General features: G+C 32.9%; 3 protein-coding genes and 1 long non-coding RNA gene across 16 annotated transcripts in view; all 4 read left to right on the forward strand.

The window, feature by feature from the left end:
• The first annotated feature begins 5,111 nt into the window (after positions 1–5,111).
• On the forward strand, positions 5,112–6,974 carry LOC127730292 (uncharacterized). The gene is made up of 3 exons (XR_007995019.1): positions 5,112–5,224; positions 5,721–5,808; positions 6,846–6,974. It is a non-coding gene; the product is annotated as an uncharacterized LOC127730292 (long non-coding RNA).
• Positions 6,975–15,766: 8,792 nt separating this feature from the next.
• LOC127730291 (sodium/glucose cotransporter 4-like) lies at positions 15,767–45,905 on the forward strand. Of its 2 annotated transcripts, XM_052238604.1 has the most exons (15): positions 15,767–16,441; positions 16,720–16,791; positions 19,043–19,147; positions 19,953–20,012; positions 20,488–20,592; positions 21,619–21,724; positions 22,667–22,747; positions 23,387–23,592; positions 24,450–24,585; positions 25,118–25,225; positions 29,988–30,138; positions 31,576–31,744; positions 32,570–32,785; positions 42,529–42,658; positions 44,499–45,905. In XM_052238604.1, exons 1-15 carry the CDS (start codon positions 16,352–16,354, stop codon positions 44,732–44,734), a joined length of 1,971 nt encoding a protein of 656 aa, XP_052094564.1. In that variant the 5' UTR covers positions 15,767–16,351; the 3' UTR covers positions 44,735–45,905. The 2 variants fall into 2 exon arrangements, with proteins under 2 accessions (XP_052094564.1, XP_052094565.1); XM_052238605.1 differs by lacking the exons at positions 42,529–42,658; positions 44,499–45,905 and adding an exon at positions 33,026–33,499 and having other exon boundaries at positions 15,835–16,441.
• A 5,049-nt stretch (positions 45,906–50,954) lies between these two features.
• Positions 50,955–64,557, forward strand: LOC127730295 (peroxiredoxin-6-like). Its single transcript, XM_052238619.1, has 6 exons — positions 50,955–51,123; positions 52,485–52,641; positions 56,373–56,513; positions 59,446–59,519; positions 59,684–59,756; positions 63,919–64,557. Exons 1-6 carry the CDS (start codon positions 51,035–51,037, stop codon positions 64,042–64,044), a joined length of 660 nt encoding a protein of 219 aa, XP_052094579.1. The 5' UTR covers positions 50,955–51,034; the 3' UTR covers positions 64,045–64,557.
• Positions 64,558–87,657: 23,100 nt separating this feature from the next.
• LOC127730293 (O-acyltransferase like protein-like) overlaps positions 87,658–144,179 on the forward strand; it is an 82,907-nt gene continuing 26,385 nt past the window's right edge. The window contains exons 1-15 of one of the 12 annotated variants that reach the window (XM_052238607.1): positions 87,658–88,274; positions 92,276–92,427; positions 94,343–94,433; positions 96,975–97,068; positions 97,980–98,266; positions 99,910–100,077; positions 101,206–101,302; positions 101,989–102,081; positions 103,210–103,375; positions 104,601–104,680; positions 106,120–106,224; positions 107,936–108,056; positions 109,296–109,482; positions 110,491–110,633; positions 141,308–141,489. In XM_052238607.1, coding sequence (XP_052094567.1) covers positions 87,704–88,274; positions 92,276–92,427; positions 94,343–94,433; positions 96,975–97,068; positions 97,980–98,266; positions 99,910–100,077; positions 101,206–101,302; positions 101,989–102,081; positions 103,210–103,375; positions 104,601–104,680; positions 106,120–106,224; positions 107,936–108,056; positions 109,296–109,482; positions 110,491–110,633; positions 141,308–141,430 — 2,478 coding nt within the window. In that variant the 5' untranslated portion in view covers positions 87,658–87,703 and the 3' untranslated portion in view covers positions 141,431–141,489. Of the gene's footprint in view, positions 88,275–92,275; positions 92,428–94,342; positions 94,434–96,974; positions 97,069–97,979; positions 98,267–99,909; positions 100,078–101,205; positions 101,303–101,988; positions 102,082–103,209; positions 103,376–104,600; positions 104,681–106,119; positions 106,225–107,935; positions 108,057–109,295; positions 109,483–110,490; positions 110,634–111,907; positions 112,090–130,686; positions 130,784–131,468; positions 131,562–132,689; positions 132,856–134,081; positions 134,162–135,594; positions 135,700–137,347; positions 137,469–138,707; positions 138,895–139,930; positions 140,074–141,307; positions 141,490–144,179 lie in introns of those variants that run through there. The other 11 variants (XM_052238609.1, XM_052238610.1, XM_052238608.1 and 8 more) reach the window with 11 other exon arrangements.

Consider the following 144,179-nt stretch of genomic DNA (forward strand, 5'->3'; position numbering starts at 1 on the left):
CCTGTTGTTTACGATACTCGCTTTCAGTCACTTTCGTCATCGGCAATATTCAACATTTACCAAGTCGATGAAACAGCAATTTTTCATTTGAAAGTAAATAAATTCAAAGACGTAAACAATTTATTTTCTTTAGGTTAAAGCATTGATTTTAAAGTTGGTTGCATGTTATTTTCATAAAGACAATTTTTTTATCACTTCTGGTACTTGTTACTCAATTGTAGATCAAATCATTCTAACTTTCGGCAAAATAAGCTTGACTTCATTAGAAAGTGATGAAATTAAAGATTTCTTGCTGTTGTGCAATACACTGTGCTGTTGCGCAATACGTAGTAAATCTGTCGTCAGACTATAAACAAATAAAGTTCAATTAATTCCCAGTCATATTAGAAATTTATGAAACTGTAAAGGGAGCTTGCATCAATAGATATAAACAATTCACTTAAGTTTCATGAGAATTGCTGACAGCATTTTTGAGCTATTGTCCGAAAACTGGAAAATCACCCCTTTTTTAATGAATAAAACCCCATAACTCAGAAATGTAAAATGTAAAATTTATAAAATTTTAAACGGAGCTTACATCAAAATAGATATAAACAATTCACCAAAGTTTCATACGAACTGCTGAAAGCATTTTTGATTTTTGTTCGCAACTGGAAAATGCCCCCTTTTTTCATGAATAAAACCCTGCAACTCAGAAATGTAAAACCTAAAATATATAAAAATCGAAAGGGAACTCATGTCAATAGATATAAACAATTCACCACAATTTCTTGCAAGTTGGTGAAAGCTTTTATTGTCTGAAAACTGGAAAATCCCCCTTTTTTTAATGAATAAAACCCCATAACTCAGAAACGTAAAATCTAAAATTTATAAAAAAAGAAAGGGAGCTCATGTCAATAGATATAAACAATTCACCAAAGTTTTATGCAAATTGGTGAAAGCGGTTTTGAGTTAATGTCCGACATGTTGACGACGGACAGACAGACGGACAACGGTATACCACAGTACGTCCCGTAAACGGGCGTATAAAAATGACAGGGTGTCATACCACACCAAAACCTTCTGAAAGAAACACTAAAGTTGGCAAACAAATTTTTTTTTTTTTCATTGACAACACTGTATAACCTTGCAGCAGTATCGAGTCTACATGCATTACCTTGTATATTTCATGTACATTGAACTTAAAAATATGTGGTCATTGTCAAAGTTAGTTATGTCAGTTATAATTTACACATTTACTGAAACATGCCAGAGAAGTGCATGTACAAACTTTTGAATTTAATCTGCAAACTGGGAAAGCCATCCTTTTTTACGAATAAAATCCCACAATTTATTAAATTGAAAGGGAGCTTGCATCAATAGATATATATAAACAATTAACCAAAGTTTCATGACAAATAACAACTGCTTAAAGCATTTTCGAGTTAATGTCCGAAAACATGGAAATCCCCCTTTTTGAATGAATAAAACCCCTTACATTGTAACTGGATACTGTAAATTCTAAAATTCCAAAACAATCTAAAGGGAGCTCACATCAATACATAAATACAATCCCATATAACTCTGAAACGGGAAACCTAAAATTTATAAAATAATCAATTCACAACAGTTTCATGCAAATTGGTGAAAGCGTTGAAGAGTTGGTGAACAAAGCATTTTTAGAGTTAATGGGCGTTAACATGAAAATCCCCCTTTTTTAATGAATAAAACCTCACATTTTGAAAATGTATATTATAAAATTCCTAAAAATCTTAAAGAGAGCTCACGTCAGTAGATATAATCAATTCACCAGAGTTTCATGCAAATTGGTGAAAATATTACTGAGTTAGTGAACAACATGCTAGAAACAGACAGATCAGGGCAGACAGACGGACAAAGGCATACCATAATAATTCTCATGAACAGGCCTATGAAAACTGCAGGGTACCATTCCAGGCCAACACCCTCTGAAGGAAACACTATAAGGGAGCTTCCTTTCCATTTTTATGGGGGAAAAAGGGGGGTGGGGTGGGGGCTAGGATGAAAAATTTTTTTCCTGCATTTTTTTTAGGTCCAGATGTAATCTGTCCTGCAAATTTATTTTTCACTCTTTTTTGTCCTGCCTTTTTTTCTATTAGTTTATCCTGACTTGTTTACATAAATTGTCATCCTGCCTTTTTTTTCATATTGTCTCATCCTGCCTTTTTTTTCAAATCTCATCCTAGACACACCCCCCCCCCCCCCCCCCTAAAAATCAAATGGTAGCTCCCTAAGTTAGCAAACAAATTATTTTATTTTTACATTGTCAAACCTGTATAACCTTGAAGCAGTATTAAGTTCATGTATTATCCCACATATTATTACATGTACATTGAACTAAAACAAATTGTGGTCATTTTCAAAATTATAGTTTACAGTTTACTTTTCCAATGCTTTCAATTTAAGATTAGGGTATTTTGTCATTGGAATTGAGTTTTGTAGTTGGAGATTACTCTAACCTCCAACGACTGTTTTGCGACACCAGCTAGGGGAGTGGGACTTCAGCAGGTCCCATATCAGATAGATGATATTTGCCTGTCCGAAGTGGAGGCGACTAGATTCATATAAATCAAGCCTCAATTTATTCATTTTTCTCTTCATTTAAGTAAGTTTGATCAACCTGCCACCCGTTATCTTCTCATATTTGGACAGTTTTCACATTGACCCATCAATACTGGCATTTTAGAGAGTATGAATGCCCTTTACCGTCAGGCGTCAAACAGTCATTTTTGGTTACCGTTAGCATCAAATTGGTTAACATTTTACCGTGATTCGTCAACATATCCTTATCGTGATTCGTCAGAGGTCTCAAATAATTATCGTTACTGTTATTTTTGGGGAAAAATTAACGTGATTCGTCAAAATCTGTCTATTTTTTTTATCGTCTTGAAGAAAGTATTTTATCGTCATGCACCAAAAATTACCGTTAACATCATTTGGCAGGATTTTTTACCGTTATTCGTCATGAAGGTACCCCCATTACCACCCTCATTTTAACTTTCACTTTTGTAAGAATGTCACATGACCAACATTATGGGAACTGATTTATGCAAATGACCCATGTTCCATAGGAAAACATAATCTATATAAATCGAGCCTCAATTAGTTCATTTTTCTCTTCATTAAAGTAAAGTTTAATCGACCTGCCATCCGCTATTTTCTCATATTTGGACAGTTTTCACATCGACACATCAATATTGGCATTTTTACTTTAACTTTAAAAGATTGTGACATGACCCCAACAGAAAAAGTAATTTACAATGCATTACATGTATGAGAGCTGATTTATGAAAATGACCCTTATTCAATAGGAAAACATCATAATCTAACACCTCGTTCATTTATGATGCAAATAAGCTGAATGGCAGAGTGTGTTCAATTTGAAAATAAAGAGTTAAAATGCCGGAATCGCAAAAACAGATGTTGGACACCAGAGTAATCTCGGACTATGAGTATGAGTTTTGGGCAATTTGTAAGGGGGGAGGGTTCAAGGGAAGCAAATGCTCTTTCAATTATGCATGTTTCAAAAATTGGGGAAAAATTACACAGAGAGTTGAGTCATTTTTTTTCAGACTTAATTCAAATAATGACTACTGAGTAATGTAGAATTACCTTCTAATTCTATAAAAAAAAATCACAACTACTGAACAGGAACAATCATGGTACTTTTTTACCTATGAAACTACACTATGACATCTGTCGATGATCTGATCTGCAAAACCTACAAACAGACACAGAAATATCATCAAATAGTGAAATAAAAGATTGATTGCACCTTGTATGGATAGTTCCGACACGTGTTACATGGGGAGCCCGTTTGTTTACAAATAATAATGTCACGTGATCACGCACTGACCGTCACAAATTTTTATCACACAATATTACAGTACTTACACAATTCACAAATGCATAACCCATTTATCTTGCGGACATGCAATGGTAATGTGCACGGCTATCAAAAACTTCAAAAATATTGCATGTACAGTTAATGAAGAAGTTATTTCATCAAATAGATAAGATTTTCACTCATGACATAAATCGACTGGGTGTCATCGCCATCGGGGATAATTGGTAAATGGGATTAAATTGACCGCCAAGAAGGTGTAGAGAACCACCTCTGGAGAACCTTAACATTAATAAGTAATACTCACCAAAATTTCTCTATAATTAACGCTATTTTCTGTTGGAAAATTTCAGAAAGATGCTGATAACCTTATTCTGTTATTTGGTGACACAGATTATTTTCTTGTTTTGGCGCGAAATATATTCTTACTCTTAATGCTTGACGTAACAAAATTTGTATAGAATTATATTTAACTAAAGCTCAGCGTAAATATGCAGAAGCATGACAATACATTAATAATAAAATGTGTAAATATTTCTGTAAAAGAACATAATTTTACTTTACCAGTATACTTCACTTAGAATTACATTTGAGCGCAAGAAAATCTCTATGTGAATCGGCTCGGGGTCGAAGTTCAACATTTCAACGGAAATTTTTGCGTGTGCTTGCGTTGCTTTAGATCGAGGCCACAGCTTTTCAACCAATCGGGGAATGTTTACTTGGGGCATACATCTATTTTTACTGCAGGTTTCGACATGTTTAAATCGGGATTATAGAAAAATGGAATGTTGTTGGTAGATACAGAGCAGAAAATGATGAACACTTTTAGCAAAAGATAAATTGGATCGGGGGTCTGTGAATTCACATTATTTGTACAACTCTCCTTACTCTTGGGAAGCGTGTGCTTTACATCGAGGCTTGCGTTGCTTTACATCGAGGCTTTCGTTGCTTTACATCGACGCCATAGTAGTTCAACCAATCGGGGAATGTTTATTTGGGGCATACATCTATTTTTACTGCAGGTTTTGGCATATTTTAATCGAAATTAGAGAAAAATGGAATGATTTTAGGAGATATAAAACAGAAAATGATAAATATTTTTAGCAAAAGATGAATTGGATCGGGGTTCTGTGTATTCACATTATTTGTACAACTCTCCTTACTGATGGCAAAAAATGGAATTTCCGTGACCTAAATGGTTCGCGAAAATTAATATTTTTATATATATATAGTAATCACGTGACATGATGCTGATTAATGTATGACCACACGTGTGTGACCGCCTTTTTCAAACGCGGAAATTGTATCATTTTCCTGGACAATATTTAGGACCGTTTTCAGCAAAGAAGAATTCATAGAAATGTAAGTGTTTCTTTAAATTATTATTCGTTGCTGTACTAATTGTCTTTTAATGCTTGTGTGGTGTTAACATTGGGAGATTATAAATGCGCAAACGTACTTGTATATTTTGAAAATCTCGCCATAGTGTATGTTGTAAAGATAACATTACTGACTCCAGTGTGTACATCGTCTTTTTTGTTGTACGTTCAACTTATTTATGACTGCACTTCTATATAAATATGTACTACAATCTGGAAACACCATATTCAGCCTACATACAGCTCATTTTAGTTATTTACTACTGATTTGTTAAAGAAAAGGAACTTTTGCGAAGTAAGATTATCATCTCCCCCTTTTTTATCTAAAATTTTAACCCGTCATCCATAATCACACTATTTTAATTATTGTCAACTATACTCTGAATTTTAATAATTTCTTTTTACTCTTCAATCGAATTTTACTAATTTAAAATATTGCTTGGCGATGATGATCGATGTTATTCTTATTTTTTGCACAGGTATTAGAGACAGAACAGTAACTTAGGAAAGGGACAGATCAGTAACTTAGGAAAGAAAGATTTAAGGATAAAAGTAATAGCTGTCAAGGTATGTATTTTTTTTTTATTTTTTAACATTTTTGATTATCAATAATCAGTATGTATGTTGGATTGCCTGTGTTTGTGTGAACTATGTGATTTGAATTGATTTATATGCTCAATGGGTGGCATTGTTTCAATAGATCCTGGTGCTCGAGATGGGTGGCATTGTTACAATAGATCCTGGTGCTCGAGATGGGTGGCATTGTTACAATAGATCCTGGTGCTTGAGATGGGTGGCATTTTAACAATAGATCCTGGTGCTCGAGATGGGTGGCATTGTTACAGTAGATCCTGGTGCTCGAGATGGGTGGCATTGTTACAATAGATCCTGGTGCTCGAGATGGGTGGCATTTGTACAATAGATCCTGAGCTCGAGATAGGTGGCATTTTAACAATTGATCCTGGTGCTCGAGATGGGTGACATTGTTACAATAGATCCTGGTGCTTGAGATGGGTGGCATTGTTACAATAGATCCTGGTGCTCGAGATGGGTGGCATTGTTACAATAGATCCTGGTGCTTGAGATGGGTGGCATTTTAACAATAGATCCTGGTGCTCGAGATGGGTGGCAGTGTTACAGTAGATCCTGGTGCTCGAGATGGGTGGCATTGTTACAATAGATCCTGGTGCTCGAGATGGGTGGCATTTGTACAATAGATCCTGGTGCTCGAGATGGGTGGCATTTGTACAATAGATCCTGAGCTCGAGATAGGTGGCATTTTAACAATTGATCCTGGTGCTCGAGATGGGTGGCATTGTTACAATAGATCCTAGTGCTTGAGATGGGTGGCATTGTTACAATAGATCGTGGTGGCCGAAATAGGTGGCATTTGAACAATAGATCGTGGTGCTCGAGATAGGCGGCATTGCTACATTGTACATGTATAGGAGCGAAAAAAATTGTAAAAACGGATCCGGTATTATATAAACCAGTAAATTATTTTAAAAAAACCTGGCCTATATAACATTTTATTCCCTGCCTTTGACGTTCTACGTAATTGCTAAGTCATGTTTACAAAATATTATTTGTGTTTGTTTTTTCAGGAAGAGTAATGGAGGCCTACACAAAGATAACAGAAGCTGAATTAAAGAAGGATTGTGCACCAGAAATGATTGGAGGAGTTTAGAAACTACAATTCATTTTCACGAAAATAATAAAAATTGATTAAGAGATTATTTGTATTCATTTACCAGATCACCTTTTGGCTATATTTAATTTAGCTTTTGTCATAACTTGACATCTGTTGTACTGGTTTTTTTTTCAAATCTTGCTGATGTCCTCTGTAGAGTCATGTGGCTTCAATATCTTGTGTGGTTACTAACTATTATAGATATAAGAAGATGTGGTATGATTTCCAATGAGACAAATATCCACCAGAGTCCAATTGACGTGGACGTCACTAAACGGACTTCAACAATAAGCACACACCACACCGTATAGACCGCAATAGAAGACCCGGACACAATACACCCTTCAATAATCAATTCAAACGAGAAAAACCAACCGCCTAAATTTGTAACGACAAACACATGTGACAGATGAACCAACAACAAGCAATGTATTGCTTATTTCAACATGAAAGAATGTTGCTGCAATATTAGGGTGATGTTGTTTCAATGTTAAGTTTCAACCTATATTCAATCAAAAATCAACGTTGATACAATGTTGAAAATATAACGTTGTTTCAACGTCAGATATTCAACGTTGTGTCAACTTTCAAAACCAACCGTTATTTCAACGTCTTTTCAACGTTACAGATCAATGTTAATTCAACGTTGTTTCAACGTTGAAATGCCTGCTGGGTTAGTAGTAGTAATTTTCTAGATTTTTAAAAATCTTGCGACAAAATCAGACCGGCCATGACTTTGTATTTATGCATCAAACGTATTCCACTGCTATTCGAAATATTAAATGAAATCAACTTAACTGATATAGTTATGCAAATATTTTATATCTAGTCATCAATTGTTATTGAATATATGCTACTTAATATAAATAGTTCGATCACGATTCCTTGCAGACCTCCGATAACACTGATTATCTAATTAAACGAAAACAAACGATTTTCTACACTACCGGTATATAAAGTTATTAAATCGAAGTAAAATAGAAATATGCAACAGTTAAGTTCATATTTGTTATAATGCTTATTATGGCGGATCCACGGTTCTACTTTTAGGGAGAGGAGGGTGAAAGTGATATGGATCAACCGAATGGCCAAACCTTTAGTGTGTTTTATTATATTAACTTTTTTTTATTGCCAGTCTTCCCTACTGCCTATAAAGCAATATTTTTTGTTGAGCCCTTCTCTTTTTAAATTCTGGATCATTCACTGTTGATCTTTATCTTATTAATATAGTATTGAGTAAGAATACTAATTTTACTCGCTTACAAAATAACAGAACCAGTCACTGAATATTATATGAAATTTATTTGACATAAATATGATACACACATATATATATACAATTCATTGGTATTTCAAGCAACCTAATTATGAAGATTGTGTATGCTGTTGTAAACTTTTTAATCAAAATCAAACTCCACTTATCTAACGGATTTCTTTCCATGGGATCTACGACAACACTGTATATTGTACATGCGTCTTCCCTCTACTCTAATCTTTCAGAGTATACATATAACACGTATAAAGTGTTTCCAATGTAAGATTTAAGATGACCATTTAACACTCTCACTGTCACTTATTATATAAAAATAGACTCGAGTAAATACAAATATTTTAAAAATATGACTAAGGAGCAAGTTGTTTTTAATTCTAAAATTGATGGTGCATTTTGTTCTCGTTAAGAATTCCTACATCCACCAACATCTTCGTGATCTCGATGTAGTGTGCTTCACTCAAGTGTGGAAGGTCAAAAGACTAAACAATATGCCTGTAATGATTCTCAACCAGCCCCATGATATTTAGGATAAGATAAAAGAGTGACCGACCAAGAATGTGTCTTAACGGGTGACATGTCTCCCATTTCTGCTAACAGGTTTTTGCATTGCGAAATAACACGTTAATAATCCGACTGTTTGCGTTGGTATAGTACAAAACTATTTTTTATTACATTAATTAATCATCCTTACCATGCATGTAATATTTGCCATTTGACAACTAGCACACATCAATAAACAAATATTTTTTATGTTGGTTTCCGCGTTAAGTGTTCTATAACGGCCCACAGGGACTAGGTTAGCAGTTTTAAAAAAATAATCAATGTTTTTTATTTTTTTTTGTATTACCTGTCTATATGTATTACTTTATAAACGTATTTTACGATGGCAACAATATTTTTTTGTTTTTTTACGATGGCAACAATATTTCTTTGTTTTCTAGCAATGTGCAGTTTGCTATCCATATCCGTATACTGAAAAATCCTAAAGGGATCTAAATCGCTATTTTGAATTGCCTAACCTACTTTAAATAAAAAATAATTGAAAATATTTCTGTGTGACTATATACCTTACAAAGACACTCATTTTCTTTCAAAATGATTCTTCTATCAGAAGCATGTATTGATTTTCCGATCGATGGAACCCTTACGCAGCTTCAGTTGCATTCGGGTCAAATCATTCAAATTTCCCGGCGAAAGCAACGTAACTGGCACACTCGTCGTTTCGCAGGGACTTAGACGAAAGGAGAGGTAACATCTTGTCATTCGAAACTCTTCTGATTAATACTCTTAACCTAATGATAACTATCCAAATTATCGAAAGCAAATCTCCCGGAATAATTTACCCACTAATTACAAATCCGCCAAAAACAAAATCTTAACAGTTGAGAAAGAATTGTATAGCTGATGGAGGAACCAAATACATTAGTTTCATGTTTAATATCATAAATTTAAAAGTCGAAATAAATTACAAAACAGTTAGTTAAATAAGTTAGGACAAGGATTTGTATAGTGTATAGTATACAAATCCTTGGTTAGGAGTCACTTTCCGGGACAAAAATACCAGTTTTTTGGGGCTGACAATTGTTTTTAAGGGAGGGGGTGCATAGGGGAATTTTGAAAGTAATGATCTGAAAATACACAATAAATAACTGAAGGGAGATCCTCCTAGCCTACAATCATACCACATCTTCTTATTTTTTTTTATTTATATCTTATAAATATACCAAATGTACCATTTCTTGTTATTCTTGATTACTAAAATTTAAATTTTTCTTGGACACTTTTATAAAAAAGTGGTATTTTATCACAGATAATTTCTAGTTAAATTTGGAATAAAAGAAAGGTGCATTTCCATTAGTCCAAAAATACCGCTGTGGATTATGAGAAGTGGATCAAAATACTAAACTCATATCATATTCATGCATAAAGTAAGATCATAGCGAAAAGTATGATAATATTGGGGTTTATGGTTTACATCATTTAGACAGTAAGCCAACAAAAGACAGTCATAAAACTTAATGTGTTTAATTTGGGCATGACCTTTACTGGAAAGTTGTCTCACTGGCTATCATACCACACATGAAAATAACTTAAAAAGAAGATTAACAAGGAAATGTTTGATTGATGTAGATAAGACAGACACCCAGCAAACAAAAATGACTCTTTTCACATTAAGTATGTTTGTCCTAAAACTAGAATTTAGACAGTTAGCTGTTGACTTTGATCTTTTTCTGCTTCGAGAAATTCAACAGACACACCATACAGTCCAACAAGAAGAAATAATATTTATATGCAGATGATTACCGACAAGAGAAATAAGAAATACAAATATTATGTTCTGGTTATCTAACCCTCTTACTTCACCTTAACTGATAGTTTTTAATGTTGACCATGAAAATATGTTGTCTTGTTTTTTTTATCAGATCCATTTTGGGAAACTGACTGCATAAAGAAGGTAAACTAAAACTTATGGAAGAAATTTGGTGACTGATATTTGTTATTTTTTTTCTTGCGCTCCTTTCCAATCTGATAAATTTGATAGTTCTTGTGTTGTGCTGTTACTCTGTTGTCCCAGGTTAGAGGAAGCACTCACATGTTGTACGCCACCACATTCACTATGTTCCTATTGCATACAGAAGCCTACAATTTGGTGGTTGTCTTTGGTTGCTGTCTGTCATATTTGTTTTTCATTTTTTGTTCTGTTATTATTCATTTCACATTTTGTCATGTTTGAACCTGACTTTAAGGTATGAACTTTGCTCATTGTTGAAGGCTGTACAGTAGCCTTATAGTTGCTTACATGAAGTCATTTTGGTCATGATGGACAGTTTTCTCCTTGGCAATCATACCACATCTCCTTATCGTTATATTTAAAGAGCCCGTAAAGCCTTATCTTTGCATTATACTTTTATTAACACAAATGCAAATTTTAACAAATAGCAATAAAACTGGATACCCATTGCAATATAAACCGAAATACATTTTTTCAAGTCAAATCAATGAATATTTGTAGTTACTGAAAGCTAGAGCAAAGATAGTCGATATAAAATGCAGATACAATGTGAGCGAAACAAATGAAAAAAACAGTTTATAAATTTGCTGCGTCCGATGCGCTTTTCTGGATTAACCTTCATCATGAACGCTCAAACCTTAACATTTGAAAACAAATGATGCGTAAATACACTGCAACGTTAGGACGGCGTGCATATAGCTGAGTCTACAAACGTAACGTCTTCAAAATACTTAAATCATTTACGACGTCGACATTTTTGCCTCAGAAAACAAACGCGTAACAAAAACACTGGACACTTAGTTTATCACATAACTTTAAACATAAACGTTAAACATATTTCTTTTTTTTTCGAACAACAAAGTGTAGCAAATACACATTCCGGAAATATAAATAAATATATGCTAAGAGCAGTCTAACGGAAATAATATCCGACTATGTCGTGGACCCTATTCAGAAAATAGCGTTAAAACGTCATTTCTTTAAATTGTAACAAAATAGCTGGACATTTAAAATTTTCAGGTGTTCAGCCTGGACTATCGAATCATTCATATTTTGCAGATTTTTTTAAACCACTTGTTATGCACATATAGAATATCAAGTTATTTCGAAATTAAAAAAAAGCAATTACATATTTTTTCTTACCGATTCTTACATTTTCGAATATTAATCCTTCCAAATTACTACTTCTTACAAATAACGAACTACATTCCAAACTCATCTTCCATGGCCGTTTTTGAATTTTGTTGCATTGAATTTCGTCTGACGTCATAGTCCGAATCCGAAAAATTCTATTATAAGAAAATGCGGGAAAATATGTTGAATTTGTATAAATTTTAGGTCAAAAACTCTATTTTATGCTTATTCAATGTTACAAGTTTCAACTATTTTTGCCGTTTTCTCTATGGTCGTTTCATACTTTATAGATTTAATTTTGATAACCTTACTAGTAATGTGGATTTCAATGGCTAGCATTCATTATTTATCATAAAAAAACTTCCTATTTAAAAGATATTTTAAACACGGTTGTATAAAACTACTTTTAAAAGCGCATTTTACAGTTGCCGTCAACTTTGTGCACGCCGTCTAGGAGCTATATGACCCAAAAGGACCTATACGAAATAGTCAAATTCATCTAAGATCAACATTGGGGGAGTTGGAACCTTTGTTTCTTTTATAATTTCTCCATCTATTTGAACGCGGGGAGTTTCAATTCAATCTATGTTATAAATCATGTCAGTACCGAAGCATTGACTACAGAGCTGATGATACCCTCAGGGAATAACAGTCCACCACGAGCGGTATCGACCTATTGCTAGTAAATGAAATAAATACTTTATAGATTTCGTGCATCCGAAGCGATTTCCTGGAACAATCTTCATCAGGAACGCTCAAACCTAAACATTTGAAACCCATCGTGCTTCAATCCCGTACTCAATACCTGATTACTTCTTTTTTTAATTAAAACATTTCTATATTTCTAGGTAAATTTGAAAACTATGATATTTCAGTTTGCCATTTTGTGATTGTGAGTGGTAATACTTATAAACTTAAAAAGTACTGTATACGATCTTATGATACTTTCAGTTAAACTTTTTAATTTAGTATTAGATACGTGTATAGTTCCAGAGTTATGGTCTCTTGATATAATGATTCCTATTTCTGAAAATAAAGGTTCCAAAGCAGACCCGATTTTGAACAAGGGTAGCAAGCGTTTGAACAAGGGTAGCAAACGTTTGAACAAGGGTAGCAAGCGTTTGAACAAGGGTAGCAAGCGAGCCAAATTATTTTATGTTTTTTTTTCGAATTTGATTTTTGGCAGGCGAAAGAATTTTATACTAGCGAGCTATATCATTTTTGCAATATTAAAAAAAGAAAATCATTGTAGTCAGGAGCCTGATGTTCAGTGGTTGTGGTTTGTTGATGTGGTTCATAGGTGTTTCTCTTTTCTCGTTTTTTATATAGATTAGACCGTTGGTTTTCCGGTTTGAATGGTTTTATACCAGTCATTTTCGTGACCCTTATATAGCTTGCTGTTCGGTGTGAGCCAAGGCTCCGTGTTGAAGACCGTTATTTGACCTATAATGGTTTACTTTTACAAATTGTGACTTGGATGGAGAGTTGTCTCATTGGCACTCATACCACATCTTCTTATATCTATGAAAAGAATTTTATGCAAGGAGCGATTAGAAATTTACATAGTTTTGGTGCTTGATGTTTCAATATATATCTCATATATCCTAGTTCGTGAATTACCCTACTTTGCGTCTCAATGTGTGCCCCGACAGCGACACTAGAGACAAATACGTTACTATCACGAAACCACCGAAACAATATCTTTACAAAAGGTACCCTAGAATTGACAGACATAGACTGGATGTACCCGGAGAATAAGTTTGTATTGCATGTGATGGAAGACGCTGCCTTAAATATCTAATTAACTGTCAAAACAGCAAACACCACATGCAGAGGAAAATATAAACAGAGAAAGTAAACCCTGAGATTCGATTACTCTCAGGGCATTTAACTATAAACAAAAGGTTGGTGTTTTGAACCAGTTTAGAATTACACCAAGTTAATCTTAACAACAATACTTGCAAGCAAATGCACACTTACAGTGAATAACCAAAATAATTTTCCTGTGTTTATGCATGCTGTTTATTTGTTATTTGTAATCCTGATTTCTGTTTCTTATCAATTCTAACCATCTTATCTGCAAACAAAAAGAGATCGTTACATCTAGTATCTCGTACATGAAGACACATTCAAAGAAATATTTCGTACATTATTATCATCTGACGACTTGAAAATAGATATATGTGTTAGTAATAATTTTTATGATAGGGATCTTTGTTGATTTGTCGGGAAACAAACGAAATAGTTTTAAGGTAAGAAGCTTGACATAGCTTCGATTGCAGTTTATTTGCGATCTTTCAAACAAAAAGACTTCTGGTATTTGGTATTCTTTTTAAAATTAATTGTTTCCCATTTAATAGCTTACTATACGATATAGGTTTTGCTCATTGTTGAAAGGCGTACAGTGACCTTTATATAATTGTTTACATCCTCGTTTTTGGTCACTGGTGGATAGTTTTCAACCATACCATGTCTCCTTATTTCTGTGTCTAGAGTCTATCATAATGATCTTGCAGTAAGTTGTGATCCTCAAAGTTCATTACTTAAATACCTTCCAGCGATTCTTAAGATGAAGAACAGCAATTAATGTGGGTTTCTGAGTTGTATATTAGTTATTTCAATTTGAAATATTTCATGGGACTTTTGTATAATGTACACATAACCCTTATCTATTTATTTATTAACACGGAAAAACGCAATATTAGACTGACTTAATAACTTAATGAGCATCTCTCTCATAAAATGAATGATGAAACAGCCAATATAATAAGCCAAGTGACGATGCAAAACACTTAACGTCTCTTCCGCTTTTATTCAGTCGGTAAATCTAAATTCACGTTGTGAGGAAAATGTCCCGTGTGCTGAACGCAAACATATTCATATTTAGAGATGTTTGCCAGAAGCTTATGTTAAGGGAAAAGTAATGTTTCCCTAGTCGCTGTCAAAACACATTTTCCATTCACTTGCATAAAATATCTTTCTTTTTGTACAAATTGATGTATTTGCTTACCAAACATTTCTTTGTACACGTTGATGTATTGGATTACCAAACATTTCTTTGTACACATTGATGTAGTGGCTTACCAAAAATTTCTTCGTACACATTGATGTATTGGCTTACCAAACATTTCTTTGTACACGCTGATGTATTGGCTTACCAAACAATTCTTTGTACACATTGATGTAGTGGCTTACCAAACATTTCTTTATACACATTGATGTAGTGGCTTACCAAACACTTCTTCGAACATATTGATGTATTGGTTTCCCAAACATCTCTTCGTACATATTGATGTATTGGCTTACCAAACATTTCTTTGTTCACGTTGATGTATTGGCTTACCAAACATTTCTTTGTACATATTGATGTAGTGGCTTACCAAAAATTTCTTCGTACACATTGATGTAGTGGCTTACCAAAAATTTCTTCGTACACATTGATGTAGTGGCTTACCAAAAATTTCTTCGTACACATTGATGTATTGGCTTACCAAACATTTCTTTGTACACGTTGATGTATTGGTTTCCCAAACATCTCTTCGTACATATTGATGTATTGGCTTACCAAACATCTCTTCGTACACATTGATGTATTGGCTTACCAAACATCTCTTCGTACAACTTGATGTCATTTCTTCGGAATAAATTGAAGGAGTTAAACTTTCCAATTTTATATAACTTGGCCTAGTTTAGAACAAAATTCTTCATAAAATGTCAAAAGAACTAACACAACAGACACCCTAAGATGTTGAAATTCAAAATAAATTTTGATATATAGGTCATTAAATGTCAAAACATGTATATAAGGACGTATATTTATACGTCCTTGCTATTGTTAACTGTCATCTTATGACTTTATACATACGGATTTCATAACAACAAAGATATGTAAATAGTTCTTGACAACGCATAAAATAGATTATAAATAAACATTCAGAGTACACTGAGTGCTTTAAGATATCCGATTTTATACATGTATAGGCTTTTAGCTTTGTTTCAGGAATTTCTATTTATTTGATTAGAGTGATATATATACTACAGATAGAAAAGTTTTATCACAAAATGTTAAGATAAGGAACATCTTAGCATATTTTTAGAAGTGCAGAAGTTTGATTGAAGGTGTTTACTGATATAGATAAACAAATGAGAGCGGTTAACTTTTACATTCTGACCTAAAGATAATAATGGATCAATTAATGTTGTAAGAAGCTCTGTGAAAATGGTTTGAACCGGTCAATTAATTATACTGCCGAAATGATGTTTACAATTTATACGGTGTGCTTTTTTCAATTTTGTTAGAAAAGGCGTAAATGAATAACTTTATTTCAAAAAGTTACAATACCTTTTCAAACCATTTGGGATTTCTGGATAAAAGAAAGATTTGCTTAAATTGTGGAGCATCCTGGTCAGTTGTTTGTTTATCCAAGTGATAACGTTACAATAATTTAAGATACATTCTTACAACTAGCTTGGCCTGGTGGATTACTTGTAAAAATACTTGATGAACATGGCGACCAAAGGTCTTGACCATTGGGGCGATATAACAGTTGTCGTGATATATTTCGTATTGGTTTTGTTTGTTGGATTATGGGTAAGTGATTTTTTTGTCTCGAAATTTTGACTTTATCCGTCATTTTCTGTGTATCCGTATATCCTTTCCAATGTTTTGAAGGATGTCAAATCCTGAAAATCCAAATAACAGCGTTTTCATAAATATTAAGGAAAATTCAGAAATATGAAAATGTACATCCTTTGGTAGCAATTTATTTTACCAACGTAAAACAAACTATTATACTTGGAGCAAAATGTCGACAAAAAAAACTATATGCGAACATTTTACATTTGGTTTTTGTTTTGTATTTGTTGTAGTCTGTTTTTCGTGGCAACAGAGGAAATGTAAACAGCTACTTCTTGGCAGGACGAAGTATGACATGGTTTCCGGTAAGTTACAATCTGAAAACTTTCTCATGAGGCATCTTGACACGTTTGTTTCCGGCTATATGTATTCATATTCATTAAGAATGCTAAATCACTGTCTAGCTATCTACTATAGAAAATGTCATATTGCGGTTTCCTCTGTCTTTATTAAACCAGCCATATGATATATCATATGGTTCCTTGCAAGTAATCTATATGTGGTATAGATTTATGTACATGGCTTATTTAATTTACAATATGTTTAAAGATGATATAATAGATAAAACATCAATGATCGAGTCATCAACCTAACAATTAAAGGGAGCAAAAGACTCGTAAAAAGGTAAAAAAAATACCAAGGGTTAATCAACATTATTAGACGAAGAAAAACAAATAGCATCATGGCCAAAAGAGAAAAAAAAAGACGGAAATACAAAAACAAGTCTCAAAACACTACACATAAAACTTAAGAATCCCACCAAAATCAGGGGTTAAACTTGGGTGCTCTAGAATCATGCTTTACCAGTGCCTGCACTCGTCATGTTGCTCATGACGTACATATAATCTGGTGATGTCTTACAGTCATATTTGGAGATGGAATAAAGATGGAAAGGAGGAGGGGATTTTGGCTATACTACCAGTAGAACATATCTATATTCATTTGTGACACTGATATTCCTTAATCAACATTTGTAACCATCTATTAGGGTGTCCTTAAAAACCTCGAAGATGTGATTTCAACTTAACCATTTAGAACTCTTGATAGCTTCTTTGTAAGCAGCTGCTGAGACGATGGTGTTAAGTAAACAATAATCAATCAACTGTAAGCAGCAACCCTCTATCAAGAAAATCATAAGGAATATCTATCCACTTTGAGTTAAATATTTCAATACTCCATATGCAGATGGTGCTGGAATATTTTCTGTTTTAAATATAATGCAACTAAATAAAGTTATTTAAGAAACAGAGTACACATGATAGTTAGGTTATTTTATAACAGAACAATATACATGTAGATAATAATACTCTAAGAATATCTTATAATTCAAAAGATGTTTTCTAATCAGCACGTAGTGGTTATATCAGACAGATAGTAATCATTAAAGTTACAAAATGAATTAAAGGCTGAATAAATATCGCCCGATTTAGAACGAACAAACATTGAGTGCACATTGTATGATTAAGGTCGAACGCATAATGAGCGCACGTTACACGATTTAAGATGAATGAACGTTGAGCGCACGTTGAATGGATTATACACGGAACGATAAATGATGAGCGCACGTATTGTGAATGGACGATGAATGAACGGAACACGTACTCAGAATGGACGGTAAATGATGAATGCACGGCATATATGTCAGTTTGAATTTTAGATGGTCTGTATAACTCACATTCAAGGATATTAATGCAATTAACGTCGTCACCAACCATTGAATAACTCAGTGAAAGTATGTCATATTTTCTATGAAACATGTCAAAATATGCTAGCTTCTTTTCATTATGTTTGATAAGCCTGTGTTAAAAATCAACTGAGTTCAACACATAGTAAGATATAAATTACATTACCAAGTATTTAAGATGAGAGTTAAATGAACTCGATCATGCAGGTGACAAGATCAAGGAGCTAAAATCAAAACCAAAATTCTCATGTATGTGTCTGTTACAGAAAGAAACTTTGCTTTAAGAGGGACACACAGACATGTAATTAGCAGTCTTAAACTATAAATACTCAGTCCTTCCTATTTAACGCTAATTTTGCTAAATAAAAAAAACATTATATACATATTTCCTACAATTCTACAATATACGATGTTAATGGCTTAAAAGTTACTGTTATCTGCCAGTTACATCCTATTCTGGTTTTCTGCGTTGATTTAATGATTGCTACCGAGAAAAGTTCAAAGTAATGTACTATGTTATCAGAATAATACCTTTTCAACAACACTGTAATACATTTGTAGGCAGAGGTTAATCGACTTTTCTTGATGAAAAAAATCACGAAACTACTAAGTTTAAGGAAGATTTTTGGTAGGGTTCGTGTTGCTTAGTCTTAAGCTTTTCTATGTAGTCTAATAAAAATAATGTTTTAACAATGCACGCTTTAAGTGGAATACACCAAAGAGATATCTCACAACCATTTAGTTTGATTAACAAAATATCTTTTTTAACTTCTTTATATGAAATATCAATCTGATTTATTAAAATTATAACATCAATTATATTTCAAATATAAAGATATACAAAGTCATGTTTATAAGTGTTTCTGTTTCAGGTAGGAGCATCTCTGTTTTCAAGTAACATTGGAAGTGAACATTTCGTCGGTTTGGCGGGGACTGGTGCGGCAGCGGGTATTGCTATGATATCTTATGAATGGGCGGTAAATACCTTTCATATGATATGTCATTCAAATGAGCCACAAACGACATTTTCTTGCTTAGGCATAGGACAGCAATCGTACGACTTGGCAGCTAAAATTCGAATGCTTATGGCGTCAATCATGACAATAAAGAAGATGAATCAAATTGAAATTAATACCCCAAAAATCATCTAAAATGGCACTGAAACATCACTTTTGTTTACATACAAGGTTTCTACACAAACATAGTGAGAAATTATATCGTATACATTTCTGATTGCTATGAAATGAAGTCTTCTAGTATCCGTCATTGATTAAAACGATCGCTCATATAAAATATTCTGAAACTGACCTTTTTCAATGTATATTGCATGTATGTCTGCTGGAACTCGGATTTATGCCATACTAACTTTAATATTGTTCTTTTAGAAAAAAAAATGGATGAAAAAAGTCGAAATGACTATCCACGCTATGTAATTTGCCAAATTTTCACAAAAATAATCATCAGCATTAAAATAAATATATCAGAAATGTATTTGTAAACATTATCAGCTGCAAATTAAATGTGAGGAGATAATTTCCAAAGAGACCATTATCTATCTAAATAATATCAAAAAGAATCGAATGTGAATATGCGCATATCTACAGATCACCTTACGGTCTTAAACAACAGACAAGCTTGACCCATACAGAAAAGAATTTTAATTTCATATACATTTTCTTTTTTTTTGGATGGAAGGTATTGAAATTTATCGACACAGAACATAAGAAAACACACATGGCCTTATCATAAGACACACTTTAAAATATTGCTTTACCATTGCAGTCGATGCCACTAGTATTGTTACTCGGCTGGTTCTTTCTGCCTGTATACGTGTCAGCTGGGGTAAGTTGGTGCACATGGTTACTTTTTATCCAAGTTTAACTTCTTTCATGCAGAAAAAAACATAACAATAAGACGATGCAAACTTTAAATATCCTGGAATTCACGAATTCTTTGTTTCCATTAAATGTAAATGAAAAAAGCTTATCCGTGCATCATATTCTCATATCACGTGTGATATTATGTCAAACATAAATCTACATTCTTGAAATATGCCTTGTTTATAAAGACAAAGTGAAAAATGAACAGTTTTTGGTTTGTCTGAAGTGCGTCTTTGTATATTTGTTGAAATAAATCTGTTTTATAATATTAAGCACACAAATTGTACATATACAGATTCATGACTTCGTCTTTATCAATTATTCATACTTTTCAAACTTTAAATGTGTAATTTTTCTTTACCTTTCAATAAACATGACTTTTACAAATATATTATAAACAGAATCTCCTGAACAGTTATTGTTTACACTGTTTGTAGGTGTATACGTTACCAGAATATATCGAGAAAAGATTTGGCGGGAAAAGACTACGAATTTATCTGAGTGTTCTTGCTCTTGTCTTGTACATCATAACAAAGTTAGCTGTAAGTGTTGCAATGAGAAACAAATAGAAGCACCATATTAACTTCCCTTTATTGCTAAAGTAGTTTTTTCCTACAGATAGTATGTACACAAAAATATTTTAAATCAACATCAATCAATCTACTATTTTTTACACATAAATAGCGGTATGACTTCATTTCCTTGATAAAGAACTGTTTTGGAACATTACTTCACATTCAATTTACACAAATGATTTTTGTAATGAAAGAAGCGATACGAATTATCTTCCTTTGACCAGTAAATAGGCACACTGCATGTTTAAAAAGTATCTAGCTAAGAATTCACTAATAAATATTTTTGTAATTAGCCATTATACTGAATAGACACCATTTTCTTTTAGATCAATTCAGTAAGGACTGTGATAAATGACAATTGAAAAACAAATCTCTTGAAAAAGTCACTCAGGTTAATCCGTTCAAATGTAACAACTGTCAAATTTAAAGTCCGCTCAACTGTAACTCGCTCAAATTGAATGAAAAATGTAAATATAAACTATATATGTAGCATTATGAAATGTATGTTGTGCAATTTTGTTCTTTCATAGTGTATTTTAACCCACCGTTGCGTGTTAACATTGGTCCTTGTTTAGGAATAGTATATTTCTTGGGAAATGTCTATTACATTAAAAGTATGATGGGAATTACGAAAAATATCGGACAGTACAAGAGGCCACACCAGCTACATACTCTAGACGTGGAAATAAAGAAAAACTGCAATGGTTCAAGCCTGTCTTTTGCAAGCGCAAAGTGTGGTAAAGTCAAAGAAGTTTTACGGGCACAAAAATCCTCCCAATTCATATTCGATGCAAACCCTCTTTTCTTTTCGTTATTTCTTCAAATGTAAAAGGTACATAAAGGAACGTGAAATGCAGCAACAGCATATAAATTGATAAATTCCGAGATCAGAAAAGCACAAGTACAAGCCCAACAATAATAACCATAACTAGTAGTTCATGAAAGCAAGCTCGACGTATTTAATTTGATATGAATTTTTTTTTAATGTTGTAGGTTAGCATTTATGCTGGTGCATTATTTATCAAGTTAGCTCTCGGCTGGGATATGTATTTATCAATTGTCGGACTTCTTATCATTACGGGAATATATACCATTCTAGGTAATTATCAAATGCATGCTCCTGACAAGATGATGGTTCATTCACAAATTGGAACAAAGCAGTTTTATTTTAATCCAGATGCACAATGTTACTGGAATGTATTTTCATTGCCATTAAACGAAATGTCTTTCTGTAAAATTTATTTTCAAAACCTAAACTGTCATATGCGTTTGAGAAGGAATGTTACAGTATAGGTACAACTTATAAAGAAAACCCCATTATTGCTTTACAGAGAATTTTCAAAACTTCAACAATTTAAGTTTTGTGTTTATTCATTATCATAAACAACCTGAACAAGCTTTGTGTAAAATAACAGCTCTATCACTTCTTAAATACAATGTATCCTTTTTACGTTTATAGATTGATTGGTTGCTATTTTACTTAACTTCATATAGTAAATATTTCATGAATATTCAGGAGACAACAAAATAAGTAAACCATAAATACAAAAAGAAAATTACAGAGTGGGTATATGGGAGTGTAGGGCGAGAAAATGAGACTGCCACTGTGGCATAGGGTATAAAGAAAAGGGCAGTTTTGATTTGTAAAAGACCGCATCAAAGAGTTAAGACAAAGGTTTATTTATCGTGTCGGAACTCGGTCCTCTCCTTACACGAGGCTTGAATTAAACTTCCCCCTTCCGATCAAACGTGGCCTGGTATTTAAGCGTTATCAAGGCGAAACGAACTCCTCTTTAGCATGGGCTTTATTACCGGACGAGAGAAGTCCAAGTGACCATATTTCTATGCACAAGTCAAACCTATGGATCTCCTCAAGTTTATCATTGTTCTCAAGCAACTTTTGTTGTGTAGACACAGTTAAATATAGCCTATGTTGTGACGCAGTAGAAATTAGATTTATATATTGTACGGGTTGTTGATGAATCGATTATTTTAGATTTTACAATCATTCTAATGTTTAGATAATTTCCATTTATTAAAGGTGGTTTAAGAGCAGTGATATATACAGATACATTTCAGACCGTTGTTATGACAATTGGAGCCTTCTCTTTAGTTGGAATTGGTAGGTAAATTTTGACAGCAGGTCTATTATTTAATTAATGTTTGAAATATATCTTAGTTTCTCTTCAAAATGTATTTGATTATAAAGACACTAGAGTTGTTTAGTCCTAACAAATGAAGTCAAGTACTAGTATATGATACTTTTACAAAATATACACATAAGAGAGAGAGAGAGAGAGAGAGAGAGAGAGAGAGAGAGAGAGAGAGAGAGAGGATATAAAGGGGCCACTAAAAATCATCAGTCCAATAAAACGGACAACACCATGACTAAAAAGACAAAAAAACTGACAAAAAGACAATCAACAATAACAAAATACTACACAAAAAAGCAACACGAACACCGCTAAAACCCGGGGAGTAAAATCATGTGTTCCGAAAGTGTAAGAATTTCAAGCTCTATCACTAGTGTCACTTGTCGTTTTTTTCGTCAATAGTTTGGCTTATTATATCACTTTGACCTTTCAAAATTAATAGCTGCGAAGAAATTAAGTGGTCAATGTCAATGTTTTCAGGCGTGTTTTCATCTAAATAAATATTCAAGAAAAGCGATATTTTATTCATTGAACTTATTCAAACATTTTAGATTATACCAGTAATTAATAGCATATTATCAACAGACATTAAATGTATTATATTTTAGGTTTCAACAAGATTGGAGGCTATTCCAAATTGGAGGTGCTGTACATGCAAGCTATACCTGATATAAGAAGTCCTAACAGTACATGTGGATTTCCCCGTCAAGATTCCTTTCATATTTTCCGTGATGCTGTTACTGGAGACAATCCTTGGCCAGGATTAATTTTACAATCTTCTATTGGATGTTTATGGTATTGGTGCTGTGATCAGGTAAATTTATTTATGCATCAGCTAAATTTTCGGACAATTTCAAGTCATAATTATTGATAGATATAGTGGCGGATCCACAGTAGATGACTTCTAAAGCTTACTGGACATGGCTTTTTGTATATCTATGTAGTAATTATAGGTTTTCAATCACGTATAATGATCGACAATCTAAATTTAAAATTGTAATTTGCCATATTCTAAAAGTTTATTTTTTTTCTATTCTGTTAAGAAATGACAAATTTATAATCCCCCACCCCCCCCCCCCCCCCCATCCCCACCCCGCCCCCCACAAAAATAAACAGTCAAATAATTATTTCTTAAAATTGGATTTTTCTGAACTTATTTGATGCAAAATACTTGTGATGCTTCCCAAACAAAATAAATAGTGTGTTTAAATCTGTGTGTTATGTTGGTTTTTTTCCCACAAGCATTGCATATTGTTTGGGATTATTCATCGAAGAATTTATAGTAGCTCCTCAATGTAGTTCATGGTAAATTTACTCCATTTAATTATTACTATTAACATAATAATCAAACTGAATTAGTTTTTTCAGGGCGATCACAGGTCCTCATTATGGTTTTAATAACAGATGACTCCCGTATGATTATTGTATATAAAACTGAGTACAAAAGTTGGAAAAGTTACCTAGATGACTATGACAAATCGTAACCATAAGAACTGGATTGAAATATTTCCGCTCGTACTAGAGATCGTGCGATCAGACCCCTAATACTCAAACTAAAGTATTGACTGATTTTGTGCATGTTCTGTTGATTCAGTTGGTAATCGCATGCAACACGTCGTATTACAATGATAATGAATAAATAAATAGCTTGATGTATTATAATTATTGCAGGTTATTGTGCAGCGTGCACTTGCAGCTAAATCACTAGAACATGCAAAAGGTGGCTCAATTTTAGCTGGATATCTGAAAATCCTACCTATATTCATAATGATTTTCCCAGGAATGATAAGCAGAGCACTATATCCAAGTATGTATCAGGGTTTTACTTCCTCATAAATAAAACTATGAAAACAATGGAGATAAGGATAAATAGTATACACAGGCATGCATTTCTAAATGGCAAGTCATATATGTCTGGTCTTACAATCAAAAACTGAAACAAAAATGATTAAATCATCACTTCGGGTCATACATAGGAAAATGACGCTTGCGTAAAACGTTACGTGTCCCTTAATCCTCTCTCTTTAAAAAAAATTACTGAACCGCAATTCCATGTACTTGGACATGGAGTGACAAAATGTTACTGTAACCGCAATTCTCATTGATAATAAGCACTTTTTATAACTTATACAGTATAGCTTGGTTTAATTGTTGTTGGGTATGTGAAATCCTCTACTTTATAACTTAAAGAACAATATAGGAATGAACATTCTCTTCGGTTATTTTGTAATTTTCTTGTCATATATACATATTTGTTATACTATGTTTTGTTTATTTTGTCACAAATCATATCAGTTGATTCACATGGCAATAAAGTTTTAAATTGAATTGCATTGAAGATGAAGTTGGTTGTGTTGATCCAACAGAATGCCAAGAGATATGTGAGAATCCAGTGGGCTGTTCCAATATAGCATATCCCAAGTTGGTGTTGGAACTGATGCCATATGGTAACTTTATTTAGCAATAATTACATAACATATCTGTTTCACAATAATTCGTAATGTTGATTGGCAGACATCAGTCGCGAGGCATTCCAAATTATTTTATTTCCTAATAAAATGTAACATTATTGAGAGCACGTGCTTTTTATGCAACGTCACATAAACATAAGAAAATAAACGAAAAATTTGATTAAACTCGTTACTGCATGGTTGTTGCATAAACATGTAATTATAAGAATTGAATGCTTCTTTTTGTTATTTTTAAGGGCTGTAAAAGCAATGACTGCGCACATTTTTAATGTGAAACACCACCGTGGCTTTATACAATTGTGCTTCGATCATAGCGTTTACACCCCAGTAAAGTTACAAAAAGAAGCATTCAATTCCTAATTGCGTGAACCCCTGAGGGTTCACGCATATTTATTAGTTAGAAATATAGTCTATGGAGGAATATTCGGAAGCTAAATTATTGTTCATTCGGAACACATATTCATCTTATCTGTATTAGCTTCCAGCAATTAAGAGCACCTCCATACGGTGTATCTAAGATATTTAAAACATGGCGATAAAGAATTTTCACAGATCGCTAATTCACTTATCTGATATATGATAATAAACAATCTATAGATCCTTTTAAAACATGTATATTTATTGGAAAGCTACATTTTATGCATTGCAAGGGTTTACTGACTCGAACAAAGTTGACAGTTGTACCCTTTGATAAACAAGTGAAAGTTAAATGGTCAAGATTTAATACATTTTTACAACTTTTACTGTTTCCTTTTCACAGTATTCTCGATCAATTAAGTTATCTTGTAAGTTAATTAAATGTTTATTTTATTCATCGATGTTACTATTATTTCAGTGACCGCTTCAGAAAGTCTTGACTCGTTCAAGAGACTACTGCATGCACATTAAATTTCAAGTCCCATGTTTTTATTTGCACCATGTATAAATGTTATGTACAGCACAAATTATTTCCTTTCTGTTAACATTATATTTGGACTTGTTAAGTATGCAAGCGCACACCAAACAGTGACAGGGTAGTCAACCAAATGACGGTGGTCACTTAGTGGTAGAAGTAGAAATTTCTTATATTATTCACACACTGTAATGCTCTTAAATTTATGTGTGTTTTTGATGTGCGCTAGTGATTGGTAAATATTGATACTGGAAAAACGAAGCCAAGGAATAAAATCGTAAATATTTAGGAAAAAAGAACCAAAAGTTATTACTCAGTCGTTCTTGGAGATCATGCAGTCATTATAAATGGACATGGCGACCCTGCATGTGGTCACCTTTTAGCGTCCGTTAGTTGCATCCGATTTATCGTAGTAATACGATAGGCTATTAATAAATATCTTGGGAACAGCTAATTAGTTTATAATTTACGGATTGGCTATTCGTCCGGCTAGCCGGACGAATAGTGCTAGGACTATTTGTCCGGCCATGGCAATGCGCATGTCACTTTATGTGCGTGCGGAAGTGCGTGTCATATTATCTTCAACAGAACTAGGGGATCGCGTGTAATCCGATCACTGATTTACAATTTTGAGATCATGGCTGAAAACAGCGATATCAATATTTGTGATTTTTCAGTTTCAGAATTTGGCAAGCGAATACGATAGTATGAACTTCAAAGAAAGATCTTATTTTATAAAAGGAACTCAAAAATTAGAGAAATCACAAGGAAAAGTGGGATATAAAAGGTGTGGATGTGGGATATAGGTTGTAAAAAGTGGGGATATGGAATATAGGGGACAACAAAGGTTGGATCTGGGGAAAAAAGAAAATAGAGGGATTTGGAAAAAGGAAAACCATGTGTCACCCGACCCCCTCACGTAGTGTATTTCTCAGTTAGAACAATAAATGCAAATAAAAAGAAAAATCCCACCTGGGATTTCCTAATAAGATTTTTACAGTGTTGTTTACTTTTTGGGGAAAACATTATAGAAACATCTACCAACTCTCACTCAAAATATGGATAACTTTATGTTAAGGGGGTCTATAATTCTGTTTGACAGCTTCAGCCATAACAATTTTGTATCTTTTTCAACTAGACCAAATCCTTACGTTAACCTAAAATGCATGAGTCAATCACGACCCAAGTTTGTTTTATAAGTAATTTCTTCCCTCTTCTTACAATGTGAAGCCATAGATAAAGAAATAAATATGGAATATGTATGAAAAAATTTTCAAATTATATACGTTGTCCACATTGGACTATAATTATATGAAGAAAACAACAATTTCAATTACCAGTAACAATATTGGGGCCTAACAATTAAAGATTGCAAAACATTGCTTTTTAAATGTCCATATATATAATTTGCAACCCCCTGGTGCTGATGAAGATAATATTACATGCACACACACACACAAATAGTGACATGCGCATTGTATTGGCCGGACAAATAGTCCTGGTACTATTCGTCCGGCTAGCCGGACAAATAGCAACTGCCTATAATTTAAAGCAATATTTGGGGCGACTTTGAATAAGTTCATGTTTACTTTTTAATCAAATGCGGGACAAGCACGAGAAAATAAGAGTACCGACACGAAACACGGAAAATAGTTAAGGGAAAACACGAAGCACGCACATCGAACCAAACACGAGAAAACGAGAAATAAAACGTCGAAACACGGAAACACGTGAAATAAAAAGGCCGAAAACGTTGCACGAAAACAACACTTCACCACCCTCTAAATAGGCCATACTAGATGTCGACACCTCATATTCTTAAGTAGATGGTCAATTGCGTTTGCAAGGTTAAAGAAATCTTCAACTTGCTCTAATTTGCCTGTGAAGACCATAAAACCGTCATCCCTATTGACAGTGTAATTTGAAGTTTTTCTCTCCATTGGAACTTATCAAAGATTTTAATGAATAGGGCAGATAGATGCAGATCTGTGCATGTTGGTGACAATGGGCGCTCCTATTGTGTGTTTGTATAACAGTCCATTAAACTCAAATTCATTGTTTCTAAGAACTAATTTAACAAATGCAGTTAAATCTATTTTGTTGAGAATCTTTAAAGTATATTCTCCTGTGTGTCAATAAATTCTAATGCATTGATAACATTTTTTTTCTAAATTATCAATCATCATATTTGTGTACATTGACGTACATCATAGGCAATAGGAATGCATACTTTTTTACCTCGTGTGACTATTTTATTAATGAATTTTTTTGTATCTTGAATGTAAAAGTTATGCCTCTTCAATAATTGGATGTTGGATGTGTACTAATTGATAATTTAGTCTTAGATGCATGATTTTTTTAATCAGTTGTTGGTGGCTTTGAACTAGCTGTCAGTAACTGCGAGTACTCTCAGATCTGTACTTAGTGTCTATTTGTTGTTGGGATATACAAGTACACGGCCACGTCCACTCTGTGTAGTATTTCTGTTTGTATCCATCTGATGAGTTAAGCCTTTTTCAACTGATTTGTATAGTTCGTTCTTCTGTTGTACTGTTACACCACTGTCCCAGGTAAGGGGGAGGGTTGGCACCCCGCTAACATGTTTAACCCCGCCACATTCTGTGCCTGTCCCAAGTCAGGAGCCTGTTATTCAGTGGTTGTCGTTTGTTGATGTGTTACATATTTGTTTTTCGTTCATTTTTTGTACATAAATTAGGCCGTTAATTTTCTCGTTTGAATTGTTTTACATTTGTCATTTCGGGGCCTTTTATAGCTGACTATGCGGTATGGGCTTTGCTCATTGTTGAAGGCCATACGGTGACCTATAGTTGTTAATTTCTGTGTCATTTGGTCTCTTGTGGAGAGTTGTCACCTTGGCAATCATACCACATCTTCTTTTTTATATTCATAATTAGATCAAGTAAGTATCTCTCGCGGGAGAGTTACACTTATTGATGATTGGTCGGTAACGAACATTAATGTGTCCTGCTAGCTGACCAGTTCACAATGCCTCATTTATTATTTCTAGATTAATTTTATGAATTTTTGGAAGAAGGTACATGTGTCCTCCATGTTTTGAATTATTATTATTCTTTAAGAAATTATACGTCTGGGAATCTTTTTTTTTTCTCTCCTTGCTTTATATTTAACACTTCTCTCAACATGCCAAAATTGTAATGATTTACAATAAAAAGAAAATATTATCCTCCACATATATGGCTAAGATAACACTGATATATACTTTCTTATTCAGTTGAATTAATAATTAGAATAAAAAAGTTCTAAGGTTCACGTATTATCTTTTTTTTTTTTTAAAGCAACTTGTTATATTGTTTCCGATGAAGATAAGATAAGGTTCAAAGTTCCTTAGTCAAAGAATCTTTTTTATCGTATCATTCCTCAAGTAATTTCACAATATACATTAAAAGAGAGGCGAAAGATACCGAAGGGACATTCAAACTCATAAGTCTAAAAATTGCCTGACAACGCCATGGCTCTGAATAACACTGATGGTGCTTCGAAAAGGACAATTGTCGTTTGTTTGCTTATAGCTCTGTACAGTAGTTTGTCTTTTAATCGAGGAGCAAATTTTTTAAAACTGAAATACATTTCAAATTTCAAAACAAATACATTTGTGAACCGGTAGAAGAATGTTATTTCTAATTGACTAAAGTTCTAGCAATATCTTGAAAATCAAAATCAAATTCAAAAGGAACAAAGAACAATAATATTTTTGTCGGTCTTTGAAATTCTACTTTATATATTTAAGGTACTATTAAATATTAAATTGTTTCTGCACATTGTTCAGCATAAATATTAACTTATTGTATAAGTGTCTATGTTTAGGATTGCGAGGTTTGATGATGGCGGTAATGTTATCTGCTATCATGAGTTCACTAACCTCCATCTTCAACAGTTCTAGCACTGTGTTTACTATGGATCTGTGGAGACGTATACGACCTAACGCACACGAAAGGGAACTACTCATAGTCGGTCGGTATGTATGTACTAATGTTTTTAAAATGTACGTCCTTAGATACCAGAGTTATAAGGAAGAACAACTGAAATTGACGCTATATGAGTTTTACGGTCGCCATCACGAATTGGTTAACCAATACGACGTGTCGGTATCTAAACTCATCAGCAACATGCTTTCGCGGTCGTTGAACTTTTAAATAACTGATCTGTAATTTTACCGATTATGTCCAATTCCCGATTGTGTCATTATGACTGAGTGTGGATTTGTATTGCGGGTGATGCATGCATAGCAAGAGACGCTTACCCTGTCGACGCATCTGTTCTCGCTCCTTTAAGAGTTCATGCGATTCGCTCAGTTTGTATGCATTAATTAATTTATCTCTTCTTAATCGATTTACGAGATTTGAACATCGGTAAACTACTGTCGCCTTAATTTATCATAAAGAATTATTTGTATTCAATATATGATCGGTTAAAGCATAACAATTATCAAAGTTCGTCTTTCGAAGATTTAATTTTGATCGCGTACGAAGAAAACCAATATTCCAGTCAATTTGTTATCTATAATACGGATGGTAAATCCAGAATTTCCTGCACTTATTATATGTTTAATGTTAAAGACTTTTAACCGACAAATTGCTCAGACAGGTATTCGAGACCGGTACAGTAAAATATATGATATGCCTCCAAAATATGTCTGACCTCTCATTACGAGTTAGTTGAGCGTTCAATTGTATAATGTAACAGTTACAATGAGTCTACATTCTAAAGCATCCGGGGTTTTTTTTTCGTTATGTCACGAAGTTAACTGGATACTTTTACATCGAGTAAAACAAACTCATCAAAGATAACAGGTTTTTATATAATGCGCCAGACGCCGTTTCTTCTATATATGACTCAAAAGTGGCAATCGAATCAGTTGAAAGGCCAAATCAATAAAGAAGTTAAAGAGCATTGGTATCCAAAAGTTTCAAAAATTTTCTAAATGTGGTTGAGACAATCTGTTTGTAAACCAGACTGAGTAATCAGTTACAAGCATATGGCACTACCAATATGTGGTAAATAATCTTTAAATATATCGCAAAATATATCAATGCTATTGATTGCTTATAATATGTATCAGTATAATTCTATTTACATGCATATATGTTTAATCGATTAACTTGTAAATATTTCAATATTTTTTTTTACATCTTAAACGATAAGAAAGCAATCCTTCGTACCCGTATTGTGCGGGCTCTCGAGGGAACTATACTCTGTTGACATATTTAATTTATCTGATCTTTATTCTCAAATTTATGCTTTTAATCAAGTTGATTTATAAACTATAGCAAATAAGAATGTTTGATGTTACAATGTATTTATAACAAGAAAATATGAAATTCTATTCAAATTTGTATTATTGTTTATATTGTATGAGGATGCCAGTTCTCGTCATCTTATATTTTATTTACAGACTATTTATCATAGTACTATGCGGAGTAAGTATTGCATGGATACCTTTAGTACGCTCATCTCAAGGCGGACAACTCTTCAACTATATACAAGCGGTTCAAGGATACCTTGGAACACCAATCGGAGCCTTGTTCGTTCTTGGTGTTTTTTGGAAGCGAACTAATGAATATGTAAGTCTCTCAATCTGATTAGAAATTAAATTATTTTGCTTTGTATTTTGATTTTATATTCATATATTTTTACATACTTTTTTTCCCGTTATCGAGTAAAAACGAATCAATATACAAGAAGGTATTACCTTAAAATCAGTGGTACGTTTAATACTACATAATTTACTGACACCAAAAAAAAAAGAGCTTGGTATTTTTTTAACACTGGTAAAACGTGAAGAAATATTAACAATGTGTACATTTAGGCATTTGTGTTTGTTGTACGATTAGTTTACAATATTGATATAGATATGAAGAAAATAATGACATTTTTTATTTTATTAGTATACCATATAATAGCAAAATATACAAATAAACTTCAAAAGACAATACTATGTAATAACGCATAGGCAGCTAAAATTTCGTAAGTATGCCGATTACAATATGATTTTGATGGTTCGTTGGTTGATTTTTCAGAACTCTATGGATATTCAGAACAAAATTTATTTACACAAGCAATGGAAAGTATTTATAACTTAATGCTACCAAGTGATATGCAAACCGAACTCAAAGTTCGGTTGAATATCACACAATCAAAATTTCAGTTTGACGGTTTAACTGTTCTCGTTGAGCCTATGTAGTGTTGATGATCACAAGCCTTCTTTTATATAAAAAAAATTGGACTTTATCATTCCTAATAAGGAATAAGAGAAACATATCTTAAGCTTAGAAGTGGATATCCTAGTACGTTTATATCATGACCATCACCGTATAGCAGTCGTTGGATATTTTTAAGGAAATAGTACATTTAATTTGATAAGTATACATCACTTCCTTCAATTGCAGGGTGCCTTTTATGGTATAGCTATTGGACATACCATTGGCATAATACGAATGGCAATAGATTTGGCATATCCTGCCCCGGACTGTGGAGATCCTGAAACAAGGCCTTCAATACTATTAGATGTCCATTATACCTATTTTGGAAGTCTTAATGTAATTATTACGTCCATTGCAATGGTAGTGATAAGTTTGTTAACGTCACCCCAATCTGAAGAGGAGGTAAGCATATATATTTATTTAGTTCAATATTTGACTTAACAGAATACACTTATACATGAACTTACATGTACATGTACTGAATAGCTATAGGAGTAACGGCTTTTAGAAAAAAATCAACAACAGCAGCCAATCTTTGGCCCACAAATATTTACCTACACCTAGAAATTAAGAGTGGTGAAATTTTAGAATGCAGCTTTATTTGAGCAGCACCTCAGTGTATTCAGTTTTAATATCTTTCAGAGTCAACTTCGTGGCAGAAGTTAATTGGTACCAATTACGGTATTTATCTATGGATAATCAAGTTATGAATTCGACATTTAAAGATTGTTGAAAGTTGCGGAATATTTGTCACAGATGAAGATAGATATGTTATGGCCCAGCAACAAAATTGTCGGGGCCATAACCCGAATAATTCAGTCGTTATATTCCGCTGATCTACGATGCCTGCATTAATTTGCTGGAGAAATTCGGACACGGAGAGGGATTGAATTATTCGAGTTATCGGGACCACAGAGTTTTACCCTTATCTATGGAACGCCACAGCTATCTTATGTGGAACTCTGATATTACTTTATGTTGTTTTATTATAACTTGATGATAGTTTGTCTTTACTCAATATGGTTTTGACATTACGTAATGATGTTTTGATATAACTCAATATGGAATAGTCATTACTTAATGATATTTCGATATTACACGATATGGTTTCGTATTGATTTGATATATAGTTGTTAATTACTCAATATGGTTTTGTCATTACTCGATGTGGTTCACCATTATTTAATGTGGTTGTGTCATTAGTCAATGTGGTTTTAACATTACTTGATGTGAATGTGACTTAACGTTATGTAGTTGTTTCATTACATGATGTGGTTTTGTTATTTTGTAATGATGATCTGCCTATTATTTATATGGTTTTAACATTACGTAATGATGTTTCAAAATTTGACGATTTTACACTACATGATGTGTTTGTTTCATTCTTTAATGTGGTCCTGTCATTCTTTGATGTGGTTATATCCCATTACTTGATGAGGTAAAATCACGTGACCAATTCGGAAAAACCTGTTCTATTTTTAGATAGATTTCCATGTTGTATGTGCCTTGGATGAGTGTGGCCATCCATCGAATTAGAGTTCAAATTAAAGTTCGGGTTACTGTTTGAGTTATACTTTGAATTAGTCTTCGATTTCGAATTCAAGTCATTATAAGAATTAAAGTTTTAGTTAGCATTGAGTTTCGAGTTGGACTTCGAGTTTGAGTCACATTTAAAGGTCGCGTTCTAGTTACAACATTAGATTTGAGTCACTTTTTGAGTTTGAGTAAGATTCGAATTTAAGTCTCATTCAGATTAATTAAGATTTTGAGTTGAAATTTGAGCTATCTTATATGAGTTCGTAATTAAATTTTCTATCGCGGAACAAGGACTTTTGCTCGGGCTTCCGAAAAGAGGGCTCCGGGGTATGCGTACAAAAGATAAACTATGTTACAGTATACAAAACGCAACATAGAAGTTGAAATAAAGTTAGATGTGGTGTGATTGACAATGAGACAACTATCCACCAGAGTTTAAATGCAGTGGGTGTAAGAAATCATATATAGACAACCGTACAGCCTTCAACACACCGTATAGTCAGCTACAACAGGCCACCATGCACCATGTGAAAAAATTCAAACGACAAAACAAACGGTCTTATTTATATTTAAACAATCTACAAAAAAAATGACACCCATTTATACAACGACAACAATTGAACTTCATGCTCCTGACTTGGGGCAGGTACATAAAGACCTGTGGCGGAGTTTACCATGTATGTGAGCGCTAAATCCTAACCTTACATCGGACTGTTACAGTTGTGTAACAGCACAAAACGAGAAAAAAATGTAAACTAGACAAAGTGATGCCCCCGCACTCAACTCATTTAAATTAACCGCTTATACCCCAAAAATGACAAAAAAAAAAAGATCAATTATCTCCCAAAAGAACAAAAGATAATAAAAATAAAAACCCAGACCACATGCACACCTTTAAAAATTGTACAAACAGCCAGCAGAGTGAAAGCTTCCTAGCATTCAAACTGTAGGAGGAATTATCTGGAAACGCTCTTCTTATGCAAGTAAATTTCCCAAAAAATTACAAAAAGAAAAGTTCAACTATCTCCCAAAAGAGCAAATATTAATGAACATTAAACCCTGACCACATGCACACCTTCAATATATGTACAAACAGACAGTAAAGAGAAAACTTCCTAGGATTCAAACTGTAGGAGGAGTTATGCGGAATAACTATATATCTATAATTGGACGGACAGACGGACGGACGGACGGGCAGGGGTAAAATAATATGCCCCCCAACTTTCAGTTGCGGTGGCATACCAAACAGTTTCATTTGGCTGACTCAATATATCGGTATGACTGGGTAATATAAATCCATCGGGGTGATCTCGGATGCTCCAGAAAGGCACCCGTCGTGTTATTCGAGAAAGTACAAACCCAGTGATTTGGTTTTATTTGGTAGTTCACATTCAAGGAAAAGATGACAGTATTATGGTTACGACCACTGGAACATGTCCGTCGTCACATGTGAAACAGATATTCCAAAAAGTTTATTTTTCAATTAGTGCGAGGTAGATCAGGGAATTCAATTGATTACAAATAAAAGATTGATATTCATATAAGTTCAAATGATCATTTACGCTAAAAAAAAACTCGGAGAATTCTTATTTTATAGTATTTATGCTTTGTCGCTAAGTCCGAGCCCCCTCCCCCCGTTTCCCTGTAACTTTAGTGTGAGTTGATTTGAAGTGTTTCATTTGTTAACAATAAAGTTCAAGTCTTTTGATTTGTGTCGAGCCTGCGACATCAATGTAGCGGCAGTGAGACACAACAAACCTATATTTCGTCGTCGATAGTGGCGTCAGCGTCTCCATCTCCATTTTTTTTAATTTCTATTGAGTTTAACCTTTCATTATACATGTTACTAAACATGTATGCCATCATAATTTTATACTTTTAGAATATCATACTGTATTTGTTTACCTCAACTATTGTATCTGTATTTATATTGTATGTTTCTCTGTAAACTTGTAATTAGTTTTTAGAGAATAAAGTATCTATATATCTATAGATCGTTAGGTTTCTAGTTTTTTACATTTTCCATTTCGGGACCTTTTATAGCTTACTATAGGGTATAGGTTTTGCTTATTGTTGAAAACCATACAGTTTTGTTTTAGTTAAATAAAACCGAATTAACCTGTTTTGACATGCTAAATTTGTAAACCTCCATGAAGTGTTTTGAAACTTGTATAGGAGTTATTCCTCAATTTCAAGAAAAAAACATCTACAGAAAAACATATCTTTTTTAATTTTGTTTTTATCGATAAATGTATAGATAAATGTACAGCCGATCGACATGACGCTTTTACACTTGCAGCAGCAATATCAGGCGAGACACAGGGTTCCGTGGAATATTTTACAAATTTATTACAAAAAATTACTGCTTCCGTTTGAGAACTTAAGATAATAAAATGCTCCACTGGGCGCAGCTTGATACGACCGCAGAGATCGAACCCTGAACAGTTTGGGCAAGTATGGACACAACATTCAAGCTCGATACAGCACTGAATTTGGATTGTGATTAAATATTTGACACAGCATAGGTTTCTGACACAGAATGAATGTGGTCTAAGAACTTAAAAAATTTTAATTTACTTATTCAAACTATATCATTATTATTTGCTTTTATATATAAATCAGAAATAACCAATTTAAAATGGCAAATTTTAAAGAAAAAAAAGGAAAAAAAATCCCCCTCAAATTTTTTGACCCCCCTTATGATTCATCACCCCCAAACTCAATCCCAGCCTTCCCTTTGTGGTATGGTACCTTGCAGTACAATTTCAGAGAGATCCATACACTTGAACACAAGTTATTGTCTGGAAACTAGAAAATGCTTGTTTTTTGGCCCCTTTTTGGTCCCAAATTCCTAAACGTTTAGGGCAATTACCCCCAAAGTCAAACCCAGCTTTTCTTTTGTGATATGGAACCTTGTAGTACAATTTCAGAAAGATCCATACACTTTCACACAAGTTATTGTCACGAAACTAGAAAAATGTTTGCTTTTTGTCCCTTTTTGACCCTTAATTCCTAAAATTTGGAGGCAATTACCCCCAAAATCAATCCCAGCTTTTCCTTTGTGATATGGAACCTTGTGGTACAATGCCAGAGAGATCCATACACTAACACACAAGTTATGTCTGGAAGTTACAAAAATGCTTAGTTTTGACCCCTTTTTGGTCCCTAATTCCTTAACTGTTGGTATCATAACCCCCAAAATCAATCCCAACCTTCCTTTTGTGGTATTGCACCTTATGGTAAAATTTCATAGAGATCCATTCACTTAAACTAAAGTTAGAGTGCGAAAACCAATGTGTCTTCGGACGACGACGACGACGCCGGACGACGACGCCAACGTCATACCAATATACGACCGCAAAATTTTTTTGCGGTCGTATAAAAACAACAAGACCAAGTGGTTTGGAGATATCCCAACTATGTCCGAAATACTGTAAACTTTTTAATACTTTTTTTCTTATTATTGTCTGCCGTTCCCCTTTTTCATACCAAATAACTCTGAACAACCACTCGAACTTTAATTTTAATTTTAACTCAATGGATAGCGATACCCATCCAAAGCACATTAAACAAATGACATATTGAAATCTGTTTAAAAATAGAACATATTTTTTTCCGAATTGGTCACGTGATTTTACCTCATCAAGTAATGGGATAACCACATCAAAGAATGACAGGACCACATCAAATAATGAAACAAACACATCATGTAGTGTAAAATCGTCAAATTTTGAAACATCATTACGTAATGTTAAAACCATATTACGAAATAACAAAACCACATCATGTAATGAAACAACTACATAACGTTAAGTCACATTCACATCAAGTAATGTTAAAACCACATTGACTAATGACACAACCACATTAAATAATGATGAAACCACATCGAGTAATGACAAAACCATATCAAGTCAATACGAAACCATATCGTGTAATATCGAAATATCATTAAGTAATGACTATTCCACATTGAGTTATATCAAAACATCATTACGTAATGTCAAAACCATATGAAGTAAAGACAAAATATCATCAAGTAATAATAAAACAACATAAAGTAATATCAGAGTTCCACATAAGACAGCTGTGGCGTTCCATACTTATCTGTCATTCTGTCATTCGAACAGGTATACGGACTTTATTTTTTAAACGCCTTCACATATTGAGCTGATTATTAGTATGTGAGTCTACAGTGATGAGTTACAGATCGAGTTCACGTTTGGTTCCGCTCTGCTGCTTTTTGCCGAAATTAAGGGCTTTGGACTTTGAAAATTTTGTGAAAATAACAGTTATACCAACTTTTTTCTAAACGCCTTCACGTATTTAGCTGTGTTTAGTATGTTAGTCTAATATGATGAGTTACGTCCAATTGTAATTGTAGTATTTGTATTTTTATCCATCTGATGAGTTAAGCCTCTTTCAACTGATTTTTATAGTTCGTTCTTATGTTGTACTGTTACACCACTGTCCCAGGTTAGGGGGGGGGGGGGGTCCCGCTAACACGTTTAACCCCGCCACATTCTGTATGTATGTGCCTGTCCCAAGTCAGGAGCCTGTAATTCAGTGGTTGTCGTATGTTTATGTGTTACATATTTGTTTTTCGTTCATTTTTTGTACATAAATGAGGCCGTTCGTTTTCTCGTTTGAATTGTTTTACATGGTCATTTCGGGGCCTTTTATAGCTGACTGTTCGGTATGGGCTTTGCTCATTGTTGAAGGCCATACGGTGACCCATAGTTGTTAATTTCTGTCATTTGGTCTCTTGTGGAGAGTTGTCTCATTGACAATCATACCACATCTTCTTTTTAATATTTCATTCTCAAATTTCCACTCCTAAAAATGGGTCAAGCTTTTTTTGCGAGCGGGACCATTCGTGTCGTTCCGACACATCTAGTTTAATCCTGTACTTGTTCATGACTCGTCACTATATTCACTTCTGGCCTGTGTGTACAATATAATCCATATCAAAGCGACTAACGGAGTAGCGAATGATAACCACTCTGGCGTTTAAACAGATCAAATGTTAGATCCTCTCATTCTTTAAATCTTTGTGTTTTGTATATTTACCTGTTTGCTTAGATCTAATATATAAAATCAAAGTACTGAAGTACATGAACATCAGATGACCGCAAGTTCTGGTGGATGGTCACAAGCACTTGTCTCAGAAAAAAAATCACATCTCTATACCTGAAAGTTAGGTTAAGGAACATAGATATATTTTTTCTGAGACAAGTTCCTATGTGGATGATGAATAAATGACAAGGAATTCAACCTCATCGTTATAACTATCATATTGTAGTGATATAATCATTTGTTATCAGTATACTCTGGTTTGTTGTTATATATTATTATATTAATATTTGTATAACAGTTATATATAATTTTCATCCATTTGTATATCATTCTATTCTGCTATTCTAATGATAGTGCAGTGCAAGTGCATGGTGAACACTCTTCTATCATAATTCGTTTTTCTAATAGATTGGATTTGGGTAGGCATTCATATTTTCCCGCGTTTGTTACAAAACGTTCTTGAAATATTCTTCCGCATGCGTTAACGCAAATTTTCGATATTCTTGATTTGTTATTGATATATATTTCTCACGACATAACATTTTATGGACTATGGATTTTTTTCTGAGACAAACTTTTTTTTACATTGAGCCAAAATAACTTTTTTTCCAGGGCCAATCAAAAAACAAATAATTTTTTTCACCATCTATTGAAAACAATCTTTTTTTTATCATCTCACTACTGCATAGCATCTTTCACATGTATATTTTGTACACCCCAAGTCAGGTATGGCTTTTCAATTCAATTTCAGTTTATAAACTTGTAAGGACATGTAAATATTCGGTGAACCAGTATATAATTCGGTTTAAAGAATAGGGACCATCTTCAGCTTACCCTTTGGTATGAAGGTGCCATGGCCGTTGATGTAAGAACCATGGATACCCTGGTGATATTTTATCCCCATTGGAATGTTGTCTCTTTTACTTAATATTCACCATTTTTTTTTTATTTCATCTGTCATTTATAATTTTGCCTTTGTGTCGCTGAAAACTGAATAGTTTTAGTTGAACTTCAAACTAACTACACGCATGCAATTTCATATTGAGTATGGTCGAACTCCTAGGTAGATGACTTTTGGGTTGCTGATATTATAAATCATAGAAATTTTATACTGATAGTGATACTATATACATTTGATGCAACTATATATGCTATTAAATGATTTAATAATAGAAGCAAACCTTATACTCCCCTGTCACTTTTCAGTCAGAGTTCTTTCTTCTCTTTCAGTTGGTAAATTTTCTTCAGTGACGAGTCAAATTATTTTTTTCCACATTTTCTAAAAACAAACTTTTTTTTCAAAAAAAAATCCATAGCCCCCCCCCCCCCCACTATGGCACTTTAGTATAGAAATATCAGTTGTGATGTTACTATGACACCATAAACATGTTGACATTCATATATATATGACCTAAATTCATCATTGTGTTTGGTGAAATTAAGAGATATGACAAGGCCAGAAAAAAAAAGATATCTCACTGACAAGAACCATTTTTAATATCTTTTGTACTAATATTATTAGAATCTTGTAGCAAAATGTCTATTGGAAAACCTTGGCACAATGCACAAAATGAGAGTGTTTACAGGTTGCATAAAATGAAATAATTTTGAAGTTCAAAGGAAAATATCAAAAACACAATTTAAGGAAAATAAATACTAAATAAATATTCAAAGACTAATGGATAATGCGTTGTGATTTTGAATTCAAAGGGCCAATAAAAAATCATAAAAAAAATAAACTTCTACATTCTTTGAAGAATATAAATTATATGCATGAAAATGAAATATTAGTTGCTAAATAAACATTAAAAAAAATCATACTGAAGATGAAATATTTCTTACATGTAACAATACTATTCATGTACCAGTTAAATGATATTGACATTCTTGGTAAATTTGCAGCAAATGAAAACTGATACTATGGGAATAAATATGTCTATTTATTCATAATTCTATATACTGAAATATATATGTAGGACTCGGAGGTGCGATGGGGACGCTGAAGTGCGATGGTCTGTTCGCTGAAGTGCGATGGTCTATATATGTCCTTAGTTATAGTTTCATACTGAATGAGAGCTCGTTCTCTTTAAATTTGCTGCATGAGGACATTATTCTGAGTTAACAGTTTATCTTTACTTTGTTCCCCTCATCTGAGATTACTATATGTGTTATAGTAATCTCAGCTCTCGGCTCTCATGAGTTCTACGTTTACCGTAATATCCTAAGACGGAGAGTCTGTCTGTGGACCTGTATGTAGTTAGATATTTCCAAGCACCATCGTACGTAAAAAAAATAAAACTTCTGTAAATTTCGAAAAAGGATCTGCTACAGAGAGGCTAAATTTCCCCTGTTTACTAATTATTTCACTTTACCGGTAATATTAAAAATGTATTTACTTGTATTCATGTTGGATATACAAAAACATTCCATATTTTCTCTAGTTGCACTGGTAAAAACCACATACGGTGATAAGTTTATTAGGCACTTATTATATTGCGTTTAAAACTGCTGTCACATTTCCTTGATAGAGGATTGCTGCTCACAAGGAAGCTATTAAACCAAGAGTTCCAAATGGTGAAGTTGAAATCATCCCTTCGTAAATTTTACGGACGCCATCACGAGTTGGTTGACCGTTATGGAATAATTAACCGTTTCACAGATGATATCGGATATGTTCCTTATGTCGTAACTACAATACCCTTCCCTTTTCACGAATGTGACCTACCAAATTAGACTATTTACCGGATTTGAAATAACATAAGGAACACGACGGGTGCCACATGTGGAGCAGGATCTGCCTACCCTTCCGGAGCACCTGAGATCACCCCCAGTTTTTGGTGGGGTTCGTGTTGCTTAGTCTTTAGTTTTCTATGTTGTGTCATCTGTACTATTATTGTCTGTTTGTCTTTTTATTTTTGGCCATGGCGTTGTCAGTTTGTTTTCGATCTATGAGTTTGACTGTCCCTCTGGTATCTTTCGTCCCTCTTTCAGTCATTGAAATAAGCACTGGTTTTAATGAAAAGAAAATCTTTGCATGTAGCGGCTGGAACGATTGTATGAATGTTGACTTCTTTTTGTCCAAAGTAAAATACAACGATACAATTATGACTGGAAATATTCTCCATGATTTACGTAATAAACAAGAAAGCTGCTTCTAGCAAACATATTAACTTCTTCATCGACATGTGAACAAGAAAAACACTATAAAAATAGTTTGTGTAACCCATCGCACTTCAACGTAACCACCATCGTACTTGGGCGTAGCTATCAACAAGATAGCGTACAACAATGCCACCATCGCACTTCAGCGTCTAACCATCGCACATCAGCGTAACCATCGCAGTTCGGAGTGCCATCGCGGTTCAGAGTCCTACATATATAATTTATTTCACAAAATTAATATATAATGGCAAAAGATTTGGAATTCTAAAATCTTAAAATTGAACTGTTATTCGTGTAGTTAGTATAAATATCATGTAATAAAGTACTAGATTATTTTTTTTAATTCTCACATGATATATTTTGTTTTTAAGTTGAAGGGTGTTACATGGTGGACGAGAATAAAACCTCACCCAGCTGATCATGTTCACAAAGAAACAGTTCAGGAAACAATTGAAACAGATGCATCTGAAACCAAAAAGGAAACGACATCGTCACAGAATGGTAATATAAAATTATCAAAAACATTCTGGTTAAAACTAATTGTTATTATTTCACTCATTTGCAGAAATATTCAGTTATAAACGCATTTATATTCTATGATCCATCAAAAGATCCTTTGACCTTTATTTGAACCGCGATCATAATTATCCTCGAGACTTTTTTGTTATAAAAGTACAATCTTATACCGAAGTTCCGAGATCATATTGGTATTTTCAACGTGGAGGTTTACAAAGTCGTATCACGAGACATTTTTCTTTGAATCTACCCAGTATTTCGGACAAGAGATTGAAGCAAATAGAATTTTTACAGATTTCCACTTAAGATATTCGGATATTTTCTATTATATACCCCCCACCCTTATAAAAAAAACTATGGTTATTGACATAACCAAGAAGTAAATTGTCATGCAGACATGTTACTGATCCCAAACATGCCTTACTTTCTGACGTAAACACATGTCTGGTGTGTCTAAAAAGAAACCCGACCAGGATGTGTTATGATCTGGTTGTAAATAAAATTAACCATGTTAACACTTTTATCAAATTTGAGCGTCCTAAGCTCTTTTCTAGATTTACTTTCATCATAAACTCTCAAACTTAACCACTTGAAAACCAGTTATATATGAAAACGTAGAAACTTTAATAGATATATAAGAACAGAAGCAACCAAAAAAGGATAGCCAAATTAATATAAAGTAAACTTTTCCAGGGGGAGTTGACACTTTATAATATAGTTTCCAAATAACATTTCCTAATTTATCAAGGGGTATTTTATATTAGAATGTTATCTATCATGTCAGTTCCGAAGCGCTGACTATGAGCTGATGATACTCTCGGGAACTTTTACACAGTCCACCAGCATTAGTATCGAAAGTGAAGATATGAGCTCTTTATTTCTACGTTGGAAACTTTTTAAGATTAAAAAAAAAGACAGAGAGCACTTTTCCTCTCAAATATCGGTAATTCCCTATTATTTCATGTGCATGGTCTTTAAGTCGTGTACATCCATCACTTATCCTTTCTTGTTTTTGTTACCCAACTTTTTTTTATAAAAAAATTTGTAATACTAGTATATTAATGTATCTCCTTCGTATGGCAGAAACAAAACCAGAGATGATTAACAAACCATTTAAGGTGAAACTCAAAAATAAAAGAACGATTCCTTTCAAACATCTCCATGGTTATTGCCTGGTATTTCATGTGATGTATAATACTTGTAGATCTATCCTTTATACTATTTTATTTTTTGTTTCCCCAATCTTGAGGGAAAAAGAATAAATAATATGTAATGTCTCTCTTTCGTATGGATAAAACACAGAGATAAGGCTACAATTCCCTAGCTTGGTGTTTGTCTATTCAACGTTATATATCGATGCCAAATGCTCGAAAATGGCAAGAGAAGCAGCGTACAAACTGTATTACTCAGGGGATGGATGTGTCAGGAAGATGTATGAGTAAATATATCGGTAGGTGGAAAAAGAAATATATAAGTCTATACATAGTTAACTGACAACAGGGTGAGAGCATATTACTCATTACCTAACATGTGAAAATGAATGAACAGCAAGTATACCTTAGGGTAAAACATTCACGAAGCTTTTTGAACAATTTTTGCAGCAGCTGAAGATACTCCCTCTTCCGTCTTTAAAAGTTTTCTCATATACTCTGCATGTTTGATTGAGAGTAAAAGCATTTGTTTTTTTAGATAAATATCACAATTTATTGTGGAAATTTATCGAGATACATAGCAAAATTTAAAATATATCTTAAAAAATAATTTTAAAAATCCGTTTTATTAACAGAGTTTAAAATTGAGTTTTATGGTTTGCATTTGCTTACAGGTCTGACGATTCAGGACCAACCTGAAGATAACAATGAAACGGACCAACATTGTCATAAAACTATCTTGGATATGATTTGTGGAATGCCAGAGGCGGATAGTGGAGAGAATCCTCATCTTGACGAAGCGAAGACGAGAGAATATTTAACAGAAAATCCAATGTGGAAAACGATTCTAAACGTAAATGCCGGGATAGGATTGGTAGTTGTTGCATTTTTATATGGCTTTTATAGATAAACAGACTATACAACTCGTAATAAAATTAAAGACCGTTAGTTTAATTTTATTATGTGTACATATCATAGGCAGCACATCTTTAAACATAATTATGTATTTTATTAAGTTCTCTACTTAAGTTCGTTTGTCATGTATTACTGAATATAACGTAACACACCATTGTAGATATTAAATGAAATACATGTTCTTCACAATTACATTCTTCCTCTCCATTTTTACATTTAGAATTAATATACAGTTCATAATGTCATTTGACGATTCAAATAAACTATGATAGCTACAGTAACTGCCCCTTAGCAAATCTGCAGTATTTTTATTAATTCGGTTTCCCCATATGCAGCTTCCATCGGCTACATCACCTGAATTTGCAGACGGAACTTTCCGAACTTTTCTATACAAAATGCCATTATAGGCTTTCTGATGTATTTTGACTAGAACTTTGTTGAACGCAAAATTACAGCAAGACCCAGTCAGGATCTCTAATAGTATGTGTGTTGTTAACTGTTATCGACAAATTATCTTATCTTTGACATAAAGATGTATAGAATATCAGAAAACAAGGAAATGTTTAGAAACAGCTGCTGTCATCTGCGTTTGTACAAATTGCCTAATAGGAAGTATGATAATAGTTTTTCTCTTTTGTGCGGTTATCGGGAAACAAATAAAGGCTTTATTGTAGTGTTTTATTTTGAACAAAATATCTGAAAACAAATTCATTGTTTTATGCTTGTTTGTCTTTTCCTATCTAATACAGTCAATAAAGAAAGATCTATAGAAACACGATTTCCTTAAAGTTTTAAGCATGTTAGGTAAATATAAAAGTACAGAATAAATGTAATTATGATTGGAGAATTTTACCATTTTTTAAGAATACTCCTTCCAAATATCAACGTTTTTCTCACCTCCAATTTAAAACAAATGCTAATGAAAATAAATGAATTTAATGAAAATAATATTTCAATATTTAGTTTTTGTTTGTAGTGTTTTGTTGATAATGTGGATGTCAATGGTTGGTTTGTCTTAATTCTCTCGGTCATGTATGGACTTGACTGTATTTCTTCTATATAAATATATACTTATGTTGTTTCCTCCTCGGTATCTTGTTCCTTATTTAACCACCTAAAATGACTTATAATAAATCCAATATTAAAGGATATCATAACTGTGTTAATTTGTATGTTCCATATGTTAAAATTACTCACGGCAAATATGATAAGTGGGATGGGTTTACCTTTCCTCTAGTTATTTTCTTTTTCCTGAAATATAGATGGTTCCATGTTGACGGCTTCATCTTACGGAGTAAACATAATTATGTCTGCAGGTTCGATATGCCCATTTTCATACTGAATACTCAGGTTTCATCGAATAAAAAAGTTGTGGGGTATAGGTTAACGAGACAGCAACCGAACCACACAAATAACCAATAGACATTTAGATGGCAACAAATATTCTTCAACAATGGGCAGGTGTCTGTACGGCAAGTCCTTAATCACCCGGAACTAAAAACATTGTGAACAAATTAAATAGCAACTATCAAGTTGATGATTTCTTCTTACGAAGTATACATTTCTCAGATGGTTCTAAATGCACATAGAATTATGTGTACTCATACTCAGTACAATGTTTAGTGTGAAATGTTAACATTTAAACACAAACTCAGAGATGTATTTAGGAAGTAAGACGTTAGTTATAGGTTATAGGTTAAATCATTATAAGAGATATGCCGGGATAAAGTTATTTATAAAGTAAAAAAAACCTCCTTCAAATATTTCCTTTTGTTGGCTTCCTTTTTGTTAAATCTTGGTTTTAAAAGGGGAAGAGGGGGAGGGGGCCCCGCAACATAGTATAATGCACCTGTCTCAAGTCAGAAATCTCGCCAATTATTGTCTTTGTTTATTATAACTAGAAAGTGGCTCGTTGTCCTCCAAAGAGTACGATGTTAATGCAGATCTTTTGTAGGATAATATACGCAAATTATTTTTAAAAACGCGTCTATTGTTGAACTTCGTAATTTGTCTTATAGATGTATTTTCTGATCATAGTTATTGTTAAAGTATGCTGCCTCATTCATATATATCCACCATATTTTATATTCTGTCCATACAAACTGCGTGAAAGCAAATACTCCTCACATAGAGAACAATTTGTAATTTATTTAAGAACAATAACTCCAATAAGAGACCGACTGACGATTTCAGCCATTTGACTTATCTGTAGATCTTGTCTTGCTGATTCCTTTTTGATTTTTAAAGTTTACACTTATCTATTAAAGTTTTAAATATATTAGGCAAAAATCGTCATGAAAGGGCAATAACTTCAATAAGGGGTCGACTGACAATTTCGGCCTATAGACTTATTTGTAGATTATGTCTTGATGATCATTTGTGCTATTTAAAGTTTTCATCTATCTATTATAGTTTTAAGATATTACGCAAAAACGAAATAAATCAGTAAACAAAGTTATTAAAGGACAATGACTCCAATAAGGTATTGAATCACGATTTTGGCCGTTTGACTTATTTGTAGATCTGGTCTTATAAGGCCAATTGTCTGTCAGGTTTAATGAACAAATTTTTTCAACTTATCATGGTTACAACATTTTTAAAACAAACTATTTTTCAATAGAATATTGAAACAAGAACTCTTACAGCAACGTGCTTTTCTTAATTTTTTCCGATATTTTGTTTGTTTTTTATACTTATTTTAGATATAATTTAACATACAATTTTTTCACCCTCTGAAATAAATTGATATTCAAATAATTCAGAATCATGCAAAAATTCTATTTAAGAAAAAAAAAACACGCCTCTCCCGTGGAGAAAAATTATTTTGTTCCGAAAAATACGTACATTCCCTGTAGTATAGTTTACCCAGTGATAGTTTAATTTTTTCAAGCAGGTTCGTGTTATTGTCACGTTTTCGAAATTTACATGAAAGATTTTTAGGCACACAACACAATTTCATATCGAATGATTGCTATCCCTTCATACAGATTAATAATAACAATAAAAATTCTCGATCAGTATCTCTTTCATTCATCACATGCAAGATCTAAGAACATATTGTACACAGCAACATAATCGACCACTTCAACAGAAATAAAATTCTTAATAAAGCACAACACAGATCCCGCAAAAGACAATCTTGCGAATCCCAACTTATCGTAACCATCCACGACATCAAAATTAAAAAAGGAACTGTCAAGTAAATATCACCTTCTAGACTTTGCAAAAGCGTTTGACAAGGTGCCACATCACCGCCTTCTACACAAGTTGGAATTTTACGTCTTCAATCCTAAAACCAACAGGAGGATTTGCTCCTTCCTACATAACAGAAAGCTGAGCGTTATTTTAGAGGGAGCTGTCTCCACGCAAGTACCAGTACTCTCTGATGTACTCCAGGCACCGTTCTTGGACCATTACTGTTCCTGGCCTACATCGAATAGATGCCAGAAACAGCAACTACATCAGATACCAATTATTTGCCGGTGACAGCCTACTCTTTCGAACCATCACCAACTAAGCAGACAGTGACCTTCTTCTGAAAGATATGACATCATTGGAAGATTGGGGAAACAAATGGCAAATGAACTTCAACGCCAAAAAATTCCTTTTTATAAGAATATCACAGAAAAAAACCGACCAGTGATACCAACAACTTGCAATCTACACGGTCGTACATTAGAGACAGTTGAAGCCAGCAAATACCTAGGAGTAACACTCAGTAATCACTTAACCTGGGATAAACACATCGACAATGTTGTTGGCAAAGGAAATAGAACATTAGGATGTATCCGAAGAAATCTCATAGGCTGTACAAAACCTGTAAAGGTTATACTAAAAGACAAATTGAAAGAGTTGGTCCTGCTTTGTTTCATAAAAAAGAATGGCCAACGTAGATACAAGTATCTTGTCTTAGGGAGGGATAAATCCTACTTTGTAAAAAATCACTCTGATTCTAACAAAAAATTCTCTGAAACTGACATTATCAAGATGCTTGATTTCTTGATTGATAACAAATTTGTTACGTTTGGAGGACGTGTTTTTCAACAAACAATCGGCATTCCCATGGGAACCAACTGTGCCCCTCTTCTTGCCGACTTGTTCCTTTATTCATAGGAGGCTGCCTTCATACAGGAATTCTTAGGAAGAAAGAAAAAAGTTAGCGGTATCCTTTAACTTTACTTTCCGCTACATAGATGATGTTCTTTCACTAAGTAATTCAAAATTTGGTGATTATGTTGAAAACATCTATCCCATCGAACTTGAGATAAAGGATACAACAGATACAGATAAGTCTGCATCATATCTTGACTTACATCTAGAAATTGACAATGAGGGTCGGTCGAAAACAAAACTTTATAACAAAAGAGATGATTTCTGCTTCCCAATTATGAACTTTCCATTTTTAAGTAGTAACATTCCAGCAGCGTCTGCATTCGGAGTATATATCTCCCAGTTGATACGATACTCCAGGTCTTGTATTTCCTATCATTATTTCCTTGATAGAGGGTTGCTGCTCACAAGGAAGCTATTAAACCAAGAGCTCCAAGTGGTGAAGTTGAAATCATCCCTTCGTAAATTTTACGGACGCCATCACGAGTTGGTTGAACATTACGGAATATCCGTTTCACAGATGATAGCGGATATGTTCTTAATGTCGTAACTACAATCCTGTCCCCTGTTCCCGAATGTGACCTATCGAATAAGACTGATTACCGGGTTTGTACTAACATGAGAAACACGACGGGATCCACATGTGGAGCAGGATCTGCTTACCCTTCCGGAGCACCTGAGATCACCCTCAGTTTTTGGTAGGGTTCGTGTTGCTCAGTCTTTAGTTTTCTATGTTGTGTTTTGTGTACTATTGTTTGTCTGTTGGTCTTTTTCTTTTTTAGCCATGGCGTTGTCAGTTTGTTTTCGACTTATGAGTTTGAATGTCCCTTTGGTATCTTTCGCCTCTCTTTTATGGCAAGCCGTTTTACTATTTATTCAAACTTCAGGATATCTCATGATTTATAATATATCTCATATAACATATAAGATATCTTATATAATCTAGTTTTTATAAGATATCTTATATACTTTATTATATACTTTATAAGATATCTTCTAAAATTTATAAGATATCTTATAAAGTATATAAGATATCTCATAAATATTTTTTATATAATATATCTTATATAGTTTATAAGATATCTCATATAATTTAAGAAAATTATATAAGATATCTTATAAATCATATGAGATATAAGATATAGAAACCTCATATAGTTTATAAGATATCTTACATACTTTATAAGATATTTTATAAAGTATATAAGATATCTTATAAATATTTTTTATATAAGATATCTTATATACTTTATAAGATATCTCATATATTTTATAAGATATATTATATAGTTTATAAAATATCTCATATAGTTTATAAGATATCTCATATAATAAGATATCATATAAAGAATAGTATATAAGATATCTTATAAACTATATAAGATACCTAATAAACTATATAAGATATCTTATAAACTTAAGCTATATAAGATATCTTATAAACTATATGATATATCTTATAAAGTTTATTAGATATCTTGAAGTTAGAATGAATAGTAAAACGGCTTATCATAAAAGGTGGCTGCATATGTATCCATGATAAGATCTGCAGTAGAATATGCATACACAGTATGGGATGCAACAAACCAAAATATTTAGTAAAATCAAAGTTAATAGAGCAGGTACAGAAAAGAGCAGCAAAATGTGCACATAACAACTACACAGACCGAACACCTGGCTGAGTCACAAATATGGTTGAAACATTAAAATGAGAAAGCCATGAAGAACGGAGGAAAACAAACAGATTATATGCATGCTGTTCAAGATCCAATATATATGTTCCTGATTGGTATGTGTTTATATGTGTTATTGTATGTTTAAATAGTAAAACATTTTTAACATGTGAATTCAAGTTAATTTGGATCAAGCAGGAACATATATATATATTGATATTGTTAGATATACTGTTCCCGGCCAGGATCAAGGATTTGTGATCATTTGTATACCGGCTATACAAATCCTTACTACAATGAACTTTGACATAATTCTTATATATCAATTGGTTCCAAACAATGCACTATCCATTTTTTCTTTAAAACTAAGAATTAATAGAGTTTTCCCCATATTGCTAATTATATATATTGAACTTTTACCTTTAAACTGATAACATCTTGGTTTATTGGTCCGTGGCCACGGGTAGGTGGAACGTAACTTCCGGTATTTTGGCAAATCTAGAAAAGCAAGCATGGGCATCAACTTGGGAGACGAATTTCCAAATTTCAAGGCTGAGACAAGTCAAGGTGATATCCAATTTCACGACTGGATTGGAGATAGGTGAGAACTGAACAAAGCGTGTGTTCTAATATTTAAAAGCATTCAGAGAACGGTTACCGGTACACGTTACATAAAATGGTACGCCCATTGACCGAAAATATTTCGTATGAAAGAAAAATAGAGTAGAGGTGTACAAATGAATTGCTCCAAACATAAGAATGCTTTTATATGAGCAAGAGCATGTTAGATATAGGAAAATAAGAAACAAATATGATTGAATTTGATTTATATACATAAAGACAATAAAAAGGGGGAGGGTTTCCATGCCTCATTTCTTAACTAAAGGTTCATGTGGACCCTTCGTCTAAAATGGCTGCATTTTCACCTCAAAATTTACTCTGATTACAGACAAACCTGTGCATCTGGAAAAGTTTTAAGGCATAGCATGCCCTAGATAAATAAAATTCAAATATATTTTATATTTTAGAAAATTAAAAACTTAACCGGATTTTGCAGTGCACTTTTTTTCATTCCTCCAGAAGGTGCCAAAATAAACTATGTTGGGAAAGAGGTTTGAGAACTTCCCCACAGGTAATAATTGAAGTGAACTGTTTTGATTGACATGGATAATAGATGGACAATAGATACCTGACAATAATTGGTGATTTAAACTGTTTACCTGAGTGGACCATATCAAGTGAAACTCAACTGTTTGTTAATTTTATCATCTTCTGCAGGGACGAAAAAAAGTGCACTGCTTAATCCAGTTAAGTTTTAAATTTTCTAAAACATACAATGCATAATAAGTTTATTTATCTAGGGCATGCTATGCCTTAACACTTTTCCAGATGCGCAGGTTTGTCTGTACTCAAAGAGTAAATTCTGAGGTGAAAATGCAGCCATTTTAGCCAAAGGGTCCACATGAACCTTAAGCATGATGGACGTTGCGCTTGTGTAAAATAGTAAATACTATTAATTTACATACATTTTTTTTGTGTACAATGCCAAACGTTCCACTTCTATTATAAACTTGCATGAGAACTTGTTTGCTGGAGATGATTTCCAAAGGTCAAAATATAGGACTGTGCAGCATTTTTAAAATCATGTGTATCATTTACCAATTTAAAATGTTTAGGAACCCTTTCCATGGCAGTGAATCAGAAATTTCAAAGTTCAATAGTATCAAAACAGTAAGATAAAAATAAAATGCTGAAGGCTCACTTTCATTTCAATATGCATTTTACAATTAAGGGAGCAACCATTTAACTTCAAGGGGGTGAGGGGGGTTATGGTTTTTTGTCTTGAGTCAGAAAATGCTCATATAGACAATAAATTGTAGGTTAATAACTAACATTCATGACATTAGCACTTGATATTTCACATGTTTCAAGTCTTAGATGTTTTTCTATTTTTTGTTTCAGTTGGACAATTCTTTTTTCCCATCCTGCAGATTATACCCCTGTTTGTACAACTGAACTTGGAGCAGTGATAAAGCTTGTTCCCGAGTTTAAGAAAAGAAATGTCAAACTGATTGCTCTATCATGTGACTCAGTGGAAGATCATCTTGGATGGTCTAAGGTATTATACATTTTTTTTTATTGAATTTTGAATTAATATGTTGTGTGCATTAATTGTTTATATTTTATTTAATAAGAAAAACATTTATATTTATCATGTTTATGTTGATCATGTTGATTCAGTTTCTTGAATTTCAAAGAAATCCATCAAGCCAAAATTACTGAGTATAATTGTACATAAATCATTACCTACAATGTGAAGGTTTGTTACCTATTGAGCTAGCCTCATTCACAATTGAATTCACAATGTAGCCCATATATATATTCATAAGACATCACATTATGATCCTGAATATTCATGCAATATTTCAGGCTGAATGTTAAGCACCTATTAATCAATCAATGCATAATATATGTGGTGGGTCTGTTTTCTTTTTAGTAAACAGCAGCCAGCATTTGACAGTGTGATTGGAGATTTGACTCCAGTCATAGGTAGCTATAGGTTGGTTGCACAGTTTGCTAAGTTGCGAAAACCATTATAGCTGCTATGTAAACATGATTAATAGACCTCCAGCCATGCTTAGCTTGGAGGTGCACTTTTTGCAAATTCTTTTTGTCATAAAAAATATAGAATTATAGAGCATAAAGACAATTCAAAGGAATTGAAGTGTATAACTTGAAATTTGTATTATGTCCATGGGAACCTGATATTAGTCAGTCAACTAAATATGTCATTTAAATTCTGCCAGTAGTAAGTTTATAGATACCTCAATGTACATGATGTACAGGTAAGTTATAATTTAAAGATTTATTTGACTGATATTATGAAAAGTATGAAATAATGGAGCACAAACTCATTAAAAATGCCCTTAAAATAACACACTCAGATGTATGTATACCGCCTATTATAGAGACATGCATGACCTGTTTTACTTTTTCTCTTTTTTCTTTAAATTTAATATCATATTAAATAGAAATTTCTGTTCAACTGATTTATAGATATAAAAAAAACTCTTATCAAATTGCATTCATAGTATTTGTCATTGTGTTCGTAAAATGACGATTTAAATGGTTGTGTTCCCACATGAAATGGTGCATGAAGAAACATGTAATATGATAATGGAACCTGTTAATATGAGAATAATGTATTATGTTTTATTGTATATAAACATGATATACAGATTATGTTTAAGAATGAGGAGGGCATACATAAGATGAACTCAAGCATTGTATGCTATGATCTTCTACTAGTATGTGTATATGTAAAGCAAAATTCTATCCGGATGAAATATCATCTGGGGGAAGAAATATTCCAGAAGTTGTTGTATTTTTTTCATCCGGAGGAAAATATTTCACTGTGATATATTATCCATTACCGTGAAATTCTATCTGGGAAGTTAAAATATTGAATAGTTAATAAAAAAACGTAATCTTTGCAAATACTATGTACTAAAAATAGTGTATTTGAATATAAGCTAAATAAGTAAATAAAAAACCAAACAAATGTATTATAATGGGAAATAATTTCACAGATTATAATAGAAAATAATATCCTGAAATATTAAAGTAAATATCATTCTTTTAAAAGACAAATATCATGAAACATATGAAACAAAAAACTAGAAGTAATTTCACAGATCTTAATTGTGAAATAATATCATGATCAATTTAATATATAAAATAAGATAAGTTACACCCCAGTTCTATTGTTATACTTCATAGTTTCTATTTCTGAAACAAGTGTAAATTGAATAGATCTATTGTTACGAATAACAATGGACTTTGACCACAGGGTGTGACGAGCGGGGTTTCTGGAAACCCCTGCTTCTACATCCCGCAAACAAAGTCCATTGTTATTCGTAACAATAGAAATTGATTATTCTTTACATAGCATGAACATAAGAAATTTCTAAAAGTGTTCACTACAAATTGTTTCATGATATTAAAAAAACACATTTTAGGAAATTCCAATAAGCATCTATATGGAATAAAAAAATAATCCTTTAAATACTCCTTTGCTTGAAGGTAATTTTTTTTATCCCAGTCATATGTCTCTTATCTCCCGACCGACCTCCGGCCGTTGGGGTTTCTTATCCAGACACACCTATCCCTCGGTGTATAACTATTACTGAAATACAGGTAAAAGTGAGTTGTTTTCAGATCTCAGTACAAATAAAAAAGTAAGTAGAAATAAAGTTTTTATTAAATCATGTTTTAAGTCATCTTTTTATATAAATTAATATGAAAAATTAAGAATAAAGGAAAAATTTCACTATGAAATAGATTCTGGTCTCTGGAATATAATATCTGTAAAATATAAATGGCTCATAACTACCTCCCTTTGATTGATAAATTATGCAAATATGTTCTACCTTGGTGAAACATTTATAATTATGGTCAGGTATGTATTGATTGCGAGTACCTAACATAGTAGACAGTGGGACTATATTTCACAAGGTTCTGTGAAATATGGAACGGAAAATATATACTGGTAAATACTATCCACATAAGACAAATAGAATTTCACTCCTCTGGATAAAATCTACCTGTGAAATACCATGTCTGGAAAAAAATTTCTGTGACAAATTATCCCCAGGATAAAATATTACAGAGGAAGAAATAAACCGTTACATATACAGAAAATTTTAATTGTTTATTTCCATTTTGTTAGGTTTGTCTATGGAAAATTATACGCTGTCATGACTGTGTGAATATTAAACGCTATTGTTGAATTTGAAAAAAAGGGGATTTTGTCATAGGGTGCATGTAAATATAAAGACAAAGATAATATTGAAACCTAGGATAACCAATTATTAAACATGTTAAAGAGACAACACCTTTGTCACATTTGTTGATTTTAGTTTATCTGGTACAATTATTTATTGAACAGAAAAGGATATTGAAAGCAGATACTTGCAGGCATACAATACAGTTTTGATCCTATATGATTTTTTTTTTGAGCTATTTTCACCTCTTCAATGCAAAAATGTCATTAAAAATATACCTTCATGTATGATGTGCTACTTCAGATAAATGGGGTCAAAATTTTAGATATTTACTTAAAATTTGGTTTCTTGGAAATTTCTATCCTTTTGGACAAATATACCTACCATTTTTGTTTCAAAAGATAAATGTGAACACAACACTATCTTCTTTCGTGTAACAATTCTTTGGAAATAATTCAGTTTTATTAAATATTCAAGATTTTAGAAAAAAATGGAATTTTGGCTGTATATTTATCTAATTTAAAAAAAAATTCATCAATGAATTTTTCTTTAAAATTTGTACAATTAAAATAAAAAATCAAACCAAATGCCATTTTAAAAAGAGTGTCCATGTACTCCTTTTAATCTAATTAATGATTAAAATCAGTGGAAAAATGCATCTCTTCCACAATGTTACAGTTTGACGTCGTGAAAAATAACATTTTACATTAGCGACGTCATTACCTCCCCTGTAACCATATCATATGCCCTTAACAAACTCAAAACTTTGGCACAAAAACTCAAAAATTGTTTCTTGTCAATTTGATTAAAATCAGATCTTTCACTTTGATATAAGTAAGCTTTGCTTGTTGCTTGAGTAAGGATCTGAGGACATCCCATAAGGAGTCCTTGCTTGGGAATCACTGGCGAGGTAAAACTAAAGTGATTACCATTTTTATATTAAAATACTCTGACAAGCATGATATTTAGCTATATATACAAGAATTGAAGTGATACTTGTCTGTAGACCTCCTATTTCCAATATTACTTATTTTTCATTTTTTTGCTTTTCTTTTTATTTCTGCAGGATATCCAGAGCTACCAAAAATGTGGTGGTGACTTTCCCTACCCTATCATTGCTGACAAGGAGAGAAAGTTAGCAGTACAGCTTGGTATGTTAGATCCAGTAGAGAAAGACAAGGCTGGATTACCACTCACATGTAGAGCTGTAAGTTTTCTTAGTTCAGCTGACCAAAAAGGGCCAGTATTATCTTCCCACCACTTTGCTTTGCATTTGTCATTTTCCTGCTGTAACGTTTTGATAAATCTTCTTTGAACCAAATGGTTGTTAAAAGAGGCATCAAAATAGACCTTATTTATCTTTAAAACTATTAATTCAGAAATTTTGTGATGTTTTTATTATTGCGAAAATAGTAATGGGATAGGTTTTGCAAAAATTGAAACTCTAATTTAAAATCTTGATATCATTATTTGTTTGCAGCGTTTCCTGAAATCACAATAATTAATTTCGCGTTTTTGTCTATTGTCCAATCCACAAAAAAATCAATTATCCAGAAAAATACAATCTACCCATAATATAAATGAAACTACATTATCCATGTATATATACTGAAAAATGACAAAATAAAAATAAATTTATACAAGTGTTACATTATAATTATGTGTTAGATTAGAAAAGCACATATGTTTCATAATGGATTCTTAGTAAACAAAACTGTGTAAAACAAAAAGGGGGATACAAATGGCAAAACAGCAGTATGATGATGGGTATCATTGTTAAGTCTAACCTTCCTGTAGTATATGATTCAAAATGTCAAGTCACTTTTCCCTTTTGTCAATGTTTGTTCTTAAATTGTGTGAGCCCTTTATATGTTAAGTATGATTTTCAGATGTAAGGTTTTTTGAACATTTTGCTATATTAACTATATATATGTTGTGTACAAATTATAATTTGTATTTTGACTTTGTATAAAAAGTGTACAAAATTTGACTAAAATTTACTTATAACTTGTACAATAATTTATAGTATGGATTTTGTTATAAAAAAAGCATTGATACACACTATTAAAGTTTTTATTCAATGACCACACAATAAATCTTATTTACAAAATACAAAAAATAGTTCTGTATAATTTTTTTGAGCATATGAGTGAATTATGGAATCTGGAATAGCACAATATCTTTTGCTTTTTATACGCCCGTTTACGGGACGTATTATGGTATACCGTTGTTCGTCTGTCCGTCCGTCGTCAACATGTCGGACATTAACTCAAAAACGCTCTAACCAATTTGCATAAAACTTTGGTGAATTGTTTATATCTATTGACGTGAGCTCCCTTTCGTTTTTTATAAATTTTAGATTTTACGTTTCCGAGTTATGGGGTTTTATTCATTAAAAAAAGGGGGATTTTCCAGTTTTTGGACAATAACTCAAGAATGCTTTCACCAACTTGCAAGAAATTTTGGTTAATTGTTTATATCTATTGACATGAGCTCCCTTTTGATTTTTATAAATTTTAGATTTGACGTTTCCAAGTTACTTGGTTTTATTCATAAAAAAAAACGGGGGATTTTCCAGTTTTCGGACAATAACTCAAAAATGCTTTCAGCAGTTCTCATGAAACTTTGATGAATTGTTGATATCTATTGATGTAAGCTCCCTTTAGAATTTTATAAATTTCAGATTTTACATTTCCGAGTTATGGGGTTTTATTCATTAAAAAAGGGGGGATTTTCCAGTTTTCAGATAATAACTCAAAAATGCTTTCAGCAATTCTTATGAAACTTTGGTGAATTGTTTATATCTATTGATGTAAGCTCCCTTTAGAATTTTATAAATTTTATTTGTTTATAGTCTGACAACAGATTTACTAAGTATTGCGCAACAGCATAGTTAGTGTATTGCACAACAGCAAGAAATCTTTAATTGAATATAAATTCAATTCATATAACCAATTTCAAGTTCTTTGACTACATTTATTCAGAAACCTATAATATGTCAAATATTTAATTACAATCCAAATTCAGACCTGTATCAAGCTTGAATATTGTGTCCATTTTTGCCCCAACTGTTCAGGGTTGGACCTCTGCGGGCGTATCCAGCTGCGCTCAGCGAAGCAGTTTATTACATTTATATTAAGAAGTGCTGCACCCCCTTTTCATTTACATGAAAGAAACCTCTGACCACCAGTTTTTTAAAGCTTTTTAACTGTTTCACACACATGTAGCGAAAGTTGAAACTCAGGAACTGTTACTGCAAATAAAGAAAGATGTGTTTTTAACAGCTTCAATTTGATTTTTGACAAATATCCTGTAAAAATACCTACAGCTGTTCCAATGCGGTACCCAAATTCTCCAGATTCGGTAATTACACCTAAGATATTTTGAGGATCAGTTTTGGCACGATCATACTGAGGAATTGGTATAATGATATTATCCCCCACAGCTAGTTCTGATAACTTCCGTTTGTTTTCTTGGTTAGATATTCGGCTTGGATCTGTTGGCCAGACAGCGCACGCTTCCTGGCACGTATGATTGGTGTTTCAACGTCAGTGTCATCCTGATTGTCACTCGGGCAAATTTCTATTATACTATTAGAATTGTCACTGGGGCCAATTTCTATTGTACTATCAGAATTAATTGGCATGCATGTACATTTCGTGTTTCCATCCTATTAAATTAACATACTAAAAATTATTGTACAAGTTAAAAGTGAATTTTAGTCAAATTTTGTACAAATTGTAATTTGTACAAGCACTTTTTGTACAAATTACAATTTGTACATGTAATTTGTACAAAGTTAAAATACAAATTATAATTTGTACAAAATGATAACTTGTACACAACATATATATATTTCCTTAAGAAAATGTTTTGGAATATATATTTTATACTTGAAAATTACAAAACAAAGACCAAGACCTTGTATAACACATGTATAATAATGGGGTTGCATGGTCAAATTGGTCCATGTTGGTATCTCTTCACTTTCATTCATGACATTGCCATATTCCATGTACATTGTAGTATGCAAAAGCTGCCCGTCTGTACATATTTGCCATTTTATATTTTACCTTTTATGAGTTACTGTCCTAGAATCAAACCTTGATAAGTAATTTGTCATCCATTTTTAATTTTAGTATTTCATCATTGGACCTGACAAGAAGTTGAAGCTGTCTGCTTTGTACCCAGCTACTACTGGTCGTAACTTTGAGTAAGTATTCAATCAACGGTTTTTCTTCAAGCTCATTATTTAATCTTAATTACTTAATCACTAATTAATATTAATGATTAATTTAATGTTCGATTTCATTTATTTATACTCAAAGTAGTCAATATTGTAATTAGTTACCATGTGTTAAACTTTGTATTCCACAGTGAGATACTAAGAGTTATCGATTCTCTACAGTTAACAGCTACCAAGAAAGTGGCAACACCAGCAAATTGGCAGGTATGGTGTGCAATATTGTTTTTTTGTAATTGCAATTTATATCTAAACCGTTGAATTTTGCCTTGCGTCAGCTAAGGCAAGACTTGGGCTACTTTTTTGTGATTGGTCAATTTGAGGGAACCGAAAAATGTTAAGTCAATGATATTTCATAGTCAGTTGTATAAGCATTGGCAGTGTCTCATTTCTATGGAGGTTATTTGGCCCTGCCTCCTCAGTCACGATCCATCAACTTTGAAACTTTTGCATAGTTTACATGTTACACAGGTGAGACTTATATCTTATAAATGTCTGATGTCAACATTTTACATGGTTTATATAATATTATATGATATTAAACATGAGTGGAGTAAAAGCACATTTCTAATGATCCTTTTTCCCTTTAAGTATTTGATAGATTATTAATTGAATGATCTTTCATTGTCATCTGTAAATTGATCTTTTTATTTGGTCATTTGAAACTAGCAGGTAATTCTCGATTACAATATGAAGGAAATTAAATGTAATAAATTTTATAGGGGATTCTCTGTTGTAATTGTTCAAATTTCAGTTATTTTCTTTTCTGAAAGTACCTAGCAACTCAGATATATATTTAAAAAAGACACACTCTAGACAGATCCTTATATTAATTCATTTGATGGCAAACATGACATGTGCCACATATCCATTTACAGAAACCTAGTGACAAATTTCTTATACATCTTTCATTCCACCCAAAATGGACTGGGGAATAGAAATATGGTCATTTTGGTCTTTCGACCGGCAGTAAAACCCTTGCCAAAGTTGGTCATCAGTTTGGCTGTGTAGGATGTACAAGAACAAAGCCACGTCAGGTCAGAATGGGAACGTAAAATCTGATGTCTCATGTAGAGAAAGTGCCACTCAATCTCTTCACGTTAAAAACCCTTGCAACAACTTTTTGAGGGGTCCCTAGGTGGCCTGTTGCAAGGCAAAGTTTCTGTCCCTATCCAATATACCTAGATTGATTTCCTCCAAACTTTACATTATTGTGGGGATTGATGAAAGGAAGCTCCCTTTAGATTTTTTAAAGTTTTCTGTTTGTCGCTCCAGAGTTATAGGACTTTAACTGTCAGATTTTAATAAATTTTTCACTTTTTATGCCCTCGCCTTAGCGGTGGGGGCATTAAGTTTTACCCTTGTCCGTCTGTAAGTACGTACGTACGTAAGTCCGTCTGTACGTCCCAAAATTGTTTCCGTTCTCTAACTTAAGTTTGCCTCAACCAAATAGTATGAAACTTATACACAATGCTTGTTACCACAAAACACAGATAATGTTTGAATTTTAGTGGCGTCACTTTAACCATTCTAGAGTTATGCCCCTTTATAAATGGAAAAATTGCAAAATTTTTAGTTTCCGTTCTCTTACTTAAGTTTGCCTCAACCAAATGCTATGAAACTTATACACCATGCTTATTACCACAAAACACAGATCAAGTTTGAATTTTGGTGGTGTCACTTTAACGGTTCTAGAGTTATGCCCCTTTATAAATGGAAAAATTGCAAAATTTTTATTTTCTTCTAAATATCAAGTTATTATACGACCGCAAAAATTAAAAATTTTTTGGTCGTATATTGGTATCACGTCATCGTCGTCGTCCGAAGACAGATGGTTTCCGGATAATAACTTTAGTATAAGTAAATAGAAAAAAATAAAATTTTAACACAAGGTTTATAACCACTAAAGGAAGGTTGGGATTGATTTTGTAGTTTCCAGACAATAACTTGTGTTAAAGTGTATGAATCTCTCTGAAATTATACCACAAACTTCCATACAACAAAGGAGGGATGGTTAGGATTGACTTTGGGGGGTTATGGCTCAAACCATTTAGTAATTAGGGGCAAAAAAAGGGGAAAAACAAGGGTTTTTCTGGTTAAAGGACAATTGAGACAATTTAAAAGCAGTGTAAGGGAGGTAATCCAATTCAAATTAAAGAACACTGTTTGATTACCTCCCTTACACTGCTTGTAAATTATGTATTAAGAAATGGTGATTGTCTTGAGGTGATTAGCTGTCGAATTTATTTTTAGCAGTTAGGCCAAAAAAAAATATATGTCTGTTTACGGTTACCCGACCTACCCTACTTTTGAGCGCCGACCCTAAGTCATTTTATTTCCGTCGTAAAGTGAAAAATAAACTGAACTCATGTCAAAAGCGAAAGTAGTGTTGCAAATGATATAAATCAATTGCCTGATACATCCCTATGTTCACAATTGTGAATATGACAGCTGTTTTAAGGAAATTCGCAACTCGTGTGATGAAATAAACACTTTGCCGCCATTTTTTTCCAAGGGAAATAATCCAATCATCAAAAATACGGGTAAACTCGGCCCATGATCAACTCAGACCACGACAAGTCGAAATGGCACGACTCAAAATCATGTCACAAAAAATAAAATGAAAAAATAAAATGGAAATACCGACCTACCTACCCTATTTTTTTAAAGTATGTAACCTAAAACAGACATATATATTTTTTTTGGCCTTACTATTAATTAATATTAATTTTAGCCATGACTATGTATGTCATTTTATATTTTAAAACTTTTATGATGTATTTAAATGGGTAATTTTGATTGCAAACTGCATTAGAAATTTGAATTGAGATACTGACCATATCTTGAAGGAAAGAATTTTTGGGGGAATAAGGGAAAGGTGGGAGGTGAAAAAAATTGGAGGGGGGACAATTTTTCTCATTTCAGATTTCAGAAATTAAAAGAAAATTTCTTCAAATATTTTTTTTGGGGGGTTAATATTCAACAGCATAGTGTATTGCACAAAAGCAAAAAACCGGGGTAAAATGATATTTTTTTGGTAGGGGTGGGGGTCAATTCGCAACAGCATTTTGTATTGCACAAAAGCAATAAATTAAATATAAATTCAAATCATATAACCAATTTGAAGTTCTTTGACTACAGTTATTCTGTGTCAGAAACCTATTATGTGTCAAAAATTTAGTTACAATCCAAATTCAGACCTGTATCAAGCGTGAATATTGTGTCTATTTTGGCCCAACTTTTCAGGGTTGGACATCTGCTGAATTTTTAGTTTCTGTTCTCTACTTAAGTTAGCCTCAACCAAATGTTATGAGACTTACACACAATGCTTATTACCACAAAACTCAGATCAAGTTCAAATTTGGGTAGCATCATTTTTACCGTTCTTCAGTTATGTCCCTTTATAACTATATGATATGCAAGCGGGGGCATCATCTGTGTCCACATGTGAACACTATCCACATTTATTTTACCATAACTTGGGTTTGCCTGGATTGATTTAGTGGAAACTGTACATACTGTTGGAAATTGTGAACATAACAAACTGTTTGATTGAATGGTATCCTCAGGCATGTTTTTTCTGCAGAGCCATTTTATTTGCTTATGATTAAATGCCTTTGAAATATCCCATTTTATTCTTGCAACAATTTCAATATGCACAATAAGGGCTGATCATGTGCTCTTAGTGCAGCTGTTTACAAATGGTTTATTCCATTTTTACAGATTTCAAGTATTTTAGTACAATTGAACATAATTGGCAATGCAAAACTCGAGAAATTTTCAACATCTTGAGAGGGAATTTGGTAATTGTAAAACGAACATGAAATGCACATAGTATATCATCTTTTCCTTGTCACAAAGTCCAGGATTCTTACTGAGATGATTCCATGAGTTCTGAACGCAAAGAATTAAGACTGCACTGACAATTTCTAAACAACTAACCCAACATGCATCAAGATTCTATCAACTGAGTCTAAAAATCTTCATTTTATTACCCGAAATATGAAATAAGAATCTTTATCTTAATCTATTTAAGTTCATTTTGTTTAGGTCAGAAAACTTTAATGATGAGTTAATGCATTAGTTATGATGATATTATTTTTGTCAGATATGTGAACTCGTCATGGGAAAAAAAAGATGACTTAATAGACTTAGTGAAAACTCTGAAAGTCAATTGACCATGTACACTACAGTTGTGGTACAAGTACAAACTAATAAGTATGAATAAAAATTAGATGTAAACATGACAAGAGTTCCCTAGTTTATATATTCATTTAAAGAATTCACTGTGTCTACTTGACCGGAGTTAATCTTTTAAAAGAAACTACACATGTTTGTTAATATGTTTCCTTTTCCTTTTTTTTTGCAGCAAGGAGGAGAATGCATGGTTATCCCAAGTGTTACACCAGAAGAAGCTGCAAAACTTTTTCCAAAACATAGAGTGCAGGATGTGCCATCTGGGAAAAGTTACCTTAGATTTACACCTCAGCCATAATGAGTGTGTACAAAGATCACATATATAACTTGCAAATGACAGTTTTTTTATATCAAAATTATTGTTTATTTCATTTAATTACTAGAGGATCTTTTAAGTGGTAACTAAAATAGCCTTCTAGTATTGTAAAGGGTTATATTTATTTGTTTAAATGTATAAGAAAACTTTTTCTCTATTCAAAGTTTTTTTTTCAATACATTTAAGAAGGAAAAGTTAAATATATTAAATTTTGTTTAAAAAAAAGGGCAATATTTTTTTTTGAATGTTTTATGCGTTTGATTATTTTAGATATTTTTTTCAGCCTTGGAACTTTTTATTTCACTGGTTGTTAAGACAGCATTGCAAAAAGGGTGTGGAATGTTGATGGCTATTGTTGAAATACTAACATTACTATAAGTGCTATTACTGTGCCGTGTATAATGAATTCTACATCATGTTTATGATAACAATTATATTTAATAATAAAAAGAAATAAAATATATCAGTTTGTCTATTCTGATATCAGTTTATTCATCAGTGTGTTGTGCATTAATTCAGTAAATGTAGTTCATAAAAACAGAAATAATTTTTAAACCACCTGCTGTTGAAAGAGGATACACTTGGTTAATGGAGGGTGACTTTGGTATAAAAATATGGTCACTTTGGTCTTATCGCATCCTGTCCCTATCCAACGTCCCACTGTTTGCCATTGACAGCCCAAATTTCCTGCCCATCATCCTTGTCATCCTACCTAGTTTGTATTGATTGTTAATAGTTTCTCATCCTGAATATGCATTGATTTTGCTTCTTGTTGAAAAACATATGGTGACATGTAATTGTTTACATCTGTGTCTTTTTGTGAATGGTAGATAGTTATTTCATTGACAATCTTTCTTTTTTTTTAGTTTTTGTAGTTATTGCACATTGTAATGTGCAATCAATCTGTATCGTCACTGGTTTGTAAGCTATATTTCAGCCATCTTCTCCTCCAGTTTTATTGTGAGTACATATAATGTACAGGTTACAACCATACTTGCTAGGAAACTATTTGATCAAGTTACATCTTCAGAAAATCAGGCATGGTGAATGAATCTATTTGTTCTACCCTCAATTATAAACAAAGAGAAATAACTCAATTTAGAATATTGCCTAAATATGAGTCTTCACTTAATGCAATGCAATGATTAATTTTAACACACTACATGAAAAGCTTAACAGGAATCACTAGAGACTACAGACTGCACCGTCACAAACATCCAGTCCCTCTCCAAAAAGCACTTCCAAACAACAACACATGGTTCAGATAGCCTGACTTGGCACATGCAAAATGTGGCTTTAAACAAGCCTTGTGTTCAAAAAGTGTCCATCTTTTCAAACTCGGAACCTGCTGATTGTTTTGAATATAGATAGGGTAAAGTATTTCACTAATTCCAACAAAAATGTGAATTTTTAAGTCCTTCATACGATAGTATAGGGCATTCTGTTTTTTTTTTATTTCGCTGTCCATCTCAGTTTCTCCATTAGTCTGTCCCTCTAGTATCAGGTTGGTAGTTTGCCATGAAGTTGTGGTCACATTAACTTGAAACTTTGTACACATGTTCATCATGATGTGAAACTTAAAAATGATTTGCAAAATTACGGTTTTGTCCTAATTCCATAGTTCGCTGAACACAGAACTATAATGGTGTAAATTCAGTACTTTATCTAGCCTGGGATCCTGGTTCACTGCTTGACAGTAGCAAAGAGGAGGTTAGGCCAGGCAACCAGGATATATTTTATCAAAATGAAGGTGTTTTTTACCACAACTTTTTTTCAATTACATAGAAATGTGATTATGCGAGGGGGCATGATGTCCAATGGCCCACACATTATAATTTTCCTAAAGGTATTAACCATGCTGTTTTCTTCAATATTATGTGAAAGTACAGTTTTGAGCTGTTTTCAGGCTATAGATTGTGCAAAATTTTCTCAAAGGCCAAGTGAGCTTTTCTTGTCACTTGGCATCCGTCAGTTGTCATCTTAACTTTTACAAAACTCTTCTCCTCCGCTGAAACTACTGGACCAAATTTAATCAATCTTGGCCACAATCATCATTGGGGTATCTTGTTTAAAAAATGTGTCCAATGACCCTGCTTGCCAAGCAAGATGGCCGACGGCCTAAAATAGAACATAGGGTTAAAATGCAAGTTTTGCCTATTATTTTGAAAACCGCTATAAAAAGAAAATTTGAAAGGGGCAAAAATGTTCAGAATGTTGACCTCTACCTGTTGTTGATTACATCAAAACTGTCAGACAACTTCTTATAGGAGTTATTGCCCTTAAATGATGAATTTTACCATTTTTAAACATTTTTGCCTGTTATCTTTAAAATTATAATAGATAGACAGAAACTTTGAAAAGCAAAAATGATCAGCAAGACAAGATCTACAAATAATTTCACATGGTATAAATCTTCAGTTGACTCCTTATTAGAGTTATTGCCCTATAATGACGATTTTTACCATTTTTTTTTGCGCTTTTGCCTCATATCTTAAAAACTATATTAGATAGATAGAAAATGATCAGCCAGACAAGATCTACAAATGAGTGAAACATGACCAAAATTGTTAGTCGACTGCTTATTGAAGTTATTGCCCTTTAATGACGATTTTCCCCATTTTTGCCTATTATCTTGAAAACTGTAATACATGATCAGTAAGACAAGATCCAAAAATAAGCTATAATAGCCAAAATCTTCAGTCGACTTGTTATTGGAGTTATTGTCCTTGAATGATAATTTTTTAACATTTTTTTGCCTATTTTCTTGAAACTATAATAGGTAAATAGAAACTTTAAAAAGGAATAATTATCAACAGGATAAGATCTACAAATATGTCAACATGACTGAAATTATCAGTTAACTCTTTATAGAGTTATTCCCCTTTAATGATGACTTTTACTAAAAAGTGGCCATTATTGAAGATGCAGGTGAGCGACACAGGCTCTTTAGAGCCTCTAGTTATACCCCACGCAACGAGTTGCGGAGGGTATAATGTTTTTGACCCGTCAGTCCATCCGTCCGTCAGTCCGTCCGTCCGTCAGTCCTGTTTCTTGTCATCGCAACTCCTCTCAAACCACACAACAGAATTTCACGAAACCTTTTTAGATAAAAAGGACATATTATGTAGTTGTGCATATCGACAGGAAATTACGATTCAATATTTTTTCTAGGAGTAACGCCCCTTTGAACTTATTTGCTTCAGTGTACTACTGCAACAGTTTGTCATCGCAACTCCTCTGAAACCACACAACAGAATTTCATGAAACCTTTTTAGATAATAAGGACATACTATGTAGATGTGCATGTAGACAGGAAATTACGATTCAATTTTTTTTCAAGGAGTTACGCCCCTTTGAACTCACTATTTACTTTAATGTACTACTGCAACAGTTTGTCATCGCAACTCCTCTGAAACTACACAACAGAATTTCATGAAACCTTTTAAGATAATAAGGACATACTATGTAGATGTGCATGTCGACAGGAAATAACGATTCAATTTTTATACGACCGCAAAAAAATTTTGTGGTCGTATATTGGTATGACGTTGGCGTCGTCGTCGTCGTCGTCGTCGTCGTCGTCGTCCGGCGTCGTCGTCGTCGTCGTCCGGCGTCGTCGTCCGAATACACATTGGTTTTCGCACTCTAACTTTAGTTTAAGTGAATGGATCTTTTTGAAATTTGACCATAAGGTTAAATACCACAAAAGGAAGGTTGGGATTGATTTTGGGGGTTATGGTACCAACAGTTAAGGAATTAGGGGCCAAAAAGGGGCCAAAAATGAGCATTTTCTAGTTTCCAGACAATAACTGTGGAACTGTGTATGGACCTCTCTGAAATTATACTACAAGTTTCCATACCACAAAGGGATGGTTAGGATTTGCTTTGGGGGGTTATGGCTCAAACTTATTTAGGAATTAGGGGCAAAAAAGGGGGAAAAACAAGGTTGTCCTGGTTAATGGACAAATACTTTAGTACAAAACATAATTTAAAGCAGTGTAAGGGAGATAAATCAAATACATCATTGAAATTATCTCCCTTACACTGCTTTTAAATTATGTATAAAGTAATGGTTAATGAACAATAAAGATAATCTAAAACAGTGTAAGGGAGGTAATCCAAATACAACGTTTTGGTTACTTCCCTTACACTGCTTTTAAATTATGTTTAAAGAAATGCATATTTATAAAGGAAGACCAGTAAAAATATCTGCAAATGTATCATCTTTTTTTTTTACAAAAAAATCCATATGAAAGATTTGACACTATATTTTTATTAATTCTATTATAAAATAGATTAAGTTAGCACTATGGTAAATTTAAATGGGTAATTATGGTTGCCAACTCCATTGGAAATTTGAATTGAGATTATGACCATATCTTGAGGGAAAGAATTTTTTTGGGGGAAAAAAGGGGGGGGGGGGATAAAAAGAAATTGTGGGGGGCCAATTTTTTCTCATTTCAGATTTCAGAAATTAAAAAGAATTATTCTTCAAATATTATTTTTTTTTCAAATTTCAAATATTGAAAAATTTCAAGAAGTAATCTTTAATTGCACAGTATGGCGCATTAGATTTGTAAAATCTTTGATCACATTTATTTATTTGTTATGCCGAATCTAACAGTGTATTTAGATTTTTAATTTTGGGTCCAGTTTTCAAATTGGTCTACATTAAGGTCCAAAGGGTCCAAAATTAAACTTTGTTTGATTTTAGCAAAAATTGAATATATGAGGTTCTTTGATATGCTGAATCTAAACATGTATTTAGATTTTTGATTTTTGGCCCAGTTTTCAAATTGGTCTACATTAAGGTCCAAAGGGTCCAAAATTAAACTTTGTTTGATTTCAACAAAAATTGAATATATGGGGTTCTTTGATATGCTGAATCTAACCATGTATTTAGATTTTTTATTTGTGGACCCCGTTATCAAATTGGTTCATATTGAGGTCAAAAGGGTCCAAAATTAAACTTTGTTTGATTTCATCTAAAATTGAATTATTGGGGTTCTTTGATATTCCAAATCTAACCGTGTATTTAGATTTTTAATTTTGGGTCCTGTTTTTTAAATTGGTCTACATTAAGGTCCAAAGGGTCCAAAATTAAACTTAGTTTGATTTTAACAAAAATTGAATTCTTGGGGTTCTTTGATATGCTGAATCTAAACATGTGTTTAGATTTTTGATTATGGGCCCAGTTTTCAAGTTGGTCCAAGATAGGGTCCAGTATTTAAACTTTGTTTGATTTCAACAAAAATTGAATATATGGGGTTCTTTGATATGCTGAATCTAAACATGTATTTAGATTTTTGATTATGGGCCCAGTTTTCAAGTTGGTCCAAATTGGGGTCCAAAATTAAACTTTGTTTGATTTCAACAAAAATTGAATATATGAGGTTCTTTGATATGCTGAATCTAACCATGTATTTAGATTTTTTATTTGTAGGCCCCGCTATCAAATTGGTTCATATTGAGGTCAAAAGGGTCCAAAATTAAACTTTGTTTGATTTCATCAAATATTGAATTATTGGGGTTCTTTGATATGCCAAATCTAACCGTGTTTTTAGATTTTTAATTTGGGTCCCGTTTTTTAAATTGGTCTTCATTGAGGTCCAAAGGGTCCAAAATTAAACTAAGTTTGATTTCAACAAAAATTGAATTCTTGGGGTTCTTTGATATGCTGAATCTAAACATGTGTTTAGATTTTTGATTATGGGCCCAGTTTTCAAGTTGGTCCAAGTTGGGGTCCAAAATTAAACTTTTTTTGATTTCAACAAAAATTGAATATATGGGGTTCTTTGATATGCTGAATCTAACCATGAATTTAGATTTTTTATTTGTGGGCCCCACTATCAAATTGGTTCATATTCAGGTCAAAAGGGTCCAAAATTAAACTTTGTTTGATTTCATCAAAAATTGAATTATTGGGGTTCTTTGATATTCCAAATCTAACCGTGTATTTAGATTTTTAATTTTAAGTCCCGTTTTTTAAATTGGTCTACATTAAGGTCCAAAGGGTCCAAAATTAAACTTAGTTTGATTTTAGCAAAAATTGAATTCTTGGGGTTCTTTGATATGCTGAATCTAAACATGTGTTTAGATTTTTGATTATGGGCCCAGTTTTCAAGTTTGTCCAAGTTGGGGTCCAAAATTAAACTTTGTTTGATTTTAACAAAAATTGAATATATGGGGTTCTTTGATATGCTGAATCTAACCATGTATTTTGATTTTGGACATTGGACCATAATAGGTAAATTAAAAAAATTCAAGTTCTTAGACCACATTCTTTCTGTGTCAGAAACCTATGCTGTGTCAAATATTTAATAACAATCCAAATTCAGAGCTGTATCAAGCTTGCATGTTGTGTCCATACTTGCCCCAACTGTTCAGGGTTCGACCTCTGCGGTCGTATCAAGCTGCGCCCCAGCGAAGCATTTTATTTTTCTAGGAGTTACACCCCTTTGAACTTATTTGCTTTAAGGTACAACTTCAACAGTTTGTCATCTCCACTCTTCTGAAACCACATAGCAGAATTTCATGAAACTTTGTAGATAATAAGAACATACTACGTAGATGTGCATATCGACAGGAAATTACGATTCATTTTTTTTTTCTAGGAGTTACGCCCCTTTGAACTTATTTGCTTCAATGTACTTCTGCAACAGTTTGTCATCTCCACTCTTCTGAAACCACACAACAGAATTTCATGAAATTTTGTAGATAAGAAGGACATACTATGTAGATGTGCATATTGACAGGAAATTATTATTCAATATTTTTTCTTATACAATATTTTTTTGTTACTTATTTAATTTCTCCAATGACAATGTGGGGACGTGGGGTATGTGAGCGTGCTCACTAAGGTTCTTTAATTTTTTGGAATGTTTGTTTCCAATACTTTGGTCCTCTTAGCTTTTGTTTGGCGAAATTTTTCTCAACTTAATCAGATAATATATATCTTTATCTTGAGCAGCTTACTCATTTTTTTTAGCTCACCTGGCTTTTCTCATCACTTGACGTCCGTCGTCTGTCGTCGTCCGTCGTTAACTTTTACAAAAATCTTCTCCTCTGAAAGTTCTGGGCCAAATTTAATCAAACTTGGCCACAATCATCATTAGGGTATCTAGTTTCAAAAATGTGTCTGATGACCCCGCCTGCCAACCAACATGGCCGACATGGTTAAAAAATAGAACATAGGGGTAAAATGCAGTTTTTGGCTTATATATCTCTGAAACTAAAGCATTTAGAGCAAATCTGACATGGGGGTAAAAATGTTCATCAGGTTAAGATCTATCTGCCCTGAAATTTTCAGACGAATCAGACAACTCGTTGTTGTGTTGCTGCCCCTGAATTGGTAATTTTAAGGAAAGTTTTCAGTTTTTGGTAATTATCTTGAATATTATATAGATAGAGATAAACTGTAAACAGCAATAATGTTCAGCAAAGTAAGATCTATTTGTCAATTGACCCCTTAAGGAGTAATTGCCCTTTATAGTCAATTTTTAACAATTTTTGTAAATTTTTGTAATCTAATTATCTTTTACAAAAATCTTCTCCTCTGAAACTACTGGGCCAAATAGAATCAAACTTGGCCACAATCATCATTAGTGTACATTTGTATTTAATTTAAAAAATGTGTCCGATGGCCGACTTGGCTAAAAATAGAACATATGGGGTAAAATGCAAGTTTTGTCTAAAATTATTATTCTGATAACCGTTATAAAAAGAGGAAATCTAAAAAGGGTGAAATTATTCAAAATGTTGAGCTCTACCAATTTTCCATATACGTCAAAACTGTTAGCTATTTGCTGTAGGAGTTATTGCCCTTACATGACAAATTTTACAACTTTTTTTAATTTTTGCCCATTATCTTGAAAACTATAATAGATAGAGAGAAACTTTAAATTGCAAAAATGATCAGAAGGACAAGTTCTACAAATAAGTCTTATAGTTGAAATCGTCAGTTGACTCCTTATTAGAGTTATTGCCCTTTAATGACGATTTGTACATTTTTATTTGCGTTTTTGTCTTATATCTTAAAACTTATAATAGATAGAAAGAAACTTAAATAAACAAAAAATGATCAACAAGACAAGATCTACAATTAAGACAAAGGTGGAAATTGTCCGACGTTTCCTTATTGGAGTTTTTGCCCTTTAATGAGGATTTTTACCATTTTTTTTGCGTTTTGCCTTATATGATAAAAATTATAATAGATAGATAGAAACTTAAATAATCAAAAATGATAAGCAAGACAAGACCTACTAACAAGTCAAATTTTGCCGATATAATTAGTAGACTGTTACTCTTTATAGGAGTTATTGCCCTTAAATTAGGATTTTTTTTTTACCCTCTTTTGTGTTTGGAGAAAAAGCTAAGTAAGATAGAGATAAACTAAACAGACTTCAATGTAATATAAGATAAAACAAAACACAGAGATTTTGTCATTAATTCTATTCTCGTCTAAAATGTTGGAGAATGTCCTTTGTTGAATATGCATATAGACCAAGGTGAGCGACACAGGCTCTTCAGAGCCTCTAGTTTTAATTTTCATTTCATCCAAATATTTCGACAATATTGTTTGTTTCAACTACAAAACGATGTTATTCCTGGTAGAAAACAATGATTTAGACATGAATTCATTAGACATTCTTTTTGTGGTTAAAAGCAATTGATATTTACAAACTTTGGTAATAAAAAAAAAGAGATTAAACATCTTGAAAACAATATTTTCAAATTCTATCATTGCTTTTCTTAACCTACATTTTGAAGTGCACATGATTCAAGATCTGGTGTTAGCCATTGTCACCGTCTCTTGATCGTCCATTATCTCTTTAATTTCTCACCTTCTTTTTTTGTTACGGAATCATACTTAATTAAAGTTGTTATGAAAAGTGTATGAAAGATCTGTTCGAAACCAAAGTTTTTTGTAATATGTGTTTTAAATACACGTATGACATATTGTTCGTGTCTTTTGTTTTGTTCTTGGTAAATGAGGTTTGTGTTTTTTGTAAGCTACATGTAGGTGTTGTTTGCCTGTTTGTAGTTTTAGCTCACGTAACCAAAATGACCATCTGAGGCATTGCACTCACTTATCGTACGTCGCCATCCGTCGAATGATTTATTCGAGGTCCAATACGAATGACCCTCATTTGGTTGCGATCCGACAGAAAACATGACTGTCAGAGGCAATTTTTGACTATGATTGGCCAATTAGAAAAAAAATCTTCTCTTTAACTACTAACTGTAATGTTTTGAAACTTTAGGATATTTGTCACATTGAAGTTAACTGGCCGAGGCTTCTTTTCGTCATTTTAGGTGGAAATAACTTGCTAAATGATCAATTAAATGAAGCTCTAAGGATCCGCTTGGGTCAATTTATCATCGTGTAGCATTTTGTTTTGTTTTTGTTTTGATTTCTTTTTGCTTTGGTTTCTTTTTACTTTTCTTTTTCATAAACAAGTTGCAGTATACTAAAAGTCATGGAAAAAATATGTATAATAAAAAATATTAAATTTTTTAGATAAAACTTAGTGGATTGATAAAACTTATCAAGTTTATTCTGACTTTATTTGAGTTGAAGATAGGTAATCTTTTACCGACTTATTTTGGGAAAAACAACTAAAATGGCGGATTATGCAGCAGCTTTGTTTTTATTCATTTCCGGTTATGTTTGTAAGTATTCTTATTTTAAGGCTGAATTCCAATAAATTAAATGCACAAAGATACTGTTTTATGTGTGTGTGTGTGTGTGTGTGTGTGTTTCTTGTCCACATTCTTGAAAAATACCAGTTCAGTTAGTGTCACCTGCTACATGTACTACTAACACACACGCATGCCAAATCAGTATTATGTAGATCTCCTTTTATGCATTCAACTAACTTGGGCAGCAGTGCCGATGAATTTAAAAGCAAAAAACGAAGATAAATCAGAATTGCAGTTACTTAAATTTAAGTATTTAGTAAATATACGTAAAGTGTCAAATTGAATGTCTTATGATCTATGATGTTTCTTTCGTACTCGGAACAAAGGACCAGTGCTTTAAGATTTGTTATTAAAAGAGGCGGAATATACCAAAGGGATAATCAAAACTAGTAAGCCGAAGAGACACTAACAAAATCGTGTAAAAATGACCGAGCAACACGAACCCCACACAAAAACATGTGTAAACTCAGGTGCTCTGGAGGAGTAAGCAAAGCCTGCTACACATGTGACACCCGTCGTGTTTATTACTTCTTTAAAGTACGTTGATAAGTAATATCAAGTTATTAGGCATCACGCAATATCGGATTGATAATTTAATTTTACTATCCCTAAGAAATCACACAATTCGTAAACCATAGGTCATGTTAATTTTCTAACCCTAAAACATGACCGAATGTGAAATTTCGAAATAGAAACACTATATTTGGAACACACTATAGCCAAAACGGTAAAGGTTAGAAACAAAACAGAAATTAATAAAAAATAAAAAGCACAGAGGACAACATTGAACACTTCAACAAAAGCACGACACGAACTCCTTTTTAACAAAACCAGGGATGAACTTGGGTGTCCCAAAAGGGTACGTCTATTTTTTTACGTTACCTATAATTGTGTGTTCTTTCGTCTCCATGACGTTGTCTGTCTGGCTCCAATTAAGGATATTCGATAGTTCACTTTTCTTTTAGTACCCCTCTTAGATATGAAGAAAGCAGATGTAGGGTATACGTCAATACGACGTAAAAACAAGAAGAACAGTCTACATAAGGTATTCAACAATACAAAAGTTTATCATACGTAGAGCTCTAAATCGCCCAGAGTTTGGTCAAGTTTATAATAAATTTATTGTTGTAAGAGTTCTTTAACGTGCAAAGAGAATGACAGTTCCACTACTCGAAGAATCGGATTTAAATCTCCATTCCGGTCGGACGCGGCTGTGTATTTATACATTCTGAACATCCATGACCATGTAAGGGTTTTACTGTCTGTCCTAGAATGACTATATTTCTATACCCCAGTCAACATGTGCACATTTGTTAATATGTGGAAGAGCGAAACTAGTTTTTTAAAGTACATACTCCTAGCTTTTTATTTCGATCAAAGGAATAATGAAAATATATATAAACGTACAATAATGATGAGTTCCGAAAAAAAAATCTTAATTTCATGACAGTTAACAGTATAAAAACAAGAAACACGTAGATGAATGTAGACACTGAAAGGAGCTAAATCTATCTAGATTTGCTGATTTAGAAATCTTCATTAGGCTCTAATATCGGCCACTGTACTTGTACTTGGAATTTAAGATATCACTTCCATAATTATTGTTTGTACGTAGTACTTAAAATTGAGAATGGAAACGGAGAATGCATCAAAGAGACAACAACCCGACCAAAGAGCAGAAAACAGCTCAAGGCCACCATTGGGTCTTCAACACAGCGAGAAAATTCCGCACACGGAGGCGGGCTTCAGCTCGCCCCTAAACGATATTGTATACTAGTTCAGCTAATGGACGTCACACTAAACTCCGAAACATATAAATGAACCAAAATTTAAAAAGCATACAAGACTAACAAGGGCCAGAGGTTCCTGACTTGGAACAGGCGCAAAAATGCGGCGGGGTTATACATGTTTTGTGGGATCTCAACCCTCCCCTATACCTCTAGCCAATATATGTGGAATAAACAAACACACAGCAATACGCACAGTAAAACTCAGTTCAAAAGAAGTCCGAGTCCGATGTTAGAATAGGTAATAGAAGAAACTAAGCAAAATGACAATAATCAACATAGATTAACAAAGGACTACTAGCAGTTACTGACATGCCAGCTCAAGACCTCAATTAAACTGACTGAAAGATTATGTCTTCATCATTGTCGTTTAAGAATCGTTATATATAGCAGTACATATATTGGAACCACTTTTCTAATAAACATAAGTTAGTTTTCTTCATTTAACTTTGGAAATTCATTTTCCAGAAAACAATTCATATAATTCAAGAAATTTAATGAAACTGAAAACTAAAGGGTTTATGATTGTTGCCAAAAATACATACAGCAGTATTGCAAACACATTTTGCAGCTCAGTCAACTTTTTAGAAATTACAAAAAAATCTGAACAAAAAAAAACCCAATATGGAGTAAAGGTCATGCACTCATTGTTTTTACCTGCGTTATATATTTTTTAGCAACTACGCATGCATCTGAGTGTTACGGATCATACAGCTACCTAAACTATGACAACTATTACTATAATTATTGTCCTTTTGGATGTTGTGGTAACTATGGAAACGAGCACTGTTGTACCTACACTGGGCCAGTGGTCGGCATCGTCTTTGGTATGATCGCTTTCATTTCCCTTATCATCGCATTAATTATCTGTCGAAGAAGACGGTGGACCACTTCTGGGGTTATAGTAAGGACAGGAGGAGTACCAAATGCTGGTTTTGTATCCACCAGTAAGTATGTTTTTATTTTGTTATTTTGTCATAATATAAAAGTATGATTCCAATGAGGCAACTATCCACATGAGTCCTAATAGCTTGGTTGTAAGCAACTAAAGGTCATCGTACGACTTAGAAAACCCCATACCCTATAGTCAGCTATAAAAGGCATCGACATGACAACATGTGACAAAACAATAAACGAAAAACAAATATGACAGACAGCAACCAACGACAACGCACTATATTTCTGGCTCCTGACTTTGGACAAAAATTTACCTGTGTTATATATTTTTCAGCAATATATGAATCTGCTTACCCTTCCAGAGCACTTTAGATCATCCGAGTAACACGAAACCCACCAAAAATCGCAGACTTCTTACTTATGATATTTGTATTGGTATCTTCTGTCTCTTAGTTTAATTTCATTTTGAATTTAAGTTTAACACAACAAAACTTTTATAAATACAAACTATAAAAGTTTTATGTTGTAAAATCTTTTAAAAAAAAGTGATTTATTACAGCAACAATGCAGCAGAGTGGAGCCATGATGCATACACCACCAACTCAGTATCCTGTCCCAAGTCAGTACCCAGCAGCACAACATTATCCGCAGCCACCACCATACGCAGCTCCTAAATACTAAAAGTAAACAACCCAACAGTTGAAAATTGGAGCTAATAACATTGTAATATATCATTACATTTTGATAGAAATTTATTGCCGTGTTTGTATTGAATGCGCTAATTTTTTGTAACTCTGTACTCATTATGTCATAACATGTTGTCCGAAGATTTGAACTACGTGCTTGTAATGTTAGAACTTGCAGCAAATCATCATTTATAGTTTACCCTAATACACTGTTTTTTTCTATATATAGCCTTTATGCTAAATATGTGACCTTAAGCAAATATCAATCAATCAATCAATCAAATATCTACATAAATTGTGTCGTGAACAAGTGTGCGTTATATTCTACGTAACGTTGGCTAAACAACCATAGATATATTAACGTGTGAAGGCCATTTATACAACTGAGTAGTCTTAAATATGAGGATGATGGAATTGTCTCTCTTTGTCGAAATCTAGCTGAATATCTTCAGTACAAAACACATCAATGTTGACATTTCTAGTTTTATGATTAATTGTAATAAGATACAAGTTTTTATACAATCAATTATACAATTATAGTTCTAATGAACCATTATTGACTTATATAGTATATTGTTTAGTTCGTTAATTATGTTTTAATATAGATAATTACTAGTATATTGTAATTAATCTGTCCTTTAAAGGGCACATTGATTGGTCAATAAAATTATATGAATCTGTATCTATAAAAGCAACCCCAAAAAAGTAGAAATTTCAAGCTTTTAAAAGTCAAAATTTTGACTTTGAAAAAAAAGTTCAATGACAATTTAATTGTTTATGTCCTAATACGATTCTGTAGTATTGTTTAAAATTGACAGTCTGTTTGTATTCCCTCTTGTAGTGCTTGAAATTAAATTGACGGTCTGTTTATTTTCACTCTTATCTAGACTAAATATTACATTTTGGCTCCATCAGATCAATTTAACTCACCAGATGCACATTATCCTATTATAGGATTAAACGCCTTTTTAAAGGAATTTATTGGTGTATAAACTCGACCAATTCACTCACAAACAAATAAAAGTCCGAAGGACTTTTATGATATGTTTGTGAGTGACTTGGTACAGTTTATACACCAATAAAAGAGGAACGAAAGATACCAGAGGGACAGTCAAACTCATAGATCGAAAACAAACTGACAACGCCATTGCCAAAAATAATAAGACAAACAGACAAATAATAGTACAGATGACACAACATAGAAAACTAAAGACTAAGCAACACGAACCCCACCAAAAACTGGGGGTGATCTCAGGTGCTCCGGAAGGGTAAGCAGATCCTGTTCCACATGTGGCACCCGTCCTGTTGCTTATGTTATTACAAATTCGGTAAATAGTCTAATTCGGTAAAATAAATTCCTTTAAAAAGGCGTTTAATCCTTATAATTCTGTAAAATTGGAGATAAGGAATTTATTTTTCCACACTCGTAACCTCTATCACACGTTAATTGTATATTTGTGTCATTGAATAGGCCTGGCGCATGAATATATTTGTTGGTTAACACAAAAATATGTACTCCATGAAATTTGCAATCTGATAAAAAATAAACTACAAAAACTCTTATTATCATTCAAACGAATGTTTTGTGTTTATTATTTAATTCAACTATTAAGACCTATAAACGCGAACTGAAAATAAATTTTGTTAACGTCGATCCGGATTGTGTCATTATCGCCGCCATCTTGTTTACATTGGTTACGAAAAGAAGTTCGGTCAACGTCGTCTATCGAAAAATAAACAACGTCAAGAACAACTACCGGAAGTCCTCTCAACCAATCATATCAACGTATTCTCTAATATGCAAATCATATAAGAATTAATATGAGGCAGGCATTACCTGTGAAAGGGGACGAAGTCTATATAAATTTTTTTTTTTAATTCAAACATATTTTAAGTTCTAAATCTGTTAAAAAGGAAACGGAAATACCGTAACGTTTCCGATTTTGGTTCTGTTGTTAGGGATTTTAGTTGTGACGTTATTTTAGTTATGACGTCGTATTCAATGTAAACAAAGAAAAGCTATCATCAGGTAACGTTTTTTCATATCAAAGAATAATTAGAAATGAAATTGTTATTGTGTTCCTTCCTATATTTTACTGGACTGATAAATATATATTTCACTCAAAGTCTCATGACAAACGAGACCGGAAGAAGGAAGTAGATTTCTGCGCAAATGCGGGAATTAAAAAAAGTTACAAAAAAAAAAGTTAACGATTTTGAGTTCATTAGTACAATGAAAATTTCGGGAAATTTTTTTTTTATTGATTTTTCTACTGTAATAGGGGACTTCGTCCCCTTATGATAGTATATTATAGTGCATGGGTAATATTATGGAACATAAAAACCCAGTAAAACAAGTAGTTGTAGTTTAATTAGGTCATAGGTTTAATAAGGAGACGTGTTATGATTGCCAATGAGACAACTATCCACAAAAATTCAAATGAAGTTGATATCAGTAATTATTATATGCCACCGTACGGCCTTCAACAATGAGTTCATCTTTTTTTCTTTTTCTGTTTGTATAATAGTCGTATTTTATAACCCCGCTTAAGCATCTATAAGCTTCCTAGAAATATTCTTTTTTATTCAAACTGATTAGAAAGAATCCAATAATAAACCTTGATCAAAGTTATTCCAGGAACAAATATATCCACAACACATGTAAAATAAATTTAACTGTAATTTCGTTACCAACAAAATTTCTGCATGGCTGCTTGTGGTCAAATTTAAACACACACACAAACAAAAATAACTTCTTGCTTTGTTGTTTTATAAAGACATGTATTTCTGCTTTGTATCGATCTGATGAGTTAAGCCCTTTTCTACTGATTTTTATAGTTTGTTCTTATGTTGTACTGTTACACCACTGTCCCAGGTTAGGGGGAAGGGTTTGCTCCTTTAAACTAGTTTAACTCCGCCACATTCTGTATGTGCCTGTCCCAAGTCAGGAGCCTGTAATTCATTGGTTGTCGTTTTTGCTGTATATCGTATTTGTTTTTCGTTCATTATTTTGTACATAAATCAGGCTGTTAGTTTTCTCATTTGAATTTTTTTATATTTGTCATTTCGGGGCCAATTATAGCTGACTATGCAATATTAGTTCTGCTCATTATTGAAGGCCAAACGGTGACCTATAGTTGTTAATTTCTATGTCATTTTGGTCTCTTGTGGAGAGTTGTCTCATTGGCAATCATACCACATTTTCTTATCTTTATATGACATATTTGTAAAATTGAGACATCTGAAAACATAGCGGTCACTGATGATAATAATTTATAACTCTTATATGATTTGCATATTAGGGAATACGATGATATGATTGGTCGAGACGACTTCCGGTAGTTGATTCTGACGTTGTTTATTTTTCGATAGACGACGTTGACCGAACTTCATTTCGTAACCAATGTAAACAAGATGGCGGCGATAAAAACACCGACGTTAAAAATTTATTTTCACTGCACGTTGATCGCGTTAAATTAAATAATAAACACAAAAACATTCGTTTGAATGATAATAAGAGTTTTTGTAGTTTATTTTTTATCAGATTGCAAATTTCATTGAGTACATATTTTTGCAATAACCAACAAATATATTCATGCGCCAGTCCTATTCAATGACACAAATATACAATTTACGTGTGATAGAGGTTACGAGTGTGGAAAAATATATTCCTTATCTCCAATTTTAAAGAATTATAAGGATTAAACGCCTTTTAAAAGTAATTTATTGGTGTATAAACTGGACCAAGTCACTCACAAAACATATCATAAAAGTCCTTCGGACTTTTATTTGTTTGTGAGTGAATTGGTCGAGTTTATACACCAATAAATTCCTTTAAAAAGGCGTTTAATCCTATAATATTTATATTTATGTATAGAGAGATATTATCAGTGACCTGTGTGGATAGTACACTAGCAGTTGATAGTAAATAATAAACAACATTAATATTGTTTTAGTATATTTATGTGAATCCAACACAGAAAAACACGAAAACAATTGAAATTAAAAAAAAAATGTCACCATGTGATGTTATCCTAAACTCAGTGAAATATGTAGTTTCATTTTGAACCTTTCCCCAAAACAAGATATTACAATTGACCCAGCACACAGTTACAAAAGATGAGAACGGCTAGCAGTTCAGACGATTTCTATGCAAATGGATGTTTAATTAGAGACAAGAACCCAAAATATAATATAACTTTTTGTTATTTGTTATTGTGCTTATAGCCGAAGTGATGAATCAAGTCCTTTTTAGCTGATTTTCACAGTTAGTTTAAATGTTTGACTGTTGCACCACTACTCCAAAATGAGCCTGTAATCCAGTGGTTGTCGTTGGTTGCTGTCTGAATGCCATTTATTTCGTTTATTGTTGTAGTATAAATCAGACCGTTGTTTTTTCTCTTTTGGATTGTTTCACATTTTGTCTTCTCGGTGCCTTCTTAGCATTGTTGAAGGTCTAACTTTCTACCACGAGAAGTAATATGTAATATCAGCCAACCAGAAAAGCTGTTACAAATCTGTATATTTTTCACAATAACAGTGGATTAAAAAAAAATTCTCATTGGTAAGCATACCGAATCTCCTTATTTTTACTTAAATAAAAGAATGCTCAAAGCCTTGAAGTTACTGAAATCATCATGGTGCAAGTATTTTTAAAAACTTCGACGAAACTAAGATGCTGGTAATATAAGTTGTGTGCACCCGCTTACTCAAGTGATATCTATCCACTGAAAGAGTTTCTACCGAGTATTCATATTAAAACAAATAAAAAAATGTTTTTAAAAGAGTAATGAAAGAATAATAACTAGTCTGTCTTGTCTCTAAGTAAATGTGTACGATCAGAAGTCTTTAAATTGACAATTATAATGAGAAAAGTATAGTGTATTAACTGGATACTTTTCTTTATTATCTAAGGCCAATAAGGCTTCGCACCCATAAACAGTATATATACTGGGCTGTATACATTGCCTTGTATATTTTGTGTTTTACATTCATGTTAAAATATCTCTCGTTATAATTATTTTGGAAATTACTTGTCTTTCCAAGGAAAAAAAATATTAAATGATGCTTTAAAATCTCACGGGATTGACCAGCACAGGAGTGGTAGTTGACTTTTGATCTTGTCATTTCATACAAATCGTTCTTTAATGTCATAAAGACTGGCATTCTAACGTTATAAATATGTAGTTGGTATTTACATCCGGTACTAACGAAAAGATATCGTTTTTCTTAAAATCGTAGCATACATAGTGAATACAATCTGACAAAAAAAAACAAAACAAGACAGACTGACAAAATTGATTGATTTTTGGTTGCTTTACGCCGCCTCAGCAAGAAACGACATGCTTAGAAAAACCTATTATGGTTAAGGATAAATACAATGTCTGTCGCTTATGTAATGTTTTGGTCACCAGCTAGGAAACAGATGGAGCAATATTTTTTATATTTAGAAATAAAAGAAATTTTATATTAAGAAATAACATAAAAATCATAGGGTGCAGTTAGATTCTTGATGAGGTAGCTTAATATAACCTAATAAAAATATTAAGCGTTGCTGACGTAAGATCAATGACGGCTCGCTCAACTTTTCATTGACAAGCAGAAATCAATAAGGTCTATCTACGCTTTAGATATCGGTACAAGTGAACAAGGAAATATGTGATGGTATTCATAATCTATATCCTTCATTCATTGGTTTGTTTAAATGCAAAAAAAATACCGAGAAAAGAGTAAAGATTTAAAAGATTCTGTTTGATTGTATGAAGCTATATGATCGTTTATGCTATAAAAAAGTTGAATAAAAAGTCTGAAATGCAAGTTGTGTGCTAACCAGTGCTTCGCTTCATTCACGTCTACAAAACTCTTGAGAATATAGTTACCATGTATTTTCGTTCACAAATGTGTAAACTATATGTGAATTGAACAGTGCTAAACTGCGTTCTAGATAAATTAAGTTTGAACGTGACTGGTTCTTTAAGGTATCATTTAGTTTGAACCGTAGATTTCAAAAACCAGAACCTAACTCAGCCTAGTCTGCACTAGTAGTAAAACTTGTCAGCCTAGTCTGCACTTGTAGTAAAACTTGTCGAGTAAAGTCATTCAAATAATGATAAGTACAAGGTCACATACGAGTCTAGTAAAATTAAATTATGCACCCAGATAAGTCCCAAAACGATGGGTATTTCATCATTAAAAATAAATAGCACACAGTATGTAATTTCGTGATAATATTTGACCGAAATATAAGATACGGCTTTATATCTACTTTAAAAATAAACATTACGTATGTTATGAATAACTAGATGACTTGTAAAATATTTACCGTTTATTAAATAGATAATAAATTTAAAAAAAACAACAAATACAGGTGGAGATATGTGACGAAAACCTAGCTTCGCGAGTACTAAACTACCCCTTTTTATATCAATCAGTGAAATAAGAAATTGTACAAAAAAAAAATGTAAAAACAAATAATTGCAGTACAGGTCTTTTATACCACACTGTGTGTTTTGTCAGTCATGTCTCGCTATACGTATCGTCTTATGTTTGTAAGTTTATATCCTCTTGTACACTTGTATGAATAAAATCTTGAATCTTGTATCTTGGTAAAGCACGTAATTAAAAAAATATAGCGATTACAAACGAAGAAAATACATATACAGTTCAACAACTTATGCATTATAAGTATATGCGGTATCAAAGAATATTAATGAAAAGGATATCCGTTGGTGGACCAAATCATGACGCAATACACTACAGAAATATGAAAAAAAAATCCCTAAAAGAACAGCACTTGGATGAAAACTCCACGTTCTGTTGATATAGAAATCATATTTTCTTACACATCGGCAACAGTACTGTAATTCACATTACGGTGGATAGTCTTTTAACAATATTTGCTAGAATAGCAAAGAAAGGATATGGGATATCAATCCATGACTCGAAATCAGTAAATGCACAGTAAAAAAACACAAAAAGCAAATGAACTGCGCTTTTTTTTTCTGCATGTTTTTCTCAACGTCACAGTGAGGCCTTCAACACGGAACATAAAACTCTCAACTCACTGCAAGTTTAAGATGGCACCTAGCACAGGTTTGAAGGGAATTCTTTGCAAACTGAAGATTACGCCACAACTGTGAATTGAAGAACAAAGCCATGAAGTAATATCAATAAAATAAATCTGGCAAAGGAATCAAACATTTACGGTTATAACTTAGCCCGACAATCACACTGAAGCGTTCGAAAAACAATACAAACATTTACGGTCATAACTTAGCCCGACAATCACACTGAAGCGTTCGAAAAAACAATACAAACATTTACGGTCATAACTTAGCCCGACAATCACACTGAAGCGTTCGAAAAACAATACAAACATTTAAGGTCATAACTTAGCCCGACAATCACACTGAAGCGTTCGAAAAACAATACAAATATTTACGGTCATAACTTAGCCCGACAATCACACTGAAGCGTTCGAAAAACAATACAAACATTTACGGTCATAACTTAGCCCGACAATCACACTGAAGCGTTCGAAAAACAAAACAAACATTTACGGTCATAACTTAGCCCGACAATCACACTGAAGCGTTCGAAAAACAATACAAACATTAAGACAACCAACGGGCATATCGAGATATATGTTAGAACTTGGCATGCAGGAAACAACGTATGTATGGGGCCAATAATTCGGGTAGACTTTGTAAAATGTAACAACACCCACTCGGACCCGGTCTAAAAGAACATAGTAAAGTAGTACATATTTAAAACAAAATAGTTCCTACGCATAGGTGTAAATATCAAATTATGTAGAATATATTTTGGTAATTTAAGTATCAACTGAAAGACGAATGACTGATGATCCTTGTAAAACACATTTTGACTGATAATTTTGAATAGTACAAAAATTTGTGAATGACATCTAGAAAGGAGGGCATATATTACCTGTTTCTCAGATATGAAATACCTGGTTTGCATAACCCAAAGTTCCGGTAACCAGTACGGTCTGATGTGTAAATAACGGTATATTGACCCCGCCAAAGCTTTATATATTACCATGATATATTAGTAAGAATATTAGGTTCAGGTGCATCAATTTTATAAATGACAATGAGACAGCAACGAAACGACACAAAATAATTAAAAAAAGTAATGAAGAGGGCGTACGTTTTTCAACAAATATACAAGTTTCTTTAAACTAATAGTATGTCAAGGTGTAAAACACCCTATGTATAAAAAAAGTAGTTAAAACATGTTATAGTGACCACACAAGATCTGCCATCAACACTATATTCCTTAAAAAGGACAAATAACATTTAACCATGACTAAAGACAACCACTGACCAGGTTACTGACTTGGGACAACCACTGACCAGGTTACTGACTTGGGACAAACACTGCTGGAGCATGTTGCTTGCTTGATTAGTTTTTGTAGCACTCAAAAATCTTCCTTTTAAACACTTTAAATGAAACAATAAATGCTACTCAGTAGAACAATAAAAAACAGATAAGAAAAAGCATTTAACTCTATTTTACCGATATAGCAGATAACAAAAACACTCGTGCGAGAAAACAATTCAATGATAATGAATACTGTTTCAAATAATGCTTGGACGACGACGAGGGTTTTTTTTTTTAACGACCTTTACTACCCATGAAGGTCTTGCACGGTAGTGAAAGTAGAGGGACGGAACAAGGGTATGAAGAAAGGGAGGGCGTAATTTTCCGTAATGGTAAAAATAGCTCCCAGGTTAGAAAGACGTTTTTTTTTTTTAACGCCGCTTAATTTTTATATCAAGCAAATGATAACTGTATTTATTAGTTTTCATTTTATTTGCTGAGTTAACAGTATTATATGTTTACACACTTTGTACTAAAAATTTAAATTTTAAATATTTAGATTCCTTCAAATTTATATAACAGTCGCTTTCCTTTTATTTTTTACATGTACAACTGTATAATTACTAAATATTTCAATGAGATGGATTGTTTTTCTTATCAACCTCCATATTTGAACATATTTTGTAAGTACACATTGCGTTTAGAATAACCCCTATTAAAAGTACTTTTAGAATTAAATTGCTTACATCCACTTCATTTGAACTTTGGTGAATAGCTGGCTCATTGGTAATCCTACCACATCTCCTTGTTTTTATATTTATATAGCTTAAGGTTAATTAAGTAGACAATCCTTACGGTATGATTGAATGAGTTTAACATAGTGTCTGTCATTTATTGGCTGAGTGATAGACCATTGCGTACATGAATTCGTGCTCTCATTTTTGGATCACGGACAGGTCAATTTCCCCCTGGTAACGGGTATAGGAAGTACAAAATAGATAATAAACTTTCAATGGTATATTTAAATGCGCTGTAAATGTGTATTTTTTTCTTTGTGTAAATCTAGTTATTCTCTTATCAAACTTATGACAGTGATGATATCTAGTGTTGAGGTCAGGTGTAATCTTCGATTTATCATAATTGTCCATTTACTCAGACAACTATCTTTGATAAATGTCGATAAACCATATTAGGAATTCTTTACTGGTACTCCGATGCAAGTTCGTGATAGGCCACATTTTTTGGTTTACTAGCTTCAGCATCACCAATTTACAAAGTGTTATTTTCTTTGGTACGTTCTTTCATATGAATAAAAGGAGATGTGGATGGAGAAACGTCAAATAGTCAGCAACCCAACGAAACAAATACCAAAGAAATGTTTATGTGCCTTTTGTTATTTCACTGATGAGATACATAAGAGGTGCTACAAATATCTAGTCCGACCAGCCTCATACCCATGTCATGAGCAATGAACCTTTTCCATGGTTGTCCTTAATTATATTGCAATGTTTTGGTCTTTTAACGGAATTTTATGTTAATGGCAGATCTGTGTTTAATTCATTCATAACTTTTCTTGACTTAAATTTAGAACTTCGTCCAGTTGTTGTCTTTTTTAAGTAGAGTCCACTTCTCAGTTTATTGATAAATTGATATTGTAGCTATCTCTATATAATAAGAGTGTGTATGTTTGTGTGTCGTTAATCGACTTACAAACCACATTTCTCTTATGTCTTAAGAATATGCATGAAATATCTGCCACTTGACGTCAAGCCAATCTTTATTCACAGTGTAAATATGCATGCATGTTCATTCATTGAAATTTGTTTTTTTGTAATATTTCCTTACAAAGCATTTATTTGAAGTTTTCAAATTAATACTTCATAAATAATAATATTTTAGATTTTGCTTCGACTTAAGATATTTGTAAAGAGTATGGTTTTTTGAACTTTAAACATAAACAAGGCTCGAACATAAAATGTCCCCGTTTCATGGAATTACATCACATATCCCAAAAGGATTACGTTGGATATAACCTAAGATTCAAAGTACACTGGGTTATATCTTTGATAACATCTAGGCGATGACAAATTTGGTATTTACCTAGTCCAGTGAAAATATGGGACGTGTTTTTCTACCAATATATTGCGAAAATCTTGGGTAGCAGGGTTTATTATCTTGGAGTTGATTGAAAAAGTCCCCGTTGATTTCATAGAGCTGTACAACACAATGGCACAGATGAATGTCTACTGTTTCCTATTACTACTACTCAAATGTTCAGTTGCTTCAGAGGATAATTATCATAACATAATACAAAATAGTTATCAAACATTGAAAGGATATTCACGGCATGTAAACCAGACGGCTTTACTTCAAGATATCAATGCAATGAATAAAGCCCTGAATGTACGGACAATATTAGACAATCTTCAGACATTTTCAGATGAGTTGGACAAGTTCTCAGAACTATCTGATAGTGTTATAATTGGAAATACTACTAATGTTAATGGTTTTAATGTCACTTCGACTTTAAACCAGAACACAGATATTAATTCTTTGCCTACAACGGCTTATGCAACTCCTGAACAAAGTGATACCACACTTGCAAAGGATACAGCAACTGTTCACGTAACCACAGAGTCAATGGTAACAACAGTTCTACCCGTAACAGTGACTCCTTCTTATTCTCCAGTGATAACCAGTACAGCCCCACCCTTACCTAAGGTGAATGCACTCTGCTTGAACCATACTCAAAGTATTCTTGGAGGATTATTTGGAGGAAAACAATGGGCTATGCAAAGTAAGTAGAATACGAATGAAATTGATAATAGAAGTAATTCATCTCATCGGAATATTTTATTTGTTTTTGAAAGTTGTTGTACCAAGTTATAATATGACAGTCCTTAGTAAAGTTTTAATCTTATGTCATGGTTTGCCAGATCATTAATTTATTTTTGAGCTATTTTTATTTGAGAATTATGTCTGGTGAATTAACTTTAAATATATCATAACTTAAATGTGAAACATGTTATATGATCTATAACTTGAATTTGTTAACATGTTGTATAACATATACCTTAAATGTGAAACATGACTTTTTTATATTAGCCTTTATTTCATATCGGTTAAGAATTAGCTTCTCTTATTAGATAACAAGGGGCCACATGACATTCTTTATTCTTCAGTAATAATTTCTATCGGTCGTTAACAGAAAAAATCGGACCAGAAAACCGGTCGTTAACAGACTTTTACATGTTAATGACCGGTGGGGCGTGGTTTCTCTGTTTAGGGAGATGTCCCTTTAATATAACATTTTCCTGATTTCAATTTTATATTGAAGTTGTTGAATTGTTTACCATAATTTTCGTTAATTATAAAATTATAGAAAACTTTATTATGTTTTCATATACTGAAAAATTGCACTTAAATGAATGGCAGTGACTTATAATTAGCACTATGACTGGTCTTCACTCTTTCCTATAGAAATCGTACAATAACTCGAGTTTGTTTTGAACAATTTGAATTTATGAGAATTTTTAAAAACATGGTTCCTCAATGAAATAAACATAATAGTTATTGAAGAACTGGTCATTATCGTTATACATGGACTGCCCGTAAGACAATGGTATTGACTGCGACAGCAATAATGACCTTTCTCGCCTACGGCTCAGTCATTATCGCTGGCTTAGTCAATACCACTGTCCTTTGGGCAGTCCATATATCACGATAATGATCAGTTTTTTAATAACTATCATGTAATTAAGTTAACTTATTTAGTGAAAAATGTTATATCACACATAACTAAAATGAAAAACATGTTAAACATGTATCACCGAGAATAAATACAGTGTTGAACGTTTGTTCGAGTAGACCGATATTAAGGTCCGATTTTGGTCCAAGAAAACGGTTTGTTTTAGAAGTACTTAAAAGTTGCACATGATATAGGGAAATGTATTAAATCAAAAGATAAAAATAAATAAGACAAGATTTTCAATGTTATGACGTCCGCATGATAAATGTCATCATAATAAGAAGGTAAATACACATTTGTATTATAAGTTTTTTTTATTCCCTTTGTGGAAACATCCCGCACAGCCTAGAAACTAAATATCCAATAAGAAAATTTTTCTTTAAGCTTTTTACGTAATTTCACCAAATGTGTACATACCTTTCCAGTCCAAATTTACAATACTCATTAGTTAATACAAGACAAGGAAAAGTAGGACATTTTACAAGTTATGCAAACTTGATTATAACTTGTCAAATGTGAAATTTGTTTTTACTATCTGAACAACTTTAAATAAATCTAGATTGTTCAGATGGGCAATCAAAAGACTCACTTCGGGGGAAATAGATGACCAAAAATAAATAGACCAAAAGTTCACAAAATACTTTAAAGAAAACTAGATCTTGACCGACACGAACCCCGTAAAAAGGGTAAACTCAAGTACGTACTCCTGTTGTGTATGCAGTTCCTGTTCCACTAGTAACATCCGTCGTGTTGCTCATGGCAATTCAACATTCGATGACAAGCCGCATTTTAAAAAAGTCATGTAAAGGCAAACTTAAAATTATATTTTGTAATTTTCAAATTTTGGCTAAATTTTGGGCCTTATTTCGCCTATACCTTTCACACATGTATATGAATGTAAAATAGATTTATTGTTATTTTTAATTGTACAAAAATGTACATTTACCAAGGAAAGGCAATATGTTTATATATTTTATATAGAAAATTAAAAAATCGAAAGTAAGACTTGCTAGACAACGAAAATTTTAAGATAGAAATGAATTCAATTATTAGATAGCAAACTTCCCATTTACTCGTAGCAGCATATAGCGTTTTAATCTTCTAGGAATATCATTGTTTAAAAGCGACCGCGTGCACATGGAGACCCTGTATATTTAATATGAGGTTAGTACGCGTGGTTTATATTAATACACGGTTAGTAGTGGTGTTACGTCCCTAAATAAAAACAACACGGCGTTGAGGAAAATCTGAAACGTTTCACCCGGACAACAGATGAAGGTTGCAATTCTGTAAATATAGACAATGCAATTTCCCATAGGAACTCCCTTTGCGGCTAAAACTGTGACACTTTTACTATGAAGTTTCGTGAAAAATTATATCCCAGAACGGAAAGTTTATATGCACTACTATTTTATTCAAAGGTCAAAATATAGGGCTGTGCGGCATATTTTCAACATTTATATGCCCAGAACTTCTAAGAGTTTAAACTTATACTAAAATTCTATACTACCCTTACCTTCATATTTGGACCTCCTAAGAATTAAAATTTAGGCGCTACCATGTTTTTCTATACTGGTTACATTCCCAAGTGATGTCTCTATGAGAGGAAACACAGAGATCATAAATGGGAACCAGTACATTAACAAATTAACATATCTATGAATATTATATATCTCCCCAAAAGAGGCGTGGTTTGAGAAACAGCTGTATTTACAAAGTGCAACCTATAGAAGTTGTTGATAAACGATTGAAATAAATGCAGAAAATACATTGAAAGCTAACTACATGTAGTTGTTGTTGTTGGCATTTGTTTTTGTATAGACCAATGGAAGTATAGGTTCTTTATATTGAAGACTTGATCATTTGATAGGCCACTAGTCTAAATGCCACATGTTAAGATAGTCGTTAAGATAAATTCGTTACACAGTGTGCAAGTGACCCAATACGATATATATAGGGTCAGTAAATTCCATATTGGTTTTGAGCTTCGATCTCGCTCGCTACTTTGAGTTGGTATGAGTTGTTTATCACTGTACGTTTTGATTACTGTGCTTTTCTTGTTTGATCTTTTATTGCACGTTCCACAGACCGATATTAACGGGGAAGAGTTGAGATCTAAAAAAAAAAGTTTAACCACCACATCGTCATTTGTGTCATATTTTAGGAGCATGGTGAATAGTTGTTCTTTGTTATCTATCTTTTTTTTCATGTGGGACATTTGGTTTTGATGGCAGGTCTTTGATCGTTTCTGTTAAAATTCTACACAACGTTTCTAGAGTGACAAACTGAGAAACGTTATAGTTTGACAACTAGCATAGACACTTGCGTATTATCAAAACATTATCGGTTGTCCTGTAGGAGTATTTCAGTGTTTGTGTCGTAAATCCCACATCTCCATTCCGAGATTGTGTTACGGAACACATGCATGACATGTTCCATCTGTCGTATAGTCACACTTCCGTAATTCTATAAGTCCCTTCCTTCTGTATCATTATATAACATGGATTATGAAGTAATTTCTATACGTCGGTTGACATATATTTGATAAGAAATGTCTGACCCTGAAATTTACCTTTCATGCAAGAGGGTCTGGAATGGAGGTGTGTGTGGGGTTTTTCTTTTCTGATTTAAAACAAATTATGTCATTTTTCTCAATTTTGTTCGCACATTTTTCTTACTCTTTATATAAAAAAAATCCATTATTTTTTTTATATTTGTTTTTTATTACACATTTCTCTATTCTGTAAACACATTCCAACCCTCGTACATTAAAATGAAAAGAAAAATAAAGTTATACTTTTTATGTCAACGGCATGTATTATTCCAAATGTATCAAATGATCACCCTTCAAATGTTTTTTTTTAAATAAATATGTAATTTACTTGCATACAGACTTTTCCTTTTTAATTGTACAGGATATATATGATTTTACAGGTGATATGAAAATGTACCTGTTCACAGAGCTGAAATGTCTTTAACGATTAGCAAGAGAGGTAAACTGATGTTTACTTACTTAATATGAATATAATTGGTACAGTTTTCATTTTCAGTGTTGGATGCTTTGGGAAAGCCTCCTGCAGGTTTACTTGGTGGAAAATTTGCCTGGCTTGGTGATTATGACGAATGCATTGGTATAACAGCTGATGAATTCCACGGAGAATACTGTCTTGCCAAGTTTTATGTTGCATCTATTTCCAATCCAGTAAGTAATGATTTTTATATTTAAAATATCATAAAACACTTTAATTATCATTATTACATTTTCCAAAGTCATGGAGCTTTTTAAAATACATAACTAGATTTTCTGTAATCTCGATATTCAAACAACATTCCAGCTAACTATAGATTTATTTTTGTAACCCATTTCAGAATTGAAAGAAAAAAGTTCTCACCAATACGTTAGTGTTTAAGTTGGTTCGATTTACTTTTGAAGCGATAGCCTATACATTTCTTTCTAGATGTTTCTGTCAGTTGAGGGTTATTCCGAAGACCGCTGACGTCATTCAATGCGTTCCGAAAAGAAAATTTCAACCAATAGCGGAATTTTAATTTTGACCACATCAATTTTGATGCAGATATTCGCAGACTAAAATGGAAATTATAGTAAAATAGAATGCTTTTAGTAGATATTAAACAGGGAATAATGAACTCTTTTAGCAAAAAAGGATTGGATCGGGGTTCTGTGTATTCATAAGATTTGTATTTCTCTCCTTACTCTTGAATGGTTTGGTGGTATTTTCCGAACCAAATGGTTCATTACAATATAGTATAGTAAGATAATAAATATTGCATCCAAAAACACGTACAGCAAACGTTGTTGATGTTTGAAATAACAACGAGATTTAATTGCTGTAAACAGATTTTTGTTACCTCTGTCCGTCTATCCGTCTGTCCAATATAGGTTGCATGGTGTGACATGTGTACATGACAGTTTTTGTATTCTATATTTAGCAAGGTGTTAGTACATATACTTATAATGTGCATATTATAATCAGGATTTTGATTTTCTTTAAGATTTCCACAAATGGCAGAATGTTGAACTCTGTCATTTTTTGAGTAAGTTAAGCATACAAGATACATTGTTTGTCCGGATATTTACTCTTACAGTTTTCAAGGTACAACTTGTTTTTTCTATATTACGCTGTTACAACATTTTTTTTTATGTCAAGTGTTTGATCATATATAAAAGTTATGCAAATTCACAGGATTTGGGTTTTCTTCAAACATTCCACAAATTACAGAATGATTAACTTTGTCATTTGTAGTGAAATTATTTATGCAGGATACATGGTGACTCCGGCTGACTATAGTTATTAATCTAGGACTTTTATATTATGCAGGATACATGGTGACTCCGGCTGACTATAGTTATTAATCAAGGACTTTTATATTATGCAGGATACATGGTGACTCCGGCTGACTATAGTTATTAATCTAGGACTTTTATATTATGCAGGATACATGGTGACTCCGGCTGACTATAGTTATTAATCTAGGACTTTTATATTATGCAGGATACATGGTGACTCCGGCTGACTATAGTTATTAATCTAGGACTTTTATATTATGCAGGATACATGATGACTTCGGCTGACTATAGTTATTAATCTAGGACTTTTATATTATGCAGTGTATTATAACATATATTAAGACTCTGCTTATTATCATTATTTTGATTTCCTTTTAATTTCCAGTAATGACAGAATACTTTACCTTTTTGGGCGGGCTTCAAATGTGTCTTTAAACATTGTATTTCAACATGGAATTGAGAATTGAAACGGGGAATATGTTTCCTAAATCTTATGTTTGTGGGAATATAATAGCCATGCAAACAACGAAAGCAACATGTCTGTCTAGTTGACATCTGAATTTCAGTTTAGCTGTAATAATACATTGTTCCTTCAAACATGCAGTTTATAACAACATTTAGATGGAAGAAATAAAGAGGATGACTTATCAAATACAGATCACATGTTTTTAAAAGATTCACAGGAAAAGGAAAAAAGGGGGAGGGGGGTGTTTCTTCCGGTTACGAATCTTTCTTTTTTGTCCTAAATTTTAATTATGAAAATAATACATAGCATGATATTTCTTTATTTCAAATGATATTATTTCAGTTAACGAAAGCAAAAGGAATGGAAATTAGAGTCGGGATGTGTTTGCCGAATACCTGCTCTATTTCAGATATAAAAAATCTTTTCAACTCCGGTAGGTATATAATTATATTTATGCCAAGGGAAAACTATTGTTTTAAACATTGAGGAAATAAAGAATACAAAAAGTAATCGATAAATTGTATGCATAAATGCATTTTGCTTCACTATCTTTAAATTTTCGTTACTGTGTATTTAGTAGAAACGGAGGAAAAAAGTTAACTGTATGTCGCGCCGAAGCTGCTTTCCTGAAGTTTCCGTCATCTTGATGTATCATATAAAAATAAAAGAAGATACCAGGGAGGCTAGGTTTGCAGAAACATACATCGAAGAACAAAACACATAACAGCTGAAAAACGTTAAACATGAGCAGCACTAAACCTAACAAAAACATGTGTGAACATAAATGTTGTAGAATTGATGGTTGGGTGGATTAATGTTTCACGTCTAGTGGCAAATATAACATGCATATCAAGATGTGAACATGTGAAATGATTAGAAAACTGCTTTGTACCAGACCGATACTTTGAATCGAATTTTAACGTGCTAGTTCACTAGGTAACAGTCCGCTTTAAGACATGTCGACCAACCCTACATATTATTCAGACTCCGAGTTGACCAGACTTTGCTCTTACACCTATATGCCAAAATGCTTTCGGGAGAAGCATATTAAGTAGGTAGTAGGTATTCCTATGGGCACTAATTGCGACCCTTTAATAGCAGAATTATTTCTGTATTGCTATGAATTACAGTTTATGGCCAAACTTAGTAAAGACACGTCATTGTTACATTTGGTTGACACATTCAACAATACCTACCTTTATCTTGATGATATTTTTCGTTAAATAATCCAGAGTTTTCTTAATATACTACCGAAATTTACCCAAAGGAACTTACTTTAGATAAATCTAACATAAACAGCAGTAGTTGTCCTTTTCTAGATTTAGACATTTCAATTTCTGAAGAAAAACTCCATACTAAAATTTACGACAAAAAGATGATTTTTCATTCCCTACTGTTAATTTTCCTTTTTTAACGGCGATGTTCCTTTGGCTCCATCATACGGTGTTTATATATCCCAACTCGTTCGTTATGCCCGTGTGTGTAGTGATATCATAGATTTTAACGAACGTAATCAATGTATCATTGGTAAATTATTAAGTCAGGGATTTCGTTACCATAAATTACTTAAAACATTTACTAAATTCTTCCATAGATACAAAGATTTGATTAGTAAATTTGGCTGTACTTGTAGAAAACTTATCAAAAACGGTATTTCACATCCTAAATTTTACGGTAATATTGTACTTAAAGCGCGGATATCACTATGTGATCCGTGTAAACTCATCGAATGTGTTTTAATTGATTATAGTCTCTGATGCATGATTTTTTATTAATAATTGTTTTTGGCTTTTAACTAGCTTTCAGTAATTGCGAGTACTCTCAAATTGTACTTTCGTGTTAATTTGACTTGTTGACACAATTTGTAATGCATTTCTGTAATTCAATGTTTACTTATTTTGTGTTATATCTCGTCTCACTATTTTTAATATGTACCATATATTTAGTATAACGATAAATTTTCACTTCTGTACTCGAACTCTGAAAACAAATTTATTAATTTTGTAAAAAATGTTTACTTCTGTACTCCTAACAACAAAATTATTATATTTAAATTTACCTGTGTACATTGTTTTATTTTTAAAACGCCATTTTGTCCCAGGTAAGAGTTTTTTTTTTGTCTTATTGACACTCTTCCTACATCTTTTTTATTACTACCTGTAACGTCTAAATACAATATTAAAACGTAGATGCCTATATATTGTAGGTGCCTGTATAATATATAGGCACATACGTTTTAATATTGTATTTATATTGTGTCATAGATCAAACTTATTCGTTCAGTGTATGTTTACTTGTTTTTGTTTAAATGTCTTTTTGATCGAGTTAAGCTATTTCAATTGGTATTTTATAATGTGTCTTGTTGTAATGTTACACTACTGTCTCAGGTTAGGGTGAAGGGTGGCGCCTGTTAAACGTTTAAACCTGCTGCATTTTTATGCACCTGTCCTAAGTCAGGAGCCACTGTTCAGTGGTTGCCGTTTGTTGGTGTGGTTCATAGGTTTTTCTCGTTTCTCGTTTTTTATATAGATTAGACCGTTGGTTTTCCTGTTTGAATTGTTTAACACTAGTCATTTTGGGGCCCTTTATAGCTTGCTGTTCGGTGTGAGCCAATGCTCCGAGTTAAAGGCCGTACTTTGACCTATAATTGTTAGCTTTGTATACATTGTGACTTGGATGGAGAGTTGTCTCATTGGCACTCATACCACATCTTCTTATTTATAAGATACTTATTTTTAAGACTTTGGTTTGACATGGCCGGGAGTCAAATCTACTTCCACCTTTACTCGGGACGATTACGCTACCATGGCATCCATGAGGTTGTCGCTATGGTAAGCAGTTAATGTTCCACTTGTTAAACACATTGCTTCTCAGATAAAATGGTATCCTTTACGTAGTTATAAGATGTGTAGCATCGTAAACATACTAAACTTCATTTACAATATCACTATATAGCTTTTGTACTTGTTTTCAGTTTTACCTAGGATTTCAAATAACACAGTATTTGCTACTGGTGGAGATTGCAAGAAACCTGACCAACCTATTGATTTTAGAGCAAGAATAGCATTGTAAGTTTTTGAAATTTTTCAAATGTTTTTTTTAAAATTTTTTTAATCTTTTTTGGACACTTTTATGCTTGTTTTAGAAGTACATAAATATCTTAAAGATTAATTTTATACATTTTTACCTTTTTTGATATGTATTTTTGAACCGATATACATTGTATCAGGAGTTTCAAAACACGCGTTTTAAATGCTTCATTATTTGTTTCAGTTTTGAAATTATAATAACATTTTGTGTTACATAAGGAGACAACAAATTCTTGATACCAAATGATATGGATATAAGCAACTATAGGTCACCGTACGGCCTTAAACAATGAGCAAACCCAATACCGTATAGTAAGCTATAAAAATGCCCGACATGTCAAAATTAGAAAAACTTCAAACGATAAAACCAAAGGCCTGACCTATGCGAAAACAATAAACGACAAATATGACAGACAATAAACAACAGCAACCACTGAAATACAGTCTTTTGACTTGGGACAGCCACATAAAGAATGGGCGGACTAAAACATGATTTACATTTTTGGCTTTCCAAACATTTTTGTAATACGTATTACGGACTATTTAATGAAAAATCAAAAGTTTCTCGTTTGAATTTTTTCGCATTTTTTTTTCATGTCTGGACCTTTTATTACCGACTATACAGTATGGTACATATCCTTAGATTTATATTTATAAAGACTTTTAATTGTTCAGGATTGGTACAGTTGCTTTTTGTATTGGGCTGTTTTCTGCTCCTTGGTCGGGTTGTTGTCTCTTTGACACAATCCCCGTTTCCATTCTCAATTCTATTTGATAAACATGTGTTGTAGACGAAGAATAAGTATTACGTGGTTTATAAGTTGGCATGAAGACATTGCATACTAATAATTTATTGTGATTATGTTAATATGGAACCGTTTTCTTTGTAGCATTATAATAGGTGTACTTGTTGGACTTGCGATCATAGCTACCACGTACGATATTATTATTCAACACATGTCTAAACCAAAGAAAAACAGTTGGGATCTTTTCGATGGACATGCCACGACATATGATTCAGCGGGTAATGGGCATGTTAATAACGGATATGAAGGCGAAAAAAATGGACCAATCAGCGATTTATCTGGCCAAAAGCACAAATATCAATTTAAAGAGCCGGATAGGTCAATGTCAGTTGAAGATCCGTCCACAACTCAGTACAAACCACATGAACCAGGTATAGTATTTCCTTAGGTACCGACCATTCATCTTTGAGGGTTTTTTCTCGTGAGAAACAGTTTTGCTCCCGACTTTAATAAAAAAAAAACGCATTTTTGTTTTGTTTTCAAAAACATACACGAACAAGAAATTTCACTGAAACTCAATGCTACAATTAATTTCCCCCTTATTTTAAATGGTAACGAACTATTCTTTTTTTTAATCATTTTAGTCAATTTATATATAAACACAACCTATCTATTAAAGATCGTTAAAAATAACAACGATGTCATCTATACTTATTTGGTAGACCTGATTTGTGTTTCGCTCACCCCAACAAACGGATAAAATATTACAGAATGACTGTTGTCCTTGAAAAGCAACAATGCACAGTGTAGTTTGTTATATTTACTTTTCATTATTTTGGTTTGATTATCTTTTGAAAAGTGTAAAAAAGAAAATTACTTCTTTTTTGACATCTTCATATTTTTTTCATTAATTCTTTTTTCCGAGTAAGCACTTGGTCAGTAAGAAAAAAACCTCACCTCACCTCACCTATCCTCTTCATGCCGGTCGGCATTTAAGGCTCTGATACATTTTTTCCATTTCACAAGGTCTTTAGCTGCTGTTCTTGTTGTAGCCCAGCTGTTCCATCCGAGTGATGTTCGTTCTGTCTCTACAGTCCGTCTCCAGGTGGTTTTGGGACGTCCAACTTTCCTTTTTCCCTCTGGTTTCAATGTCAGTGCAACTGAACATATACTGTTGGTATCCATCCTTAGTACATGGCCAATCCATCTCCAATGCCGTTCTATTATGTCATCACTTAGCTTCTTTGTTCCAGCTCTTATGTGGAAGTTTTCGTTTAATAAAGTATTGGGCCACCTTATTTTCAGTATCTGTCTCGGACATCTATTTTGGAAGGTGTTCAATTTCTTTTTGTCTTGTTCAGTTGTTTTCCAGGTTTCACATCCATACAGTAGGACTGATATGACTAAGCTGTTAAATAACCTAACCTTTGTTTTAAATGACAGTACTGGTGATCTCCATATTTTTCTTAACCTGCTGAATTGGCCTTTAACTTTCTTGAACCTGTTGTCCATGTCATTGTCACAGCCACCCTTTGCTGTAACTATTCCTCCTAGGTAAGTGAAGGTATCGACATCCAATTGTTTGCTTCATGACATGGTCAATGGCTAACAAAAATAAAAAGCCAGACATCATGTATCCTTGTTTTACTCCTGTTTTTACTTTAAACCATTCCGACTGTATTCCTTCGTCTATGACTGCAAACTCAAATGAATCGTAAAATAGTTTTAAAATTGTGATGAGTTTGTCTGGGATGTGGTAAGCTTTTAAGATGAACCATAAGCTTTCCCTGTGGATGGAATCAAACAACTTTTCAAAGTCTACAAAGTTGATGTACAAACTGTATAAAGGAGCATACAATTCAGAACATTGTTCAAAGTGAAGAGTTGTTCGGTAGTGCTTTTCCCCCTTCTGAAGTCCGCTTGTTCTTGTCTTAGCTCGTCATCTATTCCTTCCTGACTATTTGTAACCATCATTCTTAGTTTATGACAGTTGCATTTTAGCGATTTCAACACTCTATGGCGTCCTTACACAAAAAAATATAAATTCAGCATTTTTGTACTTAATGTGTTTCAGGATTTCTTGGAAAGTTACTGCTGTCATTTTCTGTTTACACAAATGGAGCTAAGATATTGAGTACAAACCAAGGTTCTGGCACGCTAACCGCTGTCAACGGTATACGGTTTATCAGCATGAGTTGGGTTATTCTAGGACACACATACGCGTTTGGCTTGTACTCAGTAGGTAAGTTTCTAGTTGTAGGTATAAGAAGATGTGGTATGAGTGCCAATGAGACAACTCTCCATCCAAGTCACAATTTATAAAAGTAAAGCATTATAGGTCAAAGTACGGTCTTCAACACGGAGCTTTGGCTCACACCACACAGCAAGCTATAAAGGGCCCCAAAATGACTAGTGTAAAACAATTCAAACAGGAAAACCAACGGTCTAATTAATCTACATAAAAAACGAGAAACACTTATGAACCACACCAACAAACGACAACCACTGAACAACTGGCTCCTGACTTAGGACAGGTGCTTAAAGATACCACATCTCTTTGTTAAACCTATAACATAAACTCCAACAACTTGTTTCACGGGATTTTTATGTTCCACAATCTAGATAAGATTGAAAATAAAAGTGTAAAACCATTCAAACGAGAAAACCAACACATATATATATATTGTCAGCATAAAAATCTAATTCTTACACTGTTGGGTTTAATTTTCAGACTTATATACATATATAAACGTCTAACATAAAATACACAAAATACACAAACTGGTCTGTTTTCCCTTATTATTGACATTTGAAATGATAATCCAACGTTGGATAAGACCTTCAACCAACTTTCAAGATGAAAATAAAATTGCTGTTCCTTTTATCTATATTTATTTCCCATTATAGTCTTCAGTTATTTTATTTCCCTTGTTATGTGTCTCACCATAAACTGAGAAGTTTTAAATTAGCAAATACATATTATCATTATAATTATAATCTAAATTGTTTTAGCATAACATAGTTGCTTCACGTTCATATTTTATATGATAGAAGCATTTGTTTTCTGCTAAAACCAAAAAAAAAAGGCACTTGTTTTGTTGTTGAGATTTACACAAGTGTATATTAATCAGATACATTACACGGGAATCGTCCAATTTTCCACCGATGTAATAAATGTTATGATAGAGTCGGAGATCAAAAGTGTTTGACACCACGAAAATAACGCTGCTATATATTTCATAGAAAAAAAACTTTTTTTCAAATTATCCTGAAGTTATTACTTTTCCTATTTGAATGATATCTTTTATCATGTTACCCATCTTTATCTAATTGTAATAATACAGATGTATTATCATTGCTCGCAATTAAGGTAATATTGGTACGCTTTATGGAGCACTGATAAAGAGAAAAACCTTCATGGCCATTATCAATGCTGAGGTATCAGTAGATACCTTCTTCGCTTTAAGGTACGTAAGGTATCTCAAAATGAATGTAGAAATAATTAATAAGATAAGATGGGGGAAACAATAAAAAAGCAAAATATTTAAACAACAAACATATAAAATAATATTACTATTTGAATACCAAAGTGACTTTGTTTGTAATTTTAAAATCATTGAAACCAGGTGTAAAAGAGAGGCGACAGATACAAAATGGATAGTCAAACTCATAAGATGAAAATGCTTTTGCAAAAACCGAAAAACGACCAAAGGACAAACAACAATAAACAAATCACAACATAGAAAACTACGGACTAAGCAACACAAGCGACACTAAAAACCGAGGGTGATCTCAGGTGCTCTGGAAGGGTAATCAGATCCTGTTCCACTAGTGACACCCTTCGCATTGCTCATGTAAGTACAAACCCAGTTATAAATTTATTTCGGTAGGTCTCATTCGAGGAAAAGATGACGCGACTGTGGTTACGACAATTAGAACAATTCCGTCGTCATCTGTGTAAATCGACAAATGAATCATTGCAAAAATAAAGAAAAAATGTACAGTGCATGCTTCAAAAAGACACGAATGCCATTAATAAAAATGAAACAAGCTTAGGACATTTATTCCAACTTGAATGTTTCATTTTCTTAAAAGTGTCAGTTTAGTTGAAAAAAGATCTGTAATTACATTTAGTACATTTACATTATTTTAGTGGTACCTTACTAACATACGTAGTTCTAAATCAACTGAAGAAGCAAAAAGGCAGACTGAATTGGTTTATGTTTTATTTTCATCGGTTTTGGAGGTAAGAAATAACATCAAATGTTTTATCCGTCAACTCAAAAAATCATATGATCGTTTGGAAGTTTATGCTCATTTACTGATTGCCAAGCATATTTACTAATATTTCTCACTAAGTAATACATCTAAATTAAATGGTATATGTAGACATACATATATTGATTGTTTTGAAGGTACCACAATTAAATATTTTATTATATATTTGCATAGTATGATAATTTGTGATCGAATGTTGGTGATAAATGCATTTTTCATTGAATATAATGAATTTTATTGTTTGTTCTTAATCGAAGGAGACCTACAATACAAAGTGTGTCTATCTGTCCGTCCGTCCGTTCATCATTCTGTCCGTCACACATTGTTTTTGCTTTCTACCATTAAAGCCCATTTGAGTTCATAAAAGGAAATTGACAGGATTACTCACCAGTCCACTATTGCAAGGCATGTCTCGTACATGGCAGAAATCCGTACATTGAAAGTCATTGTCAAAAACTATAAGTTGTGCACATTTTAAAAATAAATCGTTTCGTTCTACAATTTTAAAAGCCCTTGGAATTTGATTTTAAAAGTTGGTAGATTATTCACCAATACAAGAAGATGTGTCGCGTACGAGGAAGATAAATGTATATTGAAATTCAGGGTCAAAAGCTCAGTTCAACTTAGCTTTTCCTGTGCATATGTACAAAAATCGTTTCCGCTCTTTAACTTTTACAGGTTATATGTTTGCATTATCCGTCATACAAATTGACAATCAGTCAGAATGTGATAATCGGGAATAGGACACAATCGGTAATTTACAGGTCTGACGTCCATTCTGGTATTACAAAATCTTAGAGATGGTGACCGTAAACCTTTCAAAAAAGTTGTTTCGATGTATGTATATTTAGTCATGTTATTGCCATCATTATTATTGTGGTTATTATGTTTTTTGTACATGTACTGTTTGTGATTGATTGATTGATTGGTGACTGCTTTGCGCCGCATCAGAGTAAAAAGGATATATCGCGGCAATGTACTGTTGGAATATATTAATTCAATAACATAGTATGTACAACACTTAAATCTTTTTAAAACATACATTTGATCAACTGATGTTGTCAACAAGAGATCAATTTTTTTTACCGTATAACAGGTTAACCCCTCCATATATGCTAATTATGATGGTGCAGATATGTATCTCTAAATATCTGGGAAGCGGACCCATGTGGTCAACCGATGGCTTCGAAAAGAAGTACTGTAAAGATACGTGGTGGTGGAATCTATTATACATTAATAATTTCAAGACAAGTGCAGAAGAGGTAAATTTATTAATTTTGAGATTGGATGGGGTGAGATTGGGTTGAACGAAAGTAATGGAGATGTGTGGTATAGGTCCACGAACACGCAACCAAAAGACAAACAAAAATCCTAAGACTTCTATAGGTCAACATGCGGTCATCAACAGTAGACCGACCAGTGTATATGCAATGTGTCTGGCTCTTACTGTATAATTCGTCCGAGTCTAGAAACGTTGTGAATACAAGTAAACCATCGTCAACGGAAGAATTTTCAAGCATTCTTTTCTAAACGACATTACATGAAAACTACGAGACTTCATCTATCATATTTGAATAAGGATTTAGTGTTCACTACAAGCGCTCACAATAACATATGTTCCGCTTGCGAAGACAAACTAGGTTAATTGTTCTGTGTATCAACACTTAAATGAACAAAATTTATATGATCACAAAGATTAAAATGGAAAAAAAAGTCAAGAAAACGTTTGTGGTCTTATCCCTTCAGTCTAACTGATAACATGATGAAAAAAGTAGAACATATCTAAAAATTCAAGTCATCATCTGATATTATGGACCAAATCCCCAAGTAGATATCATAATTTTTTGTCAATCTAGAATATATATCGTCTAAAACAACGAAAAGCATAATCAATTTGTTTACACAATTTCATTCACTGATCTTTTAAGATTGTAATAAAATGCCACTGAAGGAACTTATTTATCAAGTCGATTTGTTACCATTTATTTAGCTTACCCTCATATAGACAGGCCAGAACATCACGTACATCATCTTTAAAACTTAAATATGTTAAAGAGGGATATATTTTGTCAATTTGTAAAGAATATTAAAATATTGTTGTTGTCAAAACGTATCCTTCATTAATACCTATATTATCTTACACCTTACCTTCAAAAGGCCTAGTTGAAATATACTGAAATCAAAATTCCAAGTTTGTTGATAGATATATACGTATATATTATTACAGATAAAATTGATAAAACTTTATTTATGCATCAGTGAATAAAACTGCCATAAAATGTTGATACTTAATTTTGCTAGTCTTATGAATACGAATACTTTTGTAGACATAACAACAGGAATATTAAAATAGCATATCACATTTTATGATATATATATTCAATATTGAAATATATATTATTATAAAAATTTTAAATAATTCATAATAAGAGTGTTTAAATACAAATGCAGTTAAGACAAAAAATTGTATTGTATTCAACATTTCAGTGTTTTGCCCATGCTTGGTACTTGGCAAATGATATGCAGTTTTATGTTATAAGTCCACCTATTCTGCTTGCTCTTTATCAGTAAGTACATATTATTTGATATCACATCTAATTTTCCTTATTTTTAAACTTCTTTAATGGTTTTCAATGATACGCAACTTTCCTCGCTTTTGTTAATACCTGTATTGTTCCTGCCGTGCATTTGTACATAGGGTGGGGTTTTTTTTATCGAGTACTAACCACTGTAATTGGTATCATGTTTGTCTCTAATCTTTGGTGGGCTTATAGGGTTTATTGGTATACCACATGTTTATAGGAACTAATTGAAGCTGCAAAACAGAGACCACCCGTGGATCCCGAATCTCCATTTCATTTCTAAAACATAGCATCAACAGTCCAATGACGCAATCAAATATTTACGAGTATTAAGCATGTGACCATGAGTTTTCAATAAGTTGACCAACCACATAACAGTTGTACACCTCTCCAAAAAAAAAGTCCTCAAATCTTAAAAGAAAGATAATAAATTAAGGCGACAGTAGTTTACCGATGTTCAAAGCTAGTAAATCGATAACGAAGAGACAAATCAAGGTAACAAACAAAAACTGAGGGAATGGCATTAACTCCAAAAGGAGCGAGATCGGGTCCTTCGACAGGATAAGCGACTCCTGATATGTATGCATCACCTGCCATGTAAATCCACTCTCAGTCAAAATTTCACAATCGGAAATAGAACACAATCGGTAAAATTACAGATTAGACGACTATGGTGGTATCTAAATATCTAAGACCGCGAAACTATGTGGCTAGTGAGTTAAGACACCTACACATTGTATTGGTCAGAAAATTCGTGGTGGTGGCCGTTAAACATATGAAGTGTCCATTTCATTCGTTCTTCCTCATAACTCTGTTGGAAAACATAGCTTTTAAGATCGAAAACAAAAGAAAATAACCCATTACGTAAATACAACGTAGTTCTGAAATAGATTCGCTCTTTGGACATTTGACAATACTAATTCGATAGGAATTGCAAATACTAGAACACAATTATATCATTTAAAACCAAAAATACATCAGACAATCGGTGATTGTTACCGACAAACAATATGAAAATAACTACAACAAAACAGAAGTACTAGTATGATTGCATGGTTGTTGCTTGTTTAACTATGTTTTAATAACTCATTCTTAGCATAAAGATGAGTGGTAATCAACTGAAAATTACAAACCTACAAAATTATTTCTTTTTTTTTCAATTAAAACATATATAGTTCGTATAACCTGAAATTCAAACAAAAGTGATCGCTTTTTCTACATAGCGTTTACTTTGCCCACAAATATTATAAACATGACAACAGCAGAAAAATGAGGATGCTAAAGTTAATAAACATTAGGAATATCCCATATAACTTCTAGATATCATCATTATATCAATTAACTTAATATAAAGCTATATCTTGACACATATTTAGTAAAACTAGTCGTTAAAAATGTTTGCAAAATTCATCCTTTATTTTCAGTTCTAAAATAGCTGGGACTATTGTTACTCTCGTATTATGGGTAGGAACAGCCATATCAACAGCAGTTATATCTGTGCAGAAGGACCTTCGTGTAAATCCATTTAGGTGAATATTTAGATTTTTTTTTTCACTTGTGATAAAGGAACTTATGACCTTTTTCAATTTATATTTTATAAACGGAAAAACATTCCGTTTATTTGAGCAACCAAAGTATCTGCATTGAATTATCCCCAAGAAATAACCGAATAGAACTACTGAATAGACTGCAAGCGTTGTTGTCTGCTCTTTGGTCGGGTGACTGTTGTCTGCTCTTTGGTCGGGTTGTTGTCTCTTTGACATATTCCCCATTTCCATTCTCAATTTTATGCAAGCGGTATAGTTGAACACATAATTTATGTTCAGGAAATAATTGTACACTCCTGAATCTACAGCAAGGAAATATTTACACAATTTCCTGACATCTTAGAAAAAACATTTTGATATACAGGATTTTCAGATCACATTCAGATTTAATCAACCATTTTGTAGCAGAAAGCCTTTTTGATAATATTTTTTGTCGCTCATTGTGTCTCACAGAAGCGTATAACTGACAATTTTTACGTTTCCAAAACAAACTTAAAAAGATATTTTCCCCTACTAAATATCTAAGGCTGAAACTCCTTCATGTAAAGATGACTTTTGTAAGTCTTTTAACGTCTACTTTGAATGCATTGGTCATCCATGGTCTACATATCTACAGTTCAAATATTATAATTTAGTCAAAGAACTTTTCGCAGTCCATGAATCCTCATAAGTGGTATTAATACCAGCCAAGACGCCCCAAAAAGAGGGACGAAAGATACCAGAGGGACATTCAAACTCATAAAGTAGCAACACCAGTACACCAATTTTGAACTTAATTTGCAATTTTGATCTGAACAGCTCTTGAAAAAAATTGAACAATAAATTATTTTGTCATTTCAATCTTTCATTTAATTTTGAAACTTATCCACTGCAGTTAATTTAGGACTGTTTCGACCACATAATGGATTATTGGAAAACCGAAAGAACAGAAATGGACTGACTGCAAACCAAATGTTGAAACAGTTCTGAATTTACAAGAAGAAATATCTGAAAAAATATTAAACCCTTATCGAGACATTTCAAGTTCAAAATTTTTCAGATAATGTTTAGATCAAAATGGCCGAAACAGACTAAAATTCATTTACTAGTGTACCATTTCAATACTGCATTACTATTCCCGAATCGTTAATATATCTCACGAACGCTGTAAAAGAGAGGCGATATATACCAAAGGTATAATTAAACTCATAAGTCAAAAACGAACCGACAATGCCATTACAAAAAACGAAAAACCACCATAAGACAAACAACAGTATACAAAATACAACATAGAAAACTGAAGACTGAACAACACGAATCTCACCGAAAAACGGGGGGGGGGGGGGGGGGATCTCAGGTGTACATTCCAACCAGGTATGGTTTATATTTCTACAAAACACTGCAGAAAAAGTCCCGCTTGCGATAAATTCGTTATACAGTTCACTTCTGACCCCCTACGGACCATAGAGGGTGAATAAAATCCATAGAGGATGGATTTTACTAACCCTCTATGGATCCGTAGGGGGTCAGTAGCGAACCATATAACTTATAATGGTCAACCAACTCGTGATGACGTCCATACAAATTTTGAAGGAATGATTTCAATTTCACCAATTGGAACTCTTAGTTTATAAGCTTCCTTGATATATTTCTAAATACCTGTCGTGATAATATAAACAATCTAATTTTATCAACTTTATGTATACTTTTTCAGTGGAGGTGACTATTTTGATGCTTATTATCAAATGCCGTACTGTCGAATTGGACCATACCTGGTTGGAATGTACACAGGCTACATTCTTTACACAACGAAATGCAAATGTAAAATAAATAAGGTAAGACAGTTTGAGGATAGAGGCAATTAAAATTTCAATTACACCACAACAGTAATACTTTTTCCATGGTAGCATATATTTTTTGGAATGAAAAACGGATTAACACAATATGCTTATATGGAAATATTACAATCCTGGTGATGATATCATGTCACAAAACAAATGCTTATGATGTGTGCTAATAATATAGGCTAGTCCGTGTACAGATTGGTCTCGCTCCTTTTCGATTTTGTTTGTTGCCTTGATTTGTCTCTTACTAATCGATTTACGATAATTGAATATCGGTAAATTACTGTCCCCCAGTTTTTGTGGGTACAGACTGGGAAAGGCGAAGCCTAACATAACCTAAACTCCACATTAGAATGGGATTTAGTTTGTGCAATGTCTACTTTGAATTTTACATATGTGTGTAATTGTGTACAAAGAACAAGCAATTTATACTGAAATAAAACCAAATATTCGTTGCGAGTTTATGCAGTAAAGTCACGTTTACTTCATGTTTTTAAGTTCACAACGCATTAACAAGACCATTTCACAAGTTAACCCGAAGAAACTTGCTGTCTAGTTATAAGCTTTCTATTTACATTTACATGGAGGATATTCCTGTTTTAAAATCATTTCAACACATATCGTTTGTTTTAAATAACATTAACGGTACTAGTTTTACTGCACCAGATGCGCATTTTGACAATAATTGGTACCGCAAATGTTATTCGACAATTAATGTCTCTTCAGTGATGCTCGGGACATCAAGATTGCTATTAGTGTTAATAAAAACAGGGATAAAAAGAAAGAACGCAAAATTAAGGACCAATCTAACTCCCTCAGGTAAAGTATTAAACAATGTAGTCAATGGCCTTTTTAAATCAACAGAAAATATATTTGCATATTTTTAAACCTTGACAGATTCCTTGGTCTTTTTTCTGGTTCAAATTGTTAAGAGATTAGAGTTTTTATTGTAATAAAGGGACTACATTGTGATTAAACTTCTGAAGTTTTCCTCTAAAGATAAGTATATGTTTCATTTAACTCTATGATTACACATCGACCCGTCAACGGTTTGAACAATCACTGAATATATTTTACTTGTCGAATTGGGCATCTAATGCAGTAAAATTGGTGCCATTCAATGTTATTTCATAAAACCTACAGAAATAGGCCATGCGCAGTTTTATCAATCATCAAATAAAGCTGCACATTACTGCTCTATACTTATATATACTGCATTCTTTGTTTCAGTTTGTAAATATAACTATATGGGCGGTGTTTGCTGCGTCAGCATTAGCTGTACTTTATGGTGTATATGACGATATAAATGGTGATCAGTTATCTACAGGTGTTGCCGCACTGTACAATGTCTTACACAAAACAGTCTGGGGTGCTGCTGTCTGTTGGGTGATATTTGCATGTGCTACTGGAAATGGAGGTAAGTTTCTTAGTATATGTAAACACCATAAGTGTGTCACTGATTAAAAACAGTACATGTAATAATTTAGAGCAGTTGCAATTGTCAAGGGATTATTCAAGACCTTAAATAAAACACAAATAGATGTTCTAATAGTCTGTCGCTAAACAAATCAATCGGACAAGAACGAAATAATTCATATCACCTGAAACTATCAAAAGATCAAAATAACATTTATTACAACAGGCGTGGATACTCTGGCAGTGTGAGCAAGATCGATAAAATACGGAAACATGTGGAAAAAAAACTTCAATATTTTCAAAATGTTGCTCTGGATAATTCCTCAAATTTTGATCACCAAGAAGCTTCTGTCGAAGTTTCGTAAAGTACCACGAAGGTTTTAATAATTTATCAATGCGTTAAAACTTTAAACCCTTGTATGTACACATTAACTGCAGAAAAATAAGTCCATTTATCAGTAAAATCGGAAAAAATAAAAAAAATAAGAATTTGGAAAATTCTGCTTCTGATACTATTTTTTTTTATTTTAAAGAAGCTACTGTCTATGTTCGTAAAATTTCATGAAGGGATGAGAAAGGTATTGATGTCCCCAAATAATGATGAACCATTACAGGGGTGTTCAAGTTCAACCCATGAGGGTCTCGCATTTTGAGAAGAAACATTTCGGAAAAATTAATCTGAAGAAACGTAGTTGTTCCTTAATGTACACAAACAACATGGTAAATGTAAGAGTCGATAAGAGTAGAAGTTAATATCTGGTCGATAGTAAAGGTCATAAGATGGTTCGAAAGAAATCTTTGTCCAAAAATCAGAACAGTTTAGCTTCAAACTATTTAAACAAAGGAAACAAAACACGACACAAAAATGTTACAGTACACTTAATCTTTAAGATATTGATATGTTTAGCCAAACACTTCAAATTGTACAATATATTTTAATAAATCATATTTTTCAGAATCTTTCTTGAGAATGTAAGACACAATTTATCAATGCATGTCTTTATTTCAGGTTTCGTAAATACAATTTTGTCCTGGAGAGGATTTGTACCTTTGTCTAGACTAACATACTGTGCCTACCTGATACATCCACTTGTTATGTACTTTTACTACCAATCACGAAAACAGTTTTTATTTTGGGATGATCATGAAGTGGTAAGGCTGATAGTTTCAAACAAGATATTCAATTTGAACAATATCAGTTATGTTGCTGAATCATCAGTTTCGTTAAAAGTCAACACTATTGTTATATGTTCAAAGCACTTTTCAAGATATGCCGTCATTAGTATGAATTTAAAAGATGCGGGGAGTATGTTAAAGAGTCAAGTAAAACCAAAATGACACAAAATTAAGAGACAAGAAGGAGTTCAACATATGCAGTCTTTAACAATATACACGTGTCTATACAATTATAACTATATGAAAGTCCTCAATAAATTGATATTATCAAAGACACGCCATCAATTCAATAAATTGATATTTCCAAAGTCACGCCAGCAACTCAATCAAAAAGACAAAATTATTATAATAATAATATATACAACTGCTGGCGAGTTTCATTATTTTGGACCAGTATTTGCACATGAACAAGGCGGGGATTACTAAAGGTACATACGAGAACGTGCAATACAAACAAGCCGAACAAACACTTAACTCTATAAAGGTATTATATGCAGTAAAACACAGAACCAAGCAAATTAGTGACACATAATACTGTATCAAAGAATTATTTCAGCTTCTGACATCAAGCTCAAAGACCTTACCCTGCCTAAACGAAATCATGCCGTCCTGCACTTTAAACTTACAGGCTGTTCGTCGGAGTAGATATCATACAGTAACATAAAAAGTACAGGAAGACATTATCTTGTGCAATGGCCAGAATTTGCTCATAAAATCAATGTATATTTGAAACATGTATGATTGTTTTTGTCTTCACGGATTCAAACTATATGGTCACATTTAGAAGTTAATCCCAACAATACGAAGCACAGTTATTGAACAACGTCAATACATTTACAACCTTTATCAATTAATCTATTCAGTCAAACATAACAATTATAGAAGGACAATTGTTTACATATGGGTGTTACAACCGTTCAGAGCTAGGTGCGAAATACCACATTTGATTAAATTCTTAAAAATGGAATCATACTTCCACAATAAAACCCTGTATATGTTTTTAAAACTAAGACAAAGTTTTGACAATCTTATGATATCTTTATCACTGTTGTAGCATATATATCTCAAATATTTTAAAATCCATTGATATATCACAAACTCTTATGCAATTGTAACAGTGCACAAACGCATAATTATGGTATTTGAGTTCACAGACAACGCAAAAACTAAGAACGATGCATCTTTAAGGTTATTTATATGTTAATATATTTGATAAATTCATTTATTTTTGTTTTTTCTTCTTCTCTTAGATATACGAATTTTTTGCACATCTTGGGATGGCTTATGCAGTTGCATTTGTGGCCTCACTGATATTTGAATCACCAATGATGGGATTGGAAAAAGTGGTGTTTAGGAAAGACAAGAAGAAATAAGAACTTTGAAAATGAATATGAAAGTAGCTTATTAATAAAATGTTTATGAATTAGTGTCAGTATATGTTATATGTTTTATTAATTTTACTTTTCAAGGGAGTCTAGATTGGAAGGGGTTTTTCAATTCTGAATTCTTTAATTCTATGCCATTTCTCTCCATTTTAGCCCCCCATTATTCACTATTTAATTGTAAAGTCATTTTTCTTATTTCTTTATCCCCCCTATTCTTATGTAAACCCTATACAGACACTGTAATATTGCTACATATGGCGAATACCTATTGCTACATTATTGGAAGGTACAGAGAATTATACATTCAAAGTATAAGCACATGAAATGTTTTGTTATACTGTTGCATGAGGAGATGAACTTAGATTTTAATACTCTACCGGATTTTTCGAATTTTTAGTACTCTAATCTAATTCGCATCGTCGCTAGAGTCGGTTTTGATTGTTGAGATAATTTTTCCAAATTTTCTTTCTTTATCTTTTTTTATTTGTGTTCGACTAGTGGAGACTGCTTATCAATTCGGATCACCATACATCACCTCCGGTTTTAGGAGGGGGTTGTTCCTTTTGCTCAATTGTAAGTTGTCTGTGAAGTTTTTCTTTCTCGCTCCGTCCCATCCTACTACATGTCTTATTAAGTTTTTAATTTTTACCAAAAAATAATCATCTGATAGCATACAATAACGTTTGGATGGAAGAAAATGTCGGTAAACATGCGTATATTACTAGTGTGGGAAATCTATTTCAAAATTTATTACTAAACTAAAACATTTGTGCAAGACCTTTGGTGATATTCGAGTACCTTCATTTTCAGTGACCCTGATAGTTACAAATATTTAGCTGGATTGGCCTCATTTTAGCACTATTAGGGGTATAATAAAAAAAATGTTCGATGTAGATCACTGAGTTTATAATTTTGGGACTGTTAAAGAAATACCTCTCTAAGTATCTTTGTCATGATCAAATAAATGATGTCACCAACCGGTATCACCTTATTTGGACCAGAACCACGTTTAGCCACTATCTCAAATACTCGGAAAAGAGTTATAGAAAGCTAACGCAAACATAGCTTTAAGTGTTTGTTGTTAGTCTATATTAACATTGACACACGATAGAGACTCAATATGTTTGATTAAAAATATAAGATTTCTGGACAAAACTTAAAGCTAAAATATAATAGACGATTGTTGATGGACAATAGTTTCTTAAAAATAAATGAGCAATAAAATAAGTAAAAGTTTATACATGTACGAGAGTAAAGATGGGTTTTAGAGAATAGAGAATACTGGTAAAAAATAGAGAATATAGGACCCCCCAAAAAAAATGAGAAAAGAGAAAAAAAAAGGACAAAATTTAAGGAATAGAAAATAAGAGGAATCTCCTTATTTTCTTTTCTTTAAATTTTGTCCTTTAAGTATAAAATGGAGAATAAAGGGGTGTTTCAGTATAAAGAATAGAGAATAATGGACACAAAAATAAAGAATGGAAGAAGTGGCCTAACAATTTTTAGAATACAGAAATGAAGAACTCCAATCCAGACCATTGTATAGAAATATGGAAATGGTTTGCATTTAGCATGTGTTTCACAGAATAATACAAAACAGTTCATTGTTCTGGAATAGAATTTAGGTGAAGCATCCGATAAAATTGCTTTGAATAGCCAGTAAACACTACAGTGTTAAAAGTTGCGCTGTCACTATTAGGAGACACCAATGGGGCAAAAGGTTCCTTCACTGTTATCTATGTTGAACCAGTTATCCATCTGGTGCGTGTATTACCAAACATTGCCGCAAAGCAACGGACGAAAGACAATGTAAATTTTTAATGTTATTTTTTTTATCCAAGAAGGACCATTCCAGAATACAACTTAAAGATGTCATCAGAAAATTTGCAAATTTCTTTATATCTTGGGCCAGTAGACCCCACTTCTCTCTTTCTCCCTCTCATAATACTTTTTACATGTATGTTTATCTTTAAGTATAGCCTGATGCCATTACAGCGTATTTTTCTGTAGAGCAAACTGTTGACTCAAACAGAGGTTTGTTGTCCCAAGATTGAGGTAATCCCTTCATAAGGTCGCCATTACGAACTTGTTGACCGTTGATCAGACTGATGAGCAAACAATATATATTGATGCAGCAAATTTGTAGAGAAGGTCCGCTACATTCCCGAGAAGACTGTGTTTTCCTGGGATATAAAATATAATTACGCTAATCGCCATCTTTTTGATAACACCATTTGAATGTCCCTTTGTTATCTTTCGTCACTTTAACGGGACCTCAGATCAACTTTAATGCCTGAAAACTAGAAGCGACAAATTGAATCGTATTGTCACTGAATACAGAATTTAGTTGGACATCAAATTGGTGATTTTAAAAAAACTTAAAGGTACATGTATCTGTCGGTGTCGTTGTAGGTTCGCTATGCTCATGTCTGTAGTCGCATTTATATTTCAATAAACGTTATTTATGTATAACTGGTAAATTATTAAGTCAGTGATTTCGTTACCAACATTAGTTAAAAACTTTACCAAATTCTTTCATAGATGCAAAGATTTAGTTAGTAAGTTTGGCTGTAACTGTAGAAAGTACAAAAATACCGAATTCCAAAGAAAATTCAAAACGGAAAGTCCCTTTTCAAATGGCAAAATTAAAAGCTCAAACACATCAAACGAATGGAAAACAACTGTCATATTCCTGACTTGGTACAGGTCCTCATGTAGAAAATGGTAGATTAAACCTGGTTTTATAGCTAGCTAAACTTCTTACTTGTATGACAGTCGCATAAAATTCCATTATATTGACAACAATGTGTGAACAAAATAAACAGACATAAAAGGTATAAATTTCAAAAAATAGGGGCACAGCAGTCAACATTGTGTTATAATCTTAATCACTATAAAAAACAAATATGTCAACAAAGAAAAACAAAAAGGCATATAGACAAAGCATATAAACAAAAAGGAAAGATAAGAATACAAAAAATGACCATTTCACAATAACACAATGGTGGGATGTATAAGTACCGAGCCACGCTAAAAGGATATTACAAAAAATGGACTAAACAGTAAAGGTTAATAATTTACAAAGACAAATAAAAGAACACTATAACACGTAATTAAGATGACAAACAACGTCAGTAGTACCTTGCATCTATACTTCAAGACCATCATGTATTATTTGTGAAGTTGATACGGATATTTATCAACAAGGTCTTGGTATCTTCCGATGAACTTTTTTCGAAAAAGTACTAGACGTTCTTTGACATAACCCTGGTTCATCAATTTTCTGCTCAGACACTGCTGACGTTTTATAAAGTCTGAGTAGCAACTGCAAGCTCTTGAATACCGAATGAGTTGGGAAATGAATATCCCATATGCAGGTGAAGTTGGTATATTGCTACTAAGGTGTGGGAAATTGATAATTTCAAAATTAATAATCGTCTCGTTTGTCATAGATTCTGGTACTGAGATGACCGCTTATGTCAAATTCGAGGTATAAGTCTAAAACTGAGGCGTGTCTGTTGTTTCTTTAATTTCTAATTCTGGAGGATATATTAATGGAACCAAATCAGAAAAGTCTTGATTGCAAATAGAAAGAACATCATCAATATATCTGAATGTGAATTCAATTGATCTGGCTTCTTTGATCTTCTTGTTTTTGACAAGTGTCTGAAGGAACTCCGACTCATATGGAAATAAGAAGAGGTCGGCAAGGAGAGGCACACAGTTCGTTCCCATAGGAATGCCGACAATTTGTTGAAAAAGTCTACCTCCAAATTCAATAAATATGTTGTCAATAAGAAACTTTAGCATACTGATCACTTGTTCCTCTGTGAAGAATGTTTTACCTTTTTGTTCACTATTGACAAAATATGCCGTATGGTATCCCAAAGTAATAAGTTTAGAGCGTATGCTATCATTTTTATATTGAAAAGCATTGTGGATTATTTCTTTTAGACGATTTTTCAATTTCACATGGGGAATGGTGGTATACAGGGTTGAAAAATCAAAAGTTTTGATAGAATTAATTTCAGAGAAAGATCGAGATATAAAATTATCCAGAAGTTCTTTAGAGTATTTTAGAATCCACATATGGTTAATACCACTACGCGAGTAGAGTAGATTTCTTATGAAAAAGGGATATCTAAATTGGACAAAATCACCACTTTATCGAAACATTCATGATTTTTTAACAGTGTATTTTCATCCACCTACATGCTATTTAATGCATTAAACATGAAGAAATAAATTGGGAAGGGGTATGAAAAAATTGCAAGAAATGCACTGTCCACATGGTCCAGACAACGACAATTAGAGGTTGCAATTAAACATATTGGCCACAGTACTGAAATAGATGCCTTCTTATATATCGGCCGCAGCACTGTAATATATGCCTTCTTTCATATCGGCCACAATACTGCAATACACATCTTCTTACATATCGGCCACAGTACTGTACTACATGCCTTCTTACATATTGGTCACAGTACTGTAATACATGTCATCTTACATATCGACAACAGTACTGTAATGCAAGCCTTTTTACATATTGTCCACAATACTGTAATACATGCCTTTTTACATAGCGACCACAGTATTATAATACATGCCTTTATACATAGCGACCACAAATATGTAATATACATTTTGCTGGATAGTTATTAAGAATACTTGTTTGCTCTATATTATAATATTACCATTACTGTATATTACATCACCCGTGAGAGATTTTTTACCTTTATTATTTTTTTAATTAAGCGACTTAATTTTTATATCAAGCAATGCCAAATGATAAGTGCATTTATTAGTTTTCATTTTATTTCCTAAGTTAACAGTTTTATATGTTTACACACTTGGTGTTTTGTACTAAACATTTGAATTCTAAATATTTAGATTCCTTCAAATTTGTATAACAGTCGCTTTCCTTTGATTCTTTCAATAATACATTTAATGACTAAATATGTCAATGAGATGGATTGTTGTTCTTATCAACCTCTATATTGGAATATATTTTATATGTATACATCGTGTTTAAAATAAACCCCATTAAAAGTATTTTACATAGCTAAAGGTTAATAAAGCAGACAACCATTACGGTATGATTGAATGAGTATAACATATTGTCTGTAATTGACTGTTGGCTGAGTGATAGACCATTGCGTAAGTGAATTCGTGCTCGCAGTTTGGGGTAACGGACCAATCAATCTTACCCTGGTAACGGGTAAAGAAGTACAACCAAAATAATAAACTTTCAATGGTATATTTAAATGCGTTGTCAGTGTGTATTTTTTTCTTTGTGTAAATTATGTTATTCACTTATCAAACTTATGACAGTGATGATGTCCAGTGTTGAGGTCATTTGTAATCTCCGATGTATCATTATTATTTATTTACTCAGACAACAATCTTTAATAAATGTAGATAAACCATATTTGGAAATCTGTATTGGTACTGCGGTTCGTGGTATACCACATTTTAACGTTAACTAGCTTCAGACGCACCAATATAAATAGTGTTATTTTCTTTTTCTTACAATTGGTCGATACCGCTGCTGGTGGACAGCTAATCCCCGTGGCTAATCATCAGCTCAGTAGTATGCTACATGTACAAGTGCTTCAAAGTCTATTATTCCGATATTATATTGTAAGGTGCTTTTTCTAAACTACTTGTTATTGTATGTTCAATCATATGAATAAAAGGAGACGTTACTAGAGAAAAGTCAAATCGATAGCAACCCAACGAAACAAATACCAACGAAATGTTTATGTGCGTTTTTATATTTCACAATGACTGGTGAGATATAGAAGAGGTGCTACAAAAATCTAGTCCGACCCGCCTTATGTCCATGTCCTAAGCAATGAACCTTGTCCATGGTTGACCTCAATTATATTGCAATGTGTTTCGTCTTTTAACGGAATTTTATATTAATGGCAGATCTTTTATGATTGATTGTATGTTGCTCAACGTCCAGTGGCAAATATTTCATGCATGTTCAGGACGATGATCTTTGATGAAAGCCTCTGTTTAATGCATTCACAACATTTTTTTTAACTTAAATTCAAACAACTTCGTCCAGTTGTTGTCCTTTTCGAATGAGTCCACGTCTCAGTTTATTAATATACAGATATAGTAGCTATCTCTATTTATTAAGAGTGTGTATGTTTTTGTGTCGTTCTTTTGACCAATGACCACATTTCTCTCATGCCTTATAAATGTGCCTGAAACATTTTGCCACTGGACGGTCAGCAAGTATCAATCAATCAATCTTAAAACACATCAGTGTAAATACGCATGCATGTTCAATCATTAATATCGAAATTTTTTTGGTTATTTTTCCTTACAAAAGCATTTATTTGAACTTCTGTTTTATTGTCTAAAGTTTTTAAATTAATACTTCAAATATAATAATATTTTAGATTTTGCTTCGACCTAAGATATTTCTAAAGAATAAGTGAGTATGATTATTTTTTTAACTTATACATAAACAAGGCTTGAACATAAAATGTCCCCGTTGCATGGTATCAAATAACACATACCAAAAGGATCACGCTGAATATAAATAAAGATTCAAAGTACACTTTGTAATATCTTATAAAAAAGGAGATAACATTGGCGATGACAAATTTGGTATTTACCTAGTCCAGTGAAAATATGGGACGTGTTTTTCTACCAATATATTGCAAAAATCTCGAGTAGCAGGGTATATTATCTTGGAATTGATTGAAAAAGTCCCAGTTGATTTCATCGAGCTGTACAACACAATGGCACAGGTGAATGTCTACTGTTTCCTATTACTACTACTCAAATGTTCAGTTGCTTCAGAGGATAATTATTATAACATAATACAAAACAGTTATCAAACATTGAAAGGATATTCACGGCATGTAAACCAGACGGCTTTATTTCAAGATATTAATGCAATGAATAAAGCACTGAATGTACGGAACATATTAGACAATCTTCAGACATTTTCAGATGAGTTGTACAAGTTTTCAGAACTATCTGATAGTGTTGTAATTGGACATACCACTAATGTTTATGGTTTTAATGCCACTTCGACTTTAAACCAGAACACAGATATTAATTCTTTGCCTACAACGGTTTATGCAACTCCTACACAAAGTGATACCACACTTGCAAAGGAAACACCAACTGTTCCCGTAACCACAGAGTCAATGGCAACAACAGTTCTACCCGTAACAGTGACTCCTTCTAATTCTCCAGTGATAACCAGTTCAACCCCACCCTTACTTAAAGTGAATGCACTCTGCTTGAACCATACACAAAGTATTCTTGGGGGATTATTTGGAGGAAAAAAATGGGCTATGCGAAGTAAGTACATGTAGAATGCCAGCGCAATGGACAATAGAAGTAATTAATCCCGGCGAAATATACCATTTCTTTAATCTTAAGTCATGTTTTGCTAGACCATTAATTTATTTTTGAGTGATTTTTGCCAACGGTTGAGATTTATGTCTGGTGTAATAACTCATAACTTAAATGTGAAACATGTTATATGATCCATAACTTAAATGTGAAACATGCTATATGATCCACAACTTAAATGTGAAACATGTTTGATGATCCATAAGTAATTTTGAAACATGTTGTATAACCCATACCTTAAATGTGAAGCATGACTTTGTTTTATTAGCCTTAGCTTCAGGTCAAACATGTTATTTTACTCAGAACTAAAATGAGAAATGTTTCATACATGTATCACCCAGAATAAATACGTTTGTCCGAGTAGGGCCGATTTTGGTCCAAGAAAACGATTTGCTTTAGAAATACTTTAAAGTTGCACATGATATGGGAAAATGCATTAAATCAAGAGATGAAAATAAATAAGACAAGATTTTCAATGTTATGACATCTGCATGATAAATGTCTTCATAATAAGTTAAATAAACATTTGTGTTATATTTTTTTATTCCCTTTGTGGAAACATCCTGCACAGCCAAGAAACTAAAAATTAAATAAGAAAAGTTTTCTTTTAGCTTTTTACGTAATTTCACCAAAACAAAGATTTTTCATGGATGTGTACATACTTTTCCAGCCCAAATTTACAATACTTAATATATGTCGATACAAGACAAGGAAAAACAAGACATTTTACAAATCACACAAACTTGATTATAACTTGTCAAATGTGAAATTTACTTTTATCATCTGAATACCTTTAAATAAATCTAGATTGAAAAGAGGGGCAATCGAAATCCTCACTTCGAGGGAAAATAGAAAACACCATGACCAATAATGATAGACAAAAGTTCAGTTGATACCAAATTTTACCATCATTTGAGTTTTGTTTCCTATCATGATTTGATACAGATGTGCATTTAAAACGGTTACCAATGCACCACGGGTTACTAAATAGTAAAATGGATTTTTTTTTATATCTTGACGATTCACGATAAGAAACACACCTTTCTGTATGAAATTTTCCATTGTACAGCCATCAATATGAAAGTGAAGGACGGTACACTATCTGATCACCAGCTAAAGTACTTTGAGTGGTATCTAAGTAACTTGGTACGAGGTGTTTATCACTGTACGCGTTGATTACTGTGCTTTTTCCTGTATGAACTTTTAAAATTAATTGCATGTTCCACAGATCGATATTAACGGGGAAGAGTTGAGATCTAAAATAAAATAGTTTAACCACCACATTGTCATTTGTGTCATATTTTAGGAGCATGGTAAATGGTTGTTCTTTATTATATATATGTTTTTCATGTAGGACATTTGGTTTTGGTGGCAGATCTCTGATCTATTAATATTCTACACAAATTTTCTAGAGTGACACACTGAGAAACGTTATATTTTGACAAATAACATAGACACTTGCGTATTATCAAAACATTATCGGTTGTCCTGTAGACGTATTTCAGTATTTGTGTCGTTGCGTTATGAGCTCATTGGCCTACAACCCACATCTTCTTTCATTCAGATTGGGTGACTGTTACGGAACACTTGCTTCATGGGAATATGTTCCATCTGTCGGAGTCATAATTCCGTAATTTTATAAGTCCCTTCCTTTTTGATACAATATGGATTATTTAGTAATTTGTATACGTCGGTTGACATATATGTGACAAGACATGTCTGACCCTGAAACTTTATCTTTCATGCAAAAGGGTCTGAAATTGTGGGGGATTTGGGGTTTTTCTTTTCTGATTAAAAAATAAATATGTAGATTTCTCAATTTTGTTCGCACATTATTTTCTATTCTTTATATTAAAAAAAAAACATTCATTTTTATTTGTTTTTTCATTGCCCATTTTTGTCTATTCTGTTAACACAATCCAACCCTCGTATATTAAAATGAATAGAAAAATAATAAGAAAAAATTTATATCAAGTGCATGTATTATTCCACATGTATCAAATGATCGCTCTTCACATGTTTTTTTTTTATAAATATGTAACTTACTTGCACAAAGACTTGTTCGTACAGATGATATATTACGTTACAGGTGATATGAAAATGTACCTGTTCACAGACCTGAAATGTCTGTAACGATTAGCAAGAGAGGTAAACTGATGTATACTTATTTAATATGAATATACTTGGTACAGTGTTTGTTTTCAGTGTTGGATGCTTTGGGAAAGCCTCCTGCAGGTTTACTTGGTGGACAATTTGCCTGGCTTGGTGATTATGACGAATGCATTGGTGTAACAGCTGATGAATTCCACGGAGAATTCTGTGCAGCCAAGTTTTATGTTTCTTCTATTTCCAATCCAGTAAATAATGATTTTTATATTTAGAATATTATAAAACACTTTAACTTTCATTCTAAGATTTTCCAAAGTTATGCAGCTTTTTATAATACATAAAGAGATTACTGAAAATAACAGTTCATTATTACATACAAAACACGTGGCGTACGTTGTTGATGTTTGAAATAACAACAAGAGTTTTTTGCTGTAAACAGTTTCTTTTAACCGTTGTCCGTCTATCTGTCTGTCATATATGGGTTGCATGGTTTGAACTGTCAGTATACATGCACAGTTGGTATACTTTATATTTAGTAAGGTGTTAGTACATATACTAATGGTGTGCATATTATTATCAGGATTTTGATTTCTTTAAAATTTCCAAAAGAATGTTGAACTTTGTCATTTTTTGGGGCAAGTTAAGCATGCATGGTGCATGCTTTGTCCGGCTATTTACTCTTACAGTTTTCAAACTAGCATTTGTTTTTCTTTAAAATAAGTTTATTGAACTTTATACTGTTACAAAATAAAATATTATGGTAGATGTATGAACGTATATAAAAGGTATGCATATTCACAGGATTTTGGTTTTCTTCTAACTTCCCACAAATGACAAAATGTTTAACTTTGTCATTTGTAGTGAAATTATTTATGCAGGATACGTGGTGTGTCCGGCTGACTTTATAGTTATCAAGCTAGCACTTTTATATTATGCTGGGCATAAAACATATATTAAGATTCTGCATATTTTCATTATTTTGATTGACTTTCAATTTCCATAAATGACAGAATATTTTACCTTTTTTGGCGGGCTTCAAATGTGTCTTTAAGACTTATCCAGTTCAAGTTGTATTTCAACATCAATGTTTCCTAAATCCAAATTGAATGTTTGTGGAACTAAAATCATGCAAAAAGCGGAGGCAACATCTTTGTCTAGTAGACAACTGAATTTCAGTTCAGCTTCAATATTAAAACATTGTACCTTCAAACAATCAGTTTGTATTAAAATTAAATGGAAGTAATTAAGAGGATGACATACCATAGATAGAGCACATGTGTTTAAAAGATTCACAGCAATAGAGGGAGAAGTTCTTCCTGTTACGAATTTCTCTTTTTTCTAATTTTTGAAAATAATACATAGCAGTACATTTCTTTACTGTAAATGATTGTATTTCAGTTAACGAAAGCAAAAGGAATGGAACTTAGAGTTGGGATGTGTGTGCCGAATACTTGCTCCATTTCAGATATACAAAATCTTTTAAACTCCGGTAGGTATATATTTTTTTTTATGTCAGGAGACAACTATTCCTTCTTTCTAAAGATTGAGCAAATGAGGAATAAAAAATTGCATGCATACATGCGGTTTGTTTTAATATGTACAAATTTTCATAACTATATATCGTTAATGAAAAAAGGGAGAGGATTAACCCGTGTTTTGACCGAAGCATTTACCCTTACGTTTCCGCCATCTTGTTTTTTTTTTTATATAAAAGTGAAAGAAGATAGCAATGAGGCATGCAGACAGATACATCGAAGAAGAATAAAAAACTAAAATACGAGCGGCACTAAACCTGATATAAACATGGGTGAACACAAGTGCTGTAGAAAGGATGGATGGGTGGATTGATGTTTTACGTCCAGTGGCAAATAAATCATGCACATCAAGACGTGAACATGTGATATGATTATAAAACTGCTTTGTGCAAGACCGACACTTTGAGTCGAATTTTAACGAGCTAGTTCACTGGGTAATAGTACGCATGAAGACATGTCACCAAACCCCAACATATTATTCACACTTCAACCCTACTAGACTTTGCTTACTCCTAAATATCACATGCATTTTGGTATTAGATACGTATTTTTAAGACTTTGGTTGGACCTGGCCGGGAGTCAGGGGCTCTTTTCACAAAAAATCTTACGAGTAAAAATACTCGTAAGTCATGAACATTTCAGTATAACTTACGATCAATTTTAATCGTAAGATTTTTTGTGAAAAGTGTCCCAGATATGTTTCCTCCCGTACACATGCATGAAGATTACGTTACGGCGGCATCAACGGGGCTGTCGATATGAAACGGTTAACAGAAATATTGTTCCGCTAGTTGAAGACATTGATTCTCCGAGAAAATGATGTCCTTTACATACTTATAAGTTTTAGCAATAATCGTTAACACCCTAAAATGAAATATCATACATTTACAATAACACTAGACAGTTTTTGTATTTGTTTTCAGTGTTACCTAGGCTGTCAAATAACACAGTATTTGCAACTGGCGGAGATTGCAAGAAACCTGACCAACCTATTGATTTTAGAGCAAGAATAGCATTGTAGGTATTTGCAATATTCAAAACGTTTTGTCTTTTTTGGAAATGTGTATGTTTTAGAAGTACATAAACATCTCAAAGTTTAATTTTACACATTTTAACTCAGTATTTTTTATATTTTTTGAAATCAATATATCAGCAGTTTCAACACGTCTAAAATGCTTAATTAGATTTTTCTATTTTGAAATTATAATTACATTTTGTGCTTTCCGCGAAATAAGGAGCTGATGTATGATCAGACAACTTATCACCGATACTAAATGACCTGGATGTTTACAAGTATAGTCACCAACGGCCTTTAACAATGAGAAAAACCCATACCGTTTCAGAGCGCGTAACCATCCCATTACCTGGGACAATGGTGTACATGTAACAGCATAAGATAAGAACAAATCAGAAAGGAGAAGGCCCAGTAAGGCCCCTTTTTGGCCTCAAAATATAGCATTTTTACAAAATTGTTGAAATGTAAACTTTTAGCTATTTATTGGAAAGTAGAATACTTTAGTCATATAAATATGGGATGTTATTCACAATACAATGCACATGCATCAGGTACTAGTATCACAAATTCATGCAAAATTACTGAAAACTTCACAATTTTAGCATTTGTGCAAATTTTAAGAGGTTTTTTGTCTAAAATGGCAGTAGCCACATTTGTGTTCAGTCATAATATTCAAATATATGCTGTATTTGATGATAATACATAACATATATAAAGGTTGAGGCTGAACACAAATGCGGCCACTCACATTTTAGACAAAAACCATATAAAAATTGACGTTTTATGGCATATTTAATAGATTTTTCATATTGAAGCTTGAATTTGAGCGTCTTTAATGACCAAATCAGTTTAAATCTTTTACATAAACTAATTGAATCGACTGAAGTAGACGCTTAAGTGTTTAAAAAATGTCAAAAATCTTTCATCAGATGTACTTCGAATTTTAGCCCAAAACTAGCCCTTACCGGACCTTCTCCTTTGTCAAAAAGAGCGTGACTCATCAGATCGGCACAAAAAAAAACAAAAACAAAAAACAGAAGATACTAAAATAAATTTTTAGTACAATACTAAACTTATGAAATATAGAGAAAGCATAAGACTAAGGTTAATGATAATCCCTTTGAGGTGGATTTAAGTACTAAGCATCTAAGAGCTTTCTTTAAATTATAAACATTTGGTTTCGATTTATATCTTTTGCTTTTGAGAAATTCGTGTTGTGCGCAAAGAAATTTGTACGATACCGGATTCCCCATCAACTAGTCTAGTTCCGCTGACGATCGACTTCGATATTAGCACATAAGCCAGTGTTCTGTTATAAGCATGTTTGATATCTAATATATGTGGAATGTTGATTTCTAGCTCCTAAATTTTGTAATTGTGTTGAAACTAAGGTTTAAATTTCCTGAGACAAAGATGTTCTGTTTCGGCTTTAGGATTTTTATGCTCTTAAGGGCTTTCACTTTTTGTCGTGAACGTACATATTACTGAATATTTCATAAACACATCTTTTGCACATAAAAAATCAGCATTAACCCCGCCACATTCTTTATTTGCCTGTCTCGAGTCAAGAACCTGTAGTTCAGTGGTTCATGCTGCTTTCGGACTATCAGTCTCCAATTGTACGTACAAGCAACCTAGTGGTCACCTGTCTTTGGAATTCGCATGTTAAAATAGTGGATTTAAATGTGTGTAAATTTTCAGTTAACGAGTTTAGTATTATATATAGTACTGAAATATAGTTGCAAATTCGCTCAGACATAGTTGACAAAAGAAGCTTTTTGAATTTCTAATAAAATCTTTTTTTTTTTGTACTCTCAATCGTTTAACATATTTTGCTTTCCAAGGTTATTCAACAATCACGTGTTGCAGACAAAGCATTGGTATTATAAGTAGGCATTAAGGAATTGAATACAAATAATTTGTTATGATTAAGTTAATATGGAAACAATTCATTTATAGTATTATAATAAGTGTACTAGTTGGACTTGTGATCATAGCAACCATGTACGATGTTATAATTCAACACATGCTACAACCAAAGAAAAACAGTTGGGATCTTTTCGATGGACATGACACGACATATGATTCAGCGGGTAATGGGCATGTTAATAACGGATATGAAGGCGAAAAAAATGGACCAATCAAAGATTTATCTGGCCAAGAGCGTAAATATCAATTTAAAGAGCCGGATAGGTCAATGTCAGTTGAAGATCCGTCCACAACTCAGTACAAACCAGGTATAATATCCTTAGGTACCGACCATTCATCTTTTGAGGGTTTTTTCTCGGGAGAAACAGTTTTGCTCCCGACTTTAATAAAAAAAAAACGCATTTTTGTTTTGTTTTCAAAAACATACACGAACAAGAAATTTCACTGAAACTCAATGCTACAATTAATTTCCCCCTTATTTTAAATGGTAACGAACTATTCTTTTTTTATTCATTTTAGTCAATTTATATATAAACACAACCTATCTATTAAAGATCGTTAAAAATAACAACGATGTCATCTATACTTATTTGGTAGACCTGATTTGTGTTTCGCTCACCCCAACAAACGGATAAAATATTACAGAATGACTGTTGTCCTTAAAAAGCAACAATGCACAGTGTAGTTTGTTATATTTACTTTTCATTATTTTGGTTTGATTATCTTTTGAAAAGTGTAAAAAAAGAAAATTACTCCTTTCTTGACATCTTCATATTTTTTTCATTAATTCTTTTTTCCGTGTAAGCACTTGGTTAGTAAGAAAAAAACCTCACCTCACCTCACCTATCCTCTTCATGCCGGTCGGCATTTTAGGCTCTGATAATTTTTTCCATTTCACACGGTCTTTAGCTGCTGTTCTTGTTGTAGCCCAGCTGTTCCATCCGAGTGATGTTCGTTCTGTCTCTACAGTCCGTCTCCAGGTGGTTTTGGGACGCCCAACTTTCCTTTTTCCCTCTGGTTTCCATGTCAGTGCAACTGAACATATACTGTTGGCATCCATCCTTAGTACATGGCCAATCTATCTCTAACGCCGTTATATTATGTCATCACTTAGCTTCTTTGTTCCAGCTCTTATGTGGAAGTTTTCGTTTGATAAAGTATTGGGCCATCTTATTTTCAGTATCTGTCTCAGACATCTATTTTGGAAGGTGTTCAATTTCTTTTTGTCTTGTTCAGTTGTTTTCCAGGTTTCACATCCATACAGTAGGACTGATATGACTAAGCTGTTAAATAACCTAACCTTTGTTTTAAATGACAGTACTGATGATCTCCATATTTTTCTTAACCTGCTGAATTGGCCTTTAACTTTCTTGAACCTGTTGTCCATGTCATCGTCACAGCCACCTTTTGCTGTAACTATTCCTCCTAGGTAAGTGAAGGTATCGACATCCAATTGTTTGCTTCATGACATGGTCAATGGCTAACAAAAATAAGAAGCCAGACATCATGCATCCTTGTTTTTACTTTAAACCATTCCGACTGTATTCCTTCGTCTATGACTGCAAACTCAAATGGATCGTAAAATAGTTTTAAAATTGTGATGAGTTTGTATGGGATGTGGTAAGCTTTTAAGATGGGCAATAAGCTTTCCCTGTGGATGGAATCAAACAACTTTTCAAAGTCTACAAAGTTGATGTATAAAGGAGCATTCATTTCAGAACATTGTTTAATGTGTTCGGTAGTGCTTTTCCCCCTTCTGAAGCCAGCTTGTTCTTGTCTTAGCTCTTCATCTATTCCTTCCTGTATTCTTTGGATGATGATTTTTGTGAATACCTTACTTGGCACAGAAAGTAGTGTTATGCCTCTGTAGTTATCGCAACATGTTCGATCTCTTTTCTTTACTATTTTAACAATAAGACCTTTACTCCACTCCTTTGGTATTTCATCTCCAATCCATGACATATTGTAAAGCTTAAGCAAATATGTAGTGGTTGTTATTGTATCTGCTTTTAGTATCTCAGCTGTTATGCCATCTATGCCTCCTGACTTCTCATTTTCAATCTTTTCAATGCTTTTGTAATTTCCTCTTTCCTGATTGGACCAGTATCTATCTCTCTTTCCTCGATTTCATAGTTTAAATTGATGTGAAATGGTATTTCCGGTTCAGGTCGGTTCAAGACTTCTTGAAAGTGTTCTTTCCATCTTTTAAGTTTTTCGTCATGGTTAGATAATAGATTTCTAGACTTGTCTTTGATGACTTGAGGTGGTTTCTGTTTTTCATTGTAAATTGGTCTTGTAACTTCATATACTGTTTTCATCATACCATTGCTTACTGCTTTTTCTGATTCTTCAATTAAGTTGTCTTTCCATTGCCTTTTGTCATTTCTCATACTTTTCTTAACCTCCGTGTCTTTGTCCCTTTACTTGACATTTAAACTGTTCTTAACTCGATCAGATCTACTGTTGTTAGTTTTTTCCTTTAGTTGTCTTCTCTCGTCAACAAGTTTCCATGACTCCAAGGCTTATGCCCACGCTCTTTGAAACCTATGGTATTAGTTGCTGTTTCTTTATAGCACTTTGTTATTCCTTCCCAGAATGTTTCTATGTCCTCTAGTTCGTCTAAGAGTTGGAACTTGTTCTTTAGCTCAATTGAAAATGCTTTTTCTTACTTCTGGACGTTGTAGTTTGGTGGTATCGAATCTCTTCCTTGTAGTATCTGTTACTATTTTGTGTTTCTTAAGTTTTATTCTTAATGTGCATTTGAGGAGTTCGTGATCGCTGCCAATGTCTGCTCCTCTCATTGCCCTTATGTCCAGTATTGAAGTTCTGTGTTGTCTAGTAACTAGGATATGGTCTATTTGATTTTTCTGTTTTCTTCTTCGGTGATATCCATGTTACTTTGTGTTTATGTGGAAAGATTGTGCCAGTAATGACTAAGTTGTTCCTTTGACAAATATCAAGGAGGTTTTCTCCATTTTCATTCCTTCTTCCTATTCCATGCTTTCCCATGATGTTCTCATGACCTTCATTGTTCATCCAAACCTTTGCATTAAAGTCTCCCATTACTAAGAGGATGTCATGTTTAGGTGTTCCTGCTATGACTCTATCTAGCTGTTCTATGAAGCTTTGTTTTGTTTCGTCTGTAGCATCGTTGGTCGGTGCATATAGAGTGATTTAAGGATTGTTGTGTGAAATGTGGCATACATTAATCTCTCAGTGATTGGCTTCCATTCAATCAGTGAAAAAAACCTACCAATATTATATCAAAACAATGTATAAAGTGCTTAGTATAAGTAACGGACATGCGGCATAATTATCTCTACTTGACGCACAACTTCACATTATCCGTCCTTACACAAAAAAATATAAATTCAGCATTTTTGTACTAAATGTGTTTCAGGATTTCTTGGAAAGTTACTGCTGTCATTTTCTGTGTACACAAATGGAGCTAAGATATTGAGTACAAACCAAGGTTCTGGCACGCTAACCGCTGTCAACGGTATACGGTTTATCAGCATGAGTTGGGTTATTCTAGGACATACATACGGGTTTGGCTTGTACTCAGTAGGTAAGTTTCTAGTTGTAGGTATAAGAAGATGTGGTATGAGTGCCAATGAGACAACTCTCCATCCAAGTCACAATTTATAAAAGTAAAGCATTATAGGTCAAAGTACGGTCTTCAACACGGAGCCTTGGCTCACACCACACAGCAAGCTATAAAGGGCCCAAAAATGACTAGTGTAAAACAATTCAAACAGGAAAACCAACGGTCTGATCTACACAAAAAACGAGAAACACTTATGAACCACACCAACAAACGAAAACCACTGAACAACAGGCTCCTGACTTAGGACAGGTGCATATAGATACCACATCTCTTTGTTAAACCTATAACCTAAACTCCAAAAATTTGTTTTACGGGATTTTTATGTTCCACAATCTAGATGAGATTGAAAATAAAAGTGTAAAACCATTCAAACGAGAAAACCAATAAATATATATATTGTCAGCATAAAAATCTAATTCTTACACTGTTGGGTTTAATTTTCAGACTTATATATAAATATAAACGTCTAACATAAAATACACAAAATACACAAACTGGTCTGTTTTCCCTTATTATTGACATTTGAAATGACCTTCAACCAACTTTCAAGATGAAAATAAAATTGCTGTTCCTTTTATCTATATTTATTTCCCATTATAGTCTTCAGTTATTTTATTTCCCTTGTTATGTGTCTCACCATAAACTGAGAAGTTTTAAATTAGCAAATACATATTATCGTTATAGTTATAATCTAAATTGTTTTAACATAACATAGTTGCTTCACGTGCATATTTTATATGATTGAAGCATTTGTTTTCTGCTAAAACCAAAAAAAAAAGCCACTTGTTTTGTTGTTGAGATTTACACAAGTGTACATTAATCAGATACATTACACGGGAATCGTCCAATTTTCCACCGATGTAATAAATGTTATGATAGAGTCGGAGATCAAAAGTGTTTGACACCACGAAAATAACGCTGCTATATATTTCATAGAAAAAAAACCTTTTTTTCAAATTATCCTGAAGTTATTACTTTTCCTATTTGAATAATATATTTTATCATGTTACCTTTCTTTATCTAATTGTAATAATACAGATGTATTTTCATTGCTTCGCAATTACAGGTAATATTGGTACGCTTTATGGAGCACTGATAAAGAGAAAAACCTTCATGGCAATTATCAATGCTGAGGTATCAGTAGATACCTTCTTCGCTTTAAGGTACGTAAGGTATCTCAAAATGAATGTAGAAATAATTAATAAGATAAGATGGGGGAAACAATAAAAAAGCAAAATATTTAAACAACAAACATATAAAATAATATTACTATTTGAATACCAAAGTGACTTTGTTTGTAGTTTTAAAATCATTGAAACCAGGTGTAAAAGAGAGGCGACAGATACAAAAGGGATAGTCAAACTCATAAGATGAAAATGCTTTTGCAAAAACCGAAAAACGACCAAAGGACAAACAACAATAAACAAATCACAACATAGAAAACTACGGACAAAGCAACACAAGCGACACTAAAAAACGTGGGTGATCTCAGGTGCTCTGGAAGGGTAATCAGATCCTGTTCCACTAGTGACACCATTCGCATTGCTCATGTAAGTACAAACCCAGTTATAAATTTATTTCGGTAGGTCTCATTCGAGGAAAAGATGACGGGAATGTGGTTACGACAATAAGAACAATTCCGTCGTCATCTGTGTAAATCGACAGATGAATCATTGCAAAAATAAAGAAAAAATGTACAGTGCATGCTTCAAAAAGACACGAATGCCATTAATAAAAATGAATAAGCTTAGGACATTTATTCCAACTTGAATGTTTCATTTTCTTAAAAGTGTCAGTTTAGTTGAAAAAAGATCTGTAATTACATTTAGTACATTTACATTATTTTAGTGGTACCTTACTAACATACGTAGTTCTAAATCAACTGAAGAAGCAAAAAGGCAAACTGAATTGGTTTATGTTTTATTTTCATCGGTTTTGGAGGTAAGAAATAACATCAAATGTTTTATCCGTCAACTCAAAAAATCATATGATCGTTTGGAAGTTTATGCTCATTTACTGATTGCCAAGCATATTTACTAATATTTCTCACTAAGTAATACATCTAAATTAAATGGTATATGTAGACATACATATATTGATTGTTTTGAAGGTACCACAATTAAATATTTTATTATATATTTGCATAGTATGATAATTTGTGATCGAATGTTGGTGATGAATGCATTTTTCATTGAATATAATGAATTTTATTGTTTGTTCTTAATCGAAGGAGACCTACAATACAAAGTGTGTCTATCTGTCCGTCCGTCCGTTCATCATTCTGTCCGTCACACATTGTTTTTGTTTTCTACCATTAAAGCCCATTTGAGTTCATAAAAGGAAATTGACAGGATTACTCACCAGTCCACTATTGCAAGGCATGTCTCGTACATGGCAGAAATCCGTACATTGAAAGTCATTGTCAAAAACTATAAGTTGTGCACATTTTAAAAATAAATCGTTTCGTTCTACAATTTTAAAAGCCCTTGGAATTTGATTTTAAAAGTTGGTAGATTATTCACCAATACAAGAAGATGTGTCGCGTACGAGGAAGATAAATGTATATTGAAATTCAGGGTCAAAAGCTCAGTTCAACTTAGCTATTCCTGTGCATATGTACAAAAGCGTTTCCGCTCTTTAACTTTTACAGGTTATATGTTTGCATTATCCGTCATACAAATTGACAATCAGTCAGAATGTGATAATCGGGAATAGGACACAATCGGTAATTTACAGGTCTGACGTCCATTGTGGTATTACAAAATCTTAGAGATGGTGACCGTAAACCTTTCAAAAAAGTTGTTTCGATGTATGTATATTTAGTCATGTTATTGCCATCATTATTATTGTGGTTATTATGTTTTTTGTACATGTACTGTTTGTGATTGATTGATTGATTGGTGACTGCTTTGCGCCGCATCAGAGTAAAAAGGATATATCGCGGCAATGTACTGTTGGAATATATTAATTCAATAACATAGTATGTACAACACTTAAATCTTTTTAAAACATACATTTGATCAACTGATGTTGTCAACAAGAGATCAATTTTTTTTTACCGTATAACAGGTTAACCCCTCCATATATGTTAATTATGATGGTGCAGATATGTATCTCTAAATATCTGGGAAGCGGACCCATGTGGTCAACCGATGGCTTCGAAAAGAAGTACTGTAAAGATACGTGGTGGTGGAATCTATTATACATTAATAATTTCAAGACAGGTGCGGAAGAGGTAAATTCATTAATTTTGAGATTGGATGGGGTGAGATTGGGTTGAACGAAAGTAATGGAGATGTGTGGTATAGGTCCACGAACACGCAACCAAAAGACAAACAAAAATCAAAAGACTTCTATAGGTCAACATGCGGTCATCAACAGTAGACCGACCAGTGTATATGCAATGTGTCAGGCTCTTACTGTATAATTCGTCCGAGTCTAGAACGTTGTGAATACAAGTAAACCATCGTCAACGGAAGAATTTTCAAGCATTCTTTTCTAAACGACATTACATGAAAACTACGAGACTTCATCTATCATATTTGATTAAGGATGTAGTGTTCACTACAAGCGCTCACAATAACATATGTTCCGCTTGCGAAGACAAACTAGGTTAATTGTTCAGTGTATCAACACTTAAATGAACAAAATTTATATGATCACAAAGATTAAAATGGAAAAAAAAAAGTAAAGACAACGTTTGTGGTCTTATCCCTTCAGTCTAACTGATAACATGATGAAAAAAGTAGAACATATCTAAAAATGCAAGTCGTCATCTGATATTATGGACCAAATCCCCAAGGAGATATCATAATTTTTTGTCAATCTAGAATATATATCGTCTAAAACAACGAAAAGCATAATCAATTTGTTAACACAATTTCATTCACTGATCTTTTAAGATTGTAATAAAATGCCACTGAAGGAACTTATATATCAAGTCGATTTGTTACCATTTATTCAGCTTACCCTCATATAGACAGGCCAGAACATCACGTACATCATCTTTAAAACTTAAATATGTTAAAGAGGGATATATTTTGTCAATTTGTCAAGAATATTAAAATATTGTTGTTGTCGAAACGTATCCTTCATTAATACCTATATTATCTTACACCTTACCTTCAAAAGGCCTAGTTGAAATATACTGAAATCAAAATTCCAAGTTTGTTGATAGATATATACGTATATATTATTACAGATAAAATTGATAAAACTTTATTTATGCATCAGTGAATAAAACTGCCATAAAATGTTGATACTTAATTTTGCTAGTCTTTTGAATACGAATACTTTTGTACACATAACAACAGGAATATTAAAATAGCATACCACATTTTATGATATATATATTCAATATTGAAATATATATTATTATAAAAATTTTAAATAACTCATAATAAGAGTGTTTAAATACAAATGCAGTTAAGACAAAAAATTGTATTGTATTCAACATTTCAGTGTTTTGCCCATGCTTGGTACTTGGCAAATGATATGCAGTTTTATGTTATAAGTCCACCTATTCTGCTTGCTCTTTATCAGTAAGTACATATTATTTGATATCACATCTAATTTTCCTTATTTTTAAACTTCTTTAATGGTTTTCAATCATACGCAACTTTCCTCGCTTTTGTTAATACCTGTATTGTTCCTGCCGTGCATTTGTACATGGGGTGGTTTTTTTTTATCGAGTACTAACCACTGTAATTGGTATCATGTTTGTCTCTAATCTTTGGTGGGCTTATAGGGTTTATTGGTATACCACATGTTTATAGGAACTAATTGAAGCTGCAAAACAGACACCACCCGTGGATCCCGAATCTCCATTTCATTTCTAAAACATAGCATCAACAGTCCAATGACGCAATCAAATATTTACGAGTATTAAGCATGTGACCATGAGTTTTCAATAAGTTGACCAACCACATAACAGTTGTACACCTCTCCAAAAAAAAGTCCTCAAATCTTAAAAATAGATAATAAATTAAGGCGACAGTAGTTTACCGATGTTCAAAGCTAGTAAATCGATAACGAAGAGACAAATCAAGGTAACAAACAAAAACTGAGGGAATGGCATGAACTCCAAAAGGAGCGAGATCGGGTCCGTCGACAGGATAAGCGACTCCTGATATGTATGCATCGCCTGCCATGTAAATCCACTCTCAGTCAAAATTTCACAATCGGAAATAGAACACAATCGGTAAAATTACAGATTAGACGACTATGGTGGTATCTAAATATCTAAGACCGCGAAACTATGTGGCTAGTGAGTTAAGACACCTAAACATTGTATTGGTCAGCAAATTCGTGGTGGTGGCCGTTAAACATATGAAGTGTCCATTTCATTCGTTCTTCCTCATAACTCTGTTGGAAAACATAGCTTTTAAGATCGAAAACAAAAGAAATAACCCATTACGTAAATACAACGTAGTTCTGAAATAGTTTCGCTCTTTGGACATTTGACAATACTAATTCGATATGAATTGCAAATACTAGAACACAATTATATCATTTAAAACCAAAAATACATCAGACAATCGGTGATTGTTACCGACAAACAATATGAAAATAACTACAACAAAACAGAAGTACTAGTATGATTGCATGGTTGTTGCTTGTTTAACTATGTTCTAATAACTCATTCTTAACATAAAGATGAGTGGTAATCAACTGAAAATTACAAACCTACAAATTACTTCTTTTTTTTTCAATTAAAACATATATAGTTCGTATAACCTGAAATTCAAACAAAAGTGATCTCACTTTCTACATAGCGTTTACTTTGCCCACAAATATTATAAACATGACAACAGCAGAAAAATGAGGATGCTAAAGTTAATAAACATTAGGAATATCCCATATAACTTCTAGATATCATCATTATATCAATTAACTTAATATAAAGCTATATCTTGACACATATTTAGTAAAACTAGTCGTTAAAAATGTTTGCAAATTCATCCTTTATTTTCAGTTCTAAAATAGCTGGGACTATTGTTACTCTCGTATTATGGGTAGGAACAGCCATATCAACAGCAGTTATATCTGTGCAGAAGGACCTTCGTGTAAATCTATCTAGGTGAATATTTAGATTTTTTTTTCACTTGTGATAAAGGAACTTATGACCTTTTTCAATTTATATTTTATAAACGGAAAAACATTCCGTTTATTTGAGCAACCAAAGTATCTGCATTGAATTATCCCCAAGAAATAACCGAATAGAACTACTGAATAGACTGCAAGCGTTGTTGTCTGCTCTTTGGTCGGGTGACTGTCTCTTTGACATATTCCCCATTTCCATTCTCAATTTTATGCAAGCGGTATAGTTGAACACATAATTTATGTTCAGGAAATAATTGTACACTCTGAATCTACAGCAAGGAAATATTTACACAATTTCCTGACATCTTAGAAAAAACATTTTGATATACAGGATTTTCAGATCACATTCAGATTTAATCAACCATTTTGTAGCAGAAAGCCTTTTTGATAATATTTTTTGTCGCTCATTGTGTCTCACAGAAGCGTATAACTGACAATTTTTACGTTTCCAAAACAAACTTAAAAAGATATTTTCCCCTACAAAATATCTAAGGCTGAAACTCCTTCATGTAAAGATGACTTTTGTAAGTCTTTTAACGTCTACTTTGAATGCATTGGTCATCCATGGTCTACATATCTACAGTTCAAATATTATAATTTAGTCAAAGAACTTTTCGCAGTCCATGCATCCTCATAAGTGGTATTAATACCAGCCAAGACGCCCCAAAAAGAGGGACGAAAGGTACCAGAGGGACATTCAAACTCATAAAGTAGCAACACCAGTACACCAATTTTGAACTTAATTTGCAATTTTGATCTGAACAGCTCTTGAAAAAAATTGAACAATAAATTATTTTGTCATTTCAGTCTTTCATTTAATTTTGAAACTTATCCACTGCAGTTAATTTAGGACTGTTTCGACCACATAATGGATTATTCGAAAACCGAAAGAACAGAAATGGACTGACTGCAAACCAAATGTTGAAACAGTTCTGAATTAACAAGAAGAAATATCTGAAAAAATATTAAACCCTTATCGAGACATTTCAAGTTCAAAATTTTTCAGATAATGTTTAGATCAAAATGGCCGATACAGACTAAAATTCATTTACTAGTGTACCATGTCAATGCTGCATTACTATTCCCGAATCGTTATTTTATCTCAAGAACGCTGCAAAAGAGAGGCGATATATACCAAAGGAATAATTAAACTCATAAGTCAAAATCGAACTGATAATGCCATTACAAAAAACCAAAAACCACCATAAGACAAACAACAGTATACAAAACACAACATAGAAAAAAACAGGGGCGTGGGGATCTCAGGTGTACACTCCAACCAGGTATGGTTTATTTTTCTACAAAAACCTGCAGAAAAAGTCCCGCTTGCGATAAATTCGTTATACAGTTCACTTCTGACCCCCTACGGACCATAGAGGGTGAATAAAATCCATAGAGGATGGATTTTACTAACCCTCTATGGATCCGTAGGGGGTCAGTAGCGAACCATATAACTTATAATGGTCAACCAACTCGTGATGACGCCCATACAAATTTTGAAGGAATGATTTCAGCTTCACCAATTGGAACTCTTAGTTTATAAGCTTCCTTGATATATTTGTCTAAATACCTGTCGTGATAATATAAGCAATCTAATTTTATCAACTTAATGTATACTTTTTCAGTGGAGGTGACTATTTTGATGCTTATTATCAAATGCCGTACTGTCGAATTGGACCATACCTGGTTGGAATGTACACAGGCTACATTCTTTACACAACGAAATGCAAATGTAAAATAAATAAGGTAAGACAGTTTCAGGATAGAGGCAATTAAAATTTCAATTACACCACAACAGTAATACTTTTTCCATGGTAGCATATATTTTTTGGAATGAAAAACGGATTAACACAATATGCTTATATGGAAATATTACAATCCTGGTGATGATATCATGTCACAAAACAAATGCTTATGATGTGTGCTAATAATATAGGTTAGTCCGTGTACAGATTGGTCTCGCTCCTTTTCGATTTTGTTTGTTGCCTTGATTTGTCTCTTACTAATCGATTTACGATACTTGAATATCGGTAAATTACTGTCGCCCAGTTTTTGTGGGTACAGACTGGGAAAGGCGAAGCCTAACATAACATAAACTCCACATTAGAATGGGATTTAGTTTGTGCAATGTCTACTTTGAATTTTACATATGTGTGTAATTGTGTACAAAGAACAACCAATTTATACTGAAATAAAACCAAATATTCGTTGCGAGTTTATGCAGTAAAGTCACGTTTACTTCATGTTTTTAAGTTCACAACGCATTAACAAGACCATTTCACAAGTTAACCCGAAGAAACTTGCTGTCTAGTTATAAGCTTTCTATTTACATTTACATGGAGGATATTCCTGTTTTAAAATCATTTCAACAAATATCGTTTGTTTTAAATAACATTAACGGTACTAGTTTTAATGCACCAGATGTGCATTTTGACAATAATTGGTACCGCAAATGTTATTCGACAATTAATGTCTCTTCAGTGATGCTCGGGACATCAAGATTGCTATTAGTGTTAATAAAAACAGGGATAAAAAGAAAGAATGCAAAATTAAGGACCAATCTAACTCCCTCAGGTAAAGTATTAAACAATGTAGTCAATGGCCTTTTTAAATCAACAGAAAACATATTTGCATATTTATAAACCTTGACAGATTCCTTGGTCTTTTTTCTGTTTCAAATTGTTAAGAGATTATAGTTTTTATTGTAATAAAGGGACTACATTGTGATTAAACTTCTGAAGTTTTCCTCTAAAGATAAGTATATGTTTCATTTAACTCTATGATTACACATCGACCCGTCAACGTTTTGAACAATCACTGAATATATTTTACTTGTCGAATTGGGCATCTAATGCAGTAAAATTGGTGCCATTCAATGTTATTTCATAAAACCTACAGAAATAGGCCATGCGCAGTTTTATTAATCATCAAATAAAGCTGCACATGACTGCTCTTTACTTATATATACTGCATTCTTTGTTTCAGTTTGTAAATATAACTATATGGGCGGTGTTTGCTGCGTCAGCTTTAGCTGTACTCTATGGTGTATATGACGATATAAATGGTGATCAGTTATCTACAGGTGTTGCCGCACTGTACAATGTCTTACACAAAACAGTCTGGGGTGCTGCTGTCTGTTGGGTGATATTTGCATGTGCTACTGGAAATGGAGGTAAGTTTCTTAGTATATGTAAACACCATAAGTGTGTCACTGATTAAAAACAGTACATGTAATAATTTAGAGCAGTTGCAATTGTCAAGGGATTATTCAAGACCTTAAATAAAACACAAATAGATGTTCTAATAGTCTGTCGCTAAACAAATCAATCGGAAAAGAACGAAATAATTCATATCACCTGAAACTATCAAAAGATCAAAATAACATTTATTACAACAGGCGTGGATACTCTGGCAGTGTGAGCAAGATCGATAAAATACGGAAACATGTGGAAAAAAAACTTCAATATTTTCAAAATGTTGCTCTGGATAATTCCTCAAATTTTGTTCACCAAGAAGCTTCTTTCGAAGTTTCGTAAAGTACCACGAAGGTTTTAATAATTTATCAATGCGTTAAAACTTTAAACCCTTGTATGTACACATTAACTGCAGAAAAATAAGTCCATTTATCAGTAAAATCGGAAAAAATAAAAAAAATAAAGAATTTGGAAAATTCTGCTTCTGATACTATTTTTTTTATTTTAAAGAAGCTACTGTCTATGTTCGTAAAATTTCATGAAGGGATGAGAAAGGTATTGATGTCCCCAAATAATGATGAACCACAGACGTTATCTGAATGCTATTACAGGGGTGTTCAAGTTCAACCCATGAGGGTCTCGCATTTTGAGAAGAAACATTTCGGATAGCTGTTCAAATTAATCTGAAGAAACGTAGTTGTTCCTTAATGTACACAAACAACATGGTGGATGTAAGAGTCGATAAGAGTAGAAGTTAATATCTGGTCGATAGTAAAGGTCATAAGATGGTACGAAAGAAATCTTTGTCCAAAAATCAGAACAGTTTAGCTTCAAACAATTTAAACAAAGGAAACAAAACACGACACAAAAATGTTACAGTACACTTAATCTTTAAGATATTGATATGTTTAGCCAAACACTTCACATTGTACAATATATTTTGTTAAATCATATTTTTCAGAATCTTTCTTAAGAATGTAAGACACAATTTATCAATGCATGTCTTTATTCCAGGTTTCGTAAATACAATTTTGTCCTGGAGAGGATTTGTACCTTTGTCTAGACTAACATACTGTGCCTACCTGATACATCCACTTGTTATGTACTTTTACTACCAATCACGAAAACAGTTTTTGTTTTGGGATGATCATGAAGTGGTAAGGCTGATAGTTTCAAACAAGATATTCAATTTGAACAGTATCAGTTATGTTGTTGAATCATCAGTTTCGTTAAAAGTCAACACTATCGTTATATGTTCAAAGCACTTTTCAAGATATGCCGTCATTAGTATGAATTAAAAAGATGCGGGGAGTATGTTAAAGAGTTAAGTGAAACCAAAATGACATAAAATTAAGAGACAAGAAGGAGTTCAACATATGCGGTCTTCAACAATATACACGTGTCTATACAATTATAACTATATGAAAGTCCTCAATAAATTGATATTATCAAAGTCACGCCAGCAACTCAATCAAAAGGTCAAAGTTATTATAATAATGATATATACAACTGCTGGCGAGTTTCATTATTTTGGACCAGTATTTGCACATGAACATATGGCGGGGATTACTAAAGGTACATACGAGAACGTGCAATCCAAACAAGCCGAACAAACACCTAACTCTATAAAGGTATTATAGGCAGTAAAACACAGAACCAAGCAAATTAGTGACACATAATACTGTATCAAAGAATGATTTCAGCTTCTGACATCAAGCTCAAAGACCTTACCCTGCCTAAACGAAATCATGCCGTCCTGCACTTTAAAATTACTGGCTGTTCGTCGGAGTATATATCATACAGTAACAAAAAAGTACAGGTAGACATTATCTTGTGCAATGGCCAGAATTTGCTCATAAAACCAATGCATATTTGAAACATGTATGATTGTTTTAGTCTTCACGGATTCAAACTATATGGTCACATTTAGAAGTTAATCCCAACAATACGAAGCACATTTATTGAACAACGTCAGTACATTTACAACCTTTATTAATCTATTCAGTCAAACATAACAATTATAGAAGGACAATTGTTTACATATGGGTGTTACAACCGTTTAGAGCTTGGTGCGAAATACCACATTTGATTAAATTCTTAAAAATGGAATCATACTTCCACAATAAAACCCTATATATGTTTTTAAAACTAAGACAAAGTTTTGACAATCTTATGATATCTTTATCCCTGTTGTAGCATATATATCTCAAATGTTTTAAAATCCATTGATATATCACAAACTCTTATGCAGTTGTTACAGTGCACAAACGCATAATTATGGTATTTGAGTTCACGGACAACGCAAAAACTAAGAACGATGCATCTTTAAGGTTATTTATATGTTAATATATTTGATAAATTCATTTATTTTTGTTTTCTTTTATTTCTTAGATATACGAATTTTTTGCACATCTTGGGATGGCTTATGCAGTTGCATTTGTGGCCTCACTGGTGTTTGAATCACCAATGATGGGATTGGAAAAAGTGGTGTTTAGGAAAGACAAGAAGAAATAAGAACTTTGAAAATGAATATGAAAATACCTTATTAATAAAATGTATATGAATTAGTGTCAGTATATGTTATATATTTTATCAATTTTACTTTTCAAGGGAGTCTGGATTGGAAGGGGTTTTTCAATTCTGAATTCTTTAATTCTATGCCATTTCTCTCCATTTTAGCCCCCCATTATTCACTATTTAATTGTAAAGTCATTTTTCTTATTTCTTTATCCCCCCTATTCTTATGTAAACCCCATACAGACACTGTAATATGGCTACATATGGCGAATACCTATTGCTACATTATTGGAAGGTACAGAGAATTATACATTCAAAGTATAAGCACATGAAATGTTTTGTTATACTGTTGCATGAGGAGATGAACTTAGATTTTAATACTCTACCGATTCTTTCGAATTTTTAGTACTCTAATCTGATTCGCATCGTCGCTAGAGTTGGTTTTGATTGTTGATAATTTTTCCTAATTTTCTTTCTTTATCTTTTTTTATTTGTGTTCGACTAGTGGAGCAGGAACTGCTTATCAATTCGGAACACCATAGATCACCTCCGGTTTTAGGAGGAGGTTGTTCCTGTTTCTCAATTGTAAGTTGTCTGTGAAGTTCTTTCTTGCTCCGTCCCATCCTACTACATGTCTTATTAAGTTTTTAATTTTTACAAAAAATAATCATCTGATAGCATACAATAACGTTTGGATGGAAGAAAATGTCGGTAAACATGCGTATATTACTAGTGTGGGAATTCTATTATAAAATTTATAACTAAACTAAAACATTTGTGCAAGACCTTTGGTGATATTCGAGTACCTTCATTTTCAGTAACCTTGATAGTAACAAATATTTAGCTGGATTGGCCTCATTTTTAGCACTATTAGGGATATTAATCTATATAAAAACGAGAAACCAGAAACACGTATGAACTACATAAACAGACGACAACTACTGTAATCAGATTCCTGACTTAGGACAGGTGCAAACATTTGCAGCGGGATTAAACGTTTTAATGGTACCAAACCTTCTCCCTTTTCTGAAACAATAGTATAACATCACAACATAGAAAAACACACTATAAAATATCAATTGGAAGGCTTAACTCAATCAAAAAACGTAAATTAACACACAATGAACGAATAAATTTGACCTGAGACACCTGAATGCAAATACACAGTTAATAAAAAAATATAAGGGATAAATAATTAAAGTCAAAAGTAAATAAACAGGTTTAAACAAAGTTAAAGTATGATATCACTGTGAAATTTCAAACAATTTATAGAATATCATCACTTTTGAAGAAACCTGCGTCATATTATACACAGGTAAATGAAAATAATTTTGTTGATAAGTATACTTCTTCTTCTGTGTGTATAAAATCTTCCGTTTAGGAATACCAAGAAATGTCTTTAATATCAATAAAACTAATCTAACACTTGGTACATATGGGGTGAATATCAACAATAAAAATATACAATTAGTGCTAGATAAAACTTCCTGTACAGGTCCAAGAACAGCATCTAAGGAAAAATGAAATAATTTTGATGTTCATATAGTACGAAGAAGTGGAAATTTGTAGTAATTAAATACCAAATAATCAAAGCTGGTGTATAGACAAGATCCATGTTAACATTAAATAACAAAAAAAGCATTACAAATAGTATCAACAGGTCAAATTAAAAAGAAAGTACGATTTGAGAGTACTCGCAGTTACTGACAGCTAGTTAAAAGCCAAAACAATTAATAATAAAAAATCATGCATCAGAGACTAAAATCAACCAAAATACATCCCAGGGATTTAGTATTTTAACGCCATGAACAGTCAAAGAAGACATGATTTGTGCAATGCCAAAAATAAATGTATCGACAGGTAGTAGGATAGTTAGGAGTGACTTCTTGATAGATAAAAATGAACGTGTGTGTGTCTCTATACATCCCATTTGAAAAGAAAATACAAATGTAGTTATGTTTTAATTTGCTAATGACAAAATCGATATTAGTGCCAATGTAAACTATATTCAGAGATCTAATTACAACATTGGTACGATAACCCTTACTAATAAGTTTGTTTAAAGGTTCGATGAGTTTACACGGATCACAAAAGATTTCCGATGTCTTAAGATGTCTCCTTACATATCGGCCACAGTACTGTTATACGTGCCATCATACAAATTGGCCGTAGTACTGCAATACATGCCATCATACATATTGATCGCAGTACTATAATGCATGCCTTCTTACATATCGGCACAGTACACAGTACTGTAATACATGCCATCATACATATCGGCCACAGTACTGTAATGCATGCCTTCCTACATATCAGCAAAGTACTGTAATACATGTCATCTTACATATCGACGACAGTCCTGTAATGCATGCCTTCTTACATATCGGCCACAGTACTATACTCCATGCCTTCTTACATATTGGCCACAGTACTGTAATACATGTCATCTTACATATCGACAACAGTACTGTAATGCATGCCTTTTTACTTATTGGCCACAATACTGTAATGCATGCCTTTTTACATAGCGACCACAGTACTGTAATACATACTTTTATACATAGCGACCACAAATCTGTAATAAACATTTTGCTGGATAGTTATTACGAATACTTGTTAGCTCTATATTGTAATATTACCATTACTGTATAGTACATCACCCGTGAGAGATTTTTTACACTTATTTTTTTTTTTAATTAAGCGACTTAGTTTTTATATCAAGCAATGCCAAATGATAAGTGCATTT

This window comes from Mytilus californianus, unplaced genomic scaffold (assembly GCF_021869535.1).
Source record: "Mytilus californianus isolate M0D057914Y unplaced genomic scaffold, xbMytCali1.0.p SCAF_2, whole genome shotgun sequence".
NCBI classification, from domain to species: Eukaryota; Metazoa; Mollusca; class Bivalvia; order Mytilida; family Mytilidae; genus Mytilus; species Mytilus californianus.

What these genes read in the sequence shown, in the direction of transcription:
- LOC127730291 (XM_052238604.1), top strand. Translation starts at nt 16,352, where the DNA reads ATGAACATGGCGACCAAAGGTCTTGACCATTGGGGCGATATAACAGTT. An exon ending in TGATATCTTATGAATGGGCG is followed by an intron (nt 19,148 to 19,952) that starts GTAAATACCTTT and finishes TTACCATTGCAG; the next exon opens with TCGATGCCACTAGTATTGTT. An exon ending in CTGTATACGTGTCAGCTGGG is followed by an intron (nt 20,013 to 20,487) that starts GTAAGTTGGTGC and finishes CACTGTTTGTAG; the next exon opens with GTGTATACGTTACCAGAATA.
- LOC127730295 (XM_052238619.1), top strand. Translation starts at nt 51,035, where the DNA reads ATGGGCATCAACTTGGGAGACGAATTTCCAAATTTCAAGGCTGAGACA. An exon ending in CACGACTGGATTGGAGATAG is followed by an intron (nt 51,124 to 52,484) that starts GTGAGAACTGAA and finishes TTTTTGTTTCAG; the next exon opens with TTGGACAATTCTTTTTTCCC. An exon ending in ACTACTGGTCGTAACTTTGA is followed by an intron (nt 59,520 to 59,683) that starts GTAAGTATTCAA and finishes TGTATTCCACAG; the next exon opens with TGAGATACTAAGAGTTATCG.